Genomic DNA, 144,179 nt, shown 5'->3' on the forward strand with positions numbered 1-144,179 from the left:
TACAAGAGCATTTAATTTTATTGCCTGAAATAAAATTATTATAATTTATTTATTTGAATGAAATATTCATACAGGATTTAATTTTCTGTAGTGGTTTCCTTAACTTTATTGAGGTTACCCTCCTATAAGTTGAGATAAATATTATAACATTAAACAAGGATAACATTCATGCATGTTATACTTACCTACAATAAAATGTAGGTACTACATAACCACATCAGCACATATTATACCACATAATATAATATATAGTTGGTATATGTAGAGCAAATAGATGTGTCATTTGAGTTTTGACATAATAAAAGTGGAAAAAATATGCTTAGTACTTACCAACACTTACCTATGTAGAACTTAGTAGCTACATCCATCTTTTAAGTAGGTATACTTCGGGCTATGATGGATCACTACACTTTCCCATGATAGAATTTTATGAAAGTTGCTATTTTATGCTTACTATAACTATATCCATACTAATATTATAAATGCGAAAGTGTGTCTGTCTGTCTGTCTGTCTGCTACCTTTTCACGGCCCAACAGTTTAACCGATTCTGACGAAATTTGGTACAAAGTTAGCTTATATGCCGGGGACGGACATACGCTACTTTTTATCCCGGAAAATCAAAGAGTTCCCACGGGATCCCTAAAGACCTATCCGCTCAACCGATTTGTATGAAAGGTAACGAGATAGCTTGTCCATGTTATTGACATAGCCAACTTTTTATCCCGGAAAACCAATCAGTTCCCACGGGATCTTCAAAAAACTACATCCATGCAGACGAAGTCGCGAGCATCCTCTAGTTATTATATAAGATGGAGGTGCTACGCCTACAAAATTAACTGGATAACCTAACTAATTCCAGGAAAGTTGTCCTAAAACCTAACGTAAATAATGAAACCAAAATACTTAAAGCTTACACAAGATATAAAGGTAACTAATTGCAAGCAATTAACAAAAAAAGTAATAAAGGTGGTAGGTAGGTGACGTAAAAACTCTCTACCCCTTAATCGCGTAACTGTTGGTTTTAATTATGAAACATCCATTCTCTCATCACGGCTTAAGGCATGACAATCCGCATGCGTAAAGCAATCTACTATCAGAAATTCAGTTTCCTAGTTGGTATCCAAGTGGTGAGACGTCCTGTTTCACGGGGGTCTGCACGTTCGCGAGCGTATCGTCAATTTTACGAACTAACTGTGAATGTGCGAAAGTGGTTCGAGCGTTAAAAAAATTGGATTGATGTGGATGTCCTAAAGTGTTAAACAACTTTTTAAAACAAAGTTAAAAAAAAATGTTTAAAGTAGGTAACGATAGATTTCGAAAGATAAGCATAAATTAATAATTCCACATTTTATGCCAGTTGGTCTGTTCATCTTAATATTTGTTAAAGGAAAACATTTAAAATAAAACCTGAGCTTTTTTAGGGTTCCGTATGTCAAAAGGAAAAACAGAACCCTTATAGGATCACTTTGTTGTTTGTCTGTCTGTCTGCCTATCTGTATGTCTGTCCGTCCATCCGTCCGTCCGTCGTGTCTGTCAAAAAAACCTATAGGGTACTTTCCGTTGACCTATAATCATGAAATTCGGCAAATAGGTAGGTATTATAGCACAAGTAAAGGAATAAATCTGAAAACTGTGATATTGTGGTTACATAATTAAAAAAATATTAAAATGTGTTTCAATTTACAAAGTAAGATAACTGTACCAAATGGGGTATCATATGAAAGGGCTGTCTGTACCTGAACATTCTAAAACAGATTTTTATTTATTTTTATGTATATAGTTTTTGATTTATCATGCAAAATGTTGGAAAACATACCCGAGCACGGAACCCTCAGTGCACGAGTCTGACTCGCACTTGGCCGGTTTTTTTATAAACTACATGCCATCCACAGATAACCATAGTTTGTACTCCGTGATGCAATCTGACTTCTGTATGTTTTTTTTTACTCGTAAATGTTTATTCATTTAATAATGTTTGATTTCAGTCGTTTAGCAGGGCTCTCTCCGTCACTCGTTTCATACAATCGTAGTTCCAATTTCATTTGAATATTAAGCAACCAAAGTCCATGAAATTTTGCAGACATATTCTAGAAACTAATATGTGTGTCTGTGGTGTTTTAGATTTTTCTAAAAATATGCAGTTTTAAAATTAACAGGGGCTCAAAGATTTGTATGTAAATTTTTAAGACCGCGGCGCGTAACTTTGAAACCGAATATTTTAACAGAAATCTGGAAAACCACAGACATAGATATTAGTTTCTAGAATATGTCTGAAAATTTCATAGACTTTGGTTGCTTAATATTCAAATGAAATTAGAACTACGTTTCGGTGACGTAAATTTGAATAATTCGGTGAGTGACGGAGAGAGCCCTCTTAAAAATGATGTATAAGCAGGTCTAGGTAGGTATATAATATTTTTGCAAACTTAATAATTTGTATCAATTTTAGTTAGTTTTAGCATATATAACAACTATGACTTCTGTTTTGAGAGTTGGTAGGTAATATTATGATATATTCAACGAATATTCAACGATCTAAGCTGGATCTTATTGAATACTACTTAATTTAAAGTAATATTAAAGAATAATAAGATGCAGTTTAAGATGAATACGTGTTATGTGTACGTGAGACTGGATATTTACTTTACATTAGAAAATAACCAATAAAAAACCCCTCATCATCGACGTAAAAACGTTAGATACCCATACTACTAGTTTTTGGCTGTGACTTAGACCGCATGGATTTAGAACCTATAAAAACCGGTCAAAAATAAATAACACTTTTGCAGCCACAAATCCATGGTTTTGTATTTTTCCCTTGTAGCGTAAGACACAATTTCATAATTCTAGGTCAACAGGAAGTATACCCTATAGGTTTTGGTTCTCTTGTCTTGACAGATATGACAGACAGACAGACAGACAACGAAGTGGTCCTATAAGAGTTTTTTCTCTGGAGGTACGGAACCCTAAAAAGTAGTAAAAAAATTACCGTAAATACTTAGTAAGTATATAAATATCAGATTTCTGTTAAAAATGATGAGTAGGGTGAATATCACATCTAATCGATACTTTTCAGTATTAGTATTCGCATATTGGATCAAACCCACTTCCCCTGACCCGACAAATTCATATTACATGCCTCCTTTGGCCAATTTGCTAAAAGTGCGTGTCGTGTTTCGTCCCACCCACGCCATTAGGTATTATTGTTCTCCTTCCTATTTAAATCCAATCTATACATATAAAAAGACTTGTCCTGAGATCTACCAACGCTTTTTAGTTGTGGGCTCTTCTCAGACCTGGGCGCGTTTGGAACCCTCGTAGCTTTAGTTTAAAGTTTACGTAGTTAATTATAATATTATCATCACTATAATTTTAATCATCTTACAACTCCAACAACTGACTATCAAATACACACGTCAGACTTATAACAATTCCTCTTTTTGGGTCGGGGGTTAAAAAGAAATTTTTGGAGACTCCCATTTTTATGGATGCAACATCCGCCAGGTCAATTTTTACCATAATAACGAATCGGTTGACACCTCATTCATCGAAATCGGCTCAATAGTTTAGGCGCTACGGTGGTACATATACAAACCTATATATACTTATAGACTGTTAAAATCATAACCCTTCCTTTTGGTTTTGCCGTAGTCCAGTAAAAACAGCGGAGGACTGTAATAAAAAATGTAACAAAAAATCCGATATATATATACCTAACTATACTCGTTACATTTTATTTCAAGTTAGGGGCCTCGTTGTCGCTTCCATAGGGTCATGTGATCCCTATAAATATTCACTCTGTATGTAAAAGATAAACATTTTAGTCCGTAGTCTTTTAGCGCCGGATTTTGCTCCAATTGGATGAAGAATGGAATTGTTTCTGGCTGGAATGAAATCCGGATTAGATGATTCATTGATTGGGTACAAAACGAAGCATTTTGAAGTATCTACATAGGTATTCGATGGGTATTTCAATACTATATAGAATTACCTATTGGGTGTGGTGGTGGCACTCTTTGGGGAAGGTCTATGTTCAGCAGTGGACATGGAAATGAGTATGTGATTATAATGACGATGATATAATTTTAATAGAAGGCACTTTTTTGGTTTATTAATAAATATCTGAATTTTGTGTAATGGTAATCATTTCTTTGGGTTTGCCAATTTTCGTGGACAGTGCACATTAGGTAAATTGAAAATTAAATTCTGTTCCAATCAACTAAGAATATTAAATTTACTGAAAAAAATACTTAATTCATAATTATCCATAATATTCTTAAAGCTGTGTTAAGTCTGCCAATCCGCACTTGGCCAGTGTGATGGGCTCTGGCCAAACTCTTTTCGTTTGTGAGGAGACCCGTCGTCAGTCTAAAGTTTAATGTTTATTGATTATAATTATTAACCCCCGACCCAAAAAGGGGGTTGTTATAAGTTTGACGTGTGTATCTGTGTATCTGTTTGTGGCATCGTAGCTCCTAAACTAATGAACCGATTTTAATTTAGTTATTTTTGTTTGAAAGGTGGCTCGATCGAGAGTGTTCTTAGCTATAATCGAAGAAAATCGGTTCAGCCGTTTGAAAGTTATCAGCTGTTTTCGAGTTACTGTAACCTTCACTTGTCGGGGGTGTAATAATTTTTAATTTATGAAGTCTAATCTGAGTGACAAGCCTTTTATTCGACTGGTGATGTATTCTTGCCTCGCATAAGTAGTCATTCGCCATGTTTTTTGACAAAACTCCGTACCCAATCTGTCTTATTATCATATGCCGAACATTACATTTGCATTTAGAATAGAGGCTACGTCTGCTAAATGTTTCCAGGGCCGTAAAAGTAGCTTATATATATCCTACAGCATAATTACCTACTAGGTAATGCCGGCTACATTGTCCGCGTGAATTTCAGTCAAACAGATACATAATATTATTATTCTGTACCATCATATAAGAAATATCTACAACTTTTAAATATTTTTTGTCTCATGACTACAAATTCACGGTTTTCGGATTTTTCTTTTTAGATACTTGTGCTATGCTTTATCTAAGACAGTTTTACCTGCCGTTCATGGTTTTAAGTCAACGTGAAATACTATTTTAGCTGAACTCTAAAATAGAGATTGTAGCAATAACAATGTTCATCCTAAGTCAGTAGAATAAACGAGTAGGTAATTCAAGAGACCAAGAGAAGTAAGGGTATTTTGCTATCACTTTAGGTAAAGCGGTTTCCTACTATGTACTTTAGATTCTCGCTTACAGGTGTAGCGGCGCACTTCTCTCACTTAAAGGTTTTTAAAAAAAGGATAAAAACATGCATACAACTAAACTATGCATAGGATTGTAAACATTTTCTTTTAGTAAAAATTATAGAAAGGAAGAAAATTCACGCGTTCATAAATTCAAATCAATTTCCGTTCTACAGAAATGAATGTAAAATCAAGACTGAGAACCGTTTCAGGAATATTTTACAAGAGTTATGAGCGTTCGCCAAGATGACGTTTTTCAATTTACATTGATTGAAATATGAAAATTTGATAAAGCTCGTACGTTTTATGTTATATTCAATGTATCCTCGTATAGAAATGAATAAAGAAAAGCCAAGAAATATGATATTATATCATACTTGATGATGCCCGCCACTTCATAGTAGACTTAGCGTTCTGGTACGATCCAAAAGAGTATGGGTTTAATGAAAACTGCTATACCCCTTCCAGGTTAGCCCGCTTCCATTTTAGGTTGCAACATCACTCACCATCAGGTGAGATAGCAGTCAAGGGCTAACTTATGTCTGAATTAGAAAATTAAAAAATGACCATCTCTGAGATGCAAAATATTCTCTGTATTAAACCTCGAAAGATGGGGCAGTGAAAACTAGTAGATAGACAGACGCACTTTCGCATTAATAATATTAATTAGTGTGGACTAGAAAGATAAATTTATTTAAAAAATATTTTTAGCACCAGAAACTTCAAAAGTCAGCTCTACGATAGTGCTACGAGCTGTATTTTATATTACTCTATTTTTACATGATTTACGGTTTCAAGTTTGAAAGTATTCTAAGTACGGTGTTTTGACCAATTAAAATATTTGATACAAAACCTGTGACACCCCACATGTTTCATTCAATTTCACTGCATTTATTTCATGTGTGAAAGGGTGACAGGCCAACCATTTATCACAATCAATCAATTTACATGAAGAGCCATCGCTAAAATAAAATCGTACCTATTATATTGAAAGCTTATTGTGACCTGACTGCACTAGAATTAAAGTATTGTGTATTAATTATCAAGTTTTGTAGACTTCTGCGCAGTCCGATAACTTTTTTATTTGACAAAAAAATTGATATAAGTAGCTATGTATAAAACCGGCCAAGTGCGAGTCAGACTCGCACACTGAGGGTTCCGTAGTCGAGTATTTTTATGACATTTTGCACCATAAATCAAAAACTATTATGCATTAAAATAAATAAAAATTTGTTTTAGAATAAACAAGTAAAGCCCTTTCATATGATACCCCATTTGGTATACTTATCTTACTTTGAAAATTGAAACACATTAGAATTTTTTTTAATTATGTAACCACAAATTCACGGTTTTCGGATTTTTTCCTTTACTTGCGCTATAAAAGCTACCTACCTGCCTTTCATGATTCTAGGTCAACGGGAAGTACCCTATAGGTTTTCTTGAAAGACACGACGGACGGACGGACGGACAGACAGACAGGCAACAAAGTGATCCTATAAGGGTTCCGTTTTTCCTTTTGAGGTACGGAACCCTAAAAACGTATAGCTATTGATAGGGGCTCTGCTACCCTTCATATTATTAACAGCCGGCTTTAATTAAAAGCTGTACAAGAATCTCTTACAAGTTTCAAAGTACCTCGTTAACCCGGATCAGAATTTGGACCAATTTTGTCATTAATATTTTAATTCAGTGGACTTTTATATTATCTTCTCTGAAAATTGAAATTTAAAGTCCTATTTTCTTTCAACCCATATATTATTCACAAAGTATTTATTAGATCACATTCCTAGCTTTCTGAAATAAAATATTCTTCCAGGCGCTTCGCTCGGGACAATTTTTAGGGTTCCGTACCTCAAAAGGAAAAACGGAACCCTTAAAGGATCACTTTGTTGCCTGTTTGCCTGTCTGTCCGTCTGTCTGTCTATCATGTCTGACAAGAAAACCTATAGGGTACTTCCCGTTGACCTAGAATCATGAAATTTGGCAGGTAGGTAGGTCTTAAAGCACAAGTAAAGAAATAAATCCGAAAATTGCGAATTTGTGGTTACAACATATAAAATAAATTAAAATATGTTTAAATTTTCAAAGTAAGATAACTATACCAGGTGGGGTATCATAAGAAAAGGCTTTACTTGTACATTCTGAAAGGGATTTTTATTTATTTTTATGCATATTAGTTTTTGATTTATCGTGTAAAATAAATCAAAAACGATTATGCATTAAAATAAATGAAAATCTGTTCTAGAATGTACTGGTAACGCCCTTTCATATGGTACCCTACTTGGCATGGTTATCTTACTTTGAAAATTTAAACACATTTAAATTTTTTTAATGATGTAACCACAAATTCACGGTTTTCGGATTTATTCGTTTACCTGTACTAGAAGATTAACCTACCTGCCAAATTTTATGATTCTAGGTCAACGGGAAGTACCTATCCTATAGGTTTTCTTGACAGACAGACAACAAAGTGATCCTATAAGTGTTCCGTTTTTCTTTTTGAGGTACGGAACCCTAGAAATCAATGAGTACCCACGGGATTTTTAAAAACCTTTATCCACGGGAACGAAGTCGCGGACATCAGCGAGTAAATTATAAATATCATGCAATATTGATAAAAACATTCCTACGGTATCGTTGGAAAACCATATTGTAATCAAAACTTTCGATGTTATTTAATATGGTTTTCCAATATTAAATTGTAAATAATATAACTGAAATATTTGTTTATCACAATTATTTACATATGAATATTTGATAGTAAATATAAAGAAATATAGGTAAGTACATATTTATTATTAAAGTTAACTTATTTTTGTTTTTGTGGGTTTTTATAGGTATTTTACTCGCTACGTTTGATTTGATATCCAATCAAATAGTGTGTAGCTACGATGCATTTCTCTTTACCTTTTTTTCCACGAGCGCGAGAGAACGGATGGTTGGGCTGGCAATCAGATTAACTCACTTTCACAACGTAAACAATTAATTTTCTTATTATTCTGGTTTGTTTTCCTCACATAAACGGATTCTACGTTATGACTTGCATATTATGAAAGTCATTTTCCCACACATGTTTCACTACTAATCAAAATTTCTCCTGAAGTACGTCGCTATTGAAGAATCTGAGGTAGGTAGGTGTCTAGTGATTTAATTGGTCTGCAACCGTCGTCGTATATTTCAAGGGGAACTAATTATAGAAACTGAATATTTCGTTATATTTACCGGAGTAAAATTGATGCTCAGTTCTTTCATCCCTAACTTTTGATAGCGCTGTCTGTTCAAATGTATAAATTTAAATTATTTAAATTGGATGCAAACTTCGTAAGCTGTTGAAGATCGCATTTCAAGGGAAAATTTTAACATAAGTTATACCCTTTGGATTTGTTTAATTTAAATATGTCTTCTGAACTCTTTGAATAATTAACAAACTACGTAGTTTTATTACTCTCCAGTGTTTATTTATACCTTCATTATACCTTCGAAAATGTTTTCTATTTAAATAGTTATGTAAGTATCTACTAACCGGTAAAAGAATCGGAAAACCTTCATCTAACCTAAAACATATTTTCGAACAAATCCACAAATCAGTTGAAAATATTAATATTTATTAATATCGAAGATTTATCCAACAGATTTGCGGGTTCCTCATTCCCATCAATTTTCAATTTATAAGTCTAAATACGCGTCAGAAAATGCCTACCTCTTGAGATTTTAGAATATGATATCTCGAGGAGATCGTGCCAATAATTCGAGATATTTTTAGCATTAATTTGCACTCTGGGGAGAAATTCGGCGATCGCTTGTAACAAAATTATATTTTTTCCAGAGTTCTCCACTTTAAGTGCTGCCATCGGTATAACCGAGTTACGATTTATAGGTGCCATTTATCATTTTATAGAGACGTCCTCGACATTTATATCACTGGAAATTATAGACCTTTTGCAACTTCTCGAGAGAGATTAAAATTTTATCTACTTACTCGATATTTTCAAAACGAGCTATTGCAACTGCAACCATATCTAATATCTGCCAACTTCTGATTGCCTTGCGGTTGTTCCGTTGAAATATTCAGATTATTTCCACAAGATGTAAGAAAATCTCAATACTTTCTGTATTTAGTTCGTAATGGAATCAAATTGCTTATCCAAAACTTAAAACTTACAAAACTATGTAGCATGAATTAGTTATAAACAGAGTGTGGACAAAAATATTGAACTATCACGCGTGTGCGAGTGTCAATGAAATGTGATGGTGGTGGTATACACAGTATGAGCACGTGGATGGCGCTCTTCGGGCTTGTGTGGCTGCTGCGTGTACGCGGATCCCTATGCGGGTGCACAGCATGCAAGCGTGCTCGGCAGGATACGCAAGACCAACACAGAGCACGCACAAGCACGTCCTGTCCCGACGAGCAAGTGAAAACCGAGCGCACGCCCAGTCCGCAGGAGCGCGCAGCGTTTGACGTCATCACTCTACAACAATACACGCGTGATGCCACAGTCCAAACTGACTTTGATGATGAAGAGATTGAGGATTTGGACAAGATAGAGCTGCAAATCACGGAGGAATGTAAGTACCTACATATACCACTGACCGCTATTAACACCTATACCTGAGCCTGAAATATGCCCGATCCGTTTAATATTTTGAGCTGTGCGTTGATAGGTCAGTCAGTCAGTAAGGTATTGTTACCATGATACGATTTTTGAATTCTTAAAATAAAATTTACTGTTTCGCATAAGTACTTGTATGCGATCAGCTTAAAAGTTTGTTTTCAAAGACCAACAAAGAAACAGAACATGTGAATAAATCAAAATATTTCAAAGAAGAAGTAATTAGACTCATAACATTCAAACTTCGTTAATGAAATACAAAAGGAACAAAAAGCGCCTTTGTATTAGATAAAGCGTGTGCTTTTATCATATAAGTACAAAAGGTTACCAAGTTCAAACCGTCAAAAGTCAGTAATTTTATTCAATCTTTTTACCTACATCCGCTTAACCGATTTTAATGACATTTAGTACAGAGATCGGTTATATTCCGGAAACGGACAAAAGCTATAATTTATTCAGAATATCAAAGAAATCCGAAAAAATTAAAAAGTATATAAACCAACGTGGACGAAGGGATACGCGGGTATAATCTAGTCTACGATATTGCTGGAACCTTGGTAAGGATATACGATTTTATCTTAATTAATATCATCATAATATTGTAATTTGTATTGATACATTATCTTCATATAATCTCATCTCCAAACTAGAAGTATAACATTTATTTTAACTCCATTAAACTTTGCTCAAGTAGGTATAAAATAATGAAAATTTTAACTTTAATGAAATCGTGGATGTAAAAAAAATCTCTTATCTTTACCGGAGGGAGTAGGAGAGCAAGTAACAAGATAAAAACAATCTTTTTACAAACGATTGTAACAACAATGGTCTAAAATACTTTATATTCATTCCTCCATTTGCCTTCTTCATAATGTCTGCTCATTTCTCATGGCTCCCTTGCATTATACATCAGAATCTGAAAAATTTGTGTCGGAATATTCTTGCTCTTTGCTTCATTATTAATTTTGCTGCTTGAGAACATGCAATACAATATAATATGCGATTTCATTGCTATTATTTTGACAGCAGTATACAATTACTATCAAACTAGCTGACCCACCCCGGCTTTGCTCAGCGAGAATTTCTGAAAATCATTTCATAATTCAACGTGCAAAATAGACTCAGTGGTTTAAGCTGTGTTATTATAATACAGCTTAAGCTGCCATATTTTATAATTAATTTAATTAATTATAATATAATTTATTACAGCATATAGGTACCTACCCAAAATGAAAAGCTGAACCGATTTTCACAATTCTGTTTTCTTTACAAAGGTTGCACTGTCGGGTTAGCACCATGTATGTTTGGTGAAGATCTGATGAATGGTTTCGGAAATAGAGGAAGGAACTCCTCAACGGGTAACAGCATATATTATCGATTTTACTCCATAACTCTGTTTTTGAACCGATTTTCACAATTGTAAAGGTTGTACTGTCGGGTTAATTGATACCATGTAAGTTTGGTGTAGTTTTGATGAATAATTTCTGAAATAGAGGACGGAACTCCTCAACGGGTAACAAATCAAAATCAAATCGATCGCAATCAGTATAATTATAGCTTAGTATAATGTATAATTAGTATAATATAGCTAATACTTTATATGCGAAAGTGTGTTATTTGTTTGTTTGTCCATCCTTCGCGCCCTTATTAAGCAACCAATCGACTTGATTTTTGGCATAAAGATAGTTGAAAGGACGGAGAGTAGTAACCACTCACAGATGAGTGTACCACAGATGGTAGTAACATAGGCAACTTTTCATCCCGGAAAATGAAAGAGTTTCCACGGGATTTTAAAATCCATCCTAAATCCAGGTGGACGAAGTCGCAGGCATCAGCTAGTTTTATAATATGACGTAAAGATTAACAAAATTCATGCTCTTCGGAAATCCGAAAGCACGTCTGTTTATTTATTTATTACTTCTTTGTCTCAACAACTAATCCGTATTCGGTGGAGTTGGGCACGAGGCTTAAATATCTTAAGTTTCGATCCCGGGAAAATAAACGTTAGTTAAAGTTTTGACCAGGTATAAAACAGGCTTAAAAAAGATTTAAAAAAAATCATAGATCTGTAGGTATACAACATACTCAGAAAAAATTGTAAATCTCGAGGAAAATTCTGGTATATTATCTACGTAATAATCCTCCAGCCCCGACTGATTGAGACCTCGGCTATGATCTTAATGATATTATGTTGCTATAGGGATTAAGTCAATGACCCCGCTTGGGTATATTAACATATAAATTCCTATCCATGCCTTGAAGGCGTCGGTTATCACCACAAACACCTGACGTTAACCCGTCTTATTACTTAATGAAACCCATCTTCTACGAGTAATACACGTACTGAATATATAAGTGTTAAGAGGGGTCTCTCCGTCACTCGCTTCATACAAACGTAGTTCCAATTTCGTTTGAATATTAAGCAACCAAAGTCCATGAAATTTTGCAGACATATTCTAGAAACTAATATCTATGTCTGTGGTTTCCAGATTTCTGTTAAAATATTCGGTTTCAAAGTTACGCGGTCTTAAAAATTTACATACAAATCTTTGAGCCCCTGTAATTTTAAAACTACATATTTTTAAATAAAATCTAAAACACCACAGACACAGATATTAGTTTCTAGAATATGTCTGCAAAATTTCATGGACCTTGGTTGCTTAATATTCAAATGAAATTGGAACTACGATTGTATGAAGCGAGTGACGGAAAGAGCCCTGTTAAGCCCCTTGTATGGATATGTAGACCCAACGTACTAAGCGAATATTACATCCGCTATGCAGAACTCTGCAATCGGACTCTTCTTAAAAGTCGCACCAATAAAATTCCTGTCGGTTATTTTTGCAATTTAAAACTACGAACGACTGAATTTCAAGGGATTTTGACGCAATTTGCTAATACGTTGGCCAGCACTTCCCAATCACTTTGGGCAAATGGGGGCTTTATGGGCGAAATCCACAGGATAAGCAGATTTAGTTTTATCCCAGCAGTATCGACTTTTGCACAATCTCTCTGTACCACAAAAATCAGAATTACAGAGTACTTCCCATCATTGTAAAGGTTAGGACACACAAAGAGAGCTAGCTGAATTCTCTTCTATGGTCTTTATCAAAAACGTTTCATAAGTTAGATATATTAATCAAACTAGTGGTCGAAGTTAAACAAATAAGTATTCAAAGTTCTTCGCTTTGATAACAGTACAACAAGACGTAGATGAATTGCTTTTGTACTCCCCGAAGGTTTAGTGAAGAGTAAATTTCTTCATTTCAGTTTTCATAACTTTATCTCGTATATTTACCTACATTATGTACATTTCCCACACGAATAAGTGCATGAATATTGCGCTTGCTAAGAAACAATGTAACTCGACTTCCCGGAATTTCATAATTCGCTTTTTTTTTGTCCGTCGGTCCGTCTGTCTCTCTCTGTCTGTTTTCTGCTAGAATTTCATGGCCCATCCGCCTGACTTTGACGTTTCGTACAGTGATAATTTGCATTCCGGGGATGAACATTGGACATAGGCTAATTTTGTCTCGAAAAATCAAAGAGCTCTCTCGAGATTTTTAAAAACCTAAATCCACATGGAACGCAAATAAGTATAGAGTACCTACTTTTCGCTCTGTTGTTCCTCGGTTGCGACATGATTGAACTTTGAAGCACAAACTAACACAATTTCGTATTTATAATATCAGTATGGATTTTTGAGAGGTAAAATTTCATTAAACAATTTATAGCTGACCCGCGCTGGCATCGCTTGAGTGGGATTGTTGAAAATCGGTCAGCAATTTCCAAAAATCCTGGAATATGTAGGCTCAAAAGCCCAAAAACCAATTTTCATAGATATAAAATGTAGATATAATTTGAAAAATAACAAACAAACACAATTTTGTACAATTTTTGCGTTTAATCTATCGTGAGTGATTTCCATCATAAGTTTAGATTGTTACGGCTATATTCACGTATTTAGTTGTCATAAGTGCGAATATCACTAGTATATGATGGCCGGTAGATGGACCCCGGATGGGTTCGAAACTAGTTGGGATTAGGTACGTCAACTAAATACCTACGTGACCGTAACGTTCACATTTTATACAATCTTTAATCCTCTATTTACTCCCTTGGGGGTAAAATTTCCAGAAACTCTGATACGTATTTCTTCATTTTTTAACCCCCGACCCAAAAAGAGGGGTGTTATGTGTTTGACGTGTGTCTCTGTGTATATGTGTATCTGTCTGTGGCATCATAGCTCCTAAACTAATGAACCGATTTAAATTTAGTTTTTTGGTTTGAAAGGAGGCTTGATCGAGAGTGATCTTAGCTATAATTTAAGAAAATCGGTTCAGCCGTTTGCAAGTTATCAGCTCTTTTCTAGTTACTGTAACGTTCACTTGTCGGGGGTGTTATAAATTTTTAATTTGCACTTGTTTCACAAAAAGTTCGAATACCAATGTTCATAAATAGGTAGGTATAACTTAAAACTTTGATTACGAACTTTCATACTAACTTTCGCCGTGTATTTAACCCCCTTAGGGCTGGAACTTCTTAGTAGCTTACGTCACCAAAGAAACCTAAGTAGGTACCTACTGCCTTTTCAAGTTTCTAACCCCAGCGGCTGAGTTTGTGCATTGATAAATCAGTCAGGACAAGGTCTTTTTATATAGATTAAGATATAAGATAATAATATCTTGGATATAAAACAAATAGGTATACACTCAAACAAAAAATGTCGGACATATTTTTAATACTGTTGGATGTAGCCTATAATATAAAGAGATAAAAATTCAGTCCGCGATCCTCTGGCAAACAATAAAAGTAACAAAAAGTTGTCAACGGCATCTGCGGTCGTAATGCGTAGTGCCGTATTGCGGATATAAACTATCGGATGTGAAAAACCGAACTCCCAATGTGGCGAATTTATGCCAAATTGGAAGTTTGGTTCGGTATGCCAATTTGCCGGGAATTTTCAATGCCAAAATATTTTAAAACCTTCAATCAATCAATTTGATAAGCATCTACTGATGAAATTGTTCTTGATTGGGCTATTTTTAACCCCCGACCCAAAAAGAGGGGTGTTATAAGTTTGACGTGTGTATCTGTGTATCTGTCTGTGGCATCGTAGCACCTAAAGTAATGAACTGATTTTAATTTAGTTTTTTTTTGTTTGAAAGTTGGCTTGATCGAGAGTATTCTTAGCTATAATCCAAGAAAATCGGTTCAGACGTTTGAAAGTTATCAGCTCTTTTCTAGTCACTGTAACCTTCACTTGTCGGGGGTGTTATTTAATTAACACTTTTATACTTATTAGATGATATCCGTGGCGTCGTCGTCGTCCGCGTTGATTTAGGTTTTTAAAAATCCCGAATAATGTTTATATATATAAACGTTTATAATATATACTATATTGGTACTGTACTGTATTGGTTGAATAAAACTGTGAAGGTACTAAAGGCACTGTAGTGAGTCTATTTAGATTACATTTTCTCATTAATGAGGCTTAAATCTGAAGTCGGTATCCATCTAATTAGATCTACTCCAATTTCAAGCACCTTTATAATTTGGGTACTCCCAAGATCATAATTATTAAGAACCAAATTTATGAACAACTTCCATACTAATTGGAGGTTTATTTCGTATTTTAAGCCCATTAATTTACTTAAGGAAATTAAAAGAATATTTTTAAAGTAGGTACAGTAAGTATAATAAATAGTACCCATGTATATTTATGCATTAGGGCACTATCTCACTTAGGACTCAATGGCGGCGCAACCAGTCGCGCTACTAACAAAATACTAGTATAAGTAGCTCTATGAGGGTACCTCACCTGGTATCCGCTTAGTTACGCCACCAATTTGTTGGCAGCGGCCGTTGGTGGCGCAACCACTAATAATATGTAGTGATATGTACCTATGTTGTTGTGAGGTAATTGTTCTCATTGTAGTATGACTGTCTTTAGTCGGAACTCGGAAAGTAGTACAATATTTTTTTTGAATGATAATGTCATTGTCACTTCGACATCAATTTTGAACGATTCTGGTGTCTGCTCTGGTATTACTCGTTTGGTAGCTCAAGATGCCTGTTAATAATGCCTCTTGCCTTGAATACCTTTAAGGCAAGAGTGAACAGGCAGGAATAAACTTAGGAATATACTTGGCAGGAAACACGGACGCCGGAAGGGCATACGTTATTTACACGAAACTCACTTTTGTTAAGATTTAAGCTTCTTATGGCTATTGCACCTTCTTTGCTCTAACTGTGCGAAATCTAATAAATCTGTCGACAAAGTAAAACAAGCCCCGAAAAGGAACGAACTATATACGCTTGGTTTTACCCATTCGAGTAATAGAACCCTAAGAAGCAATTTTGTGATATATGACCGAGGGCAAGATTAATATCACCCTGGCTATGACGAACTAGTAATTAAAGCTGTAATTACTTTCCTCCACTCTCTGGTATTAAGGGAATATCAAATAAAAACCGTTCTTCATTCACGTAGGTATTTTAACTAAAAGTAATAATCTCTACCCAGATTATAAATGTGAAAATGTGTCTGTTTATTGGTTTGTGCTTCAATCCCGTCGCAACGGAACGAACGGTTCGACGTGATTTTTACGGATCGACGAATTTTTATGAGTACGGAACCCTCGATCGGTGGAGGAGTTTGACTTGTACTTGGCCGGCTTTTTGCTTAGATATAGACTTGGAGAGTGACATAAGCTACTTTTTATCCCGAAAATCAAAGAGTTCCTATAAAATATTAAAAAACATATAAGTAACCACGCGAATGAAGTTACGGGCATCACCTAGTAGTGTTTTTGTACTTATAACTTGAAAGATTACAGGTTGTGTTTTGTCAATGGCTTCTATTTCTTCAGACTTTTTTTGTATAGCTACTTTGGAATTTTATTTTGCGATATACCACGTAATACTTCATATTTATAAAAGCCTGATTCCAAGAATATTTTCTTTTATAAACGAAAGCTTATTTCTTGTGAAATCATCAGAAAATACTTTGGATACTCGTAGGTAGATATTAGTGTTTGGATTTAATAATAATATTTGTTTTTTATCCTGCTTTTCCTATAAATTTTAATTTAAAAATTCTGGTCTCATTGCGTGTATAAATGAATGTTTATTTCAAGAACGTGTCTACACATTGGGTTTGATTGTTTAATATTCAAATGAAAACCAAACTACATTTGTGTGCAAAGCGCGGGGGAGAGCATTAGGATTACTTCTCTTAAAATAGACATTAAAGCCTCAAGAATAGCTCAGCAGTAAAAGAGTAGAGAGAAAAAAGCGTAGACAGGACTCTGGCCCTTTCGCAGAATACTTATATGATATCCATCGATGAAGATATTTTGCGAGAGAGAAAAAAATATAGAAAAGTTTGTTTTAGCTTTTACCCAGAACCCTGAACATATAAAAACAGATAAGCTAATGAAAAGAACACTAGAAACGTATAAGCTTAAAAGCTTACTGGCTACAAGCAAAATATGTTTTTATGCTGAAATCTTAAGACCACACACGAGAGAAAAGTGCATTTCTGGAGTTTATTTTCGTAATACGGCTAAAATACTCGGCAGAAGATGCGGGTTTCAGATGCTGCAACTAAATATACCTACTCGTAACTAAAACGCAAAGGAAAGCGTACGTTACTATATTATTATACTACTTGTGAAGAAAACGAACTTTCATGAATAATATCGCGCAGTAAAATTAACTTTGAATTTCGTCAATTTTTTTCATAATGGTAAATGTGGCATTGAAAGTAGGATGTACTAAATACTAATGGACTAAGAGCCAGCGCGTGCCAGACCTATGTTATTTTATAAAAGCTGAAAGTTCGCGAATTGTCCTTAACACAGGGAGCAACGATGAACGACTACGAAACTTGGATCACGGTAGTTTTGGTAGATGACAGGTAACAAAAGTGTAAAAAGCTTTCGTCAAGCTACAAAGTCTATTTTTTTAATTTTCTTCGAAATATTATTAGAAATCACGTCGTACATTGCTAGAAACTTAGTGTCGTGGCAATGCAAGGGATTGCCAACGGCCTTAAAGTTTAAAAGTTTAGGGGTACTTGACCACACGGCGTGATTTCTAATACAATTCCGAAGAATATAATATATAAAATAAATAGACTTTATACTTTGACGTAAGATTTTTGACACCTTTATAACCTGTTATCTCCCAAAGCCACCATGATTCAAACTTCATAGTCGCTGAACGTTCTTCCCTGTGTTGGGGGCAATACGCAGAGAAACTTTTCGCTTTTTATAAAATAACGAAGGTATGCCACGCGCTGACTCTCGTGTATAAGTATTTACTATTTACTTACATGATCAAACTTGCTTAGTGATAAGTGCCGCGGTCTTAATTATAATATCTATAAGGTCCTGGATTCGATTGCCAACAGAGGCTGGGAATTTATAATTTCAAAATTGTCTCTGGTCTAGTCTGGTGCGAGGTATCAGCTGTGTCTAGTTACATAGTGTACTTTATGTTAGTTTATTGGAATTAAAGATCTATTTCTATGACACACATCACTGGCAGAGCCATTCGTAATGTTGATATTGTAAGACAACAATAATTATAATATGGTACCACAAAATCAGTGCGTATGTTTGCACAAATTAACATAACAGTATTTGTTCATTAGAATACACGAGGTTATGCATATAGAAATTTCATTTTACCCACATTTTGAAATTCAGTAGGTATCATAAATAGAATAAATACGATCTTTCTGGGAAGAAAAACATCAGAGGAAACCTACATTTATTTTTATTTTTATAAATTTATTTGGGACAGTTAATAATTACATGTTATGTATTAAAACAATAACTTAAATCTATCAAACAATATTGGCAAATATAATATAATCAACTTCACTATCCACAGCTTAACGACACAATATGAACAAACTACTTAAGAGGGGTCTCTCCGTTACTCGCTTCATACAAACGTAGTTCCAATTTAATTTGAATATTAAGCAACCTTTTTTTTTTGTTGCAAATTTTTTTTTGTTGACGCTGGGGAATGCATTTACGCATCCCCCCCGGAAGCTAGCCAGCCAGCCGCGAGGCCGCCAGCCAGCTGAGGGAGGGTATGTGGGACTCGCCGGCCGAGAGGCGACCGGAATACCCACTAAACCCCAGCGGCGCTACTGCGCGTCGCCTGGCGACTGGGTCACGGGAACGGCCGAAGCAAACAACCGCGACCCAGCCAGCGACGTCTGCCGAGGCAGACCCTCCACCGGGGACCTGCTCGGTCCCCACCACCGCACCTCCGGGACGCACCAACGAAGTGCGTCCCCCGACCTTGGGACGCGCACGTTGCCCGCGTCCCATCCGCCGCTTCGTCCACTGTGCCCTCTGCTAGTCAGAGGGACACGCGGAGAAACCTCCCCCCCTGCCAGGTCATTAGCCATAGCCAACAATATCTCCGAAGAGAAATTATTAGCCATGTTACCGGGGCGCACCGGCCCGAACACTGCTCTTCCCTTCGGACGCATCCAAAAGGGACCAGCAGCATCCAGGCACACTGGGAGGTTACCTGGCTGGCGCCCCGACGGAGAGAGCCCTGTTAACCTAGTATAAAGAAAGGACTTAAACTGTTTAGTAATAACAACTAGGAAATGCGTGCCTGATAGGTCTCCATAATGTTCTCAAGTTTTGTGAAGTCAGCCAATTCGCACTTGGCCAGCGTAGTGTTAAGTTTAAAACCTTTGCACTGATTGAGAATAGATCTGGTGCATCATACTACAGTACAATGCGTGCTGTAGATTTTTATATATCTTCATTTTAAAAATATTATACTTAAATTAGTCTGATGATAAAAACTAAAAGTTATATGGTAGGTTTCTGCCGCACCGCCGTGCCGCCGACCCGTGGTGAATTCATAATTCTTTAGGAAGAAATGCTATGCTAAGAATATAAATTTCATGACACTTTAATGATTATGATACACCGTTGTAAGTTGTAACAGAATATCATAGTTGATACGAATCAGGAGCAGAAATCTCATAACTCGCAAACCCACTGCAGTAAAACTGGCAGGTCTTACAATATACCTACCCAGGCATTAACCATACTAACTTTTATCAAATAGGCATCCACTACTAGGTAGGTACCTCTGGCTATGGGTTCTAGAGTCATAGATTCTTAAATTAGGTTACCTTCTTTTTAAATGCGTAGCCTAATTTTTTTACTTACCAATTAATACACACAACTACTAACTAGTAATTATAATTATTATAATATACGTTGGACCTGCGATTGCCGATCTGTTTTTGAATCAACTTTTCGCAGTTATGAAGATCTGGAACGACTTATCAATAAAACCTAAAAAACATCGAATAATACAATTATTACAAAGTTTTATATAGGTACAATTTTCATGTAGTGTATGGGTATCCTTATGTTTCTATTTATTCAGATCACTACGAAAGGAAAGGAAAGGAAACTTGATTTTTGCCAATTTTGGCGCTGATAGCAGCAAAGGGCGATATGTGAGCGTACTAGGTACTAAATGTTAGTGATGAGACATCTGTCAACATGGTGTCAATAAGAAAACCATTTTACACAGCGTCAATTTTAATTCCGGGTACGCTCGTTAGAGCGCTTCGAATCGGCACAAAAAATAATTACTAACATTTCATAAGGCACACGTACTTTTTCTTCTTGCATCGTACTTGTTTTAGTGGACTTTATAGAATATTTTTCTTGTTGCCAGCGCACGTGAGCAACTATGACAGCGGGCGAGAACAAAATATGATGCACAGTCCGGAGAGTGGGCAGGTCACAGCGAGCTTTCAGGTAGATAATGGTTGTTTACAGTCCAAGAGCGGAAAAGTCCAAGTAAAATGGTCGTCAAAGCCGGCCCCCGGGTCTACAAGGCCTGTTGCCATGATGCATGAAAGTAAATGCATAATGTAAATTGCACATTGCACATCCTTGTTGCAAGCTTGCGCCATACTGATTTCCGCCCTTCCCGCTATCTCGCGCATGACTTCCGGTAGTATTTATGAATAAGTGATTCTACACGCGCACACGCACGCACACACGCACACACACACACACACACACACACACACACACACACACACACACACACACACACACACACACACACACACACACACACACACACACACACACACACGTACACACACACACACACATACACACATACATTCTAATTTAATGTTTTAATTTTAGAAAATCTGTAATTGGCGATATTTGATTTATTAGAATAAGTTCGCTGTAGATGTTCATGTAATAATAAATAAAATAAAAATAAATATATAAAAGGAAAAGGGATATGACTGACTGAGTGATCTATTATCACAGCTCAAACTACTGAACGGATTGGCTGGCAGATAGCTATTATGACGTAGACATCCGCTACGAAAGGATTTTTGAAAATTCTACCTCTACGAGGGTAATATAGGGGTTTGAAATTTGTGTAGTCCACGCGAACGAAATTATGGCCATGCAGGTAGTTTTTTATACAGTAAATTTTTCTGTCTTTTTATAAAATTTTAACGAGCAAATGCTCTTAGTTCAGTATATCTACTTAGCTGTGCTGGTGGCAAATTAAAATGATGTGTACCTATTTCATGAGGCAATGCATAGATAGAATCAATCATTATTTATTTTTCCTTTTTGTGGTTGTTTTATAGTGAAAACTAAGTTTACAATAATTTAAATCGATTAATGTGAACACAACATATTGTTGTGGCTTTGACCTGAAAAGGGTTCTTCATTAATTTCTTTTAAACGTAATTAATTTTAATAATATAGGTATCTAGTATTTACTTTTACGTCTAGTATTTTAAGTTATGTAGTATAATTATCCCATGATATTGTAAAACTAGAGAAGAAATAAAAGGCTTTTTATTTATATTTTATTTTTATTATAAATGTGAAGACAACAGACTGTAGAAAATTTCAAGCATTTTTTAATTGCACCTACCTATCTATATCTATGCCTAGTTTTTTTTTTCTTTTAAATAAAGTATAGCTAGATAGTCTCTAATAATATGGCTAGCGCAGCATTTTGCCCAAGGACACACCGTCAGGTAGACTTACGGTACGCGTAGGTCTAGATCTATAGAGTGCACTTTGACTTTGCTCAAACTTAAGACAGTTAAAATGAGAAAGATTTAGCTCTCTTACATGTATTTCGTTTTAACTCATAGTAAAGTCTGAGCAAAATATGTACACTCCATAAATCTCAGCCTTAAGGCCGATTCACACCAAGCACGTACACGTGACACGTGCGTAAGTCCACGCTTTACGCAAGCGGTGTGCCATGTTTCATACAGTTTCATACATTACAACGCAATGGTTCGCGCTACGTCTACGCTTAAACAACGCATACTCAGCCTGTGTGAACGAGCTATTAGTGTCAGGGGGTTGTATGCAAAGGTTCACAGGTGGCTGTCGCTTACCTCAAAATGCTCTTACATATTTTATACACAAAGCAGTGCGCAAATTTCGCCTCCCAAGAATCGCAGTCGCGTATCTCAAAGTCTACCTTTATTTTTGTAAATATGTAATTGACAGACTACAAGTTTTTACGCTTAGCGACTGCTGTCTGAATTTCGCAACCGGCAGAATGAATGAGTAGCCAAGTTTAGAATAAATTATTGTGTATTAGAAGTGATAGTACCTACCTGCGACTTCGTCCGCGTAGATATAGGTTGCTTAATCCCGCGGGAACTCTTTTATTTTCTGGGATGAAAAGTAGCCTATGTGTTAAGACAGGATATAAGCTATCTCCTTTACAAATTCAACCAAATCCATTCAGTAGTTTTTGCTTGGAAGAGTAACAGACACACACGTGCGCGCACATACACTCACAAACACATACAAGTACATATACAATATACAGTAGTGTGATGTATCATGTATTGTATACTTATATATATAAGACCGTAACTGAACGATTTCTGTACATTAAAATTTTTACTTTCCAAGATAAAGGCTACTTTTTACTCCGCGAAAACAGTTTCCACGGCATTTTGCCTGAAAAACCGCACAATAGATGCCATTTGACACGCCGAGCCTCTAGCTTTTACCTGCCTTTAATGCCGCGCTACTCTTTAGGGACAGAGTCCACCGGGCGGGCCTGGTCAGACCGCATTGCAACGCGAAAATCCACCTGCTATACATTTTATGAAACTGCGTCAACTAGAGCCACACCCAGCGGACGCATACTGAATATGCACTACTGCTCGCCGCACCATTGCTAATCTCTGTCCGTCTCTAATGGACGCCTTCTTTAATCTGCACCCTTCAACATGCCATTCAGCACGGCTTGACTCCACTTGTCTCTACCTGGTGTTCTCTATCTGTGCATTGCCATCAAGTTATATTGCAATTCTTAATCTGAACAGCTAGGACATGGAACAGCCTTCCAGCGTTAGTTTCCCTCCAAATTTCATATGGGTACCTTCAAATCCAAAGTGAATAGGCATCTTCTAGGCAAGCACGCTCCATCTTTGGCTGCATCTTCACTTGCTAGCAGGTCTGATTGCAGCCAAGCACTAGTATATAAATTTTAAAAAAGCTTAGAAAAATATTTTAATGTTTAAATTATCGTGACTGAGTTATTTCCATTTTAAGTAAAGAAAATAATATAGAGACTAAATGCGTGAGTATTTCTAGTCGACCATTTCTATACTTAGATAACTTAAAATTAAAAAAAACCCCAGACACAAAAACTTCTATAAAAAAACTAGAAAAGAGCTGATAACTTTCAAACGGCTGAACCGATTTTCTTCGATTATAGCTAAGAACACTCTCGATCAAGCCATCTTTCAAACAAAAAAAAACTAAATTAAAATCGGTTCATTCATTAAGGAGCTACGAGGCCACAGTACACAGACACAAAAATACACAGATACACACGTCAAACTTATAACACCCCTCCTTTTGGGTCGGGGGTTAAAAAATATATTATATCCACACATATTTTGTCCCCAGTATCTAATGCATCACAGCACTTCAAATCCAGATGACGTTTGGGAAACAACAGATGTTACTTTAGAAAGAGGAGCAAGCGGCCTTGGACTGAGCATAGCGGGAAGCGAAAGCGGCGGTGACGTCAGCATAACCAGGATAGCGCCTAACGGGGCTGCGAAAAACGATGGTCGTTTACAAACTGGAGATATTTTGCTTCAGGTAAATCAAATATATACCTACTTTATTTTAAACAAGTGTAAATTAAAAATTTATAAAACCCCCGAGAAGTGAAGGTTACAGTAACTATAAAAGAGCTGATAACATTCAAACGGCTGAACCGATTTTCTTAAATTATAGCTAAGAACACTCTCGATCAAGCAACCTTTCAAACAAAAAAAAACAAAATAAACTTAAAAATAATATAGAATCATTTTTTTTTTTTAAATAAAAGATCAGCACCCTATATCAATATTCCAATAAAGCGGTCCCAACAGAGTCGGATGATGTGAAATAGCTCAAATTTCTACAAAACGAGATTCGGTTTTTGTTCATTTTAGTGACTCATTTAAGCAGATAAAAGGGGTAGAAAAGTTTCAGCGACTTTACGTTCTTTTGCTGTTCAAATATTTATGGGCCTCGTTGGCACTCTAAACATCCAAGTCACAAAAAATGAATAATAGAGAGAGATGTAGACTTATTTAGGGCGCACAGGTATGAGCAATCTTTTTTTTTATGTAAGCGTTTTGGTTTACGATGTCTTCCATCTGGCAAAACATGCGCAAATCCAAAAAAATCTGTTGTAGAGAAGACCTCTTGCGAAGAAATAAGTTGTACGATCGGCCTCAGAATTCGAGTAGCAACTCCGCGAAACCATTGCATCAAAATCCTGTCGCACTTATGAAATTTTCTTATACGCCGCACACACCTAACGCATGTGCATAACCGTGCTGCGTGAATATGACCATTAAGGTGCTAAACGACTTACGTCCTTGGACGTACCCATGGTACGCGACAGGTCGAGGTGGCAGTCGAAGTATGAAGCGGGGGGACGTCCCGCATACCCGCAAGTCAACGCGCTATCATTCAAATTTATTGACGAGTCAAATCGATGGAAAGTTTAGGCAATGCCATTTACCGATTGGAAAGATTATTGCCTTGCAATTCGTCGAAAGGATAATTCACCGATGCTATAAAAAAATAATGATTTCTGATCCATATTTTTGATTTTAATAGGAAAGTTACTATAGAATCATTTTATTTTGTCGTATTAGTAGGCAGTAAAATTACCAGTCAGTGAATTGTAGTCATTAAACTGGTTTCCCAGGGTTTCCTAGAACAACCCTTTCTCGAATTGATTTATTAGATGATGAATTTAGTTGGAGGATTGGGCCTCGCTCCCTCCGATTAACAACCCTATCAACATAGCCGAAATCGATTTATCGTTCAGATACGATGTCGTGTTTAAATGTCAATTAGGTATATTACAAGGGTCTTCATTACTACCATGTTATCCAAGTTACCATATACAACTATAGGTATTTTAATGTAGTCGAGCAATAACAATATCGATATAATGGATATAATGCATAGAAGATCTCACTCGCCATTTTAGTTCTGTGTGTCAACTGTCATGTTATACGATGATATGGCATTTGACACATGAGCTAAAGTGGTGAGCCCTTTGGTGGTGAGTGAGATCTCAAAATGTACGCACTAACCAAGATTTTAACTGTCACATTATTTTTATTTGTTTCATATTATTATTATGGTCGTTTTCCTACAGGGACTTGACTTTTTGCAGAAATAGTAAATCAGTTAATTTAGTTTCGTTACAGTGAGGTAGTGACCTGTCCAATTTGAATAAAGAACCGTTTCTGCTGATTTGGCACACATCCAAGAGCTTTGCCTAAAGGGTATCACAATATTAACTTAATTTGTTTCTTACGAGTGCGCAATAAAATTGGGAGAAGGGAAATAAGGAAAAATACTCTGCCGTAACAGTAATTTAGTTTCAAAATATTTATATTCGAAGCCGCAGTAACTGAAGAAGATGACTGAAAGCCGAAATTGAATATTTCGGATTTCAGTTGAGACATTTTCTAAGGGTGCGTTTTGTATGTTAAGTTATAGGAAGAGAGCCAGCGCATGCCAGACTTTCGTTATTTTATAAAAGCTGAAAGTTTCTCTGCGTATTGTCACCATCATTGGGACGAACGTTCAGCGACTATGAAGTTTGGATCATGGCGGATAACAGCTAATAAAGGTGTAAAGAATCTAACGTCAAAGTATAAAGTGCGGAAGCTCCGTTTAAGAATTGCACAACCTATACCAATTTTCAGGTGGTGAACAACCTGAAAATTGTGTGGGTAAGCCCTACATATTTTTTGTTCATTTAATAAACAACGACACATGGTGCACTGCAGGCCGCAGTCGGGTTTTTGAAAACTTTTTCATTACTTGTTATTTTGAACTGCAATAATAACGAGCAGAAATACGTTATTTTCTACAGTGACATAATCATTCGCAGGTCAACGACATCTCCGTGGAAGGTGCCCCACATTCTGTCGCCGTAGATGCATTGCAAAAGGCTGGAAATATGGTTAGATTAGTAAGTATTTTTCTTATTAGATACTAGAGGATACCCGCGACTTCGTCCGCGTGGATTTAGGTTTTTAAAGATCCCGTGGGAACTGTTTGATTTTCCGAAATAATAGTTGCCTATGACCAACTACAGGAACTAAGCTACCACGGTACCAAATTACATACAAATCGGTTAGGCGGATGGGTCTTTACGAATCCCGTGGGAACTCTGATTTTCTGGGATAAAAAGTAGCCTATGTCCGTCCCCGGGATATATGCTGACCCTGTACCAAATTTCGTCAGGATCGGTTAAACTGTTGGGCCGTGAAAAGGTAGCAAACAGACAGACAGACAAACAGACAGATAGACACACTTTCGCATTTATAATATTAGTATGAGTTGGTTAGATTAAATTAGCTATTAACTATATTAGCACGGGGGTAATGTGTCCTAGAAGATTTAGGTAATACACAGAACATTATGAAGGCCTTGAAATTGTAAAGCGCGTCGTGTAAAGCGAAACGTAGCGTAGCGAAATGCAGCATAGCGTAATTTGTTTTGAAGCTCCAATATTCCATCCATAAATCAATAACCATAGCGCTCTAAGCGGAAATCAAGAATCTTTTAGTCCATTTTACTCTGATTTCGACACTCGTATCCTATCGATGTTGGTGAGATGTATATTCTCATACTAACTCTACATTAATCATCATTTGTACTACTAATTATTACATCATCTCATCACATCACACCAATATATAAAGGCGAAAGTTTGTTTGTGTGTATGTTTGTTACTCTTTCATGCAAAAACTACTGGGCGGATTTGGCCAAGATTTTTTATTTTGAGATTTTTTGTCTGAATTTGGAATGGACATAGCGTATACCCTGGATTAACACACAGGCTACTTTTTATCCCGAAAAATCAAAGACAGGATTTTGAAAAACCTAAATCCATGCGGAAAAAGTCGCGGGCATTAGCGAGTGTTTTATAAATCGGACGTATTTACGAGAGCAAACTCCATACAGCAAGTTCTGATTACTCTGGTTTCACGTTTTATAAACTCTAAATTGAAAAGTTACATTGCCCTCAAAAGGATGTTATTTATATGACAAATGCGTTAGACCGCAGCCCTCTCCCTGCTGAATACTTATAATGTAAAATAATGACTCGATTCAGAACTTTACACGCCTCGTACTCGTATATTCTAATAATTTTGCAAACGTAAAATCCTATTTTAAAAACATTTTGTGCTGTCCACACTGTGAAGGAAAACTTCGGGAGGAAACCACAAAGCGAGGTTATGCATATAGAGATTTCATTTTATCTACATTTTGAAATTCAGTATCATAAATTTTATTAAAGAAGATTGGCTGCATTTTCACGTTGGAGAGCTGGCTGATCCTTCAGGCAAAAAATGAGCCAGCCCTTCTGCTACCGGATGAGACAATTAACCACGGTGTTCTTGTACATATCGTGGTTTTTAGGGTTCCGTACCCAAAAAGTTCCAACGGACCCTATTACTAAACCTCCGCTGTTCATCCGTCAGCAGGATGTTTCTCATGAACCATAATAGGTAGAGAATTGAAATTTTCACATAATGTGTAGTTCTATTGCCACTATAACAACAAACAATAAAAATTTCAGAATAATTGCCATGAATTCTTGTACAATGGTACGTGTGCTAGTCCGATTGGTACTTGACCGGTTTTTCTATATCAACAGAGAGTAAGAAGAGCTCGAAGACCAATGGTTGTGACGCTCTGTCGAGGGGTGCGTGGACTAGGTTTAGGGATTGCCGGCGGTGCAGACGACGCAGCTGGTGGAGACGGCATCTTTATATCGCACATTGCGGCGGGCGGCGCCGCCCATCACGACGGCAGACTGAAGCTGGGCGATAAAATACTAGCCGTAAGCGATGAACATGTAAGTAAAAAGCTCCATAAACTTAATGAAATCATGGTGATAAAAACACTCTTTGGACGGTCTTCTTACTGGCTACTTAAACATTTTATATACATACCTATACATAGCTTCCTACTTAGGTACATCTTTTTCTGGATTGTAACATTTATGGGATAGCTATAGTTAACAGGGCTCTCTGCGTCACTCACTCCATACAATCGTAGTCCCAATTTCATTTGAATATAAATCAACCAAAGTCCATGAAATGCAGACATATTCTAGAAACTAATATCCGTGCCTGTGGTGTGTTAGATTTTCTAAAAAATATGTAGTATTAAAATTACAGGGACTCAAAGATTTGTATGTGAATTTTTAAGACCGCGTAACTTTGAAACCGAATATTTTAACGGAAATCTGGGAAACCACAGGCATAGATATTAGTTCCCGGAAAATTAGTACAAAATTCCATTGAGTATTATTGGTTAGTATTCCAATGAGACGAACTACGTTTTTATGGAGCGAGTGACGGAGAAGACCCCTCTTAAATCTACTCTAAACAGTACGCCTATAATTATAAATACGAAATTTTGTTTGTTTGTTAATTTATTAGTTTATTTAATCGCGGCGGCGCAACAAAGCAACTTGATTTTTGCATGATTATAGGCTACTTTTCGTTACGGATGACTAAAGAGTTCCCATGCGATTTTAAAAAATCTAAATCCACGCGAATAAAGTTGGGGGCATCGTGAAGGTATAAATAGAAAGAAGAGAAGCATTAAATAGAAGTGACTGGAATAGTACGAAGAAAACTGCTATTCTGACTATGCAGCGTTACGCCTACATCTTGTAGGTAGGTACGAGTACCCTAGTAGGAATCGATAAAATCAGTGAAGTGTACTGAGCAGGAAATATTTGAAGTACATGGTAGTGGTACCCAGCCAATTCACCTTTGACTAGTTCGAAGATTCACCGATGCATCTATAAAGTTTAAGATGTCTATCTTACTATTGGCGTCACTCAGAAAAAGCAGGTATTATTTAAATGTTTTTATCGAATTATTGGAATGTCCTCCTAAAACCTACCCAGAAACACAGGTTCAATGCGCAGAGGTTATTCGAGAGTTTTGATCTAAAAAAACTAATGACAAAATAAATAATTTAATTAGAGCGTGATTGCTATCACAACATATACCTAATTATGCAGTTCACAATCCAAATACGAAAAAATCCGAATCGGATGATGTCTCAAGTTTCTAGATCCATCAATTTAATATGTATGCATAATACAATCTAGGTTAGCTTCGTTAATATGTCATTCAGTAAGTCTGCCCTACAAATTGTCTATTTAATAGCACGCAATACTCTATTGCTTGATTTGCTTGACTTCCTAATGTAATATTTGGTGGACATGGTTTCTACATTTGGCTTAAAGGTAGATGCATACTGAAAGCGCTTACATGTAATGCTACATGTGTATTTGAATTATAACTTAATTCTGATTTATGACTAAACTAGCTAGTCAAACAATTAAACCAATTTGTTATTCTTATCACTACCCATTAATTGGTTAGTTAATTTGTCCTTCAATCACGTCGCAACGGAGCAACGGATCGACGGGATTTTTTGCAATATCACTCTTCAGGTTTTTAACTATACCTACCCATGATATCACTATTATTGTCATTACTTACATACCTAGTCTGAACGGATTACTTGATCGGATGGACCTCTAAAATCTCACGAAAACTCTTTAATTGTCTGGGATAAATAGTGGCCTATATCCGTTTTCAGGATGCAAACTATAGGAAAAATTTTATCAAAATCGGGTAGCGCCGATAGTCCATGAAAGGTTACAGACATACAGACACACTTTCGGATTTTACTACTAAAAAGTCAAAAAAAAAACTAGTATTAGTATGGATTAAGTATATAATAATTATGTTTATTTCCAATCAGGGCGTAGAAACATCTCTAATAGGTGTAACCCACGCCACAGCGGTCTCTGCGCTGCGAAGTACAGGAGACCACGTAACACTTGTAGTTCTACCAGCTGCGGGTTCGATTCCGCCGGTCGCACGAACCGCGCCGCTTTATACCAGTAAGTATAATTTTGTTTTATTTTAAATATAATTTAAATTACAGTAACGTCTTAGCGTAGTGGTGAGTGCTGTGCTTTTTACTTTTTCTGAAAAAAAAATTAATAAGGGGTTTTTTAAATGTAGATATGTTTTGCAGGCAACCTTCCGACATAGTTATCGGAGACTTTGTATAGCTTAACACGGCCTTTTTTTTACCTTATTCTGATCAGACTGCCATGAACCAGCTTCTTTTTTTTGTACTTTGATCATGGTTTTTATGCTAAAGCCTTAGTTTTTTACTTTATTCTATTAAGCTGATATTTATATAATTAGCAATGTAAATAAATAATTACTAAGGGTTACAATAGATAGCTTATACCAAAAAAATCGTCCAATGAGGTTTTTACGAGTGTAAGGTAGTTGTTCGTGGTATAAATTCTGTGTAACTATTGTCACCACACACACTCGAAATTCCTTTACCTTCCTTCCAATACACGGTGAAGGAAAACATCGTGAGGAAACCTGCATGCCTGAGAGTTCTCCATGTTCTCAAAGGTGTGTTAAGTCTGCCAATCCGCATTGGGCCAGCGTGGCAGGCTATGGCCTAAAACCTTCTCAGACCCGTACTCAGTAGTGGGGCGGAAATGGGTTGATCATGACACTCGAAATAATTAAAAATAGTTTAATTTATTACAATATGTATACAACAGTAGTGTAGGTCTGTCATAGTATTGTTTGGAGTCGGTGCCAATGTGGAGACACAAAATTATTGAGAGTAGACGGTTCATGCGTAGAACAGTGCACAACTCTTGTAACACAATACATTATCTACTAAGCTAAATCATTATTTTTTTAATTTTTAATATTGCTTTATTAAAATCGAGTTTTGTTTTTTTATATTTTTGATATTTTTTTGTTAATTAATTATTGTCGTTGCTTATTATAGTGCATATTTAAGTTAAGGTATTAGTAAGTAGATACATAATCGTAAAAATATGAACTCTTTTGAAATTACAATATGAAAACATTTTATGATTTTTATCATTTGGATAGAGGGTAGTATTATTAACATTTTCTGTTAATCAATGTCAGTAATCAATCTCTTTCATATTGACTTCATGTACACTATGTGCTGTTTCAATAGGCCAGCTAGTCTTTTGCATTTCAAATGGAATACATAACAAAATTTAAAATCATTTTAAAATAAATGAATGCTGTAATGGCAGTAGGTATGGTTAGATATTACATAGGAAAATATTAGTTGAATTTCCTTGAATAATCTAGTTAGGATCCCGGTCTCTCGGAACTCACGGGACAAATGACAAGTATCTACACATATTATGGTAGTTAAATATTTGTAACGAACTTTGTTACCTGAAATCTAAGTGCCTTCTAAGGCAGATGTTTATAATTGATATTAGTTCACTAGATACATCTTCACAGTTTCGAACATAGTTCCCAGTTAATAACTGAATTACGGGTTACTAGCATCACATTTACGGGTAACTAGCATCAAAAATAAGCGTTTTAGATTTTTTTACGGGAGACAGTGTTTTACATAGATATTTTTATTAATTCTTAAGTATTGTTTGAAGAAACTGCTTTTAAAAGGTCTTCTTTTTGTGAAATAAATGTACAAAAAATAATTTTTTGATTGTTAACTTAAAATTATATTTAAATTGTAATTTTCCCTTGACACACCGCCACAGTATCAATATTGAGTCGGTTTCGGCTACGCAGGTATTGGTCCTCGCATTGCCGCACAAGGAAAACATTCTTTCTACTGAACCGGCTGAATTTGTAACAAATACGTGAGCTTTAGTTACCCCGTTTTTTTTATTTTTGCAATTACGGGTTCCTGTAATATCATGCCCAGAAATACGGGGAAGCCCATAAAATACGGGGCATCAACCCAAAACTATCTCAAGTTGTGTGTAACAGCTATTTTAAAAAGACTCCAATTTTCAGCGAGAACGCAAGCGACGTCATGTTCCACACTGCATGATCTTGCGGAGGAGGAGCCGAGTAAAATACCCAGGTACTGGTATAGTTATCATTATCATGCACCGCACGTCTACTCTACTCCCGACCTTTCGCACGTATCAAATCAATTGGTTACTATTTTCACTTGCATCGTCAACCCGCCGCCCGCTGTACCCCTATTACCCGAAGTTGTATACAGTGTGTTTTTGTCCCAGTTAAATAAAGTTTAACTGGGACAGTGTTGTTCCCCATACGGGGAAATCCAAAACCATAGGAGGTACAGGGAAACTGTCTAATGAAACTTCAGCTCTTTTTTTTTCTCTCGTCTGGTTTTACAAAGATTAGCCAATGTCAAGTTTGTAGTTATTTACAAGTTAGGGAAACTATATAAGTATGGACTTCGTCTGTGCCGGCGCTCGCCGACACACGCGCGGCGCCCCCTTAGAGCGCTTCCCAGTCAGTTCCAGCATGGTTCCAGCACCAAAGAACACCAGCGAAACACAAAAACCGGCCACTTTTAACAAAAAACACTCCAAAAAGGCACAACACGCGCGCCAGCAAACGCTAACACAGACGAAGTCTCAGAATCAATTTCAGCTCTTTTTTTGTGATAACAATTTTGGCATAGTCAGCTTTTTGACTATGCCATAATTATGACATGATGAGATGTCAAATTGAACTTATCAGTTTCTGAGAAATTGTATGAAAAAACATTCACTTTAATTTGACCAACTTCTGCTGTCCCGATTTCTTTCTTTCCATACAATGAAATGATCCTTGCATGAAACTGAGTCGATCGGCATTTAAAAAAATTTAAGTCAATTTCATTGATTTTTATGGACAATTTACGCTTAACCAAAAATTGACTATGCCAAAATTGTTTTTACAAAAAAGGACCGAAGTTTCCTAAGACAGTTTCCCTGTACCTCCTATGGGTTCGAATTTTCCCAATCTGTCCCAGTTAAAAAAACACGCTGTATATTCATGCCATTAATTATTTGGTCGTACTCTGAATTAAATTATATTTGACGAATGAACGAAAATTATTAGGTACCTGTTATTAACGAAAATTATAATGAGGTAAATTTACGCCGCGTTTACGGGGAATTGAACTCAAAACGATAATAATAACGTGTTAAATAGGGGTCTGTTTACAAATAATTGAAAATGTTCGTTTCATAAATCTATGCAAATATTATATAATATAATGTAATATTTACTAAGCTTTTTAAATAACTTAATTATTAAACGTGGACGAAGTAGCGGGCCAAAGCTAGTAAGTTATAACATAATTGGAATTTATTATTTATATGAAATAAAAGTTATTACATTTTGATCGAAATAAAATTAGTTTTGAAATCATTTAAACAATGGTTATTAATAATTATTAATATTTATTTTCATCGAGTACGATTAGTATCGCTTCGATTATTCATTGTTTGGCTCGTTATGAGACCGCATACTTAATTGAATATTGTGCTGTGAAGCACGATTTATTTGCGCAGTAAAGCCTGAAGCAAACACAACGCGCATTGTACCCTTGTATTTGCCGTGCAGTATTATTCATGACAATTATACTGCACGACAAAATAAACAAGACACGGCAAGACATACGTACATATTACGTACAGAATTATAACTGTTACCGCTAAAGTGCGTAAAACTTACAAAACCAGTTAGCGAAACGGGGGTCGAATGAGTGAAGCTGAATAAAGAAATGAAGCTAGATGTATCCCGTCTTCTGGCGTAGCCCATTTGAAAAACTTGATACCTTTGGTCCCACCGATAACGAATGAGTCAATTTGTCAATAATAAGCATCATCGCCATTCCCATCACCATCCTAACAATAATCATCATCATCAACTGTCAAACCTTGTGACTCTAACTATCAGTACATAGTAATTTGTAGAGTAGTACTATTTATAATCTTTAATTTAAAATTTATTTTTTGTCCTTTTTAGCACCCCATTAAAAGGAAAATGATGCATATATTTCTGCCATTACCGTTTCACCGCGCTGCCGTCGCGCGGTTCATGTGTTTCAGGCTCGGATAAAACGGCACATTCTAATTTAATTTATGTTTGAACAGATGTGTACGGATGGTGCGTCTGGTGCGTACGGGGTCGCGGCTAGGAATGGACATTGTAGGGGGATTGGGAGGGGAGGCAGATGGGACCAGTGGAGAGGAAGATGACACTTGTGGTGTGTTCGTGTCCGGTGTGTCCGCTGAAGGGGCGGCGTACGGGTTGCTCCATAGAGGCGATCGAATATTGAGTGTTGATGGCAGAGACCTCACTCGAGCGACACATGAGCAAGCGGCAGCTGCTTTAAAGGTATAACATTTAAGCGGAATTTACATTACGAAATTAGTGTCATGACATTAATTTCATTATAAATTGCATGTGTAAACGTCTAATTTCGTAATGCATGCGTTACGAAACGCCCTTAAGTTAGCCTTATCTAATTTGTACAAATCGTACCCGCTTGGTATGGTTCCCAGAATACTGGCTGCATTTCCGCACTGGACACCAAGGCTCCTTTGCACAAAAAAATCAGCCATACCTTCCGTCACCGGATGAGGCTATTATCTAAATATGCATATTGTTTTCTATATCAAGCAGTACTCGGGCAACTCTGTCACCGTCGCCGCCCAATACCAGCCCGAGCAATACGAGCGGCTGCGCGCGCGCATCCGAGCGATCAATGCGGCGGCGGCCATGTCACCACACACAAGCACACGCATCGCCATAAACATACCCGTTCGTCCTGATGTTCATACAATTTATCCAAGGTAAGAAAAATAAAATAAAGTAGAAATAAAATGCTCAATTTTATGGCCCCTATTTTCCTAGCTCCCAAAATAATAAAAACGGTGTTAGCCCGTGAATTTTCTATTATTTTGGTGTCTTTTTGCTATCACTTAATTTAATTAAAAGTGTCAATTCAGTGTTTACTGGAATGTTTGGAATGTAATATTGGAATTCTTAGTGGATTTAAATGGGATTTTCATCATTACATTAATTCACGTTCAATGTTTCACGAGGAACGCGTCTATGTGCGGTCTATGTTAACATAAATACATTAGGCATTTTAGGGTACCGTACCAGAAAGGGGCCAACGGGACCCTATCCGTCCGACCGTTCGTCCGTTCGTCCGTCTGTCTCTCAGCGGGCTGATCTCGTGAACCGTAATAGGTAGTTGTCACAGAATGTGTATTTCTATTGCCGCTTGGCGGCACGGCTATTGCTAGTAGGTTGATAAATAGCCACTGCCAAATCCACCCCCCCCCCCCCCCCCCCCCAGCCCAGATAAGAACCCATTTGTTTACCTATTACTAACTGATACCCGCGACTTTGTCCGAGTGGATTTAGGGTTCTAAAAATTCCGTGGGAACCCTTTGATTTTCCGTGAAAAAATGGAGCCTACCTCAATCTCCAAGTCTTTAATTGCTATATCCACGCAAAAAGTCGATCCGTTGCGGCGTGATTGAAGGACAAATCAATAAATAAATACACTTTCGCATATGGTTAGTGATAAATTCCCAAATTGCCTTTGCCGGAAATTGAACCCGGGTTCTCCTGCTTTTAAGATAGAGCCACCAATGCACCAGGGCACTTGGGCATCTATTGCATTAGGTAAGCCCATCACTATGAGGCTGGAACGATTCTATAGTAAGTTTTATAAATTGCATTTCTGGCTTAAATGAACGGATGCGTTATTTAATTTCTATTTTATTTCAGATAGCAGTGATCCAGCTGTGAAATAGAATGTAATAAAATTTTATAAGCGTAGTTAGTGGACATACAATGTGGATTTTACAAATTAAATAATAACGGTATCTATTTTACACTATTTGTTAAAATAACAATACGTTTCATGGTACACTGTAAAGTTTTACTGATTAAATAAATTATGTTTTCGTTGCAATAAGATTTTAATGTTACCAACATTAATTATAAATTATGTTTGTATAATTACTTTATATCATTACTATTATTAAAGAATGTATGTAAGCCTGTATCAGAATGCTTGTCCTATATAAAATAGTTTTGATTCAATTCATGATTCACAACACAAAACTGTTTAGCGATGAGTGGGTCAACGAAGTTTGTATTAAAAGTTCTATATTTATACACTTACTATTTATATAATGCCTTCTTACCTATACGAAAACATAGTAAGTACTATTAAAAAACAAAAATCCCCAATTTTCTCGAAAATACATAAACTTAATTACTATGCGAGAACTTCGCACTTTCTTAAAGTATAATATTGAGCCAAATGTGTAATTGTGTTAGTTTTCGATTCGTACTACAACTTAACTATCAATTTTTTTGTGCACTTGAAAACTTGGACAAAAAACCTTTCTTATGAAATCATATCACTGCACATGTAGACATTTTCCATGCCTAAAAGCGAGTTTACAACAATAAAATATGAGAATCAATATTATTTTCATCCCTCAGGGTGCCTAGTACAGTGGTAATTATCGAGCAAGGGGCGTGACCGTAATTTTTTTTATTAAAACGAATTCAATGTCCTTGAATTATACGAATATGATCCTCTATTTGCCACATTGGCAATAGGTAATCGTAGAGATAAAAAAAAGAGTTAGGCGGCGGCCAATCTTTGTCCTGCTTCCTCCCTTGCCATTAGTTCTTCTTATTTCACGGACTAGATATGCTTAGAATTACTCAAGAAACATCCGTGGTGAGGGTCAAAGATTAATCAAAAAAAAAATAGGGTTTTCCAAAAAATCCTCTACACTAGTAGAGGATGTTACCTAACCTGTAGTACCTAAGTATAAAAAACTTAGGTGCATGTGCAAGCTTATGTATTATACAATAGATCTATTAATTCCACCGCTTTAAATAGACTCGCTTTTCATCTAGCATTTCTGTAACTGAGAGCAATTTTGCATTGTGTGTCCGACATAGGCGTAGAGTGTTCATTAAAATATGGCAGGAGAAATAACGAACTCTCAACTGTGGTGGGAAAGGAATATTATTGACGTTGGCTGACTAAGGGCAAAAACACAACATGAAATAAATTTTATACTCAGGATAAAGTCGTAAGTTACTTTCAGATAATCAAACTTTTATTACACCTAATACTTAACCTAAGAATAATGAAGTTATTTATAGAGTATAATTCTATTCCGCCGATTTTGAAGGAAAAATGGGCTTATTCCTTGGATAAAATCAAAATGACCTGAAATTCGTAACCATGGTAACGGTAGACAAGTAACAAGATAATTAATAATGACATAGACATTGATAGATATGGGTCTACTTATTGTAATTATATCTCTATTGGTCTACCTATTCAAACTTCAAACTGACGAATAATCTCAGTGCTTGACATTTACTCATTCTTTTGACACATTCAAACCTACCATACGATTAGATAACTAAAAAACGCTATTTTGAAAAATAGCTAATCTAAGTGTCATTAGTGAAACGTATTATTATAAGTTATTGAATTAATTTATTGAGTTAATTTTATTATTGGCATAGTTATTGTCGGGTAACGCTATCGTTGGTGAAATTGAGCCTAAGGATGTTTGAGTTACATAATATTATCAAAGTTCAAAGGAATAAATAACTAAACTACAATTTCACACAAACTTCCGTATAATAAGTACATAATTAATATGGTAAGCAACCCAACATGAACGTTGCGTTATGAATAATAATAATAATAATAAATTAAGAGCAGAGAGCACGATCTATATGTACTTTGTATGTACTTTGTTACATAGGACACGTAAAGGATTTGTTAATTAATTATTCTGTTTTATACCTACTATTTGAAATGTTCTTTAGAAAAAATAGTTGTGAGGATGATCATTGATTTCAGAAACAATAACCTTCCAGTTTCATAGGGCTAATCAATTTGACCTCTATTAGTACAAATACACTGGACTTGCTTTTGCAGACCAACTTTTGGAATAACTGGATTATCGCCATTGTGGCGCTGATAGTAGCAGTGAGCTTCTTGTGAGCGTACTCGGAACTAAATGTGACTGATGACTGATGAGACATCTGTCAACATAGTGTAAAAGTGAAGACCCATTCCTAAATTCTAGCACATTGAATATTATGTCCATTTCAGTGATTTGCATCAAACTAAACAGTTGTCCCAATTATTAACAAGCAATTAGTGTACGTTTGGTAGCAAAAACGCTCACAAGTATAAATTTGCCGTTCAGGGCTAATAAACATTTTGAACAACCTCAACTTTATCATATTATTAATTTAACAACTAATCTGTTGTTAACGAATCACCCTTTCAGCCTTTCAGCTATCCAATTTCAGCATTTAATATTTGTCTAGATGGAAAACATTTACACGAAACATGAAGTTTGGCAATTCTAAGAGATTTGTGGAACTCTGGTTCAATTTCAGATATCCTGGATGGTCGCTCGTGGTGAATGGGCACATGAACACTGCCAGGCAAACAACTAATGATTCGTACTTTTATGTGGCGCAATTTGTATGTAGGTTTTTGTGGCGTAAGTTAATAGTTGGGTCTCGGAAGCGCGGTAGCTTTGTGACATTGGTTTGTCTGGTTTGCAATGAGGTTGGTACCTGTGGGGGGGTCTTAGGGCTGCCTTGACTGAGAGAGGCGCATTTGCCTCGAGCGAGGCTCTCCATAGCTGAAGAGCTGGCGCACGCAGCGATGATTCGCAAAGTTTACTTGCTGAGTGAGAATCCTGTAAATGTCAGCTTCTTCTATTTCTTGTCCCTCTCCACTATTAGAAGTTGGTTGTCATCTCATCATACAATTTCCTGTCTTTCGCCAAACGGCTAATAATGCCAACTAGCCGTGTGATATTGTTATGATAGAGACTTTACATTTTGTTCCATGATTTGTCGCATTATTGATGAGTGACTAATTATTAGTAACTAGAATGTATTTATTTAAATTTTTTAGCATATTGCTCTTTTTTAATTTTTATTTGTATTTCTTTTAATATTCATAGCCAGTAAACGAGCAGGTGGATCACCTTATGTTAAATGATTACCGCCGCCCATGAACATTTGCAATACCTACCAGAGGAACCGCCAATAAGTTGCCGGCTTTTCAGGAATTTGTTGATTCGCCCTTTAATGAATCTTGAATATTTAATCAAGGCTATCCAATAAAATTGATTTTTAATTTAATCATAAGACATACCTACTTTGATGTTTGTACACTGATTTAAAAAAAACAAAATATTATGTCTCACAAATATTCCAAAAACAAATGTTGGTTTTATTATTCTTAAAAACTGTTGAATAAAATCTGAGTCAACGCATTTTGGCCTTACCAAAATTTTGAACCTTAATTGTATCTACCTGCTGTTACAGTACTTAGGGCAGGCGCACATATGGCGGAGCGCAGCGCAGAACATTTTCCACAGTCAAAGTATTATCGACATTGTCCGCATTGAAATAATATCTAAAATCAATTGTGCATCCCTGCGGATACTCGCGCATTCGCGCGCCGTCTCGCGCGTGCTCACGCATTCTCTGGTAGAATATCGCGTAATGTATTATGCGATTAGAAAACTTCGCGGGCATGCTCTGCGCTGCGCTCCGCGCGCCGCGCTCCGCCATAATGTACGCCGGCCCTAACAGTACACAGTAACAGTGTGTAGTTGTACTGGTCTAGTATAGTTACATACTATAATTTACGGGCTGTTTATTTTTGATTTTTTAAATCAATGTTTTAGTATATAAGAATTATGTAACATTTAATGTGTTGATGTACCTAATGGTAAAGTTTCTGAACTGTGATATTAAATAATAACTGTAATTATTACTATTATGGACACAGTGAAAGTTAATATACATGAATATTAAAAAATTAACTGTCCTTTTATTCTCAAACCCTGATTAAATAACTCCCTTATTACATTATGTAAGTATATATTATTAATTAGTAATGGTAGATAATCTACTTCTCAATATTTTACAAAATGTTTTTCATTGCCAGGTGAGATCGCAGTCGAGTTGTGAACGAAATAACAGCAGAAAAACTTTCACAACATTTTTCTTACTGGGCATTAATATCACAATGCAACTATCTCTCGAAACTACTTTATGCAGTGACATAAATGTTCCACTAGATGCGGCGTATCATGTTCCAACGAACATCGGTGTTCACCCTCCTGTCAATCGTAATCCGCGTTTGTAAAAATTAAACTAATAAAGCTATTATTGTTATTCTAGTTATCATATTTGAGTTGGTATAGGTAGCTTTAGTGTAGAGTCTGTTATAACTACTAACTTAGGGTGTTTCCATAAAGAAGTAGGTTTTGGGTTCCTGTCGGTGCTGGTCGGTATCGCTCGGTGGAGGTAAAATAGCCTTATGTTATCTTATACCCATTACCTGTATCTTTATGTGAGAGCTCATAAGGTCAGTACCGGAAAACTGGCTCTTTATGCCAGCATTCTTATCTATTTTGGTACAAACGAACTATGTCTAAAGTGGATTGCGCCTGATAGGAGTACGGACAGCGATGTTCGCTGGAACATGTTGTTACTATGAAGCGCCGAATCTAGTAGAACATTTATATCGCTGACTTTAGGCAAGTTACTGATACGTAGAAAATACTGTCACTTTTCCAATAAGTTTCACGAGTCGTAAATCGTCCAACGCTAATATTCAATAAAAACTTTTGGGAACAGACGTTACTGAATCACAAAATGACATTAAGTAAATGTTTAGAGTTCCGAGACTTACTACCGACTACGTACTATGAATAATTTATCCTCTCCAATGCCAATATTTAGATGCGATGAATCTAAATGTATAAAATTAAAAGATGACTGACTGACTGACTCAACGCACAGCTCAAACTACTGGACGGATCGGGTTTAGCATGCTGTGATAGTTATTATGAGACAAACACCCGCTAAGAGAGGATTATTGAAAATTCAACTCCTAAAAGTTTAAAATAGGGGTTTGAAATTTGTGTAGTCCACGCGGACAAAGTCGTGGGCACAAGCTAGTGTTAATAACTCTAGCTTATGCCTGCGACTTCGTCCGCGTTTGGCAATTTCCTGGCATGTAGAGAGTTGCATGCCCAGCCCGATCAGTCCAGTAGTTTGAGCTGTGCGCTGATAGATCAGTCAGTCAGCTTTGCCTTTTATATTTATACAGATTTATATATTTTTCTCACACAAAAGTGAGCTATGTACGGCTCCGGGTTCCAAATCTATCTCTGTATGAAATAGATGATAACCGCGACCTTGGTAACGTTTTCAATTAACGGTTTAGATTCCTAAAAATCCCGCAGGGTCTTTTTGATTTTTTGTGAATAAAAGTAGTCTGTCTGTGTCCGGGATGCAAGCTATTTCCGTAAGTACTAAATTTTATCAAAATCATTAATTCTCTTTTCATGACCCATCTGGCCATGAAAATACCTACTATAGACCGACAAAGAGGTATTTCTTTATCATTTATACTATTAGTTTGGATATGGATGTGTAAAAGGAAATTACTCATTACACACAAAACATTTGCGAAACCATAAATCATTGGCACAAAACAAACATTTGTAGCGAGGGGACCCGAGCAATGTCATCGCTCACTCTCCATGTACATAGACAGTTATTAATCCGACTAATTGATCGTACATACAATTTATAGATTTCATCCACTGTGGCAACGCTCATAAAATTCAACGACGAACAGTCGCCGCTATGTTTTAATTAACACGACAAAAGCTTTCCAAAGCGACAAGAATTCTTTTTTTTTCAGTTAGTTACCAAGTTAGCCCTTGACTGCAATCTCACCTGGTGGTAAGTGATGATGCAGTCTATAATAGAAGCGGGCTAACCTGCAAGGGGCGCGGCCGTTTTCATTAAACCCAGTAGGTATAGGCTGCCATGCCATTGGTTTTTACACGGCATCGTACCGGAACGCTAAATCGCTTGGCGGCACGGCTTTGCCAGTAGGATGGTAACTAGCCACGGCCGAAGCCTCCCACTAGACCAGACCATAAATTTGGAAACTATGAAATTCCAAACCCCTGCCAGGAATCAAACCTGGAACCTCCCACTAATAAGACCACAGCGCTCATCATTGCGCCAGGGATGCCGTCAAAAATTGCATCATCACTAACCACCAGGCGGGTATATAGTCTAGCTATAGTATAAAATCGACAAAATAAGACCTGTATACATGGTAAAGGGAACTGGGGTAGGTATAGTACTTATTATGAGCTTGACCGTCACGAAGGATTTCCGTCGGAGCATGTCTTGTGCACGGGAAGTGGCCGTTTTGACTTTTCCTTTGTACCAGTAGCTGTACGTAAGAGGTTTCAATTTTTATTTGAATCGTATGACCTAGTTTTGACAACGTATATCAATCGATTGTGATTGTTTAGCAACGTTGATTAAAGTCGGTAATTGGATGGGTGACCGACTTCAGAGGCCGAATTTGGCCTCCGTGCCGCCGTTGGCCCTGGTTATTGTCGCTAACATCTGATAATACGTAACTGTCGAAATCTCGTTTTCTTAGCCGAGTTGTAAGCGAAAGGATCTGGGAACCCATCGAATTATTATCCCAAGAGAACTACCATTATAGGATTAATGGAAAGGGTTCACGACCCTCAATAATGAGGAATACTACTATATATAGAGAGCGAGATTAATATTAAAGAAGTGGTGATGGCCTAGTGCTGTGGTTAAAACTTCGGGCTCCTAGTCGAGGTGTCTGGGGTCCAACCCTTTAACTTTTTGGAGCTATTTTAATTTAATTTAAACAACTTTATTGTAACAAAATTACAAAGACAGAATATATGATACACTTAATTAACCATAGGGCGACCTTATCACTAGAGTGATCTCTCCCAGGTAACCCATACTTACGAACCTACAGAACTGTAAGACGGGAAGTCGCCATGCAGCTATACATATTATATACTTACAATTAGGTATACATAAACATACACTCTAATAGTTAAACATACATACACTCTATAGGAGCTACGTGCGTTTTAAGCATTTAAATATCACTTGAGGAAGAGGAAACCCGCATTCCTCAGAATCCTCTATAATATTCTCAAAAATGTGTCAAGTCCGCCCATCCGCACTCGGCCAGGCGTAGTAAGCTATTGTCATCATCATCATCATTATCAACCGATTGATGTCCACAGCTCTTGTAGGGACTTCTACGCACCACAGTCTTGCGCCGCCTGAATGCAGCGGCTCCCTACGACTTGTTTGATATCATCTATCCAGAGGGTCATCAGAGGGTCTTTTAACGCTGCGCTTTCCGGTGTGAGATCGCCATTCTAGCACTCTAAGTCTTTTTTTGAACTAAGTATGTGCCCTGCCCGTTGCCACTTCAGCTTGGCAACCCGTTGAACTGTGTCGGTTACTCTGATTCTCCTGATTCTCCTGCGGACTCTTCTCATTCTGAGAGGAGACCTGTGCTCAAATGGGAGCCGGGCGATCTGTTGATCATAATAATGATAATTAACATCAAAGAGAGGTCGTAAAAAGTGTACCTGGCGAGTCTCCGTTTAGATTGGCGTCTATAGCTGTTATTTGGACAGGAAGACATTTTATCACTCCTACTTTTAAAATTGTAAGTTACAGATCGTACGAATGAAGACCTAAATTGATTTCCAAATCCATTCACACGCTTATTCTGTTACTTGTGCTACATTAACTCCGTGTCATGTACATATCCGAATGTCATATTCAACATTTCTCCGAATATACAGAATTGGAGCCTACGTCAGCCGGACGCATACTCGTAAATCCCTTTCTAAACTTGTTTCCGAAAGCGTTAACATAAAGATACATTGTATGCTAACTGAGCTATGCAAGTTTTGAGTGAATTATTTGGTAATGGAATTAAAAACATGGGGTTATTCAGGGGGCGGACCAACAAATTCCTTAAAGGGCGCCAACGCATTGGCGGTTACTCCGGCGTTGCTAATGTTCATGGGCGGCAGTAATCACCTTAACATCAGGTGATAGACTTGCTAATTTGCTCTCTATTTTTATTTTAAAAAAACGGCCAAGTCAGATTCGCGCACTGAGGGTTCCGTACTACAGTCATATTGATACAGAAAGTTGAAAATACTAATTTTTTTGTGATGTAACCATAAACTCACGGTTTCCGGATTGTTCCCCTTGCGTGTGCTATAAAGGTGCCCACGCTCTTGAACTGAACTGCTCAAGTGCGTGGGCACCTTTAGACCTACCTAGCTACCAAATTTCATGATTCTAGGTCAACAGGAAGCACCCTATAGGTTTTTGTATAGACACGACAGACAGACAGACAGACAGACAGACAAGCTTTTCCGAGTTAGAACATCGCACTAACTGAACTATTTTATAAATCGTTGTGTTTGTTATTGTTGATTCTAAATACAGTAGGTATATGGTATATATACCGAAATTTCATACTCCTAACTAGCCGTCTGCGTGACTGAAGGACGAATTTACAAACAAACACACTTTCCCAATTATAAAATACTAGAGGATGCCCGCGACTTCGCTCCGCGTGGATTTAGGATTTTGAAGATCCCGTGGGAACTCTTTGATTTTCTGGGATAAAAAGTAGCCTATTTATCCCAGAAAATCAAAGAGTTCCCACGGGATCTTCAAAATCCTAAATCCACGCGGAGCGAAGTCGCGGGCATCCTCTAGTATTTTATAATTGGGAAAGTGTGTTTGTTTGTTAATCCGTCTTTCAGTCACGCAGTCGGCTAGTACCAAATTTCGTCAGAATCGGTTAAACTGTTGGGCCGTGAAAAGGTAGCAGACAGACAGACAGACACACTTTCGCATTTATAATATTAGTATGGATGGATATGGATGGGTAGTATTGTAAAAAAGTAAAAGAATATGTATTGGTTTGTTTTATTTATTTAAGACCAAGGGTTCAGAACACGGCAATTACTCCACAAGCCACGGTCTTGCGTCGCCTGAATCCAGCGGCTCCTTGTCAGCGTTTGCTCGCTATGGATTACATGGATGCCAGCATAAGTTATTGAGTTTGGATAACGCAAGTAGTTCACGTAGTCCAAAAATATAGTCACTAAACGGTAAAAATGTAATAGGTAAAATAAGAACTCGCTGCAAAATAAAAATACTTTTAGAGGAAATGTTTGCGACCAAACAAAACAAAATTGTAGCGAAATATGATACGTTACTTGAGTTTTATTATTGTTTTTGTGATTTATTCGATGAAGGTGATGATAAAAAAGCATCAATGTTTTAACTAGATATTTGTATTTTTGCAACCATATCGGTTGCTAAAATACAAAATGGACATTGTACAGACAGACATATCAATTTGCATGACGAATAGATAACAATTTTTTCGTAAAAATTCATTCTTTGGTGTATTCTTATATTACAGTGGGTAGCGACAGTTTTTTAGTCTCGCACATACGTATGATTCTAGAAATTGCTATATTTTGTGCATGGTTTTACTTGCTTGTTTACTAGCACACCATGAGTGGCACACGCTCCCGCTAGGCTCGTGTGTCGAGTTTCCAAAAACCCTCCCTCCCAGGAATTACGTGCTAAAAACACCACGATTGCACAAACGAAACTCCAACGCTTGCTTTGCTGAGAAATAAAAACACCCGTTGGTCAAAACAAAAATAGTTTGAATGAAAAGTTTTGGTTAAATAAAGTGGTTTTGTCAAAACATAACCGTTAAAATAGATTTTAAATCTTAGCACATCGTCTAACAAGTGTAAATTAAAAATTTGTAACACCCCCGACAAGTGAAGGTTACAGTAACTAGAAAAAAGCTGATAACTTTCAAACGGCTGAAACGATTTTCTTGGATTATACCTAAGAACACTCTCGATTAAGCCACCTTTCAAACAAAAAAAAAAAGAAATTAAAATCGGTTCATTCGTTTAGGAGCTACGATATCACAGACAGATACACACGTCAAAGTTCTTTTTGGGTCGGGGGTTAAAACCAGTCTAGCCTGGCCTATGAATAAAGTGTTTTTAATGGGCTACGCCAGTAAGACTCGCTTCACAGCCCCTTCGTTTAGTTTCACCTACTTAACCTTCGTTTTGCAAAGGTCGTATTTTTTAAGTGTAAAGAATTTATTCATTTCATGTTCTTAGGACAGTTATGTGCTACTCATGTTAAGTACTAGACCACAAATCAAATTAGGTTTATAGCTTAAATAAATTACAATTAAATAATAAAATAATATTATTATAATATTAATATATATAATAATAATAATAATATATATAATAATTAATATATATATATATATATAATAATAATAATAATATTAATATTAATATAATTAAATTAATCTGGAGTACTTAATTGCATATATTTTTACGTAACTTCGTACTTAGTCGTCACTCAACAAACTCCAATGTTAAATTTCAAGTTTCTGTATAAGTTTGTCGTGTATGTTTCCATTCGTGTGTAGATGGCGCAATTTCCACCTTGTTAGGTTTCAATATTGCCGAAGTTATCCTTAACTGTATATAGTGCAACATGCCAATTAGTTCGATCTATATCTTGCTTTGATACTACACAGTTCAATCCTGAATGCATTGTCGTCACTCAACTGATAGATGTCTAAACTGCTGAACAGAGATCTCTTGAAAGGTTTTTCTTAGAACACGATGTATCCATCAGCTCCCAGCAACTCGATATCTATTTAGTGGAGGTATTTTATCCTGGCGTGGATGAGGTCGGACATAATCGGCTTGTTTAGCGGTAGTTTATGGGGCTAGAATTCATTATTTAATAAAATAATTTATTACCCAAATTTTTAACATATAATTAATTATTATTAACGTCACGCTGTACGGAAGGCGTTTATCACAAGGCGTAAACGACAAATGTTATTAATTTTTATAACATATAAATAGAGTAATTTCTGGGGAAAAATAATAATTGTCGTTTGCCTAATATTCCAAGTCTGACTTACACTACGTGTGAAGCTCTTCAGATAATTGCATGCTCTTAAAAGACGTTAAGTATATCATTTGTGTGTTAAGTATGTGATCCGAATGCTGTGAAAAGAGGCAAATATTCACCATCTCTTCCAATGAAACTTCATGACAAAACGCCATTAGTTTATGTTATAAATTACATAATTTACGAATAGTTTATACACAAGTGTAAATTAAAAATTTATAACACCCCCGACAAGTGAAGGTTACAACAATAACTAGAAAAGAGCTGATAACTTTCAAACGGCTGAACCGATTTTCTTGGATGATAGCTAAGAACACTCTCGATCAAAACAAAACAAAAACAAAATTAAAATCGGTGCATTCGTTTAGGCGCTACGATGCCACAGACAGATACACAGATACAAACGTCAAACTTATAACACCCCTCTTTTTGGGTCGGGGGTTAAAAATAGATAGAAACAGAAATCAGTGTGATATACGTACCTAAACTATTAACGATTTTTTTCAATTAGACTAAAATTACTCGTAAAATGCGACAAAATGGTCCCTTTATTTCCGAAAATACTGCCAACATTATTTATGTACTAATAACAAAAAAGAATTCGCCCCAAAATATTTCTGGCAGCATTCCAAATGCGTTAATTGAGTGCTTAAATACTCCTTTACAAAATTGGATCTCAGTTTCCACTCCTACGTTCAAGGAAAGTAAACAATACAATTCGGGCAAGCATTAGTTCACTGTGTTATTTGATAGCTGGTTTTGATTCAGAAAATATTTCCGGTATAATGTTTCAAGTATGTATAAAATCGCACGCAAAGTGGTTTAGATAGAATATAATTTATAGTTTCCCCTTCAGGCGTGCTGATATTCACTTTATAGAAAGATTTACGACTTCAGGTTAAGTCAACGAGTCTTCTGGGGTAATTAATTCGGCGTTGTGTCTAAAATTATTAGGCACTTTGTAGGTACTTATTCGAATTATTACAATGCATTATTTCAGTTATCAGTAACTGATACTTCGTCTGCGTAGATTAGGGGTTTCCTGTGGAAACTCTTTGATTTCCTAGCTAATAGTTAGTAACTAGTAGTTATGCATAAATTCAAAATCCACATCTACATAAAAGTTGTATACAAGTGACATAATTTTTTAGCACCAAGACCATCAATACTGGTGCAAGGCACCTAAGAAATAGATATTTAGAAATCCCGTGGGAACTCTTTGATTTTCGTGAAAAAGTAGCCTATGTCACTCTCCAGGTCTTTAATTATACCCATGCAAAGAATCACGTTGTTGCGTTGCTCCGTTGGGACGTGATTGACGGACAAACGAATAAACCAACAAACAAACACACTTTTGCATTGCATTACATGGGATGAAAATTTACTCGACATTTGAAGTCTTTCGTCTAGCCATTTTGGATAACATTCTCCATAATAGTACCTAATCGTATCTACATTCAATTTTGCGAACGGTGTTTAGTTTACTCAGACAGTGATGGATATATTGATACAACAGTTCGGGAAAATGCTCCGAGCGTCACTAATCACAGCCAAATAGAGACTAAATTAACAGTGTCGGTAATAAAACAGAAAACTACTGAAAATCACGACATGCCTTGCGTATCCGCGTACAAACAAATGACTGTTAATTATAAGTTCTAGATAAGTGAATTTTGATGCGTACTGTTTTAAACCCGACCCAAAAAGAGGGGTGTAAGAGGGGTAAGAGTTTGACGTGTGTATCTGTGTATCTATGTATCTGTGTATCTGTCTGTGGCATCGTACTCCTAAACTAATGAACCGATTTTAATTTAGTTTTTTTTTTGTTTGAAAGGTGGCTTGATCGAGAGTGTCCTTAACTATAATCCAAAAAAATCGGTTCAGCCGTTTGAAAGTTATCAGCTCTTTTCTAGTTACTGTAAATTTCACTTGTCTGGGGTGTTATAAATTTTTAATTTACACTTGTTTAAACAAAGAGTTAGGGGTGGTACCGACATGATGGTGACAATGATTTTAAAAGCAAATAATATAGACTACATTGTAGAGTAACTCGTCACCAAAGTCGTCCACATCTACCCGCGGCCTGTAGTGAGCCGGCGAAAGGTTGATCATGATGATCTATAGCGGAGATATTTTATGGGCGTATCACATGCAGGCCGCTAGTAATACCTTTTGTGTGCATAGCATTTGTGTGGAATATTCGGAGATAAACGTGAGAACTGCAACGTAGTATTTTTCTAGCATAAAGGCTGCATGAGATAGGAAAGTTCAAATTTAGCTGTGCAAATATTTGTGTTCGAAGTGCCAAGTTACTTGATTTTTGAAAATTTTTAGAGACATTATTTCATGGTTTATAAAATAATCATAAGGATTGGTTCAAAAACCTACTAAACTCTATTCACAAACACGTAATCATTTTTCTTCATTTTTCATCCATTTATTTGTTAATGGAGTTGACTCTACATTTTGCAATTCAATTAAAGAGATTTGGATGAATGGTTGAAATCAGATACGCAGAATACGTTCTCAAATACATTTAAAGTGAAGCAAATCTTGTATTTAATCTCTCGTAAATTCTCTCTTGTATCTCGTAAATTTCAATCTTGTTCTATTCTCTAAGGAAATACCAAAAAAATCTGATAGAAATAACTTCTATGTCGTACTAACCATACATATACATTTTTCGTTATAAAGCCTACGCGTAGGTTAGCTGTCCCATTTCCCTTGATAAAGGTTTGACGTGATATGTTGAGTCATACCATTATAAAAAATACCGCTTTTATTGACTGTGATATTATTATTATATTATCACATTATGCCATTTTGCTATTTCTAGATTTGATATACCATATAAACATAAGATAAAATTTAAAAAAAAACCGCGTAGGTGCGAGTCAGACTCGCGCACCGAGGGTCCCGTGCTCGGGTAATTTTTCCGTCATTTTGCACAATAAATCAAAAACTATTATGCATAAAATTAAATAAAAATCTGTTTTAGAATATACAGGTAAAGCCCTTTCATATTAGCCCCACTTAGTATAGTTATCTTACTTTGAAAATTGAAAAGATATTTATCAAATCTTCACCAAAATATGGGACCACCTGCAAAGTATACCCTTTCAAACAAACAAAAAAAATATTTCCAAATCGGTCCAGGCGTCTTTGAGTAATCGGTGAACATACATAAAAAAGATTCCGACGAATTGAGAATCTTCTCCTTTTTTTTGAAGTCGGTTAAAAATTGCCCTGGTCGAGGGATATTAGAATCGAATTTGAGCAATACTATTTCCACGCTATTGAGCACGAAGTAAAAAGTACAATACTTGTAACGAAAATAAAACATGGCATGTGGTACCTATTCGTTTACTTGGTCAGCGTGCAATTTCTCTTTTATTTCTGTATTACTTTACTACATGTTACCACTTTGACATCAAAGCAATTGCAAACGGTAAACCCTTGAGAATTTGTCCATAGGACCGTAAAGTTGGTTCATTAGTTATAATAGGTATAAGTTATTGCTTTCATTTTTGGTTACGTATCATTGAAGAAGTATCACTGAAGTTTACATCTGTATACAATTGATTTAAATTGATATTTAGTAATTTCTTTTGTAAAAATCGTTCCCAGTCTTAGCTGAGTCTTTTTCTGGATTTTTGGGGAATCGCTAAATTAACTAAGGTCTGGTTCTGTAGGAGGTTCTTCGCCCGTGGCTAATTCTATCGGTAAATCTACCGGCAAATATGCGCCGCCCCAGACAATACACAGATAGACAGATATACATACTTTCGCACTAATATTAGGTAAGTAGGTATGGATTTCTTCATAGATATCTAAATAATTTTAAATCCGCGATCCTGGAAATATTATGTTTATAATTATTAGGTACTAATCGTTTGATTGAGGGATTCAACAAAAGTAAAACACTAAGTGTTTATTTGTTGGACTGTCTTTGAATCACGTTGCAACAGAGCAACGGATTGACGTGTTTTTTGCATAAGTATAGACAAAGACCTGAAGAGTGACATGGGCTACTTTTATCCCGGAAAATCAAAGAGCTCCCGCGGGATTTTGAAAAATCTACATAAATCCACGTGGATGAAGTCGCGGGTATCAGCTAGTAAATTATATACCAAGTTATAGGTACGTAGCAACTTTATATTCTACCAATTCCGATCATTGATAATATTTGATCGTCACTGAGGACGCCTGTAGGTACGTATCCATGAATATGTGACCAACCTAACCTAAGACCGCCAAACGCTTGACTAGAGCATGCACTCATGGCTTCAGCCTACTGGACTAAGAGCCAGCGAGCGCCAGACCTTCGTTATTTTATAAAACCTGAAAGTTTATCTGCGTATACATTAACAAAATATAATATATAGGTACAATACACATTACACAACCATACATCAAAACTCTTGCCAATATCAAGCCAAGTGTAAAATTAAATTCTAAATCTATTCTCGCTTTATTTTACTATAATATCTAAATAGAGGTATCTATTTACATATATCTAATCTCGCTGTGACGAGTAGGTACGAAACCGTGGTTGATGGCTGGTATTTGATGCCGAATAAAATATTATGTTGGGGTATATTTGGAATTTGGATATACCTATTGGAAACAAACAGGCGTACCTATTTGTAGATAGGCACCCATCGTTCACTCTGCCAACATGGAGCGGCCAAATGCTAAATCAGCCAATACGGCCATACAGGTATTATTTATTATATTACTAAGCCTCCGCTGTCCGCCTGTCCGTCTATCCGTCCGTCCCTCTGTCCGTCCCTCTGTCCATCCATCTGTCCATCCGTCTACTCGTCCATTCATTCGTCTTTCCGTCAGCGGTCTGTATCTAATGTAACAGTAGGTAGGTACCTAATAAATGGAGAGTTGAAATTTTCAGTGCGTATTTTTACTGCCGAAATAACAAATACAACAAAAAACAAATAATTAAAATGACCACCATGAAAAAAAAATTAATCAAAGCACATAGTGATATATTACATGTATATTGCACGACGGTACGGAACCCTTCATTTGCGAGTCTGACTCGCACTTGACCTGATTTTATTTCCATCTGCAAATCTAGATTATACTTATTTCTAGATAAACTATCTGAAAACCCTCGCTTAAACTGTTTTCAAAGGATTATTCGCTCAAGTGATTTGTAAACCTGTTGTTCCTACAATATCTGCAATGCCGAATAATTCGAGATGTACGAGTAGGTACCTACGCACCAAGCGATCCTAAATGCTGTGAAACTTCTAACGGAATAGAAAATCGTAGTATGTATATTGTATACTGTACTAGCTGATGCCCGCGACTTCCTACACGTGGATTCAGGTTTTTTAAAAATCCCGTGACAACTTTTTGATTTCCAGGATAAAAAGTAGCCTATGTGCTAATCCAGGGTATAATCTATCTCCATTCTAAATTTCAGCCCAATCCGTCAAGTAGTTTTTGCGTGAAGGAGTAACAAACACACACACACACACACACACACACAAACTTTCACCTTTATAATATTAGTGTCATAGTGTATGAAGTAATTTTCCGGGGCCAAGTAAATACCTATACTTCGAAATATAATTATGTGTAAAAAGCACCTAAATAAATAATAAATATACGCCCCATTATTTATCTTTAACAAAATCAAGGGCCTGAACAATAAAAAGAGAGAGAGAGAGAGATATTATTCTATAATTCTTATTATTTTCATTGAATAAAGACGCAAATAACATTAGATACAATTGCGTATTTCCCCGTTGTCACACCATCGCTTAATATTCGAAACCGCAACACCACAGTGGATCCTACTTAAAAAGCAATTTTCGCGTACATTTCCTTTGTAATAACAGCATTGTATCGTTATTCTGTAATATGAACATCAAACGTGAATCGAATACAATTTTCTTATAATTTTCTATATTAATGTTGACAATATACGCTACTTTTATCAATATTGTGTGAAAGGATTTTTGAAAAGACAATATTTAATAACATTATTGTTTTAATATTTGGATCCCTATGGCACCCCTAGACTAGGGTACTTTCCGTTGACCTAGAATCATGAAATTTGGCAGGTAGGTAGGTCTTATAGCACAATTACAGGAATAAATCTGAAAACCACGAATTTGTCGTCACATCATTTAAAAAAAAATTAAAATATGTTTCAATTTTCAAAGTAAGATAACTATACCAAGTGGGGTATCATATGAAAAGGCTTTACCTGTACATTCTAAAACAGATTTTATTTATTTTTATGCATAATAGTTTTTGATTTATCGTGCAAAATGTTGGAAAAAATACCCGAGTACGGAACCCTCAGTGCGCGAGTCTGACTCGCACTTGGCCGGTTTTTTTTTAAAATCCCGTGGGAAATTTTTGATTTTCCGGAATGATAGCTATCTATATCCATCTCCGGAATGCAAGTCGTCTTTATACCAAATAGTTCATGCTAACGACTTCGTTCTAATTGCCCATAAATCCCATGGGCATTCTTTAATTTTCCGAAGCAAAAAGTAGGCTATGTCCGTCCCCGGAATGCAAGTTACTCGTATGTCTAAACCAAATCTCGTCAAAATCAGTTAAATTGATGAGCTGTGAAAAGCTAGCAGACAGACAGACATAGATAGACAGACTGACAGACAGACATACTTTTGCATTTAGGTATAACATTAGTATGGAGTGTGGAAGTATAGATTACACGTTAGATGACCATGCTAAGCCCGTGCCTCGTCCGGGCGCAAGAGGTGTATTATTGATATTAGGACACATTCAATGCGCGGCTTGCGGGCGTAGAATAAAATATCATGCCTCCCCACATAAACCTAAACCATTCCATAAACTTCAATATACTTGAATACTTGAGAAAAGTATCAAAAAAACTTTTAAGTATTTTGAAGTTTTATAAAACTCCTTTCTACTTGCAAACGTCGTTTAAGAATTTACGACATACTATATCACTCGCTCAGAAAGTGACAAGTGGAAACGTGAATGTTTTATGGCTTTGCAGATGTTTTACTTTAGTCCGGCATCTACGCTTCCCAGTTTTAAAAATTTCTTTTGTAGTCTTCCTGTTCATCTACTTTCATGAATCTGTAATGAAAAATCTCATATTAATGTTATTATTATATACTAGCTGATGCCCGCAGCTTCGCCCGCGTGGATTGATCAGATCCCCTGCAGCATCAGGATTGAGGAGTTGGACTCCAAATTTTTTATGAAACAATGTCGCAAAGTTCCTCTATCGATTAAAAAGAAATGACGCAAATCGGTTCAGAAATCTCGGAGATTTCGGTGTACATAGGTAGAAAAACACAACTCCCTTTTTGAAAGTCGGTTAAAAAAGTAGCCTTTATTACTCCCTGTTCAATTCTCTACTTGTCTGTGAAAATCCCGTCAAAATTGGTTCAGCTGTTCCGAAGATTACCCTTTTCAAACAGACAGACAGACAGACAAAAATTTTAAAAACGTGTGATTCGGTGTTGGTATCGTTCAAATAACCATATGAGCTTAATATGAGGTAGTTATTTCGAAATTACAGACAGACACTCCAATTTTATTTATTAGTATAGATGTATAGATTTAAATAATAAAAAAAAAAAACCGACTTCAAAAACCAAAAACACTAAAAAGTAGGAAATAATTTTTGTTTAGCTACACATGTAATGTACCTAGGTATGAAGTCGAGCGAGCATATTAAAACAAAATTAGAAATCCAAGAGTGAAGCTCGCCCGACTTCATACCTAGGTACATTACATGTGTAGCTAAACAAAAATTATTTCCTACTTTTTAGTGTTTTTGGTTTTTGAAGTCGGTTTTTTTTTTTTTGAAAATTTTTTATTTCACAATTTTTAGTGGCCCCACTGTACTATAATATGCTATGCCCAGTTAAAACCCTACTGTTTACTAAGCTATTACAGTGATCGCGAGCAATTTGCTCTTATTCATTGAGGAGTTCTGTTCTCCATCTCCGAAGATATTCATCAGATCTTCACCAAATTTATATGGGACCACCTGCACAGTATACCCTTTCAAACAAAAAAAAAATTTTCCAAATCGGTCCAGGGGTCTTTGAGTAATCGGGGAACATACATAAAAAATAAAAAAAAAAATAAAAAAAAAAGATCCCGACGAATTGAGAACCTCCTCCTTTTTTGGAAGTCGGTTAAAAATGACGACTACTTGCTATACATACAATTAAATATATAAAAAACAACGCATATATATTTTAAATCAAAGTTAAATACATACATAATATATCTAAAACATGTTTAAAGTTTACGAAAACAATAGAGTTGTTCCGGAATTACGAAAACGTCATGTAGCAATCAATCTCTGCCATCAAACGTCGAGCTGTAGGGGTAGTTAAATCTAAATTAACATTCGTTAACAGGGCTCTCTCCGTCACTTACTCTATACAATCGTAGTTATAATTTCATTTGAATATTTAGCTACCAAAGTCCATGGAATTTTGCAGACATATTGTAGAAACTAATATCTGTGCCTGTGAGGTTTTAGATTTTTCTAAAAATATGTAGTTTTAAAATTACAGGGGCTCAAAGATTTGTATGTAAATTTTTAAGACCGCGTAACTTTGAAACCGAATATTTTAACAGAAATCAGGAAAACCACAGGCATAGATATTAGTTTCTACAATATGTCTGCAAAATTTCGTGGACTTTGGTTGCTTAATATTCAAATGAAATTGACGGAGAGACCCCTCTTAAGAGAAGTTTCCCTAGCGCGCTTTCCAGCGCTCTCCATACAAGCGTATTTTTGTTCTCATTAGAATAGGTACGAACTACTAACCGATCAATCTCAATGATTTTTTTTTCTAGAACATGTCTATACATATTCTACAAAAAAAATGTGTTTGTGGTTTGCCGGATTTCTATAAAAAATGTTGTGTAGTTTCAAAGTCAGAAAAAGCTCAAAAATTCATATATTTTATCTATGCCCATATAACTTCAAAAGTACACATTCTAAATGAAATCTGAGAAATCACAAACACAGGTATTAGTTTCTAGAACGAATCTACAAAGTTTAATTGCGTTTAATAAGTTAATATTCAAATAAGAACCAAACTACGTATGTTTGGAGAGTGCTTCGAATAAACGCTCTTAAGTTTACTTATGCCTGGTATGCAATTTCAATCAATTTCAGACGATTGACTTGTTAAGGTACACTCCATTAAACAATCTCATTATGGCTCATTATCTAGTACGCTTGATACATCTTCTACCTCTGATATTAGCCCGAGTACTTACCTCCTGATGCGTGATATACATATTATATATCCGTTAGGTAATTTTTTTTCGTATAAAATATAGCCAATGTCACCCAGACCTTTACAACGAATCAATAGACACCTCATTCATCAAAATCGGCCCAGTAGTTTAGGCACTACGGTGGAACACACTGAATCTGGATACAAACGTAGACACATACATACATATAAAGACTGTTAAATTCATAACCCTTCCTTTTGGCTTTGCCGCAGTTGGGTAAAAAATCTGTATACCATCAAAACTTACCGGTAATAGGTATCGATAAAGCGCGTTTTCCTACAATTTATTATTAGTAAATACTTATCTAGTCATAAATCTTTAGATGGGACTTGTAGTTTACAAACTGCTTAGAGTAATATCCACCTTATAATCCGCTAAGTGGTTCTCCACCCAAACTAACAGATCAGCGAAGCTTTTGAGCGGACGAGAGTCTATGTCGTCACCTCAGTGTAAGGGTGCATTTCCGCTGAAGCGGAAATAAGCGGAGGGGAGACCAGACGTGCAGGAAAAGACCAATCAGATTACTTGACGTCCTTATCTCAGTTCCGTAACTCATCTGTGCAAACTGTAAGTGGAGAGGAGAAAATTGGCTTACCTACAATATAATGGATATACCTACTTATTACCTACCAAGTACCAAGTGAGCTAAACAAAAGTAAACCTACTTTTTTTTTCATTTTTTTTTATCACACTAATATTATAAAGGCGAAAGTTTGTGTGTATATGTGTGTGTATGTTTGTTACTCGTTCACGCAAAAACTACTGGACGGATTTAGCTGAAATTTGGAATGGAGATAGATAATATCTTGGATTAGCATATAGGCTACTTTTAATCCCGGACAATCAAAGAGTTCCTACGGGATATCGAAAAACCTAAATCCACGCGGACGAAGTCGCGGGCATCAGCTAGTCTACAATATTTCCACAACATTTTTCTTTGACCTAAGGCAGTTTAGTGCCGAACAGTGCGATTAGGTGATGGTGAATGGTGATGGCATCGTTTGTATCCACATTTTTTTCCTTACTCTGTTTCATTCCGCTTTAGTGAGAACAAGTTTCTTTTCCACAGACCCGCTTTCCTCTGCTTCCTTTCCCTCACCTGTGTAATATTTTAAATTTTCTATATCGGTAAGCAAAAAATATTATATGTTGGAAATGTTCAATTGGCCAGTGGGAGCGCGCTATTTTTATGTGGGACTAGTTTAAGCCCGCGACTGCGTTCGCGTGGGTATAGGTTTTCAAATATCCCGTGGGAATTTATTGATTTTCCGGGATAAAAAGTAGCCTATGCGTCAATTCATAATATTATCTACCTCCACTCTGAATTTCAGCCAAATCCGTCCAGTAGTTTTTGCGTGAAAAGATACACAAAATACCAAAATTTCAGGTTTGGAACTCATTTCGTCTTTTAGGTAGAGACCTGTGACACGCGGACAGACAGACGGACAGAGAGACAGACAGACACACAGCAGAGTGGCATTAATAGGGCTCCGTTTTTACTCTTTGGGTAGGTATTGAACCTTAAAAATGTGGGAGTATATATTTTAAAATATCTTTGTACAATTTTCAAACAAACACGATGTCCTGTCTGACGCAGTCGACTTCGTTTTCATCGTATTTTTATTAAAACGTGCCGTGCTAGTCCTTTGGGAATCAGGATTTTGTGTAACCATGTGTAGATGCACCGGCCGATTTGTGAATTGTCTCACATTTTTGTTTTATTTAATTTATTACTAGCTTACGGCCGCGACTTTGTCCGCGGGAATTTAGGTTTTTCAAAATCCCGTAGGAACTCTTTGATTTTGCGGGATAAAAAATAGTCTTAAATCACTCTTCAGGTCTTTAACTATACACATACAAAAAACCACGTCGATCCGTTGCTCCGATACGACGTAATGGAAGGACATACAAACGAACCAACAAAACAATAAACCAACAAACAAACACGTTTTCGCACAATATAATATTATGGATAGTGAGGTAGTTGATGCTCCGATGCGGCGTGATTGAAGGACAAACCAACAAACCACCAAATCAACGAACAAACACACTTTCGCATTTAAGGATAATATGGGTAGTGATGTAATTGTTTTTAGAAATATTATAGTCGATACATTACTTGTGCTAAACTCAACTTAACTGAGTGTATTTTCACTAGGTGCCTACCACCTACGTACTAAAGTTGAGAGACTGCTCGTATAAAATATGACTTCGCTTGTTCGTGAAAAGTATACCTACTGACAAAAAACTTCTTATAAATTTTTAACAGAGCTTGCCGCTTTGTATTCAAATACCCGTAGAGCCCGGTAAGGATAACTTTTTACGTCTACATCTAGCATCTAGATGTTTCGTGAATAAATGCCTCAGGCCTATTTTCAGATTGTCTGGGCTAACCAGTGATATACATTATTAATTTTTAATTACCATGAACAAAATCTGCTTATACTTACTGGATTCGATGCTTAACGCCGTTACGGTTAAAGCAAGAGATATTTAATCGCTTAAAACGTACATAATTCCGAAAGGTTAGTGCTGCGTGCATGGATCTAACCCGAGACCTTCGGAATAGGTTCACTGCTTTGATGATATCAAGTTTGTTAAGTAAGTATAGAATGGAAACATATAACCATTATGAAAAAAACGTCGTTAAGAAACCTGCATGCTTGAGAGTTCTGCATTGTGTTCTAAAAGATGTATGAAGTCTGCACAAGGCCAGCGTGGTGGACTGGCCTAAACCTTTCCCATTCTGATAGGAGACCCATGATTAGTAGACCGAATAGCATTCGATGGCAAACTACCAGACTAAGAAGACTAAGTCGTTCGGCTATTGTCTGGAAGAGGTGAATTGACGACAATCTGAAAACATTGGTTTTTTCAAAGACGCCTCCTAAAGCCTCAAGGAAATAATATATAAAACATCATAGAGATAAACAAATATTGAGTGTTGAGATGATATTGTCCTACAAAGCCACAATCGAAAGGAATTTCATTTGCGGTCATATGACGCGTCTCTGTCGATACAACGCTATCGCGAACGTGCTTAACATCGCGTTCTGAGAACAAAGAAATAGCTTCTTTTATGTGCCTCCTATATGCCTCCCCAAGCACTCTTTGATAGCTTCTCGCGCCTAGAAAAGCCACCGCCTCTCGAACTACTCAAATTCCAAACGATGTATACTTACTTACTGAGTTTTATGAAAATTTTACAATAAGTAGAAATATTCATATTTCAGAATGTTTGAATTTAAACAATTGAAAGTAAAAGATACCTTCTATAACAACTACCTATACAGGGCTCTCTCCGTCACTCGTTTCCACTCGTTTCATACAATCGTAGTTCCAATTTCATTTGAATATTAAGCAAGCAAAGTCCATGAAATTTTGCAAACATATTCTCGAAACTAATATCTGTGTCTGTGGTGTTTTAGATTTTTCTAAAAATATGTAGTTTTAAAATTACAGGGGCTCCAAGATTTGTATGAAAATTTTAAGACCGCGTAACTTTGAAACCGAATATTTTAACAGAAATCTGGAAAACCACAGACATAGATATTAGTTTCTAGAATATGTCTGCAAAATTTCATGGACTTAGGTTGCTTAATATTCAAATGAAATTGGAACTACGATTGTATGAAACGAGTGGAAACGAGTGACGGAGAGAGCCCTCTTAAAGTGTGTTGGTTTATTGATTTGTCCTTCAATCACGCTGCAACTGTGCAACGGAGCGACGTGATTTTTGCATGGATATGTTAAAGATTTGGAAAATGCAATTGGCTACGTATTATGCCGGTAAATCAAGAAGTCACGGGCATCAGTTACTTAATCATCATTATTATTACTACCTATACACCTATAATATAGCTATAGATACCTAAGCCTAGCTGACGCTACACTAACTAAACCTATACTAGTTTACACAGATCTAACCGTAACTTTGAGTCGTTTTTAACCCCCGACCCAAAAAGAGGGGTGTTATAAGTTTGACGTGTGTATCTGTGTATCTGTCTGTGGCATCGTAGCTCCTAAACTAATGAACCGATTTTAATTTAGTTTTTTTTTGTTTGAAAGGTGGCTTGACCGAGAGGGTTCTTAGCTATAATCCAAGTAAATCAGTTCAGCCGTTTGAAAGTTATCAGCTCTTTCTAGTTACTGTAACTTTCACTTGTCGGGGGTGTTATAAATTTTTAATTTGCACTTGTTATCTACACAAGGTTGCTCCAATTGGTAATATCATGCAATAAGTAAGCATAATAAAGCAAGAAATACAATGTATGCGGAAACCACATTCAGATATTCATTGCATTTTGCATCACATTGCTGTGCACAAACGTAATAGAGCATGCAACGCGTAGCATAGCCGAGTGTGGCGCGTAGCTTAGGTAGGCTATTTCCAGGCTTATTGAAGTGCAAACATTAAAATTCTGAACACTAAACCTTGCTGAGTTTGTTGCGAATATCTACAATTCTTGTAGTAACCAAACTTTAAAATCCACGTTTTTTTTTTATTTTAATTCAGAACCATTAATTATTTTTACCCGATTACGGCAAAGCCAAAAGGAAGTGTCAATCAATTCTTAATATAGTCCTGGTGACATAGGCTACATTTTACAAGAAAAAATCAACCTGACGGATGTTGCATCCAAAAAGTGGGGGTCTCAAAAAAAATTTTTTGCTATTGTATGACTGGCTGACTTGACCAGCCAATGTGTGAACTATATATTACATGCGAATTGCGATTGTTTGAGAGAGAGGGTATTTGAGAGTATGTAAGAAACCCAATACTTATCCAATCGGCAAGCCAGCCAACGTACATACTTAATTAAGTCATGTGGCATTTGTGTACCTAATACCTACACGCTGAGCTGAGTACATTCCTCAAAAGCGTAAGGCGGACTTCAAAATATACGCTGTTATCTAGCAAAGCGTAAATCGTAGACACTTTACAAAACTCAATGCAATATCAAGCAGAAGAAAAGTTGTTTGCGAGGCCCTTCAAAGAAATATCAACAAATTTTCGGTAAGACAGGCTCACTCCCGGGAAATAACAGATTGCTTCTATATGAATAACTCTTAAAACCCCATCTTGATGTTTTCAAGAGCGTGATAATCTGTTCCATTATTTCCCTTTTGGTTTGAGTAATTTGTTTCCAAGGGCGTCTGAGTTAAAAGTAAATGAACATCAACTGTTTTTATTTAAGGCAAAGATACACACAAATCTGTTCATTTAGATCCTAAAAGGTTTTTACCTTCATATGACTTTGATAGAGTTTAAAATATTTCACTAAACGTACAACGCAGTGGAAGAAATTTTATTGCCATGCCAGACTCTTGATATCAGACTTTACACTCGAAAAGGCAATTTGAACGCAAGGAAGGATTTTGAACTTATTTCTTCTCAGACTACAGATTATTTCATAGTTACTTAATCTTTTTATTGGTGGATGGAAAGTAGTGTTTGTATTCAGTTTAGTTTTTAACCTCCAACCCAAAAAAAGGGGTGTTATAAGTTTGACGTGTGTATCTGTGTATCTGTTTGTGGCATCGTACCTCCTAAACTAATAAACCGATTTTAATTTAGTTTTTTTGTTTAAAAGGTGGCTTGATCGAGAGTGTTCTTAGCTATAATCCAAGGAAATCGGTTAAGCCGTTTGAAAGTTATCAGCTCTTTTCTAGTTACTGTAACCTTCACTTGTCGGGGGTGTTATAAATTTTTAATTTACACTTGTGAACTGTCAAGTGAGTGACAAATCGACGTAGTTTTTTGCAGTGCAGGTACCTGTAGTGTGACCTAGGTTACTTACTATCCCGTTGCCAGCAATTCTTAAAAAACCTCAGTCGCGCTTTTCATCTAGGAGGCCAATTTTTCAGCCCAACCCAGAATTCCAATCAGGGAACTCATGATCCATGGCCAAATAAGATAATGTCCAGTAGACCAATGTGGCAATGAACACTAATATTGTTAAGTCTACCATCAAATTCGAAATTCGGGCAATGTACCGGTTATCTAGGCCAACCGGCCTCCTGCTCCACGCCCCGTTTACGGGTTATAAGCCTGATGTGATTACAAGTGTTTCCCTCTTTTACACCGAACAGATAAACTTATTTACTACATTATTATTTATGTAGGTACCTACTACTTCATGAAAAGACGAGTTTTGTATTATTATTTCTATTACTTTGAGAACAGTTTTAATTTAACTTTCTGTGACGCCATTTTCCATTATTTTCCCGCAAATATCAAAAAATTAAACTGTTTAACATATTTTAATAGGTACAATCTGCAAATTGAATTACTATGTAGCTGATGCTCGCAACTTGGTCCACGTGGACGTACAAAATTTTTAAATCCTCGCGTGAACTCTTTAATTTTCCAGGATAAAAATTTGCCTAAATCATTTTCCAAGTCTTTAAGTATACCCAAGCAATAAAAAAAAGTTGAAAAAACTATAACCCGACTACGGAAAAAATGAGACAACTTGAACCCAACTTGGTACAAGTAAAATAAACTAAAAAGAACGAAACAAGATAGGTGCTTAGTGCTATCATCGTCTTCATCGTCTTGAGTAAGATTCAATACGAATGCCGTGGTCGTGCGTTGTCGACAGCGTATTTCTTATCCTTGATTGACGGCATTCCCAATGATTTTATTTGTCTACCAAATTAGAATATTTTTTTTTGCTGTCCGTATGCGATATGCTTTACCGTTCTATGATGCGACGATCAACCGAGGTCTCGTGAATGGCCAATAGGTGGCGCTGTATGAGAAATAGTAATTATAATAAAAAGTGGTTTCTGTCGCTTGGTATATTTTAATAATAACTATATTTAAATTCATGAACTCAGAATTTTCTCCTCTTTCGTTGGACATCTCACTCGACACAATAGCAATTAATTTTTTTTTAAGACCCTCACATTTTTTGATGTAACATCCCTCTGGCCAACTTTTTTCGTATAAAATATAGCTTATGTCACCCGGGTCTTTACAACGAATCGATTGACACCTCATTCATCAAAATCGGCCCAGTAGTTTAGGCGCTACGGTGGAACACACAGAATCTGGATACAAACATACATACATATTACATACATACATACATAGACTGCTAAAATCATAACCCTTCCTTTCGGCTTTGCCGTAGTCGGGTAAAAATCACACCGATCCAGTGCATCGTTACGGCGTGATTGAAAAACAAATAAACCGACAAACGATCACACATCATCTTATTACATGGGTAGTGATGCTCTACAGTGGAATGTGAATTCAACAAACGAACATTTTTTTGGGGTTTTCTTTCACGGTTTATTGCTATAGCTCTAGCTCTGAAAATGCTTGGAAAAGAAATATGTCATAGGAGCACTCAAAATATGATGGCCATAATTATTATGTACGGAACCCTAAAAGCGCGAGGCCCAACTCGCACTTGACCGGTTTTTCTCATAACGTAAAATAAACATACGGGTTTTATTCTGACCTACACGGAAAATACATTTTATATTGCGGGTGTTACGAAAATTAAAAAGCTATTTTAAATTGTGATGGTGGAAATCAATTTTGAGTTGACGATTATTCACACTTAATATTCATACATTATTTCATGAAATTTTCATACTATACGTGCAACTTTGCTTTTCATTATTCGTATAAGTAAAGTTATCATCATCATTATCAAACCAACGCTGGACCACATTGACCACGAATCTGTTCTCAGAATAAGAAAGGTTAAGGCCTTGAACACTTGAAAAGAGCAACCGCTGAGTTTCTTGCTGTTTCTTCTCGGTAGGAGCGGCATTCCGAACCAGTGATAAATATATAATTTTTACGATTCAAAAACACTTGTGAAAGTTTACTTGAATATAATGTATTCCATTCTATTATATTCTTAGTTGCTAATCTGTGTAAAACAGAGAAAAAAAGAAAAAGGCCTCAGTTTACTTTGCTTCGCAAGTGCAGATTTGTAGACTTCATACACCTTTGAGAACGTAATGGAAGCATGGAATTTCCCTCGCGGTTTTTCCTTCACCTTTAAAGCTAGTACTGTATTTAATTGTTTAAAAGGCACATAACTCCGAAAAGTTAAAAGTTTGCCCAAGATCGAACCTCAGACCTTCTGAACAGGAGATAGAATATGTTTTAACCACTAGGTTAAGACATATGCCTCGCTTGTCTGCACAGTCCGTTGTAGGTAAGCATAAGTATAAATATCAGTATCAAAAGTCAGAACAGATTGTTAAAAGCTGGGACACACCAAACGCGTATGCAGCACGTAAGCGTAGACGTAGCGCGTACCATGACATTGTAATGTATGGAACTGTATGAGATATGACATACCACTTGCGTGACGTGAACGTTCGCGTAGACGTAATGCGTGCTGTCATGTCTATGGATTCACGCGCGTCACTACGCGCGTGGTCACGTGTACGTGCTTGGTGTGAATCGGCCTTTAATCTTAAAGGAATTGATATTAGTAGACTAGCTGACGCCCGCGACTTCGTCCGCGTGGATTTAGGTTTCTCGAAATCCCTAAAATCCGATAAAAAGTAGCCTATGTGCTAATCCAGGATGTTATCTATCTCCATTCCGAATTTCAGCCAAATCCGTCCAGTAGTTTTTGCGTGAAGGAGTAACACACATACACACACACACACACACACCCACCAACACACACACATACACACTAACTTTCGCCTTTATAATATTAGTGTGAAGTGTGATAGTGTGAAGTGTGATGTGATAAAGAAGCCATGCTTGACGCTATGGTCGAACACCTATAAACATACATTTATACACTTCCTGCTTTTGCTTTGTCGTGGTCGGGTATAAAATAAATCCTTTACTAATACGAATATTGTCAACTGACTTTAAGTGCCGGTTAGGGTTAAACCACAAAGATTTTTCCACCTAATCTCTTGACCCTTGTTCTCGAAACCCATTAGCTGTAAATGACAGCAACCCGCGTTTTTACAAGCTATATTTAACTTGCCGTGTACGTGTATGGTCAAATCTTTCAACTGTTTTTTAGACCAGTTCCCGTCAATCGATTGAGTTGAAAGGGACACATGATAATATTATGTTTATTCGTTTTAATTTATAATTTTAAAAGTTTATTTTTAAAAGGGTATTTTTAAATGGAAGATATTAATGTCAAGTCTAATAAAAACCGGCCAAGTGCGAGTCAGACTCGCGCACTGAGGGTTCCGTACTCGGGTATTTTTTCCAACATTTTGCACTATAAATCAAAAACATATATAAAAATAAATAAGAATCTGTTTAAGAATGTATACGTAAAGCTCTTTCATACGATACCCCACTTGGTATACTTAGTTATCTTACTTTGAAAATTGTAACACATTTTTTTTTTAAATGATGTAACCACAAATTCACGGTTTTCAGATTTATTCCTGTACTTGCGCTATAAGACCTTCCTACCTGCCAAATTTCATGATTCTAGGTCTACGGGAAGTACCCTATAGGTTTCTTGACAGACACGACGGACGGACGGACGGACGGACAGACAAACAGACAGAAAGACAGTCAACAAAGTGATCCTAAAAGGGTTCCGTTTTTCCTTTTGAGGTACGGAACCCTAAAAACCCTGAAACACATACGGTCTACCTAATTCTTTATTTTTAATTGAATGCCCAAAACCCAATTTTCATGGATATCAATTTCATAAATGTAACTTGAAAAACGACGGGCTCTTATTTATAAACTTTCAATCCCTATTTAACCCTCTTGGGGATGAAATTTCCGAAAATCGTGAAACATTTATTCCTTCATTTTTGATCGTAAGTCCAAATAACATTTTTATGGATGTAACTTGAAAATGGCGTTCTTACAAAATTTCATCATCTATTTAATTCCCTTAGGAACGAAATTTCATATAATAATTGAAATACGTAAGCATTATCTGCGGACCCGCGATGTATGCTTGTTTAATTATTTTTCAAACAACCCTCAATAGTTTCACTATTTGGTTTTTATTACTTTCGTTAAAAAATGATTTATGTAATTCACTGTACACTTACTACACTATTTATTTGCAATAATATCAATAGCAAAATAGTTTTTTAATTACTTTAGCCAGATCTGATTGTATTTACATTTTGCATTTTAGCACGTTCGTTTACAACACTTGAACGCTTGATAGAAAGTATATTCTTAAGCCTTTTCCACAGTTTTCTTATGTTTTACGTCTTGATAATGTTTTTACTTGCGATTTGCATATAGTTTTACACTTTTTTCCCAAAAACAACTGTTGCTCAATTTAAATACGGACCCAGTACTTTCGAATGCACGGCAGCGCCCTCATACTCGAAACTATACTATACCAACAATAAATGAGTGTAGGTACCAACACCAAACAAATGAAAATAGAGATCAAAACTTAAAGCACAGGAATACCACAAATTGCTGGATGTTTGTACTACGAAGTACGAATACAATGGCTTTACGAATCCACACCAAACCTTTGTAAATATTTCAACGCGGACGTAGTTATATTTTAATGAAAGTGGTGCTAAAATATTGTACAGCACAAGAGACTGAACTTTGACCGAATCGAATGGTTGAAAATATAACGAATACAGCAAAATATAAACAACTTTGTTGATGATGGTTTTCGCACAATTTGTAAGAGTGACAATGGGAGTGCTACGTTATCAATATTAATAGGCACCTTACCTATGCAATACCCAATATTGCGATCCCTTATCAAGGAAATATTGTTGGTGTCCGCGATAATAACAAAAGTATCCGAATGTTTTCTTGAAATATGCGATTCAGCTGGCTGAAATTTAATAGCTACAAATAACAATGTGACTATTTCGATCAACACACTTCACTAGAATGCATAAGTTGCAACAGGAATACCACAAAATCAGACAATCACAACAAATAACTCAAAATTTTAAAAACCCCCGACACAAAAACCTCTATAAGAAAACTAGAAAAGAGATAACTTTCAAACGAATGAACAGATTTTCTTCGATTATAGCTAAGAACACTCCTGATCAAGCCACCTTTCAAACAAAAAAAAAAACAAAATTAAAATCGGTTCATTCGTTTAGGAGCTACGATGCCACAGACAGATACACAGATACACACGTCAAACTTATAACACCCTCTTTTTGGGTCGGGGGTCAAAAACATTACCATTTGACATACCAAGCCTAGCGTCACGTACTATCCCTATTCCCTAGGGACCTGGGAAAGCGGACACGTAAGCTACCACGAGGATGGGCATTCATAATGCTTAGCGTGCACTGGCCAGTGGTTTTTGTAAACATTTTTGTTGGTACAGATTGAAACGTCAATCTTTTTCTAAGTATATATCTTATCTATATTTTTAAATACTATTTCTAAATCACACTAATTTTATATAGACGAAAGTTTGTGTGTATGTTTGTTACTATTTCATCAAAAACCTCTATAAGAAAACTAGAAAAGAGATAACTTTCAAACGAATGAACAGATTTTCTTCGATTATAGCTAAGAACACTCCTGATCAAGCCACCTTTCAAACAAAAAAAAAACAAAATTAAAATCGGTTCATTCGTTGAGGAGCTACGATGCCACAGACAGATACACAGATACACACGTCAAACTTATAACACCCTCTTTTTGGGTCGGGGGTCAAAAACATTACCATTTGACATACCAAGCCTAGCGTCACGTACTATCCCTATTCCCTAGGGACCTGGGAAAGCGGACACGTAAGCTACCACGAGGATGGGCATTCATAATGCTTAGCGTGCACTGGCCAGTGGTTTTTGTAAACATTTTTGTTGGTACAGATTGAAACGTCAATCTTTTTCTAAGTATATATCTTATCTATATTTTTAAATACTATTTCTAAATCACACTAATTTTATATAGACGAAAGTTTGTGTGTATGTTTGTTACTATTTCATGCAAAAAATACTGAATGGATTTGACTGTAATTTAGAATGAAGGTAAATATTTTATACCCCGCAAAATCAAAGAGTTCCCACGGGATTTTTAAAAACCTAACCTATATCCACCCGAACGAAGTCGCGGACATCAGCTAGTTTTTAATAATCTGAAATTAAGTACCTAGTTTGTATTAAAAACGAGACCGCGAAAAATGTTTTGTTCTGATCCGCTTCGGAATTCAGAAAACTCTTTCTTTAGTTGAAATCTAAGTTATACAGAAAACCTACATTCATACACTCGGTTTGAGTTGTACGTTGATAGAGTTATATGTTAGTAAGTCAGTTTCTCCCTTAAAATAGAAATAAATATTTAAACACTAGGTGGATTTAGATTTTTAAAGATCCCGTGGGAACTGTTTGATTTTCCGGGATAAAAAGTTGCCTATGTCCGTCCCCGAGATATAAGCTAACCCTGTACCAAATTTCGTCAGAATCGGTTAAACTATTGGGCCGTGAAAAGGTAGCAGAAAGACAGACACACTTTCGCATTTATAATATTAGTATGGATAATATACCTAATATCTCCCCAGTTTCTGGAAAATCAAAATTGTTACGCGTCTCTGACTTTACGACTTTACACATTACGTCAAACCTTTATCAAGTGAAATGGAACAGTCAACTTACGGCCACGGGGACATGTTTACTGTAAAAGCATTTTTGTGAACTATAGAAGCGCCTTGACTTTACACGATTCGATGATTTTTCCTAGAAGCAAGTATTACCTACATTACTAGTGATTTAGGCGTAAATGTCTACCTTGTATATCCAGCTGACAGAGTCAGACGTGAAACAATGGTAATAAACGTCAGCCTCCAAATTCGGGGATTCGAATTTCGATTCCGTATACGTACAAACTTACTTTTCGGAGTAAAGTGCGTTTCAAGATTTTCAATTAGTAATCAAATATCACTTGCTTTTACGGTGAAGGAAAACTTCGCGAGGAAACCTGCAATCTGCATGCCTGACAGTTTACATAATGTTCTCAAAAATGAATTTACTTACCTTTTTTATAAACGTGTGGGAACTTTTTGATTTACCGGGATATAAGTAGCTTAGGTAGAAAAGGCATTCCGAACCAGTGGTAGATGCTCTTGACGATTCAAAAGTACTTGTAAAAGTCTAATTGAATAAAAATATTTTGAATTTTGAATTTTGTATTCTTATGTCCGTCTTAGGCATGCGAGCTACCTATGTATGCTAAATCAGTTGAACCGATGGGCTGTAAAAAGCTAGCAGACAGACTGACATACTTTTGCATTTATAATAATTTAGTAAGGATTGACAAATTAATAATTAAGAAAATAGGTACTATGTAGATACTGAATAAATAAATGGAACAAATTAAGTAAAAAACTCTGATTTCTACAAGTTTAAAAACGATCAGCATGCATCGAATTACTTTAGGTAGATTTGATGATTAAACGAACTTACCTTAAGTGAAGTTCTATCATAATTATACGAAGGCTTCGTCTTCGAGATTAGGATACTTGTAGTAGCACGAACCGTGTGGCCATTCATACACTAAGTTGAGAAATACAAAAAACAAGATAAATACTTTTTTCGTAGGTACCATAGACTATACTTCTCATAGTGACAGCACTGATCGTCATTTTCATTTAGTTTAGAGAGCTTTTTTTTTTTTTACTAATTCATACACGGGTGTCTGAAAGGAAAGAAAGGGTGGGAGGGAGCTAATCTCTTCAGACGAAGCCTTCGTATAATTATGATAGAACTTCACTTAAGGTAAGTTCGTTTAATCATCAATTATACTTCGCTTCGTCTTCGAGATTAGGATACTTGTAGATCTTTAGAGATATGACATTTGTAAAAAAAAAATATCATAATAGATATATTCATATAATCAATTTAATCAATTATATCAATATAACAAAACGTAACAGCTTAATCTTAAGCAATAAAGAGTAAATCAAAGAATTAAATTAACTCATATTATTATTTCCAAAGAAAATAAAAATGCATTTTAAATGTATTAAGAATTGAGATTTAAAATTGATATTGCAAAATCATTGCTATTATCAGTTACCACAACTCTTTGATAAAAAACGTGCGAATGTGGAGGACGAAACTGACCAACGCGCAGTTTTGCGTATTAAATCAATATTAATGGTATTTTTATATGCAGTAGAAGTGGAGACATGCCTCGTTGAATAAGCTGTAAACATATTAGTATCTATTGCTTTTTTATTTAAAACTTCCTTTATCCAACGACTGATTGATTGTGAACAAACTGGTTTATATGGACTTTTAAATCTGATAAACAGTTGATCATTGTTTCTTACAGAAATTGTCCAATTGACATACACTAATAAGGCCTCTGCCGGGTATATTTCTGGCTTTTTTTTTTTTTTGAAAAAAGGTACTTATAATTAAGGAGGGTTGAAAAAGAGCCAGCGCGTGAAGTTTTAATCAAATCTGGTATTTTTATAATAATTCTGTCATCAGCTTTAATTTCAATATTCTGCATATTAATTTTATTTCGTTACAAGATCTAGTAATGTTACAATTTTTTTCGTTAGTTTTTCCATACTAATCTCATCATTGGGGTACCAGCTTTCCAAAAAATTGAATACAATTGAAGGATTCCAAGTAACATTATATTTTTTCAAAGATGGGCGTAGCCGGTAGAAGCCCTTAAACAATCTAGTTAACCTATCATCTGTGCCTATCTTTGCGTTTACAATTAAAGATAAAGCAGATCTATAACTGTTTAAAGTACTATACTGAATTCCTTTATGAAACATTTCAGTTAAGAAAGTAATTACGTGGGTAACTGCAGCTTCATAAGGATCAATATTGTGATTGTTACAAAAAATTAACCATTTTTTAAATACAACACCATATTGTTTAACAGAGTTGTCTGATATTGACGCACTCATGATGTCTAATACATTTTGTGGAACCCCTCTTCGTGAAAAAACGCTGTGCGGATAACTTCGCGGCTACTAGCGTGACTTTGTGTTGCAATTGGCTGGTAAGAACAGATAATAACACGTCTGTATTGGTTCCAAGTATTAACATATCATTACATTTTTTTTTTTTTTTAAGTGGGAACCCTGGTTAAGTAGGCCAGAGGGGAACAACTACTATGCCTTCAGCTTTATCTAAAATTATCTTACGAATCATTTTCAAAATTACGGATATTGGTGGGAAAGCATAAAAATTTAGTTTTTTCCAATTCAACGTAAAGGAATTTACTGCTATTGCTCCTGGGTCTCCATGCCAAGAATTATATGCATCGCATTTCTTATTTAGCCTAGTAGCAAATAAATCTATAGCTGGTCTACCAAAGTGTTCTACAATTCTATTGAAGGCATGGACAGTTAGTTCCCACTCGATATCGGGGTGCGATCGTCGCGATTCTGCGTCCGCTACTTCATTATCTTGTGAAGAGATGTAAGATGCATAGACAAAAATGTTTTTGTCCTCGCACCAATTCCATAATTTCTTGTTAATATCAGTGAGATGAGGAAATCGCACGCCACCCATTTTGTTGACATACGAAGTTGTATTGTCGATGCGAAGAAGTATCTGACAATTATTTCGACTCTTTGCGAAGACCTTTAAACCTAAATATACTGCCAATATATTTTCTAAGTAGTTGATGTGCATATTTTTCTCATCTTCAGTCCATTTACCATTAGCTTTATCCTTACCACATGTTGCCCCCCATCCTGTTTTACTGGCATCGGAAAAGATTTCTAAACAGTAGGAATCATCTCTAATAGGTTTAACTGACCTTACAATATGTGTCAGCCACCATTCAAAATCTTTTGCTAAATGTTGAGGAATAGTCATATGACTGTCATAGTCCTCAGTCTTTTCTAGAGCTAGATATTTACATCGTTCGATATTCTTGGTGTATAACCAACCATATTGAACGGCGGGGTAAGATGAGGTAAGGAGACCTGCTAAACGAGTAAACTGTCGAATTGTACATCGCTTTAATTTTATAAATTTCAATATTTCTTGTTTTATTAACATCCTCTTTTCATTAGTGAGAGCGATATGAAAATTTCTGGTGTCAATTATAAATCCTAAATATTTACATCTAGTTTTAGGTACAAACGAACTTTTCTCATAGTTAATTATGAAACCTAATGACTCTAAGATATCGATTGTATGAGTTACATTCTGTTAACAAGCGTGAAATGAGTCAGCAATTATACATATATCATCCAAGTAAATGGATGAAATATATCCCAAAGACCGAAGTAAGGATATTACTGGTTTCATTAACTTTGTAAAAACTAAAGGAGCTGTGTTCAATCCGAATGGGAGGACGTTAATTCGTATGTTTTATTGTTACATATGAAACGTAATTTTTTTTTTTTTAATTTTTCATTTATAGGTAATAAAAAATAAGCATCCTTTAAATCTAGCGTACATAAGAACGAATTTCTCGAAATTAATTTTAAAGTTGCTCGTAAGTCCTCCATTTTAAAGTGATTCGTGGATATAAATTTATTAAGTGATTTAAGATTTAGAATAAACCGCTTTTTGCCATTCGGCTTAGGTACAAGAAAAATACTTGAAATATATTGCATATTACATGGTATGCATTCAGATATTGCACCGGAATTTAACAATTCATTAATGACACTTTCAAATTCGTTAATTTCTTCCTGAGAAAAAATTCTAGAGGACGATTTAAATTCCTGTTTCGCGGTTGTGAAAAAAAGAATTTTATAACCATTTTTAATCCACGATAAAATGACGGCGTCATTAGTAATGAGGCACCATCTGTCATAAGAAGCGGCTAGTCTACCAGCGTTGTGTCGTACCTCGACTACCGGCGTGTCTGAGAGCGCGCGCGCGAGCGCTGCGGCGGCGGCCGATGCACTCGACCCCGCGGTGGCGACGGCGGTGGCGGCGGCGGCGGCGGCGGCGGCGGAGCTTGGTACTTGCGAGGCTGTTGCGCTGCAGGCGCTGACCTCCTTGCTGCTCCCGACTGCCTCGCCAGCGGAAGCGGAGCTTTCCCGTTTAAATAACGATATTGATTATGTTGCGACGACACAGTCTTCATTTCTGTTCCTGATTTATGTATTACTTTTGCTGCTTTTAGTGTATCGGCTAATTTTTCGCCAAAGAGAAAACTGACAACTCCAGTGGAGTATAAAAGATCCTTAATCTCTTTTTTAATAGTAGCAGTTACAAAACTTCGGCGAGACATAGACTCGACAAATTGGGAGTCACATAAGAGTTTGGTTGCGTCTAATAAAAGTTTAATGACGTCAGTCTCTTTACTTTGATTTGTAAACATTTTTGTCAAAGCTTGACTTATACAAGTTATAGCAATTGCTTGTTGGTTCTGTTTAACTTCAATAGCTTTGTCCTTTTTATCGAACGCCTCCGACAGTGCAGCCTTTATTTCTGCGTTTAATTGGGGAGATTCAATCTTGAGGCAGTTTCCTGGTGGAAAATATTTTTCAAGGAGGAAGGATTTGGCAGACCCGTGGTCGCAATATGTTCCCAACGAACAGCTAGTTCAGTTTGTATTGGAGAACTGTATTTTTTATTTTTAGAAGGGGTTTCACCTAATAAATCCAGTATCCAGTATCCAGTAGTTGTTATCCAAAATAATCAGTTGATATTACAGCTGATGTTGAGGGTAAATCGGAAATAATACCCATAATTGGATGATCCAGTTCCACTGGGGACGATTGATTCCTCGTATGCTATCGATGATAACGGCCACGTCTTCTGACATATTTGGTTGATTGTTTACAAATCAGATGATTATTTTAAATCAATTATTAAGCTTGTAACGAAGACACAGGCTCACAACCTGTGCTCAACGATATTGATGTGAAGGTATTATCCTTAAGAGATAAACTCATCACTTTTTTGTAGTAATTAATACAAAGGAAATAGTCTAAATAACTATCCTCAATGTATATTGACGTGAAGGTAACACTCTCTATCGAAGTGTACTCAACACAATAATATTACTCACGGTGTTCCCAGGCGGTCACCCATCCAAGTATTGACCGCGCCTGATGTTGCTTAACTTCGGTGATCGGATGAAAACCGGTGTATTCAACATGGTATGGACGTTGGCTCTCCCTTATTTTCATACCTACAAATCGATGAGCTTACCTTCTTGTAATGACAACGGCGGATTAGAATTGTCCGAAGATGAATCCGATATTTTTCGAGCACGTTTTTGTATCTTTTTTTCCAGTTTCTTTATTTTTCGCAGAAGATACTCATCACTACTTTTATTTTTGCGTTTAGGCATTATTAATACTCAAATTCACTACGACTTTTAAGAATATCATGTTGAACGGCCAGGCACTAGAACGCGAATGAAAATGACGATCAGTGCTGTCACTATGAGAAGTATAGTCTATGGTACCTACGAAAAAAGTATTTATCTTGTTTTTTGTATTTCTCAACTTAGTGTATGAATGGCCACACGGTTCGTGCTACTACAAGTATCCTAATCTCGAAGACGAAGCGAAGTATAATGATATCATATTGACATTACATTTTTACATCATGATTCATTCACCACATGCTATTTTTAATTACCGCATTTGCTTTTAAAAATATAATGAGTTCAGTTCTAAGATGCGCGAGTAAAACTATTGTTCCCTCTGCATGTGACCCACTTACGCTAAGTAATAATGTAGGCATGTGTTGGACGCTTCAGAGAAAAAAATCCTAACAAATTTGTCCTACAATATCAGTTTTTTAAATCTCTATTACGTCATACATTAGACATTTTACATAGACTTGCTCTGATAATAATAGTTGAAAGCTATGTGTATGATGTGGTTTAGTTTTTTTTTTAAATATTAGCCATGCTCATAATGACTAATATTCCCCTTTCCCCTCCAATTAAGCGTAAAGCTTGTGCCAGGAGTGGGTACGACAATAGTGCAACGGGTGGGGTTTGAACCGCCGACCTTTCGGAATTCAGTCCGCTCCTCAACCGTTGAGCTATCGAGGCTCTAGTTAACGGCCTCCCAGGCGCAATGGTTGGTGCCTTAGAGTTGTAGTTTTATAATAGGGCGTGTCGGGTTCTATTCCCAACAAGGGATGAGAGAAACAATGTTATTATTAACAATATCTTACTCTATACACGTCTAGTTCTTTAAGTTCTTAAATATGTTACCTGGAAGAGATAACTTTGATGATAAGGTCGCCCTGTCGCCCTTTACTTTTTTAAATGTATCCTGTATACTCTTTGTAACTTTGTTAAGAATAAAGATGTTTAAATAAATAAATAAATGAATAAATATTTAGGCAATAATTGAATTTGAAAATTAGTGTGCCATAAGGCTTCGTAACAATAAGCAATTATAATGTGACTTCACAGCCTATTTTTGCCACTCGGCGTTCTTTATGTGATAGCAGTGGAATTTTCGGAGCATTTTTAATTTTTGGCTGCTATCCAGCACGTTTAAATCCTTTTTACAGCTATGGGCTGTTTTTTGCTTGATAGCAAGAATAATTTATATTTCTAAGGGTTCGTGCAAGGGGACGCGGTGCTTTGCGTGACGCGTCTAGCTCTAGTGTCATTTCGCACGATCAAATCAAAGGTATTCTAAAAATATGAGAGCGCGGTGTTCATGTAGAGTATTTAATTATCTACGTAGGTTTTGTTTTGATATCTAGCGATACTCGCAGCCACTGCCGCTGCGTCTCCCGTAGCAGAAAACCCCACGTTTTCACAAATGAGACTTTGCCATTATATGTAGTAGGTATAGAAGCAGGCGTTATTTTGCGGAAGTCCATGACATACAAGGAACCAAAAGCTTAATTTGCTATAATCCGCCAAACCAAAGAAATCTGAGTGGTGCAACATGCAGCATGCGACATGCATCGCCCGCCCTCCCACTGATAAACATGCAGGAAAAGCCAGCCACTAAGCAAGCCACACGCACCACCACCACGCAACACCACAGAAATCTCAACACCACTCGATGTACGTTTCGCTCCGACACCGGAGCATCCTCAGGAGATGTAGACCTTACAATGCCTAGTTGCAAAGAATTTTTGGTTCTACAGATTTTTGATTTTGGTTGACAGTTTGGCGGATTATAGCAAATTAAGCTTTTGATTCCTTGTTTGCCATTTGTGTTTACCTAGCATGCGATACCGTGGACAACGACGCGGGCGCCGCCGCCGCCCTCCGATTCACGCGCCGCGCCTCCCTATCTGAACGAACCCTAAGGATTCATTTCCGTTATTTTCAAATTTAATACGTAAAAATTAAAGTTCGAGATGTGTTCGAGTGTTTGTTCATTCTTTACTTTAGCTTTCACGCATCTTTCATGCACTAGTATAAAGTTTTGTCATAGTACCTTCACGTACAATAAGTGGCGTGCGTGACACATGGCAACGATTTCCGAGCATTAGCGAGTAGTTGAGTACCTACCTAGTATTATTTGTTTCCTAAATACTGCGATAATCCGTGGAATCCTATATATAATTCAAAATTTATTAAAAATGTAAAATCGTATGTTTGTTGCAGTTGGTTGGTTATTTTTTACGCAGCATCGGAGCAACGAATCGATAGAATCGTCCGCTAAAAAAAATGTCGTTGCACTAGATTGATAAAAATCAGGCAAAACTTCGATGCAGGGGCTAAATTAAAGGCAAAGCGACTTGGTATAAAAAGTGGGAAAACTTCGATAGGTTTTGTTGATTGAAGTTGGAAAAGGATTGCAAATAACAAAGATCGATGGCAGAACTTCTGAACCAAACCCATTAAAAGCCATGGTACCGTCCTCATCATCAGATGTTGATGAAAACAGACATTAATGAAGTTACCTACTTGGTACTTAGTAATAGCTACTCTAATTATACTTATTATTGTTAGGTAGGCATTAGGTAAATAATAATCACATGAATGTTGACACGATAGTTTACTTACAGTAAACCACAGTTAGGGTACTTCTATCAAAACGTTGAGGCCTCGACGTCAGTGGCAGGCGTCAAATGTTAGTAATCAGGACCGTGAGTGGGGACAAAGCATGTAAAGTACCTACCTAATATATCCACAGTGATTAAGTTGATTTTTTTTTTATTAACCCCCGACCCAAAAAGAGGGGTGTTATAAGTTTGACGTGTGTATCTGTGTATCTGTGTATCTGTGTGTCTGTGTATCTGTGTATCTGTGTATCTGTCTGTGGCATCGTAGCGCCTAAACGAATGAACCGATTTTAATGTACTTTTTTTTGTTTGAAAGGTGGCTTGATCGAGAGTGTTCTTAGCTATAATCCAAAAAATTTGGTTCAGCCGTTTAAGAGTTATCAGCTCTTTTCTAGTTTTCTTGTAGAAAAGAAGGTTAGATAACAGTTAGGTTCATAATATTATGTCAATTGACAAATGTCAAGCTGTCAAGATGGACGTTGCCTGGATAAATAATTATTTATTTGAAAATGATGTTTTGGAAAACTCTGATACTTTGGATCGTAGGCGCGGAATAGTCCAAGAAAATCGGTTCAGCCGTTTGAAAGTTATCAGGTCTTTTCGGTCTTTTCTAGTTACTGTAACCTTCACTTGTCGGGGGTGTTATAAATTTTTAATTTACACTTGTTTCGATATAAGTTAGCCCTTGACTGCAATCTCACCTGGTGGTAAGTGATGATGCAGCCTAAAATAGAACCGGGCTAACCTGGAAGGGGTATGGCAGTCTTTACGAAGCCCATTTTATTAACCTTCGACCCAAAAAGAGGGGTGTTATAAGTTTGACGTGTGCATCTGTGTATCTATCTATCTGTCTGTGGCATCGTAGCTCCTAAACTAATGAACCGATTTTAATTGAGTTTTTTTTTTTGTTTGAAAGGTGGTTTGATCGAGAGTGTTGTTAGCTATCTAATAAGATCGGTTCAGTCATTTGAAAGTAATCAGCTCTTTTCTAGTTACTGCAACCTTCACTTGTCGAGGTGTTATAAATTTTTAATTTACACTTGTTTTTGATGACGCTCACAGAGGGTACGAATCACATTTTACTACTGCCTACCAACTATTTAAATTTAATTTGTACAACATGAACATAATGTCACCATATCCAGCTTAATTGGTATGGTTTGTTAATAAGCCCAATTGCGTTCTATGAGTGTTGTAGAGATATGGTATAATTAAAGCGAGCTTGATTAGTGTGGCATAGTTACACTAATTAGCTTTGCATCGCATATGCTTCAATAGTATTCATTATGATCAAACTGCGCATGTGCTATAGAGCCTAGGTGTGTTCCTCTCAAAGTGAGAAGGGTTCTGACCATAGCCATAGTTTTACGATGTACTATTTGTAAAACTGTGCCATAGTCTACCACGCTGGCCAAGTGCGGATTAGCAGACTTCACACACTTTTGTGAACTTATGGAGAACTCTGAGCCATGCAAGTTTCCTCACGATGTTTTTCTTTACCGTTAAAGGAAGGTATGTTTAAAATTACTTAAAACGCACATAACTCCGAAGAGTACGAAGATGCGTGCCGGGGAGCGAGCCCCTGACCTCCAATTAGGAGGCGGACGTCCTAACCACTAGGCTATCGCAGCTTTTTAACCCCCGACCCAAAAAGAGGGGTGTTACAAGTTTGACGTGTGTATCTGTGTATCGGTCTGTGGCATCGTAGCTCCTAAACTAATGAACCAATTTTAATTTAGTTTTTTTTTTGTTTGAAAGGTGGCTTGATCGAGAGTGTTCTTAGTTATAATTCAAGAAAATCAGTTCAGCCGTTTCAAAGTTATCAGCTCTTTTCTAGTTACTGTTACCTTCACTTGTCGGCGGTGTTATAAATTTTTAATTTACACTTGTTTAGTTATATAGTATAACTACGAAATACATGCACCATGATTGTTATTTATCATTAATATCATTTAATCACGGTATCAACACGTTTGTATACAGATGCTGCGTTAATTTACGGAAACCTTATTACAAAATTCCGACGTGTTGCCTAAAAGCTGTTACGAGGGATCTACGTGGAGCCTACTAATGAACGTGCTCAAAATTTATAACACCTTTCACCTTTCAACTACTCTTTGCTGAGTAAATTACAACCTCAAATGCGATTTCAGTGAATATCTGTAATTTTTAATGAACAAAGGATCATGAGTAGGAGGTGTACATTTTTATTGAAGTTTAAACTAACCTACCAACAGATTCATACTCCAATTTAATTCAAGTTTTTGCTTATAGTACATACTGGAGAATGCACGTGTTTTTCGGTTTTTTTTGAAATCCTGTAGGGACTCTTCGATTTTCCGAGATAAAAAGTAGCCTATGTCCTTCCCCGGGATGTACCCGAAGTCTGTACTAAATTTCATTAAAATCGGTTCAGCGGTTGGACCGTGAAAACGTAGCAGACAGACAGACAGATAGACACACTTTCGCAATTATAATATCAAGTATGGATGTACGCGACAGGTTGAGATGACGATCGGGGTATGAGGCGGGGAGATGCCCCGCACATCCACACGTCATCCGCATTATCCCGCACGTCACCCGCGCTATCCCGCACTGGATTAGCGTGGGGGGTGTGCGGGTGTGCGGAGCGTTCCCATCCTGATTGCCATCTCGGCCTGTCGCGTACTATAACTATCTAATACAACCCATCCATTAGACAGTATCTATAAGCCGATAAATAATATAAGCTTAGATATGCCATTATTAATCTTCGTTGCTTGTCTGATAAAAACGTAATAAAATCGATTTCGTTTCGCGAATCGAAATCCTTCTTATCTCTTATATGATTTAAAATCACTATACGGAGCAATTTAAAATTATATTATTTGAATGCTATGAACATAAATACTAAAAAATCTATTTCAGATAAAAAGGACCTCGAGTTATCCAATTCCCCAATAATGTTGAAACTGATGCCATACGAGTATAAAAGCTTTTGGGGTAGGTACCTACAATTTATTTCATACTATGGCGGTCAAGTCAAAATTGAGCGCGAACGATTTTCAACTAGCAGCAAGCAATTAATGCTTTCTCAATTTTGAAGATAATATACCAAAACACCATATATTACGCTCGATTTTGACTTGCCCGTTAATCTACGTGTTCTGTTACATAACATAATATAACGTACCCAAAAATATGCTTTCATATGTCATAGGTTCTAACACTGTTGGATAATTAGACCGGGATTTGCTTTCTCTTTTCTAATCCGAACCGCTAGGATATGGAACGCCCTTCCGGCATCAGTTTTCCCTTCCACATATAATATGGATACCTTCAAGTCAAGAGTGAATAGGCACCTTCTAGGCAAGCGCGCTCCATCTTAGGCTGCATCATCACTTGCTAGCAGGTCTGATTGCAGCCAAGCGCTAGTCTATATTATTAAAAAAAAAAGGATCTATAATAATGTACATTTTTGCCCATTGTCTTTTCATGGCCCGTAAGCGAAGATTTGCAGTTGTTGTCTTAAGGATTGCAACGTTCGCTTTGTTTGGTTTTTACCTTGTGGTGTTTGTTGTGTATTAGGAAGAAAAGGATAAGTGTTAGTCAATACGATCTTTGTACGTCGGAAATCTTAAAGTAGAAGTGTTTGCCCCATTTCGCCTTTTACCTTTTACCATCTCAAGATGTATTATGTAGTACTCTTTCCTAAGTCTTTTAAGTCTTTAGGCCCAAGTTGCTTATTAGTGCTGTAACTTGCATGGACCACCTACTTATCTAATTAGGTTATAAGCTCAAAACAGTATTTTTTTTTTTTAAAACAAACACAAATAAGTAGGTATATCTGACTGTTCCTGCATCACGCTGAAACGATTGAACGGATTTGAACAACACTTGCCATAAGTACTCATAGCTAACACTCCGGGTTTCATGCCGAAAAACTATAGGGTTTGATCGGGATGACGAATGATTTTTTTTTGTCTGTACCTAGTGTTTAACAGGTAACAAAAAAACAAATTTTTTGAAATAAATTATTTTATTTCTGACTTATTGTACCTATTTATTATGATAAATACTTACTTAATATAAAAATATCAAACAATAAAACTAAATAAAATGAGTCACAGACAGTCTTGAATCTAGTTCAATTACGCTGTAAAAAGTATTTGCATGACAGAGAATACTGCAATTGTAACAAATACGCCTGGTGCGTATATTGCCGAGGATCCTGACACGCTTCTTAGCCAACGCGTTTGGTTGGATATTCTGGTATAAATTTCAGGAAACGATGATCTAGAACAACCATCTGATTGGGAAAGTATACCAGTGAAAGTCCCCGCGCAGACTAATGGATTTCCATAATCGCCCTGTAAAAAAAGAGAGAATTTTAAGTTTAGTTTAATCTTACGTAACTACTTATTAATTACTTGCACTGGAATTCATAGTCGAGATAGGGAATTCTTTAGGGGACTTCTTTAGAGGGTTGCCAAACGTAGGGGAGAGTGTGCATGAAAGAGCCAGGCTTTGAAAGAGCCGATGTGATTTTCCATTACTTATCGATATTCTACCCAAGTTTAATTTTACTCCTTAAATGGCAACACTGGATAGCTGTTACCCACAAACATTTGACAGTTTTACGACAGCAAATGGCCTCACAGGACTGTTACGAAAATTCGGAAGCCAAAAAGTAAGTTTCTTTGTGTTTCTTTCATCTTTTTTTTAAAAAAGGGTATTGCATAAGTTGACAAAACTGATATACAGTATTGGCGTCTATATATTTGCCCTTGTTTTGCATAAATAATATCAGATCAGCGTTCTGGTATAGTGCCTTTTTTTTGAAGTTATATTTTTAAAAGCGTCGTGTTTTGAAAGAGCCAGTTATTTATGCTTTGAAAGAGCCGCCTCTTTCATGACACGAAAACTGGCTCATTCAATACATCGTTTAGTTTTAATTAACCCCCGACGAAAACAGAGGGGTGTTATAAGTTTGACGTGTGTGTCTGTGTGTCTGTCTCTGTGTGTGTGTGTGTGTGTGTCTATGGCCACGTAGATCCTAAACCAATGGACTAATTCTGATGGTTCTTTTTTTTGTTTGATAACTGATATGATAGAGATTGTTCTTAGCTATAATTTATTTATTTATTTATTTAATCTTTATTGCACAAAATACAAAAAAAAAACAAAAGGCGGACTTAATGCCTAATGGCATTCTCTACCAGTCATATTTATAGAGGTCGGGGGTGTCCAAAATTTTTAATTTTAGTTATTTCATTATTATATGATATATGTTTCAGAATAAAAAGATATGTCTTCGCAAGCGTCAACAGCTAAAAAACGGGTAAGGCCCACAACTGCTGCAATAGAAGAGGCTGTAAAAGAAGTGCTTGCTGGAAATCAGTCCATACATAGAACAGCGTTAGCGTTATCGTGTGGCCTCAAAGGGGTGATTAATTTCTTCTGCCAAAAATGTTTTTAATTTTAAATTGTTTTTATTTTTTAAGTTATAGAGTAAGAATACGAAAAAGGGCTCTATTTTATGTTTTTAGACAAATTTTTATTAATTATTTAATTTTTGACTAAGACAAAGTTCAAAAGTTTTAATTGTTGATTAAGACAATGTTTAATTATTACTGAGACTGTTTAAAAATTGTGATTTTCATAGAAATACTAAAGTAAGCTTAGTATTAATCTGATTTTAAATACTTAACATAATTTTAATTGATAAAAAACCGTTTAGTACCTCAAAAGTAGGTATCGGCTCTTTCATAACACATGGTGGCTCTTTCATTGACCTGCTGCTATGAAAGAGCCGATTTCCTTTTTTTTTTAAACTATTTATATAAGAGATTATCAGCGTTGTTATCCTCTTTATTTTTATTTTATAACATTACCAATTAAAGTGATTATAAGAAAACCTAGTTTCATTTGAAGATAATATAGTAAAAGTGTGTTTTTTTCTACACTATTCAAAACTGGCTCTTTCATCCACACTCTCCCCTACATGTCATCTGAATGGTCCCCTATAGAAGCCCCATCTTGACTATGAATTTAAGTGTTAGTTACGTACGAGTTTCTAGGCTCTTACACACTGCACCCGATCCGAATACAAGATAATTGAGATCTAGAAATGTCGGATCAAATCCGAATGTCGAATTTACTGTGTGCTCTGTGTGTGTATTAGCACGGTAATATTACCGTGGTATTAGTGCCGAACACTCGGTTATTAGGTATATCTCGGTCAGTCAGTCGGTGAGTCAGCCGGTGAGTCAGTCGGTAAGTCAGTTGGTGAGTCAGTCGGTAAGTCAGTTGGTGAGTCAGTCGATGAGTCACTCAGTCAGTCAGTCTAAAAATGTTTGACGTGCTCAGACTTGCAGGACTGAAAACACGAGTGATTGCGTGGGAGGGCGGGGCGGACACGCATCCTCTTTCTCCTTGCTCATCTTTACATGCGCGCTCTTTATCGTACGAAAGCCGATTCACGCGTAAAGAAGCGTGTAGTGTAAAAGCAGCTATTTCCGTTTAAAAAAGTCATACAAGCATTAACCTCAGCATAAAGATAATATTTATATGTAGTGAGTAGGTAAACGCTATTTTCTTGTGCACAATTTTATTTACAACTAGCTGATGCCCGCAGCTTCGCCCGCGTGGATTGGTCAGATCCCCTGCAGCAACAGGATTGAGGAGTTGGACTCCAAATTTTTTATGAAACAATGTCGCAAAGTTCCTCTATCGATTAAAAAAGAAATGACGCAAATCGGTTCAGAAATCTCGGAGATTTCGGTGTACATAGGTAGAAAAACACAACTCCCTTTTTGAAAGTCGGTTAAAAAAGTAGCCTATTTTACGCCCTGGTCAATCCTCTACTTGCCTGTGAAAGTCCCGTCAAAATCGGTTCAGCCGTTCCAAAGATTAGCCTTTTCAAACAGACAGACAGACAGACAGACAGACAGACAGACAGACAGACAAAAATTTTAAAAACGTGTGATTCAGTTATGGTATCGTTCAAATAACCATATGAGCTTAATATGAGGTAGTTATTTCGAAATTACAGACAGACACTCCAATTTTATTTATTAGTATAGATTCGATAAAGTTATCAGTAGCAAATATGACAAGATTAAAAGGAAACAGGTACAGATTATTATATTATTCAGATAGGTACCTAATAAAACAGATTCACGTTATATTATTTGCAAATAATAATAATTTTTGTAAATATTGCACTTAAATATATTGTATATTTTGGTAGATATATTACATAAATAATGAAAATGGTGCTCATCCGGGTAGAAAAATGTGTTAGGCTTGTGCCCACCTTAGATTAAGTAATTACCTACTATGCCTAGGTCACACAATAATTAAGACAAAATAATAAAAAAACGTCAACCTCAAGGAGTGAAACTTCTTCGAGCAATGCATCAACTTCTTGGCGTCTCATCTTTTTCATGTTTCACCGTTTCTTATTACTTAATACTTCTTAATAACTTACCAATTTTCACTAAACTTTCTACCCATGGTCCCATCACATCAAATGTGTGCGTTTTCATTATGGACACCCTTTTAGAATTATCGCTTCCGTATCGCGCCTAAAGAAGTTTCACTCCCTTAGTTAGAAAAAACTACGATTAAATAATTATTGACTAAACAAGTGTAAATTAAAAATTTATAACACCCCCGACAAGTGAACGTTACAGTAACTAGAAAAGAGCTGATAACTTTCAAACGGCTGAACCGATTTTCTTGGATTATAGCTAAGAACACTCTTGATCAAGCCACCTTTCAAACAAAAAAAACTAAATTAAAATCGGTTCATTAGTTTAGGCGCTACGGTGCCACAGACAGATACACAGATACACAGATACACAGACACACAGATACACAGATACACACGTCAAACTTATAACACCCCTCTTTTTGGGTCGGGGGTTAAAAAAGCAATACCATGTATATTCTCGCACTTACATTACAATTTGAAGATAAAAGATCCAACGAAACAGCGCACACCATAGATGGTAAAATATTCGTAGCACCAATCATACTATTGTATATGGACATACATAAATTCTGGTTATATATGTACTTGTGTACGTATCTCAGTTGCAAGCTAGCCTGAAAGACAATATTATTAATAGAAACAACTACCTACTACATACTTAAATAAAAAAATATGTATTAGGTATCCTAATTGCCTAAATAAATTAAAGATTTTAGATTTTCGTACTCATAAATTATTATCATTTTAGTAAAAAAACGGGCGAGGAAACTAGTCGGGCTGCACTGATTTATACAAACATGAGTTTCAGTCTTTTTTATAATAAACATACAATTTTTTTTATATTAATTTAGACCTAACTTTAATAGTGCTTATCATAAATAGCATTACAGCCATAGATAATCTGCCAACCGAATTTCTGCCATGGCGACCAACATCAAAGAGGCCAACTTCGCGGGTGATATTATAATGCGACAAGTGTGTATGCAAATACAGGTGCACTCTCTATTCCCTCACTCTCATAGCCCACTGAGACAGAAATCCGACACGACCGGAGAATGATCAGGCGCAGGACTTGATGGCTTTACGTGCACCGCCAACTTCCTAACTCCAGGCTAGTACTGATAATTTCTTGACAGAAAAATCCAATACCTATTTTTGGCTCGACCCGGGAATCATGCCCAGGACCTTGTCCGCGGTCGAACATGCTGACCACTAGACCAACAAGGCAGTTCCTAAATATGCCTATACTAATTATAAAACTAGAGTTACTTGTGAAGTCATGTCGTATCCACCCCACCCAGTAACCGTGCAAGTCGTGAAGTCCGGTGGGTTGTGGTTTGAACTTGGCAACGCCGCAGGAGTCACAACATTTTCAGCAAACGGTACAGGAAGCTGTAAATAAGTAAAATTTTAAATTAAACATTTTTATTTAACTTTCAATACAACATTAATTCATAACTGAGGAGTTGGATTTAAAAATTCAATGACAAAGTTATAAGCACTTTGGTACACAAAATATCTATTCACAAAAGAGCTCTTCATATCTCGGCAGTAGGTATCTGCAGCACCAGGTTAACGAGTTAATCTTATGGGAATGAAACTCATTTTGTTCATTTGAATCAGTTTCGTTGTCGTGAACCGGTAGAATGTTACTACATGAATTCAATGGCTCACGAGTCACACTCGTGTGATGTAATCTATTTTTCTAGAAGATGGTCCGCCAAAGTTGCGCTTTCCGGTGCTACATCGCTATTCCAGCACCATGCAGCAGGTACAGTTTAGTAGATATCCGTCACATATAAAATAAAAGGAAAAACTGACTGACTGATATATCAACGCACAGCTCAAGCTACTGGACTGATCGGGCTGAAATTTAGCAAGCAGATTTTTGAAGCAAAGGATTTTTGAAAATTCAATCCCTAAAGGGGTAAAACAGGAGTTAAAATTTTGTGTAGTCCACGCGGACGAAGTCGCGGGCATAAACTAGTGATATATAAATTGTTTAAGAGTTTATTTGTAGCGCACTCCAAACAAACTTAGTTTGATTCTCATTTGAATTATTAACCAATCAAACTTAATTAAATTTTGTAGACACGTTCTAAAAATAAAAAAAGTAATAAAAAACGTTTATATACAGGATGTAACCAAAACGCTAGCAAAAAAGCGTTATTATTATACTAACTTAACACAATCCAATGCCAATAACCATTTGCCTTATTTTGTAGTTTTATTGATTTAGTATTTTTGAAACCCGCATCGTATAGCGTGTGAAACTCGGGTTGACTTCGAGTGACCTATTTACGGGACGTTCGTTGATCTCTAGCGTCAGTCAGATGTTTTATTTGCAATATAATATTGTAAACTTTTGAAAATACAGGATTATTGTAATTTTTTTTCGTAGTTTTTTTTGGTACCTTATCAATAATCATCAGTACTATCCCCTGTCTTCGCTTTTGCTAGCGTTCTAATTTCAGTCTGGTTTGGTATTGTGTCTGTGATTTTCCAGATTTCTGTAAAAATGTGTAATTTTAAAGAAATACGGGCTCTGAGGTAATTTGAAACCAGACATTTTTTAGAAATCTGGCAAACCACAGATTTTATAGATTGGACAAGATATATTTTGTTTCTAGAACGAGTCTACGATATTTCATTGAGTTTGATAGGTTTATCCTGAGATGAGAACTACTCTGGCTTGGAAAACGCTGAGTAACGCGCTAGGGAAACTTCACTAAATACAAATAGTAAGGAATATGAATATATAGGTATACTTACAGCAAGAACAGCCACATCGTTGACGAAGGCTGGTGGTCCAGTATATTCTGGGTGGATAGTGATGTTTGATACACCCCTAACCCGATCAGAAGATGTATCGTTTGTGAGTAGAACAGCACCGGCGAATACTCTCATCTCGTTAGCACTTAGGAGCTGGAAGTTACTGCAACAAATTGACTTTTGAATATTTTATAAGTATCGTTTATAGTCTGTTAGTATCTGTATCTGTGTATGTATCTGGTCTGGTCTGGTGGGAAGCTTCTGCCGTGGCTAGAGACTACACTACTAGCCGTGCCGCCAAGCGATTTAGCGTTTTGGTACCATACTGTGTAGAAACAGAATATAAGGGATATCGGTTTATTAAAACCCCGTACCTCCTTTCAAGTTAGCCCGCTTTCATCTTAAACTGCATCATCACTTACCACCAGGTGAGATCGCAGTCAAAAATGTCAAACTTGTAATGGATAAAAGGAAAACGTGAAATCTTTCACAATCTATTTATTATTTTCTTTTTTAGTCCGAGGTTAGTGACTAATAAGTTTAGCAGCTTATCATTTACGTATACCTAAGTGATTAATTATTGATCCACTCACATATTTACTGATTAGTCACTTATTGATTGTTTAATCACGAAATTACTCATATAAGTTATTTTGGACGTACATCATCACTACATAGTATAAAACAAAGTCGCTTCCCTGTCTGTCTGTCCCTATATATGCTTAGATCTTTAAAACTACTTAACGGATTTTGATGCAATTTTTTTAATAGATAGAGTGATTCAAGAGGAAGGTTTATATGTATAATACATGCATCCTAAATCCGCGCGGGCGTAGCTGCGGGCATCAGCTAGTATTATTATATACCTTGAACAAAAGATTGTGTGATACCGTAAATATACACGGTAACTTTATAGTTATCTTGCAAAAGCACACAAGTTATGTGCCCAATATCTATTATCCACTAGTGATTAAAACATTTATAAAGTATATCTCAATTCTAAAAAAATATTAATTAATTTGGTTCACTAAGCGGAATTTACAATACAAAATTTGTAGCACGAAATTAATTTTATGACATTAATTTCTCACTTGTAAACGTCTAATTTCGTAATACATGCATTTTTTTTAAATATTTTTCATTTTAAACTTAGTTATCTCTTGTGGCCTCATATAAAACCTAGGATAAGATTATAATAATAATTTTGTGAACGCTGTTGATTACGATTAAATAAAAAAAAAAACGGGTTTTATTGTCATTTCATATAATTTCTAAGGAAGTTCATATTGTGTTTTAATACGTGTGAAGCTGGGGCGGGTCAACTAGTACTTATAGAACTTTATGCATGTTTGCAACAACCTGTGTGCAAAATGTTATTTCCTTAGAGAAATATCTCGGAAAAGTAATGTTTAGTGTCAGTCGTTGTTTGCGCGGACTGTTTACATTTATACCTTAGAAAATTTATTTTCACAGTAGTATATCATTTGCTTCGGTAAAGGTACTGAAACGTTAAATAGGTAATTTGTGTCAGCGTGTAAAAAATATTTGTAACTATTCTTTGTACTTACTAAACTACCTATTATTAAAAAATGTTTTTTCCTTAATATTATTTCGATAATGTTACATACAGAAGCAACAGTAACATTCACACATTAAAAATGCTTGTCTGTCTGTCTATCGGTTACTTTTTCAGGCCCAAAACGTTTCAAAAGTGTAAGACCTACTAACATTTCTTTCTTCTGTTATAGGCATGTATTGAAATGAAACAAAAACTAGTGTTAAAACTTAAAACATAATAGTATGTGATCAAGATCATGTTTTATTATATTATAGAAGATTTTATATGTTTAGATGCAGTTTCTAATAAAAATAATATTAATATAACTTCATAATATTATGAGTAACTAGCCTTATTTTGTCGTACCATTGTCGTATTGTGGTGGTGTGTGGTGTGTGGTGTGCGGTGTGGAATAGGTGTGTTACGTACCCTCCAGTATTATACTATATATAGCTCAATTACCACTGACTGACTGACTCATTGACATAATTGTTCTCCTAGAAAGAGACGGAAAATGATATAATGATGTAGGGGAGATGTGGTCGGATTCGGGAGTCCTCTGGGGAAAAATTATGACATTTCGGAAAAACAAGATGGCGGCCGACGTGATTTTTGCAGCTCCGTTGTTTTCCAACCGATTTTGTTTAAACTCGCAACTTTTTAGGAAAGTAGTAAACGGTTAATAGAAAATGTGAAAAAAAATGGAAAAACAAGATGGCGGCCGAGCTGGAGCGTTTTCAAAATTTTCATTTTTCGACCCCTAACCGCGGCGCCACAGATCCAAGACGGGGTAGTCGAGGATAATTATTTTTTCTGGTTTCGCCCACGATTATCCTGTATTTTGACAGAAAGGTAGTGGTTTTTAAAAATTCAAGATGGCGGCTGTCATGGCGGCCGTTTTGTTAGAGGTACGCAAAAACGCAATTTTAAAAGTTAAATATCTCAAAGTTGGCAACATCGGAGCGATTCGGCTTCTATGAAGCGGTTGTACGTATAGACTCGGGGTATAGATCGGTGGGAAAAAATTACCCCATTTTTAGGGAAATTTCAAGATTTTCGGGAAATTGTAAAAAATCGAAATACGCACTTTTAACAAAATCCGAGTATGAGCGATTACGTGTTTTGCTCGTACAAATGACATTTAGGTACTTTTGTCGCCAGAGACTGGCAACACTAGAATTTATCAAAGTAAAAGTGATTTTCGACATGGTCTTTTTTAGGGGCGATCGGTTCGCCTGGGTGCGAGCGAGATGAGAGATTGAAACGTCATCGGGAGCGGTATATCCTGTAGTTAATAGGAAAATTATGAAACCGTGTAAAATCTTTCTGTGAAACGAGTTGGCGGCCATTTTGTATTTTTTTTCATTTTTCGAAATTTTGATCACGTTTTTGAGGCAGTTGGCAACATTTTGGAACGTCAATATGTATGAATCGATTGTGTATCTCGGCTGGCAGTATAGAGATATGCAACCGGTGTTGCCAATTTTTGGGGAGATTTTCGAGATTTTCAACTAAGAAACTCCTGTAAAATTTTGTATGAAAAATTTTTTTTTCACTGATGGTGTCATATAGAAAACAAAAACTTAGTAAGCCAAAATTATGGAGAGAGCTGATGATTGAGGATATCGGAGACGGGTGAAGGGCCCGCTTAAGGTATTGAAGATAGGCGGGGGGTGCTCGAGCAAATGTCATTCATGACGTCATCCAATTGCCAAAAAGCTGAAAAAAAATTCAAAATGGCGAAGAAAAGATGGCCGCCATACAAATTTCGCCGGTGTCCAGCTCGGAGGGCATAAAACATGGAAGTGTGGTTTTTTGGCAAAAGAGAATCAGGATCTAAAGGTCTACTCGATGAATAGAAAAAAAATTCAAAATGGCGGAATTTATTTTTCCATACATTTTGTATGGCGATTATGAATGTCTCATTCTCCTAGAAAGAGACGGAAAACGATACATTGATGTACGGGAGATATGTTCGGATGCACGATATGAGTAGGGGAAAATTATGAAATTTCAGAAAAACAAGATGGCGACCGACGTGATTTTTGCAACTCTTTTGTTTTCCAACCGATTTCGTTGAAACTCGCAATCTTTGAAGAAAGTAGTAAATGATTAATAGAAAAAGTTGAAAATTTTGAAAAAACAAGATGGCCGCCGTACAAATTTCGTCAGTGTCTATCTCGGAGGCTATAAAAGATGGAAGAGTGGTTTCTTGGCAAAAGATGATCAGGGTCCGAAGGTCTACTCGGTGGAACAAACTCTGCATGCTCGCGGACCACTTTAGTGGTCCGCGCACCCACGCACCCTACCTTATTAATCTCAACTACCCCGTTTTTTACAAAAAATGATATGGATGTCGTTTTCAGAGTTTTCCACGGTGCTGATTTTGATAACGACATTTATTTTGAAATCCAAGATGGCGGACATGCAGTTTTTAAGAAAAAATTCATATGGGTGTCGTTTTGTGGGTTTTGTGGTGAATTGTGTATCTTAATAAATAAATTTGGTTAAATATAATAAAGTTAACATAACCACGTCACGCGAGCTGCTTTAGCAGCTCGCGCACCGAGCAAAACACTAGTTATACTATATATAGCTCAATTACCACTCACTCATTGACATAATTGTTCTCCTAGAAAGAGACGGAAAATGATATAATGATGTAGGGGAGATGTGGTCGGATTCGGGAGTCCTCTGGGGAAAAATTATGACATTTCGGAAAAACAAGATGGCGGCCGACGTGATTTTTGCAGCTCCGTTGTTTTCCAACCGATTTTTTTGAATTTTGCAAACTTTGAAGAAAGTAGTAAATGGTTAAAAGAAAATGTGGACAAAATTGGAAAAACAAAATGGCGGCCGAGCCGTAGCGTTATGAAAATTTTGGTTTTTCGACCCCGAACCGCGGCGCCACAGATCCGAAACGGGGTAATCGAGGATAATTATTTTTCTTGGTTTCTCCCACGATTATCCTGTATTTTGACAGAACGGGAGTGGTTTTTAAAAATTCAAGATGGCGGCTGTTATGGCGGCCGTTTTGTTCGAGGTACGAAAAAACGCAATTTTAAAAGTTAAATATCTCAAAGTTGGCAACATCGGAGCGATTCGGCTTCTATGAAGCAGTTGTACGTATAGGCTCGAGGTATAGATCGGTGGGAAAAAATTACCCCATTTTTAGGGAAATTTCAAGATTTTCGGGAAATTGTAAAAAATCGAAATACGCACTTTTAGCAAAATCCGAGTATGAGTGATTACGTGTTTTGCTCGTACAAATGACATTTGGGTATTTTTGTCACCGGAGACTGGCAACACTGGAATTTATCAAAGTAAAAGTGATTTTCGACACGGTCTTTTTCACGGTATCCCCTTTCGCGTGGGTGCGAGCGAGATGAGAGATTGAAACGTCATCGGGAGCGGTATATCCTGTAGTTAATAGGAAAATTATAAAACCGTGTAAAATTTTTCTGTGAAACGAGTTGGCGGCCATTTTGTATTTTTTTTAATTTTTCGAAATTTTGATCACGTTTTTGAGGCAGTTGGCAACATTTTGGAAAGTCAGTATGTATGAATCGATTGTCTATCTCGGCTGGCAGTATGGAGATATGCAACCGGTGTTGCCAGTTTTGGGGAGATTTTCAACTAAGAAACTCCTGTAAAATTTTGTATGAAAAATTTTTTTTTCACTGATGGTGTTATATAGAAAACAAAAACTTAGTAAGCCAAAATTATGGAGAAAGCTGATGATTGAGGATATCGGAGACGGGTGAAGGGTCCGCTTAAGGTATTGAAGATAGGTGGGGGGTGCTCGAGCAAATGTCATTCATGACGTCATCCAATTGCCAAAAAGCTGAAAAAAAATTCAAAATGGCGAAGAAAAGATGGCCGCCATACAAATTTCACCGGTGTCCAGCTCGGAGGGTATAAAAGATGGAAGTGTGGTTTCTTGGCAAAAGAGAATCAAGATCTCGATGAATAGAAAAAAAATTCAAAATGGCGGAATTTATTTTTCCATACATTTTGTATGGCGATTATGAATGTCTCATTCTCCTAGAAAGAGACAGAAAACGATACATTGATGTTTGGGAGATATGTTCGGATGCGCGATATGAGTAGGGGAAAATTATGAAATTTCAGAAAAACAAGATGGCGACCGACGTGATTTTTGCAACTCTTTTGTTTTCCAACCGATTTCGTTGAAACTCGCAATCTTTGAAGAATGTACTAAACGATTAATAGAAAAAGTGGAAAATTTTGGAAAAACAAAATGGCCGCCGTACAAATTTCGTCGGTGTCTATCTCGGAGGCTATAAAAGATGGAAGAGTGGTTTCTTGGCAAAAGATGATCAGAGTCCGAAGGTCTACTCGGTGGAACAAACGCTGCATGCTCGCGGACCACTTTAGTGGTCCGCGCACCCACGCACCCTACTAACTTATTATCCTAATTTACAAAAAATAATATGGATATCGTTTTCAGGGTTTCCAGGGTGCTGATTTGATAATGACATTTATTTTCAAATCCAAGATGGCGGACTTACATTTTCTACAAAAAATAGAAATGCCTGTCATTTTATGGGGTTTTTCGGGGTGATTTATCTTAATAAATCAATTTGGTTTTATATTATAAAAGTTAACCTTACCACGTCACGTGAGCTGCTTTAGCAGCTCGCGCACCGAGCAAAACACTAGTCTTTTATATACAGACAGCTGGCTGCAGTGACCACGTGGGAGCGTGTGAAAAGTGCACCGCCACACCGATGTCCTCTGTCTTCCGTTTGAGTTCCGTTACTCAACAATAATTGTATTGACACCTATACCAAAAAAGTCATAATTTTCTCAGCAAATAAAGGGAAGAAATACTCATGGTTCGCTCCGTTTAGACACCTCGCGGTATCCCATAATTTCCATACCCATAATACATAATATGTAGTTATATTGTATTCACTGCCATCTATTAACATTATTGTGAAATTGTGTTATGCTCATTAATTGAATATATAACCATTAAATGAAATAATTTTGTTTCTTTATAATATTTATCTAATTTTAGTATTTGTTGTTCAAATACAGGATATAACTGAAATGGTGCACATGTTTCAGTTTCTAATATGTAGCCATTTTTGACATAATAAAGCGTCGAATTCAATCTCCTTTGAAAGCCGTAGGGCTTTCATCAATTTTCATCAATTTTAATTCTCTAATAAATATAATCAAATTTAAATCGTATTTACTACGTACATTATTTTGACGACCTTCCTAGCTCAATGAGGTGAGCGTGTGATCTTATAAATCTTAAGGCTTAAGTTGCCTTCAAACTACGGAAATATAATATAATATATAAATATCGCTCACCCTACTTTGAAATGTCACTGTTCACACTGAGATGTAATATGATATTACACTGAGATGTAATATAATATTACATCTCAGTGTGAACAGTGACGTTTCAAAGTAGGTTGAGCGATATTTATTTATTATATTATATTTCCGTAGTTTGAAGGCAACTTTAGGCTCAATGTAGGAGTTTCTGACTAACCCTATGTTCGTCTTCGGGATGCAAAAGGTCGAAGGTGAAAAGACAGGTAAGGAAGGTACTTATGTTTTATGTACGTGGTAGTTATACGTGTACAATAAACATTTTATTACCGCGTATGGAAATTGGCCTTCATATGCAAGTTGTCCATTTACAAGTCTATTACTTGACACCTTCGCCATGTCCTCCAGATCTGCCCCATCTATAAATAAAGCTCATGGTCAGTTTTAAGAGGGCTCTCTCCGTCACTCGTTTCATACAATCGTAGTTCCAATTTCATTTGGATATTAAGCAACCAAAGTCCATGAAATTTTGCAGACATGTTCTAGAAACTAATATCTATGTCTGTGGTTTTCCAGATTTCTGTTAAAATATTCGGTTTCAAAGTTACGCGGTCTTAAAATTTTCATACAAATCTTTGAGCCCCTGTAATTTTAAAACTACATATTATTAGAAAAATCTAAAACACCACAGACACAGATATTAGTTTCTAGAATATGTCTGCAAAATTTCATATACTTTGGTTGCTTAATATTCAAATGAAATTGGAACTACGATTGTATGAAACGAGTGGAAACGAGTGACGGAGAGAGCCCTGTTAAGGTGCATCCACACATCAGTTATATGACGTTATTAAACATAGTGTACCACGACAACATTTTGAATGTTATCCTGCTGTTTTATAACTATATATAACTGCTGTGGGAGCACCTATATACATTACAATCGCACAAATCATTTAGACACATCAGCTTCCCATTTAAATTAGTCGCGCGTCAACACCATCCATATTATCAAAACTAACACAAATAATATTATTGAAATCCATAAAAAGCGAAAAATTGAGTCAGAACCATAGACTCTCTCTGCATTTAGGTTCTTACAGTACCTATTGTAATAATAACAAGGACCACCTAGAGACGGCTCGTTGTACTCTCTAAGGCATGGTGGAAAGAAACCGTGAAATTCAGATCTCCAAAGTTGGCCCCCCATCCAATTACCTGCTTGGGTGAACGTTGCTTAACATTCACAATCGATTGATATTCGTTGACGCGACTTCGTCTGCGTGTATTTTGGATATGAAGTAGCGTATATTTGTACCCGTACCCGTCAAATCAGTTAAGCGTATGGGCTGTTAAAAGAAAACACACTAGTAGACAGACTGTTTGTGTGTTAACTTTTCACGCCTCAATCGATGAATCAATCTGTACGGAAAGATCAGAAATAGTGTCGAAATAGTTTACATCCTAAAAACGGATATAGGATACTTTTTATGTTAGAAAATCAGAGTTCCGACGGGATTTTTAATGAACATAAATCCACACGAAGTTGTGAGCGTCCGCGTCAGCTATGTTTAATATATTTAATGAATTACCTCACTTTAAAAAGCAATTTTTAAATTGTTGGAAATGTACAGTAGGATCTGTTATTTTTAATTGAACACGTGAGAGTAACATTAATTCAGAATAAAAACTTGAGCTTTTATCTTAATTAATGACTTGCGAATACTTTTTTAATATGCCTGAGTACGTTTTCATCCATTAACAAAAGCAACCGCAATATATCAATGCTGGATCACTCATACTATTTAATTAAATACGAACTCCTAGCTTAATATAGGTAGGTTTGCTATAATATTTACAAGCCACCGCCCGCAGCTTGGCTCCAGTGGAAATTTCAAAAAATCTGGGCTTATTCGTTATCTACATTATAATGGAAAGGTCTGTGCAACATTTTAGATTACTAGGTCCAAAAGTTTGGGCTGTTCCTTGTTGAATTAGTCAGTGACTGAGTCAGAACTTGTATTTTTATATGTATTGATTGATTACTAATTGACCCGCCCTAGATTCTCACGGGTGGTTATATTTAAATTTTAAACTGGCCCTAACTTTCGTTTGAATTTTCGTTTTACTTACTTACATGTTATATTAAGTTTTTATTTATTGCACTTTTCTGTACCACGTTAAAATACTAAAAAATTTGAAAATTTATACACAATTTATATTATAGTAATATTATTAAATCGAAATAAATTGAAGCTTAGCGAATTTTTCTCTTTTATTGGGAAATTTTAATTAATTAATATAATTACCACCATTTTTGATCATCAAAAAATAATCTGAACGTAATCTAAGTGGCGAAAAGATGATATAAAGTCAGACAGACAGAATATACTTTTGCATTTATAATGTTAGTTAATGGGTAATATTATTTCTAAACTACTTTAAATGATGAAAACATGAGCTGAATAGTAAATATAAAAAAGAAACATACTGCATATTGCTAATCCAGCCAAAAGCAAAAATATGGTACTTCCAGTTTTCATGTTAATTTTTTTCGAATTTCACTAGTTAGTTCTTTTAGTAGGTACTTTACTCAATGGCTTATCCCTTCTATAAGGTTGGTTTTTATATTTCGCACTTAGTCATTTTGTAATCTTATCTTATCTTATGTATCATTTTTTGGTACTGATTTTCAAGGGTATATATAACATATTTATCAAACAGGTCATACTGTGTTATCGCAAAAAAACTGGTTATTATCGACATTAACTAGACAATCTTCAGATTACCGGGTTTAATATCAACGTGCGTTTTACATGTTGCAATATAAATAGCAACAGGCAAAATAGTTGTAAAAACTGGCAGAGATTCGGCGTCCTCATCGAAAAACCTATTTTGTTTTAAGCACAAAACCACTAATAACTCAAAATGGGTCTTTTGCGCTCATAGGTATTTAGGGGGCATTCAATAATAGCATATTATGACCTCCTTCAATGGGATTGTGATATTTACCTACTGGTCACACTGCATTGTACCTACCTACATACGTAAGAATTGATCATTTAAAGTGTATATGATACGTAATATAGCTATATTGATAAAATATGGTCAAAACTTACCAATGACATTTTACGGCCGCGGATACACATGTAAATTTTACTCACGTAAGTAGCTTACATGATTAACTTACGACTTACTAATGTAAACACTCTTATATTATGTACATTTATCTTACTCAAATTGATAATTGTTTATTTACTATGAAATAGCTAAGTAGGTTAGGCATGTGCACACTTATACTGTGTGTGTTTTTCACGTTTCACGTATTTATACGTTTAATATTTATATGCTTATGTGAATTCCAAACAAAAATACTTGGTATACTCGCCGTATTTGAACATTAGGATACACGTTTAGGAGGAGAGAATTTATCTCTTTGAGAAAAAATATGCTAAATGCTTGAGATGCCATGCTTGCCTCGCCCCTCTTTATGTGGAAACCTTTTGCAATGTTATTTTTTTATTACATTTTGTGTTTATATGCTACTAGGATAAGAATGGTTGTCTTTGAACCGACTTCCTGTTTTTATTTATTAATTGTAAACTTACAGAAAAAGTGGAATTACAAAAGAATTTTTCAAAAATCTTAATCAACATGAACAAAGTCGCAGGATAAATTCAGTAAACATAAAACCCCAAATTCCATTTGTCTAGTAGGTATTCTTTTGCAAAGGAATAATTTATCATAAATATTATTACTGAAATTAAATTACGGTTGTTTCAGGACAATTTACTCTTAAAACAAATTGTAAGTAGGTATGTAATTTTATGCTTGTTAAGTTCACAATGAATTTTATGAAATAACATCATTTACCGTAATTACTATTTCGTATATTTTCAGCTACTTAATATATTATTTATTCAAGTTTTTAACATGTTTATTTTGATAATTTACTTTGTAGTTAATTTGTTAAGAGAAGTTACTCTAAAGCCTCGATGACACGGGGCGAGTTTACAAGCTGCTAGCGAACTCGCTGCCTTGTAACTTGTAAACTCGCCACGTGTCATCGAGCTTTTTCACAATCTGCTTTTGATTATCAGATTGTAAAAACGCTGCTTGAAAAATAGAAAGCCGGGCTAATTTACTCGCCATTCGCTGGCGTGTTGGCCTGTAAGCTAGTTAACTAGCCACGTGTCATCATCACTGCTAGTAAACTAGTTGCGAGCATCTGCGTTTTGGCAGTTAAAGCTAAAGTTCCAACACGCTAGCTAGTTGGCTACTGAGCGAGTGGAATGTTTTGTGTGTCATCGACACTCGCTTACTCGCTCACTCGCTAGCTTTTAAACTCGCCGATTAGCAGCTCGTAAATTAGCCCAGTGTCATCGAGCCTTAACGCATTCGCCAGCGCTATCCATACAAAAGTAGTTTGGTTCTAATTTGAATATGGCATTTTTCCAGAAGATCATTGGACCAACTTAATTGACTCAGGGCAGATATGGATGGTAGCTTCTAGTGTCGAAGTGCAAGATCCTTGAGCCAAAAAAGAAGACATGTTATATAAAAAAAAGTTTTAAATAAAATAAAATCCGGTCAAGTCGAGCTCGCACACGAAAGGTCCATATCATCTAACAAGATCTTTTTAATTATTATTTTTTCAATTTACATGGCGCCATTTTGAATTTTTTATTTATTTATTGCGGCAACAGAAATGTACACATTCTGTGACAAGTCTCTATATCTATTACAGTTCATAAGATACAGCCTAATGTCAGACAGACGGACGGACGGACAGACGGGCGGACAGTGGAGGCTTAGTAACAGGGTCCTGTTGGAACTCTTCGGGAATGGAACCCTAAAAATTTGCATTTGCAGAGTCGTGAACATCTGTAACGTTAAAATAGCCGTTTAATTTGATTGTTATAGGTACTTTGTCTTGCCCGTAATGTTGTACTGGAACATTTATTAGTTCTCGTAATTATGGTTCGCATTTGTTTTAACTTTATTTGGGGCGGTGAAATAATTTCGGTAGGTAAAAGCCTACCTCTGATTTAAATAAATAACTGTTGAACACTTCATTTTATTGCTAAAATTCATAATGCAAAATGTCTGTCTGTCTGTATGTCTTTTACCTATTCACAGTCCATTCACTTAACCGAATTCAAAGAAATTTGGTACAAAGAAAACATGAGGAAAATCGCCTTCGATTTTCCGGCATAATGCATGTTTTCTTCAGTTCAGGGCCCTTGTCTGAAATATTTTCAAAAATTAAAAAGCTAGTGAAAAATTGAAATATCGCACCTATTGACAACTTCCCTACTAAGAGTCATATTGTATCGAATGCAAAGTACGGCAAAGCTATTCTAACAATTGTAACACTTCTTCTTCTAATGTAAGTACCTATTAGGACTCGTCAGACATTGCTGTACTGTGCTACTGGGTAAGCACCTACTTATTAGATGAAACAATTTTTTTAATTCAGTTTCATGTTCAAATTCAGTTTATTTAAGAATAATTAAAATCGTTACGGTAAGCAGTCCTTTTTTTAATGTATCCATGCCACTGTCATAATAATAGACTAGCTTTTTTATTATGTTTATTAAAACTAGGTATTAGATTAACACTCACAACTCCAGAACGGGGGTTTGGCACGAAATAAAAAGTTAAGTACCTACGGGATTTTGATATATCCCGCCCCTCATTCTGGATTAATTAATATTTGATGAGGATGATCTAATTTGTCAAGCGATGAAAAACAAAGCTTTGAGCCTTTGAATATGAAATAATAACATAGGCTCAGAAGCATAATATTAATCATCATCATGAATAATATAGGCCTCATAGGATAATATACCTACTTAATACTAATATTATTACTAAGCTATTTTCAGAATTATAAAACAGGATTTTGCATTAAATAAGCTGTAGACATCATTGATGTCGGAGAAATCGAGTAAGTGGACATAATATACTTAGTAATTTTGTAATATTAATTTTTTAACCCCCGACCCAAAAAGAGGGGTGTTATAAGTTTGACGTATGTATCTGTGTATCTGTCTGTGGTATCTAAACTAATGAACCGATTTTAATTTCGTTTTTTTTTTGTTTGAAAGGTGGCTTGATCGAGAGTGTTCTTAGCTTCCAAGAAAATCGGTTCAGCCGTTTGAAAGTTATCATCTCTTTTCTAGTTACTGTAACCTTCACTTGTCGGGGGTGTTATAAATTTTTAATTTAAACTTGTTTATTAAGTAGGTATAATATTGTTACGTGATATTTTGAGAGAAAAGCCCTTCGGAGTACCTACTTGTTAGCGTCAGACTAGCAATGGGCAGGACATGTCTGATAAGGGTTCATGACAGGGAAGCTTCAGCTTTGTAAATTATTATTATTATTATTTAGTAGTTAGTTGACGTTTGCCTTATAGGCCTACCTATATTATTTAGAAATTATCTCAAAAACCTTTACCATTACCACGCAATATGATTTATCTTGTTGGATGTTTTTCAAAGAAGCGCCAATATTTTCCTTTCCATCAATGGAATTTTATTAAGAAAAATTATTTGATACACGTAAATAATATTTTCATGTTCACATCCATAAAGGAGTCTTCATATTTTGAGAGATAGAAGCAAACCTCAGTTTGCGGAACCTTATCCAAGGAAACGTTAGCCAATTTTGCTATAATCTGCTAAACTAGATTTCAATCTCTATGGCAGAATGTCTAGCATGGACTATATGTATATGTACAGGAGAAGCCCCACACAACACTACCTCCCATAATTCAATACGATACTGACGCATCATCAGGTGTTGATTGTCCAATATGCTTACAATTATTATACCTACTACTTAGTAGGTAAGTAAGTACAACTTCAAAGTACTTTTGATTTTAATGAATAGCGGATTACTCTACTTTCATACTAATATTAAAATAGCAAAGTTTGTCTGTCTAGCAATAGTACCTACAAAGGTGTAAATCCAACTTTTACTTCACGTGTTCAGGGATTGTAACTTCGAGCTAGTAAGCAATGCTAACGGCCTGTACGCCCTCGGCATAGCTTAGGTACCTACTAACTGACGAAAACGAGGAAATTTCAACGTACTCGTATCCTCTGTTCGTTCGTGTAGGCACTCATCCGAGACTGCGTCTTTTATTTACGGATTTTCTTTCACGAGGGATTGCAATATTGGATTTTATATGCTTTAGAAATATGATATTCAGTAGCGATAAAATGGGAATAAAAATATTCTTTCTTTCATCTTCTTTACAACTAACGCTAAACTTTGAGGTTACGACTTGATTTAATTATGGGTTGGTAATGTAAAAATATTTTGTACATTGGCAACCCATTTTTTAATTTATAGACTAGCGCTTGTATAGAGTCTAGACCTGCTAGAGTGATGATGCAACCTAATATGGAGCATGCTGTTTGACTTGAAGGTCTCTACACTAAATACCTAATATGGGGGAAAACTAAAGCGGAGATGAGTTTGGAAGACCAATCAGATTTGCCACGTCATCTGTCGATAATCTTATGATTGATTAGCTGAACACATCTCCGCTTCGCTCCGCTTAAGTGGATACCAGGCCTTACGAAGTCTTGGTATAACTTCTTGGAAAATCTTCATGAAAAATTCAAAGTTTCTAGACTCAACAGTTTGCACTGCCTGTATCCACAATGTGCGTTGGTTTGGTATGTCAATCAGTCAGTTTTTCCTTTATATAGAGAAGTATAGAAAAAATAGGCAATCAGTGGGGATTACCGATAGAAGTAACTTTTTTTGGATTTTAAATTTATTGTTAAGTACATACTTATCAAAAATTAAAATTTCATAATTTTTTAACTATCAACATTTGTTTTGTTTGTAATATAATATTCGGCACTCTGAGCATTATTAACATTAGCATGTCGGTGACGCGACCTTGAAGTTTTGGACCATCCACAAAATTACTCAACGCGTGTAAAAATGTTTTCACTTTAACAATAATAATCACCGGCTTTTGGAATTTAAGCCGCTTTTCTAATACGAATATACAGCTGTCTTGTTCACTGAAGCCCAAAGATCAGCGATGCCGAGATAATACAACCTTTCCGCTTTAATAAACTGGGCGGTCACAGGAGACTCATCGTGTTACTATTAAAATACCGCCTTCAACTTAAATATTAGGCATAATACTAACGTAAGTGGAGATGTGTTCAGCAGACCAATCGGTTAATTATTTAATAGATCCCTACAAGTCCCTGCAAGAGACTACGGTTCACGAGATACAGCCCGCTGACAGACAGATGGACGGTCGGACTGACAGAGGAGGATCCTGTTAGCACCTTTCAGGTACGGAACCCTATTACAAGTTAAATATTGATTTATTCAGCTTCAACACCGAAAGACACAAAAAAATATTACAAACTACCATGGTTAGCTACAAAATAATCGCTGGGCACCGTTGGGCGTACTTAAACAGCACAAGACCATTATACTATAGAATTGAGTGTAAAACTCCACAACAGACCTACACAGACGGATTGGATGAATTTATGTATAAGAAAACAAGGAAAAATCTCAATTAATTTTTTTTTCTAAAGTCTCAGCATTCATCAGTTCATCACCATTTTGGATGATATTATCGAATAAACAATGATTCGATTCAAAGACTGCTATAATCAGTTTTGGGAAAGCTGACAAACCAAATCTTACCTTCGTCAAAGTAAGAGAATGCTGCGTAATGCGAATATTTCCCAAAGATTTAGCCCTGAGAAATATCCATTTTATCTTAACTTTTCCTAACTCTATGACATATTATTATTAAAGTCTTTAAAAAAAAATATTGACATCAACTTAGGAGTTTTTTTTATAAAATAAACTTAAAACTAAAAATTAAATTAAAACTAGTATTTATTTATGAGATTTTAAATAACATATGAATTTCAGCTTTTATTTACCTATAATTATAATAACTTACACTTAACTTATTCATATGATGATAATCCGTGCTGTCTATATAAAATGTGAATTTTATACTACTCATGCTTTTTTAGGCTGCCGTAGGTACGAGTGAAGAAATAGAAGTCTTACAGAATCACTCGAGTGTCGTTTGTCTGTCCATTTGTCACAAGCTATTTTCTACTATTAGCTATTACTACTAGATCGATTAAATTAAAGGTACACATATTATGAATTTCTGTGACCTAAACCCTGAAAAAAGTCTCTATTCTTTGAATAACATGATAAATATCTCAATATTTTGCGAAAAAACTTATAAAATATTTTATCGTACGGAACTCTCTTAACGCGAGTTTAACTCGCACTTGTTCAGTTCAGTGTTTTTTCTACTTCTCCTTTCAGCTAAAAGTTCTAATTGAATTTGGTGCACAAATCCTAATTAAATTCGATCCAAACTTGAGACAATGGCCGTAGTACTAAAGAGCCGTTAAATTCTCTCGGATTCAGGTCAGACTAATAAAATCAGAGTTCAGAGTCTCTAGTGTTTTCATTCTGAGAGGAGACCCGTGCTCAGTAATGAGCTGGCAATGGGTTCATGATGATGATGATTGTGTAGACCTGTAGAAGCGCTTGAGTGATGCTAGACGCGTACGACGCGACGTGGAGTACCAGCCAGATAACCTTTCCATAATATGCCTAAGTGTTGCGGGGAACAGCAGCGCTTGGGCCGGGTGTACCCTGGTAACATGGTTAACAATTTCTATTAATATTGTTAACCGTAGCTAATTGACCTGACAGGGAGGGAATGTTGTCCACACGAGTCTTGTCTGCTCTGAGTGTCCCGAGCGGAGGGTGTGGCTGTGTTGGGTGGTTGGTGACGAGTGTTTCATCATCCATCCAATCACTGACTGCTCCATGCATCGGTTTCTCGCCTGTCCAGTGTGGTGACGGGCGAGGTAGATGTTGAGGATAAAGCACGTGGAAAGGGAATTGCCCTCTCCACGAACCCTACCCCTCGGGAGGACCTGTGGACGATGGACGCGCGGCGTTCCGTCGTTCACAGTGGCCGTTCCTCGGGTTGGTTGGTGTGCTGTGGTTCCGGCATACCTCTGACGGTGTTCAGACAAACTTCTGACAGCTAAAGAGCTTTTCAAATTCAGTCAACCGCAGCCTTTAAATTATCTTATAACTTTCATAACTTAAGAAAATACTCCGGGGCTTCTGACGAGGCGTGAAGTTAAATGACTCACACAAAGTTTTATTTGTTCATTTATTATCTTTAACCTTGTTTCATGTTCAAATTTATTTGGAAAACTTCTACAAAAGCTTTGATTGCTATTTTTAATGTTACTAAGTACTACTTAATTATATGCGAATATAATCTTAGCGCGTAGTTTTTTACGTAGGTATATACGCCTATTTTTGTTCTTTTTTTGGAGAACCGGTTCTCTATACCACCAAAGTTAGCTCGTATTGCGATTTCACCTGATGGTAAGTGACGATGTAGGGCTAAGGTGGCAAGGGGCTACCTTTATAGGCATACTTATGACAGTTATTTAAATGTGTAAACTACTGACCGACGACTCATCCACGCCCAGCTCAAACCCTTAGACTTAGGTTTCTACAATTTAGATATTGTATTCAATTTAGATATTGTACCTAAACCACTAAAATTGACCCACCTGGGAGTCCAACCCAGAATCTCCCATTTATAAGATCACAGCGCTCACCACTGCGCCAGAAAGTTGTATTTACCTTGATTTTTCAAATTAGACAGTGAGATTCTCAACAAGTATTAAATAAGACCTTAGGACAATAAACAAGAACGTAATTTATTTTCCGCTCCACATAATTTCATATTCAAGTCACTAGCACCCGCATCCTGTCAAGCAAAACTTTTATAATAGAAGCCGGGGAACGGCCATAAAAAAGCGTTAGAAGAAGTCAAGGGAACTGTTTTAAAAAGTTAAACGGCCTCGTTTTGAATATTATTCGCAAATTCTAACAAAAATAATGCTAAAAGCTGGATGTCCATTGCGTGAGCGATCTTATAATATTACCTTTCAGCAGCTTTGTGTCTGGTTTGTGGTGCCTTAAAAGCTTCGATCGGGACACGTCCACAACCAATGGCATTCCTTATACAATCACACTAATGACTATTTAAAAAGGTCTGTGTGTATGTTTGTTACTCTTTCACGCCAAAGCTACTGGACGGATTGGGCTGAATTTTAGAAGGGAGATAGATTTTTCCCTAGATTAACACATAAGCGACTTTTTATCCCGGAAAATTAAAGAGCTCCTACGGGTGTTTCAAAAACCTATATCTACGCGAACAAAGTTACGGGCATCAGCCAGCAGGCAATAATTATATTAAACGTTCATATTACATGGCGTATTTATAATTCGTGCTCGGAAGGTCGGGGTTTGATCCCGGGAATGCACTTCTAACTTTTCGGAATAATGTTTTATGCAATTAAATATCACTTGCTTTGACGGCGAAGCAAAACTTCGTGAGGACACCTGTATGCCTAAGAGTTCTCCATAATGTTTTCAAAGGTTTGTGAAGTCTGCCAATCCGCACTAGGCCAGCATGGCAAGCTATGGTCATGTTGAGAGGAGAGCCTTGCTTAGTAGTAGGCCGGTGACGGATGGATCATGATGATATTATTTTACTAAGTGAGTAGTTTGTGTCATTGTAAGCCATCCCTTTGTTCACCGTGGTCCAAATATTAACAATGCCGAGCTACCTTTCCGGTCAGGTCACAAAGCAAATCACTCTGTTAATAAAATAAAAAACACGAGGGTAGATACAAACATATTTAGTTTTTTTTTAAATACTTACTGATTCTTTTTTTCTTAGAAGAGCCTCCTGCATTAAAATGCGATATACTTTCTTTTCAAAAAGTACGAGTATTTCTTAAGTGTCTTGCCGTATGATTTCCATTATTCCATTTTTTATTCGCGCATGAACTTTTAGACACACACACACACACACACCCACACACACACATACACACACACACCGAGCTGGAAGCCCTGTTTTCCGAGACACAGCTGGTTATGTATATTATATTTATTGTTGAGCCAAATAAATTTATCTTTTTATCTTTTTTATTATTTGCGGCTTTACTTATTGAATGATGAAATATGATTGGAACATATTCCTAGCAACTGCCCGCGATTTCGCTCGGCGGAAATATAAACCTCCTTTACTCCCTATCTCATGAGAATTACTAAAATCAGGCCTTATTCCTTGTTTACATTAGAAAGAGAATCTCTTTCTACAATTTTTTAAGTCCAAGTGTTTAGGCTGAGCGCTGATGAATAGATATGTCAGTGAGTCAAGACTTTTTCTTTTTGTATATTATACTAGATGATGCCCGCGACTTCGTTCCCGTGGATAGATCTTTGAAAATCCCGGGGGGACTCCGGGATAAAAAGTAGCCAATTGTTGATCCAGGTTATAATCTAGCCCATTCCAAATTTCAGCCAAATCCGTCCAGTAGGTTTTGCGTTATAGAATAACAAACATACATCTATACTTACAAACTTTCGCGTTTATAATATTAGAGGATTAAGAAGCTGAAGAACATAATATTTAAATAGCAAACTCTATGGGGCTTTAGAATAATAATAGAAACGGAATGTAATCAGTGCACGTATCTACCTTTTACTGGCCGATTTTCATAATACAAGTTACACAAAGGTCCGAATTTTCCATCCCTTAGTGACCCTTCTACGGTCTGAAAATCTTCAATATTATATTTTGTGAAAAAATGAATCTAATGATAATAATCGATTAGGCAGAAGTTTATGTTTTGATTCTAAACAATAAAATGATGAGAAATAAAATAAAATCATGTTAGGTAAGTAACTGTCCTACATTATAGTACAGAAATAGAATGTGCAATAGAGCTAAAAGTAGGTATAATATTATTTAGGGTTTCATCCCTCAAAAGTTAAAAAGAAATGTTTATAAGATTACTTGGCCGTCTGTCCGTCCATCCGTTTGGTCGTCTGTCTGCCTATCCGTCTGTTGGTCTTTGTTCCCATCTATCTGTCTGTCTGACAAGACCCTTTTTCTCATTAATGCACGGAGGTACCAAATTAAAATAAGTAATCAGATCAGTCTTCGGTCCCTTGGAGCTGTAAAGAGATCAACCTTCTAAGTAAATGCAATCAATAAATACTATCACTCAGCGATTTGGTAATTAGATATATCGATCAATGCTACCATTTATGTCAACTATTTTGATACTCGCAGCGCGGGTGTATTACGAACTACTTACTTTATGAGCGAAAAAACCCCGTTTGAATCCCGTTGGAATTTCTTAAAACCCTTTCTTAGTCAGAACCTACAAAATTGAGTTTCTCGATTCACCGATTTAGCCTTTGCATTGTCTGTCAGTCAGTCGCGTTACTGTTTTTATGTAAGTATCTAGAAAAAAATGTATGTCCTAATTAAAATGTCCTATTACTATTTAAGCTCGAAATTTTATTTAAAGTATGTAAATAAAAAATAAGTCTTTGAAGATTTATTATGTAACTGGGTTAAATAAAGCGCTGGAATCTAAATGACTTTCTTTAGTATTAATCTTTCTCTGACAATATAACTTAAATTCCATTTCGCTACGTAAAATTCATTATTCTTTTAAAACATTAATCAAGGTTTATCGGATAAGTTATAAGGCAGCTCTGGAACTCAATGCGTTTAGAGAATTCTTTAATTTATCTTTTGCACTCGTGACTATTATCAGGAAGCTCGTTGCACCGAATGAAATTTATTTTAGTGTTTTCACAGTCGTGAGTGATATTTCAAATCCCTATTTTACCCCTTTAAGGGGCATGAGACCGGCTTGCCCGCGAAATTCAAATTTAATTTGGTTTTTCGCAATTTGTAAACTAATACGACAACGTAGGCTTATGGCATTTTGATTCTGACAGTGGCAGTATCATCCTCACAGGTTTATATAAAAATCTTTACTTGAAAAGGTCCAGTTTAAAAAATAATTCAAGTATCGACTAATTTGTGAGAATAGTCTCCCCCCGGGAGAGGAGACAAAGTTGGAAAGAAGGTCTCTACTTCATCTTACGATGGTTCCACGTTACTGCTAATCATCATTGCATACAGAACTAATGGTGTCTAAGTAAGTATCTGGTATGTGAGTTTAGCCGTTTTATTTGTTTTTATAATGAAATTCTTTATTTAAAATCTAAGCAACGAGTTTAATGCAGATGCAATAGTTCAGTCAATATGCAAATTGCCCTCCGAAAAAAGACCTACCGTAATTTGACATAATGAATCGTTAGGGGGGCATGTCAAGAGGTCACAGGAAAAATAAAAAGGTCGCGCTGATTGCTGATTTTGAGAAATTCAAAAAATGAATAAAAAAAATTTTTGAAATGCTTTTTTCTTGGAAACTATTGGTTTTAGGAAAAAGTTTTTTAAATAAAAATGTAGAGGGCATTGCGAACTACATTTTTTGTCATTGGAGTGACGTCATCCGACTTGAAATACAAAAAAGAAGAGGGCGCTAATGGATCAAAAAAGTGTTTCAACGCTATTTTCGATAGGAAAAAATGATTTTTTTATAATAATGTAATTGGAAAGTTGTTTGTCACAAAATTAGCTACAACTTTTATTCAAACAAAATTTTTATAAAACTTACCGTTTTCGAGCTGGAACTTGTCGAAGTGTACAAATTGTACATTATGTACCGTGCCGTTGCACAGTTCTCATGCCATTCAGTTTTTATCTTTTTTTTTAATTCAAATGAAATAGCAGTAATTGTTTTCTTACTTTTTTATCAAAAAATTTGAACTTTTGTTTAACAAAAATTTGAACTTAGGTGAATTTATCTATGTTTTGCATCACGTTTATTTCTTTCTTTTGAAACAAACACATTTATTCGACAATTTTGTTTTTTTCATTTAGTTAGCTAATAAAAGTTTCAGTTAAATAAAATAAATTTCATATAATCTCAAGTGAAGTTTTTAGTTAAGTTATAGATCATTGGAGGTTATGGAAGCAATAAAAGTAACTGTACATTTTATTTCAGTATTTCATTTTATTATAATCATAGCAAAGTTGCTCATTATTTTGTCGTACCTCGAGAACGGTAAGTTTTATAAAAATTTTGTTTAAATAAAAGTTGTAGCTAATTTTGTGACAAACAACTTTCCAATTTACATTATTATAAAAAAATCATTTTTTCCTATCGAAAATAGCGTTGAAACACTTTTTTGATCCATTAGCGCCCTCTACTTTTTGTATTTCAAGTCGGATGACGTCACTCCAATGACAAAAAATGTAGTTCGCAATGCCCTCTACATTTTTATTTAAAAAACTTTTTCCTAAAACCAATAGTTTCCAAGAAAAAAGCATTTCAAAATTTTTTTATTCATTTTTGAATTTCTCAAAATCAGCAATCAGTGCGACCTTTTTATTTTTCCTGTGACCTCTTGACATGCCCCCCTAACGATACATTATGTCAAATTACGGTAGGTCTTTTTTCGGAGGGCATCTAATTATTCCTTGCATATTGACTGAACTACAACTTATAATGAGTTTTTGGTCTCAGAATATTGATAAAAGTTTTCAGACAGTCTCATTTTCTTTCTCATTCCAGTACTATTCAATACTCTATTACTTAAATAAAGTTAAGAACTTTTAGTGTAACTTTACCTTCTCTCTCTCGTCTGGCTTTACACTGATTAGCCAATGTCAAGTTTGTAGTTATTTACAAGTTAGGGAAACTATATGTATATGTATGGACTTCGTCTGTGCCGGCGCCCGCCGACATACACGCGGCGCCCCTTTAGAGCGCTTCCCAGTCAGTTCCACCACCAATAAACACCAGCAGACCACAAAAACCGGCCACTTCTAACAAAAAAACACTCCAAAACGTCACCACACGCGCCAGCAAACGCCACCACAGACGAAGTCCAACTTTACCTTAGTTTATAACATCAAACTGTGTTGTGATAGTTATATAGCGATAGCTATTTTTGTTCATTTCATTGAATATTCTGAGTTACGATGTAGATAACTAAACCCTTCTCATTCTGAGAGGATACCTGTGCTCAGTAGTGAGCCGACGATGGGATGACAATGATGATGATATAGAATTTTACGCCTAAACGCCCTGGGGGATTGGTACCATAGAGTAGGATGCATGGAGTAAGGTACTAGGTATAGCAGACTGGTAATGAGTCTGCTATACCTACCTATTACCTACATTCATTTCCAGTTTTGCGTGGCTCCGATGCAGTTCGAATGTTAGTTAAATGAAATGAAATACAATAAATTTTATGAATATGAGTAGTACATAGGATGTTAAAAATAATATTGTAACTAAGTAGAAACAAACTTCATGTTGTACCTACTTACTTTATAGCATGCAAATATTCAATACTCATCAGGCATAATCTATATAAATAATTCTGATGAGATTAAAAAGCGCAAGTTTAACAAATAAATATATTAATCAAACGAAACTAAATACATGGTTTTAGCTTGAGTCAACAACTACGTATACAAGTGTAAATTAAAAATTTATAACACCCCCGACGATCCAAAGTATCTGAGTTTTCCAAAACATCATTTTCAAATAAATAATTATGTATTTAGGCAACGTCCATCTTGACAGCTTGACATTTGTCAATTGACATAATATTATGAACCTAACGGTTATCTATCCTTCTTTTCTACAAGAAAACTAGAAAAGAGCTGATAACTCTTAAACGGCTGAACTAATTTTTTTGGATTATAGCTAAGAACACTCTCGATCAAGCCACCTTTCAAACAAAAAAAAGTAAATTAAAATCGGTTCATTCGTTTAGGCGCTACGATGCCACAGACAGATACACAGATACACAGATACACACGTCAAACTTATAACACCCCTCTTTTTGGGTCAGGGGTTATAAAATTGAATTTCTTTGTAATTTTGAATGAATAAATAAAACAAAAACACAAACAGCGCTCCGCTCTACGTTTGCGTTTACGACCTAACGAATAAAATTAGTACCAACTTTGAGACCCAAATGCTGAGAGGTAAATTAAGTGCAATTTTACTACCTTAATTTCAAGATCCTCAGCTTTTTACTATAAAATTTTATACCCAACGTCCTGGGTATAAAAGACTTATACTAACTCATTCCTCCTGGTATAGGAGACTGGTAATATACCTACTTTAAACTAAATAGGTCAGTCTCCACTCTATATTAATACGTCCATTTCCAGTATAGCTTCAATGCAGTGCGAATTTCACTTTTCACAAACAATGCTCTACATTTGTGTTTACAATTTACCGAATAATTTAGTATCAAATTTGAGTTCCAAATTAGGTACATTGAAGTCTTCTAAGATTTCTAGACTGCATTGATACCCGTATCTAGCTTTTACCGCTTCGATCAAAATTTGTTCGATGAAAATTCGTTGGGAAGAAACCTATCTCATTTATATATCATCATCATCATCATCGTCGGCGTACTGCTAAGACCACGGGTCTCTTCCCAGAATGAGGAGGGGTTTGGCCACAGTGCACCACGTTGGCCAAGTGCGGATTGTCAGACTTCACTCTCAGGCGTAGGTATCCTCACGATGTTTTGCTTCAGCATACCAGTGATATTTTAATTGCTTACACCTAACTCAAAATTTAAAAACCCCCGACACAAAACTCTCAATAAGAAAACTAGAAAAGAGCTGATAACTTTCAAACGGCTGAACCGATTTTCTTTGATTATAGCTAAGAACACTCTCGACCAAGCCACCTTTCAAATAAAAAAAAACTAAATTAATATCGGTTCATTCGTTTAGGAGCTACGATGCCATAGACAGATACACAGATACACACGTCAAACTTATAACACCCCTCTTTTTGGGTCGGGGGTTAAAAATGCACATAACTTTGAAAAGTTGGAGTGCCCGAGGTCAAACCCCCGACCCCGCCGCATGAGATTGATATCATTATTTTATAATAGAAAAATAATAAACGAGAAGTTATCTTAATCCTAATTTAATTAATATTATAAATGTGATGAAAGTTTGGAGGTTAGTTACTCCTTCACACAGTATTGACTGAATAGATTTAGCTGTTTAGATCGGAAATACTTAGCTGATACCCTAAATTAAACTACTTTTTATCCCGGAAAACCAAGGAATTCCCGCGGGGTTCTTAAAAAACTCCACAGGGACAAAGTCGCGGTCGTCTAGTTATTCTAAAAATACATAGAATAAACGCGAAGTTACATAAGATAATTTTTATCCAATAAAACAAGCCGTCAATATTTTATTGAAAGCGGATTACCTACTTGAAAAAGCATAAGTTATAGCTCGTCTACATTTCTAACAAATGCAAAAGTAATAATGTAATGGATTCCACGATCTCGCCGTTTTATGAGAAAGAAGGTTAAAATTTTATTCGCCTTATGAAAAAAGTTTTGAACATTATTAGAGGCTTTCATTTCGGTTTTACGCCTGAAATGAATAGCAATGGAATGCCTAACTTATTTCGGAATGAGATTTTAGCAACATAAGCTTTGATGAAGGGTCATTTCGAAAACACCTAAATATTGATCGAACGATTTAATAAATTAGATAGATAATTGATAGATACTAGACTAGATGACGCCCGAATCTTATTCGCGTGGATTTAGTTTTTTAAATACCTTGATTTTTCCAAGATAAAAATTTGTCTGTATCACTCTCCAAGTCTCTATGGGAAAATCCTAGTGGATCCGTAGGTCCATTACTACATGATTGAAGGACAAAAGCGTGAAACATGGGCATTTCATCCCATGGGAACTGTTTTCCTTTCACTGAAAAAATAATACTGATTAACTTATATCAATGTCTAGCGCGTGTCTCATCGCTTTCCATACAAAATATATAAAATATATTCATGTAAAAAATCACAACGATCCGTTGCACTGTTTCAGCTTGATTGAAAAACAAATTAACAAACATTCTTTCGCATTTATATTATTAGCTATAACATACTTAGTTAATAGCAAGTAATACCTGCGATCTATTGGTAAATTGAATGGAAAAAACATAGTTTAACATTTCATCAGCAACATGTAGGACCTATAAATGGTCGATTACGCTGCGCGCCAAACTGGAAAACCGAAATTACGGTGACGCTCCATTGAATTTTCCTATAACGTGCCCTCTGCCCTAGGGCGCCAGACATGTTGATATCGTTCAACTCGTTACTTTAGGCTAGGTTTATTTAAAAACATGGACCATATACCTACATGTACCACTACCACTGATAATCGAAACTGAAAAAGAAATCATGAATTCAGTGCATTGTTTCGAAAAGTGCCCAATGGCAGACAAGAAACCAATAAACTTGATTTTTTTTGTGGGTCTGATATATTCTTCTCTAAAAACCGAAATCTACGTGAATGGCATCATTTATTTAGTGCAGCAATAAGTTGCATCTTTGAAACCTACATACCTAGGACACTTTTGTCCTGGAAAATTAAAGAGTTTAAAACCTAAATCCACGCGTAAAAAGTCGCGGGTAACTATTAGTAGGTATTTAAAAAAAACTGAATTTTATCTCCGCTGCGTACTATGAAAGAAAAAGAATGTGCTCATCGAAGCGGGTCATTTTGCTGTGATGAGTTTTTTCGTCATAAATAACAATTACATTGACGTACCGTAAAGTTTAATTTACTTTGCAATATTATTTAGAAAAAAGACGCATTACTTCGATTGTCTCTCCTCCAATGTGCATTAAGCTTAACGTAAACTTGCCTAAGTTTTCTGGTTTTAAATAATAAATAGGTGAAGGTATGTATCGGTTGCAGCACCATTCATTTTAGTTTAAACCATGACGCATTAAAAGCTTTGCCTAATTTTCCGAGGGTTGTTTTTGCTCTTGACGCAAACAGAGAGAATGTGCAGAGAAAACATTTCGAGGCTGCAGCGACATAGGCAACATTTTGTTCCGGAAATTCAAGGAGTTCCCACGAGTTAAAAACCAAAATCTACATTGAAGAAGTCACGAGTATCGTCTATTTGGTACAGAGAGAATTTTATTTGCATCCTGGAAACGGATATAAAGTACTTAGGTAGGTAGGTACTATTTATCCTAGAAAATCTAAGACTTCCGACCGGATTTTTAACAAATGTAAATTAAAAATTTATAACACCCCCGACAAGTGAAGGTTACAGTAACTAGAAAAGAGCTGATAACTTTCAAACGGCTGAACCGATTTTTTTGGATTATAGCTAAGAACACTCTCGATCAAGCCACCTTTCAACAAAAAAAACTAAATTAAAATCGGTTCATTAGTTTATGAGCTACAATGCCACAGACAGATACACATATACACACGTCAAACTTAAAACACCCCTCTTTTTGGGTCAGTTAAAAACCGAATCTTACGTGGACATCATCTAGTATACTAGTATTTAATAAAATTATAACCTCCAATAAAGTACAAGTAACCTTTACATGTTTTACAATTTCAGTTAAAAAAAAGAATAAAATTGAACCTAAAATTACTACCTACATAAAATTGCACCGGTAATCCGGCTTTTCGTTGGATTTATTACGGATGTGTTGGGGGTGGTGAATAAACCTTTTACGTATGATCTTCGCCTTTTGATTATTTATTTACGCACATAGGTGCGTTTGGGTACGTATATAGATATTTCGACCCTTCAAATACCGGAAAGTAAAGGTACTGTGTTTAAAAATGCAAGTATTCTCGCAATTTTAAGGTACGATTTTTAAAGAGTGGTGATGCTGGCTTACTACAATTTTACTCAAAAAACTTATTCTTTAGCATCGGCCTTGTATACAGGAAGTTTTGAAAATATGGCAGATAATAATATGATAGCTTATAGACAATACCACAAGAAAAAACTTTTTTTAAGTGAACCAAATCACTCAAATAAATTTTCTCTAACCCGATAATAAACAACAGTTAAACAATAAACTTGAATTAAATGAATTTAGTTTGATACTATTAGTACTCTACTCAATGAGCCCTAAACAATGATACTCCACATGCTAAGGTAAGAAAAAAAAAATCTTTGGCTCCTTTTCCAAGTATGGGAGACCCCCTGAAAAATAATTTAATTGAATTTTTAATTCAATATTTGGTTTTGGGTCATCGTTATACACCAAATACCAAAATTTAAGATTTTGAACTCATTTAGTTTACGTGCTAGAGACCTGTGACATGCGGATTGACAAACAGACAGCAGAGTGACATTAATAGGGCTCCGTTTTTAACCTTTGTATACGCAACCCTAATAAAAGAATTGCATACATATCATTTAAAAATTTCAATTCTTAAATGTTGGTGGAATAGGTGCACAGAATAGAAACACGATAACGACGTAGAAGGATATGCATTTTGAATATTTCAATGAAATACAATGATAAAATACATTCTGGGAGGATTCTATATGGATTTTATTTTTCCCTACGAACAAAACCTTTGTACCTACGTTTCATAATACTTTTCCCTTGTATTTGCTTAGTTAAGGTTTTCATTTGCATTCAGCTAACTTTAATACATCAGGTGGTGTTAAATTATTTGTGCCTACGTCATCTAGTGATACATCAATAGCATTAGGTTCATCATCCTATGAAGAAAGCATTTTAAATATAATTAAAACAACTTAAATATAATTAAAACAACAACAGCTAGCAATTTATTTAGCTTCACTTTCATTTAAACCAAATCTGACGACGGATTTTCTCAATTACCCCGTTGACCCCACTGAATCGATAATAATTATGGAACTCACTCACTTATTGAATTTTGTTCTCATGACAGTACAACATTGTGTGAGGTCCCGGTTTAAACTTCTCAACCACAGTGCTGTAAGCAGGTGATTGTCTAATAAATTGGATCTACCCATCATTTATCAGATCTGTATTGATATTGCGGTTGAAATAAAACTGAAACTTTGATCAACAAAGATGAACTGTTGTAAATGCCTATTTCATCACGTATCCTTGTAAAATTGAAGTAATAATTTATACATGAAAACAGACGAATATATCTCCATCCAAAAACTACTGTTTAAATCAAATACAGTCTGAGTTTTGAAATCACTGTGTAATAAACCCGCCAGCCAACCTTATTATATCTACTTTGTCATCCGAGCCAGGGCCTAATTTAATATCTCGGCAAAACCAGTTACATGAAAACGCTGTAAGACTTCAATATAATGTCCGTCTACGTTGATAGCGCCATTATTAAAATTGAATTACGTTTTAGAGCCCTACTTTAGGGAAAATGAGAGAGGGTGTTTGAAAATTTTGAATCTTTTAAGTTATTAAAGGAAAGGTTTAGGAAAATTTTCATTGTAAAATAGTCGTATTAAAAATATGAAACAAGAAGATTAGGTAATATCTGCGAGATTAGAAACTGAAGTACTTAAGTATCTATTTTGTTATTTAGCAACGGCCTAATCTAGCGACGATAATGGGATAGTCATGACTCATCTTTCTACAAAAGCAAGACTGGTTAAAAGGAAGACTGGTTGGTTGGTTGGTATTTCAAAAATTAATTTTTGAGTTAGCGGCGAAAACGTCAGATTTTCATTTTCTCAAAATAATGCTACGACTATTAAGTTTTTAGTTCGGTCATAAGTAGCATTCTGTTTCAAAACCCTACCTACCATAAGGAGTAGAGATTTGATGGAAAAGAGTCACGACCTTCAGATATGAGGAATACGATGTGTATTGATGAAAATAGATAAATTAAGCTACTTATTCAATCCGCACTTAGCGTGGTAGACTATGGGCTATGGCTCAAACCATTTTCATTCTGAGACGAGACCCGTAGCTGTGCCCGTACTCTGTAGTAAGCCGACGACGCGCAACGGGTGATCGTGATGAAGCAACTTAGCAAACCATTATGTAACCATTACCATATTTAGCCTTTATATCGTAGTCTCCAACTTTAATTACTCTTTTGCAGGTTTGAATTTACACTCGGATAAAAGTTGTGTGTTAGCTACTCATTAGCAAAGCACATAGTTTAAGGACGCAAATTAAACGCTAGTACCTACATACCTACCTAGATAGGAGCGATTTTCACGCTGAATTAAGTAATTAGGTTTGTGTTTTAATTAAGTAGATAGAACTTCGGCACTCAAACATAAAGCTAGTCGTAAATTAATTAAACTGTTGTGGTAACGAAGCCTAGATAATTTTCATTGTGTTTCCTTTTCTGTGAAAATTCCTTTTTGACATGACTGACCAAAAAAGGAGTGTAATGTTTTCGGGGTTCATGTATGTATATGTTACGGGCAATTTGATAAGTCCGGGAACTATTAATAATGGCCGGTCTGTATTAATAATGCCCGACTCAATTGGGCAATGTGATTAAAACAGCATGATTAATCACTTTTCCCGGCCATTATGAATAATGCCCACCTTATTTTGGGCAAAGTAATAAAATAGGTGAACTGTAGTGTTTTTGTTTATTAAATGAAAGAACCTAACCTAACCTAACCTTTTTATTATACTTACGTGGGAAAATCCTCATGAATACCACCGTGCGCGGGGAGGCGAGGTGGTTATGTCGGACTCTTACCGACTAAAACCCCACGGCTTACCGTCTCAATCGTTGATGCTGGGCACAGGGACACGTACTGTTATGACGGGGTGTCTCGGCGGCAGAGAAACAAACTCGAAGTCAAATTAACACCCCGTTTATTTAGTGTTCTTTGTTCATACAGTCGACTTAGTTACTTGGATTATACCGAGCGCGGACCCTAGTGAAGGGTTTAGAGAGCCGGAGTCTCTTCTTCAATCTTTTCCAAAGTCTAACCGGCAGGCAAAAACCGGGTCCGAAGTTAGAGCGGATCGGATTGAAGAGTCGAAACTGTCTTATTGTCGCCAAATGCAACGTTTTATAGGCCCCATACTGCTGATTGATGATTTATTATTTGTGTCAATTTAGTAATAGCAAGTCAGCAATATGCGGCCTAGGCTAGGGTTATAACAGTACGTATTCAACTGCGACCCAGCTAATGGCGCCCGCCAAGGCAGGCCCAGCTCTGGGACTAAAAGGGGCCCCGACACCGTTTAAGGCTCACCGGAAACAAGGGCTTGCCTTCCAACTCAAGGACCTACTCTCCCGCGGGTAACAGACTCCCCGTGTCTATTACCCGGAGGCCCTACTCAAGGGGGGTAAGCGACGGTCGTGCGCAGCTCGCCTGCACCCGATTCTCTTGCAGCGCATGGGATGAGAGCTTTCGGCTTCCTCTCTCAGCCGCTCCGTTGACTCCTTCTGCGTCCAGAGAGACCATCGCTTGCCAGGCCCTCTCACTGTCCACCATGGATTTAGTTACGGCGGGAAATGAGAGGCCCTGCCTCATAATATCCACCAGTGACTGGCGAGGCTCCGCCCACGCCGGGCACTCAGCCAGCGTATGTTGTGCTGTGTCTGAGACACTACCGCACTGGTGGCATTCTTCTGTGGGCTCTCTTCGCGCCACCCTGCACAGGTATCTTTCAAAGCACCCGTGCCCCGTAAGAACGTGAGTACAAGGTGGAACGTGAGTGCTCCATGCTTCCTCTTCGTCCAATCCTCGAGGATGGGATGGATAGCTTCGATAATCTTATGACCAGCAGTGGGTGACTCGAGCCTCCTCTGCCAATGGAAGAGGAGCTAACCTAACCTAACCTTACCTAAATTAAGGCCCTCCCCCCGCACGTACGCGCCCCTGCTAACGGCCGCGGTCCAATTTATCACATTGCCCGGCTACAAGTAGGGAATTATTCATACTGCCCGGTCCAAGTGATAAATTCAAGCTATCTCAAACACTGACTTATTACATGGACCACGGGCCGTCGGGAATTATTAATAATGGCCGATCAAAGTGATAAATTAATCACTTTTCCCATCGCTCTTGGGCATTATTAATAATGGCCGGTCCTTATTAATAATGCCCAGTTAATCACGTTGCCCGTAACATATATATACGTGGATATTTATTTGGAATCTGAAAAGTGGTTTTAAATTGGAACCCTATTTACACACCAAACCAAACCACAATAGCTTCTAAATTCCTGAATAGATTTTATTACACATGTGTGGAGTATCTTTAAAATTCTTACATCATGAATCCTAAATGACACTGTGCACTGTGCTGTGTGGCGCCATTTTCAAAATGTATTTTTTTTCACTTTTTAGTTCGTTTTTGGCAAGGCAGTCGTGTTTTTTATTTTTTTTATTACGACTTGTGTTAGTTCAGCCGTTTTGAAGGTATGTTTAAAAGAAGACAAGAGACGAACTTTTAACAGTGGGTGTTTGGCTTTCGATAGTGTGCAAATAACCCTTATAAAAGTCAGCTGGTAATTATGTCGAAATCACTTTATTTATTCAAACAATTACCTAAACACATCTGAATGAAATGTAAATTAATCAAGAATACTCAAATTATTCGCGCCGTATCATTTTACAATTTAACTAATTAAGTTAATCGCAAACAGATGGTAACAAGGAGTAGATACCTAGCATTATTAGCTTTGATCTATTCCTTTTGTGGTGTAATGTTTAATCATTATTTCTGTAGACACTGTTTTCAAATGCCGGGCCGGGCTGGTTTTATTATAATCCATCCATAGGTACTAATATTATAAATGCGAAAGTGTGTCCGTCTGCTAGCTTTTCACGGTCCAATTGTGATGTTGGTGCAGAGTTAGCTTCACAGAAATCCAAATAATACTATAGCTTATATCCCGGCTTGGACGAAGTGGTTAATTCCTTCAAGCATCCCGGGGACGGATATAAGCCACTTTTTATCCCGAAAAATCAAAGAGTTACCACGGGATTCTTAAAGGCTCGTCCGTTTAACCGATTTACGAGTATGTGAAATTGAGCACAAAGGAACTTAGCTTGCGTCCCGGAAATTGACAAAGGTAAGCAACTTTTTATCCCGGAAAAGCAAAAATTCCCACAGAATTTTTAAAAAACCTAAATCTCCACGAACCAAGTTAATACTATAAGACTAAATTTGTATTTTGATTCTAAAGTTATTATGTTTTTCATTATTTCATACTCAATCCCATGCTCTATTTTGCCTAACGTCTTTGTTTAGATATATATAATAAAATTAATATAAAAACTGAAGTGAATTAACATAGAAACTTTTAAATTAAATTATCATTTCACCCACAATATCAATTCATATCGACAGATCCGTCATCGGCATAGGATTGTAGAGTTGGAACCCGAAGTTTACATAACGTTCTGGCATCAATATTTGAATGCTTCCATGTATGTTTTCCATGAAAAAGGTACCTCATACTCTAAAATTCGTCACAAAGAACTATTAAAAAACTGAGACATCACAATGAATAAACCATAGAGTAGGTACTAAATAATTCTATTATTATGACAAAAGGTTTCCGTACTTTCGGTGAGTTCGCTCCAAAACAATCTCATGTTTCACGTCATACAAAATTGCTCTTTTGGGAACAAACAAATGGCGAGACGAAGGCACAACTTTACTCCTCTGTTTGACGAGTGTATTTTACATGCATTTGGATTCCCCTTTCTGTTCAATATTTTGAAGCTTGTGTTTACATATTATGTAGCAGGTGGGAACACATTTTTTAGTTTATTTTTGGCTAATCACGCTTGGTAGGAAGCAGTGAGTTTGCCTAAAACATGCCCATTCATCGCCTAGACGCTTGACGGTATTCTCAAGTTAGGTATATCTACGTAAACTCATAGGTACTCCTTTGGTTTCTACACGGCATCGCACCGGAACGCTAAGTCGCTTGGCAGCACGTCCTTTACCGGTAGGGTGGTAACTAGCCAACTAGGGTAACTAGGGTCATACCTGCGTTACCTTTTCCTTTCACTACGTCTAAGTACATAACTCAAAATTTAAAAAAAACCCCGACACAAAAACCTCTAAGTATAAGAAAACTGATAACTTTCAAACGGCTGAACCGATTTTCTTCGATTATACCTAAGAACACTCTCGATCAAGCCACCTATCAAACGACAAAAAACTAAATTAAAATCGATTCATTCGTTTAGGAGCTACGATGCCACAGACAGATACACAGATACACACGTCAAACTTATAACACCCCTCTTTTTGGGTCGGGAGTTAATGATCATAACAAATTATTATACTATTATGTAACAAAAACCTTACAACGTGAACGCCATAAATAAAAATATTAAAACTCCAGATTTATCCCCGGAAACCTGAATATCCGGTTCTTCATAAAATTTCAGTAAGTGCTGTATTTCTAAAGCGCTTGTAAGCGATCCGTTTTAATAAAATCTTTTGTTTCGTATTCGTTTCGACTGCGCATATAAAATGTTTTAAATAAATAAAATAAGGCCTCATTTAACAAAGAATATTTACGTTGCTACGCTGAGCCCACAAACAACCCTTTGAATGAATTAAGGCTGCTAAGGGTATACATTTTTCAGCCCTGAATTTTAAATTTATATTGTAATCTAATTCGTTTGTTTTTCTAGATTACGTTTTATTATGAAAAACATATCAACTTAGTAGGTACCTTTTTTTACCTAATGATACTGCTTGATTATCTCAAGGTTGTAAAATGACAAAGTTGGGTGGAAGCAATCGACTGAACTTTCAGTTATCCACAACCATATACGTAGATATGTACACAACATAATTAGTAGTACTGTTTCATAGATAATATTGTAACTTTCATGATTTGAAAAGACCAACTATTAAGTTTGTTTTCGGCTCTTCTCAGTAGAATCTTCATTCCGAACCGGTGGTAGAGTTACGCGTAGCTTAAGAGAGATTAGTTGTTCTATATTATGATAAATAAATAAATATTCCTCCTTCCACGTCAACTATGCGTAAACGGTTATATTTTTTGCTAGTACAACAAACGGGCAACAATTGGGGCTTGTACCATTTTTTAATACACAGGGAATGTCTAACGCATACTACTTCGTCAGGGAAGTTGTAAGGAGAGGTTATGTGGGGCTTGCACCCACTAAACCCTGTGTCTGTCCCTCAACGGACTGGCGGTTGCGCCGTGCGCGGGTGTCACTAGACACTAAGTAGTATTCACAGCGCCCCCGCCCCGCCAGGTTTTGACCCGCCACCAACTGGCAGGCGTAGGCGGGTCCCATCGCTAGGCTGACTGCTACCAGACCTGACCAGACCCGTCTCAGAAGCGCGCCCGGAACACGCCACGCTACCTCCTGACATAATTATATTAAAGTTGATTGTTTAAGACTAGTATTTACGACTTTTCCAACGATAAGTAGAAACTCCAATCACTGCAAACTTACCTGTATAAGTCCAATTAAAATTGGTTTGCCATTTTTAAAATATTAGACAAAAATTAAAGAAATCACGGACAATTTTAATTCATTGCTTGAATATACTCTCGAAACAATTTTTACATATAACCCGTACCCGAGTCTCCTCAAAATATTTTTAAGTTTGATGCGAGTGTTATGGTCTAAGTTTGATACGTTTAATGTCAGAAGCAGTGTTTAAGATGTCGAGCTCGAATAAACAATGGGGCGATTTAACGCTTACGATCAGAAATAGCCGGATATTCAAGGCTTACCTTCGTCAAAGTGAGGAGACCGCACGGTTACCAACCGCGGCGGAATTGATGTCCGCCACACCCAACTGCTCGACCCTTGGAATTTGTTAATTAGTTTGAAGTGTCTGTCGTTTCCAACAACAATGATGTTCAATACAGACAAACAGCATCAATTTGCGGGTTTGCAGACATTTAATTATCAAGTTATCTGCACCTCATTTCATCGTCATCGACCATCGTCGTCGTTGTCTCAGCCGACAGGCGTCCACAGCTGGTCGAAAGTCTCCCGCGGGTTGATTCAGTTTCAGTTTCTAACACTAAGTGATAGCCACCGAGCTCATTTTTAACCCATTGAAGGTTTTCTACGAAAAAAAATTTTACTGTCACCCAGAAAAGCAGCAATGTAAAACCAACTAACCACAGTGGCTATCAATCATTGTTAGACACTGAGTGAGCAAATCACCCCGCCGCGCTGTAAGGATCTTCAAAGGCACGTAAAGTTTACTTAATTCGAATTAACTGATGGAAAGGTCTGCAAATAAAAAAATCGGTCAAGTGGGAGACCGACCCGCACAGGAACGGATCCGTATTCCGTACCATCGTACATAACATTTTTTTTTTAAATTTTCATAGCGGTAATTTTTAAATGTTTAGTATTTGTTGTTATAGCGGCAACAGCTAATATTTATGGTTCACAAGATATACCTACCTTGCTGACAGACGGGTGGATGGATGGACGGACCACGGAATCTTAGTTATAGGGTCCTGTGGGTTGTTTATTTGTCACTAAAAGATCATACAATTTTTAACCCCCGACCCAAAAAGAGGGGTGTTATAAGTTTGACGTGAGTATCTGTGTATCTGTCTGTGGCATCATAGCTCCTAAACGAATGAACCGATTTTAATTTAGTTTGTTGGAAAGGTGGCTTGTTTAAGAGTGTTCTTAGCTATAATCCAAGAAAATCGATTCAGCCGTTTGAAAGTTATCAGCTCTTTTCTAGTTACTGTAACCTTCACTTGTCGGGGGTGTTGTGCCATTCTAAGGTTGTGCCTAACCTAGCTTTGTATACAGTTCGTATTTTGGTCAGTTTCCTATTTAAGTAGGTATTGTAAACAGTGCTCAGGCACTGTCAGAAGTCCATTAGCGAGATGGTTATACCATTAATGCGTAGTGCACTACACTGCTTTGTAGACCCGCATTTAAATGGACTAGCACAATAAAGTAAAGACTCTCCCAAACACTGTAGGTAGGTACTCTTGCCCTAATTTTCGCAAAGCTAAACGCTAACTAGTACTCTTATTCACAGTTTTTCAGCATACATTCTTACAAAAAGCTGTAAAATTACGTAGTGTGGATTGTAAAGAGTCCCTTTACGTATTTCAACGAAATTCCATTTTTTTGACTGGAATTTTACCTACCTAATCGATAAATTATTATCGTCGATTATACTTCAATTGATTATGAACACAATTTTTTATCGTGGTTTTTTTTTTAAATCTCGTAAATAACTACCAAAAAGTATTCTGCGTTTGTTTCTTTCTGGAGGCAAAGAATTATATTTCCGTCTGTCTGTCTGTTTGTCTGTCCGACTATCTGCTAGATTTTCACGGCCCAACTGTTTAACTTGACAGACACGACAGACGGGCAGACAGACAGATAGACAAGAAAGTGATCCTATAAGGCTTCCGTTTTTTCTTTTGAGGTACGGAACCCTAAAACATTACTAAGCCCAGCAAATCAATCAACAAACATCGCAAGGCGCAAAATCAATTTTATCCTTATAGATTCTAAATCGAGAAAGATTTGACGGTTTTCCTGGTTTTCCTTAGACAAATCTGAAGGGATATAAAAATTGATGAGGTCTTGAATCCGGCCACTTTCGTTTTCATTAGCACAAAATAGGAAATTGAAAAGTTTGGGCGAGCTGGGGGGATCTTTAGAACATTATTTACGTTAGTCATTTCTTTTTGTGGATATTCTGAGTCACTTTGATTAAGATTAGTATCTACGTACAAACACACAAATTTGGCTGATGGACTTTTTTTTACAATAATATGTACGTACCTAGTGATAGTGATGTGAGTGCAATGAAAAGTAATCCAATTGTATTTACTTAGGGCTTAGCGGACGATAGTTTTAGCATCAGTGATCGGCGATTTAGTTGTTTTTTCTGAAACTCGATGCAATTGAACGCTCCACTCGACACATGGGTATATAGGTAATAGCCAGTCGCAGCGATCAAATCCATTTCATTTATTATTTCTATTCCAATACAGCAATCAAACATAGAAAGTCAAGAAACAATCATCGTCAATCGTTACAACGCACGTTTTCAATACTACAATCGAACGCAGAAAATCCTCTAAGCGCGATCTAGCATCGATGCAGTCGCAAAATCGTCGATCGCTGATGCTAAAAGCATCGTATATGTTTAGGCCCTTAAAATATAGCTCATGACGTGTCTGAGTACCTAATCTGTGATACTGATAATGCTAAATAGCTTGTTATTGATGATGTTTCTACATAAGTTGATGATCCAGCCAACAATTTTTCATTTATGAAATGGAAAAACTTTCTTAATCATCTCCGGGAATTTTCGACAGGACATTTAGTATGGAAATTAGGGATCCCTTTTATCAATATTAGATTTTTTTCTCCCTTTAAATAACCTATACAAAGGTACCTACCATTAAGTATTCTGTGGTTATACTAAAGATGGATTTAAAGCTCGAGAATCTAATGTCGCAATCAACCTGAAAAGAATAAAATTCTTGAATAGTAGCCCAGTAGTTTAGGCGCTACAATGGAACACACATAAATACAAACCTAACCTACATACATAATACATGGTACATAGACTACTATAAAATCATAGCCCTTCCTTTTGGTTTTGCCGTAGTCGGGTAAAAAAGAAATCCTCTGTCAAAAACATACTATACACCTCTACATATTTCATTGCCATTTTCTGTGTACAGGAAATGTTTTTTCTTTCAAACACTGTTTTACTGTTTTAAGAAAATGTCGATAGGAAAAATATCTTTTTCGGAATAAGCACTTGGCTTCGAACCAAATTGAATTGGGTTAAAAATCTTCTTGAATGCCATTGTCGTCCCTCTTACACCATATTTGTGAAACCTATGGATAATCGTACAATATGATTATTATAACCCCTGAATACGTCTATGTATTTTATAATATTATAGCTGTTTTTTTTAATTGATGGAAAATAAAAGTAGATGTACTTAACGTGAAAAGTCATGATGGCTTAATGGTTAAACCGTCGCGTCAGCCTGAGTGGCTAAAGTTCGGGGAGTCTGGGATTCGAACCTGGGCGCATACCTCTAACTTTTCGGACACAACATCACTTTCACAGCAAAGGGTTCGTACAGAAACCTGCATGCCATAGAGCTCATAGATGTGTGAAATCCGCACTTGGCTAGCATGGTGGCCTATGACCTAAACCCTTCTCATTCTGAGAAGAGACTCGTGCTCAGTAGTGGCCTGGTGATGGGTTGATATATACATATATGTATATGATGATTTTGACGGTCTCGCAAAGTGATAAGCGCTATGGTCTTATTAGTGGAATTTAAGTATTTGAAAAGAGCAACCGCTGAATTTCTGGCTGGTTCTTCACGGTAGGAAAGGCCATCCAAACCTTGCAGTGGTAGACGTATTCGACGATTGAAACGTATAGATCGGTTAAGTAGGTATAGGTAAACTTTAAAAAAAAATATTAGAGTGAAAATCTTTCTTTTCCTTTTTATTTCGTTAAACAGTATCAATATTTTTAAGCGTGTTTCAAATCCGTTTTATCCCCGATACAATGTTCCCTTGTTGGAAATGACAATGAGAAACCCAACACAAATGAATGGGCCCAAGCAGCGAACTGCGTGAACAAATCAATACTCTAGGTATTTAATGGTGTTGCGGCTTTCAATATAAAAATTCTACAGTCAGGGATTGTCATTGAGGTATGACCTAGATAGTCACCAGCTGAAAACCAAATGTTTATGTATCTAATTGCGTTTGTTAATTAACATCAAGCTGAGGTTGACTGTTTTGTAAAAATCATTGGATTTTGATTACAGATTTACTTTATCATGATGAACCCATCGCTGGATCATTATTGATCAAGAGTTTCCTCTCAGAATGAGATGTTGCCGTGGTCAACGTGCTGCCCAAATGCGTACTTATTGGTACAGGTAATTCACACACCTTTGAAAACATTATGGAGAACTCTCAAGCATTCAGGTTTCCTCACGATGTTTTAAAGGTAGTGCCTAAGTAATAAAAAAGGATAGAAATAAATACTTACACTGTTTTTCAGACCGGTGATAGAGTCTTGAAGATAAGCGCCGCTAATTGGTCTACAAAAAATAATGATAAAGCTAATGTCCGCGATTTCGTCTTATTTTTCTTTTAACTTTTTACAATGGTTTTCTGATAACCTTTGGTACAAAAGAACACAAGTGTAAATTAAAATTTATAACACCCCCGACAAGTGAAGGTTTACAGTAACTAGAAAAGAGCTGATAACTTTCAAACGGCTGAACCGATTTTCTTGGATAGCTAAGAACACTCTCGATCAAGCCACCTTTCACACAAAAAAAACTACTTAAATTAAAATCGGTTCATTAGTTTAGGAGCTACGATGCCACAGAAAGATACACAGATACACACGTCAAACTTATAACACCCCTCTTTTTGGGTCGGGGGTTAGAAATAAAGTCCATTATCCATGAATCAATTACTCGTGGTTTTTAAGATGATAATCTCAAATCGTGAGCATATTATTTACCGCTCGGAAATCTAATATCTGGATACTTTTCATCCGAAAGGAAAATGATTTGGTATGATTACAAAAATGTATTACGAATTTATTTGAGAAAAATATTGTTCTCTTTAGTTGATCCCTATATACAGGTAGGTGCGTCTATTGGGTTTTTGGTTAGGTTTGTGAGACATTCGTATGCAGAAATGGGGCCCCAATAAAAATAAATTGCGCTTGCTATCCAAAATTACGGATCTAGACGTCCAAGTGATCCAAAATATTACAACATGCATCTCCATTTGGGAAAAATTTTACTTAACCAATCGATTAAGTACTAAGTAGGAATATGTTTTCTTTCCCAAACTTAAATATAAACACATAAAGTAATGCAGTTACTTACCTATAATTTTCCACGCCATATAATTGCAGATTGTGGCTTGGAACTGTCTTTTGTGCAACAGTTACTGTACCTATTACCTTTTTTTTAAACTAAGTTATAGGCTTGCGTTTGACTGCAATCACACAGTTTAGAAGGTGGCCTATTCACAGGAAGAAGCCTATTCACTCTTCTTTTGAAGGTACCAATAGGTACTTTAGTGAGCGGGGCATGCCGGAGTTTACCTATTTTCATCAACACATAAACGAATTATAACCTAGTTAAATATATTGGTAGTCTAGCAATACAAGTCATTTTTAGTAGGAGAAAATACAAAACATATTATTATTAGTTAATATTCTATATTATTATAATCTACCTAACTACCTTGGAAAAAAAGCTTTGAACTGTTCAAATGTATGAGAAGAAATAGGCCCTACTTCTCTGAAACAACAGTTTTCTTTTGATTCTTGAGACGATAATTGGATTATTTTTTTATAGGAAGCTCTTTGAAAACGAATAATAAGAGGCAAGAACCTTTTCTCCTATGTTTACCATTTTTAGGGTTCCATAATCAAACGAGGAATCCTTGTAGATTCATCTAGTTCGTCTGTCCGTCCGTCTGTCCTCATTCTGTTCGTCTGTTCTGTCAGAGCCAGCCATTTTAAAAATAAACTATTAGAGCTGTAAAGTTGAAAAGTTGTAGAGTACAATTTTTTTTCATGTAAGTATAGCATATTATAGCGACTAATGATGCAGTTATAGAAACACAGAGGCAAGGCTAAAATAAATCAAGGGATTTATTTACCCCCTTGAGTATCGTTGAATAAGTATTTTATTTTAAATCATTATGAGGTTTTTAGAAAGTTTGTATCAATCAAATATCGACGTTTATGATATTATAATGACCGCCAAAGTTTTACTACCTTTTGCGCGTTCCGACCGCACTTGATTAATTTTTTGGGTTCCGTACCCGAAGAGGCTCTATTTAGGTACTAAGACTCCGCTGTCCGTCCGTCTGTCTGTCAGTGGGCTGTATCTCATAAACCCTGCAATTTCTCACAGAATGTGTATTTCTATTGCCGCTATAGCAACAAATACTAAAAATTTTAAAATAGCCGCCATGCAAATTAAAAAAAAATAACAAGTGTTACTTTTTGTACGATTCGCACTTGACCGGTTTATTGAATACGTTTAGAATCAAAAAACGTTTTCCTTTTCTATTGTTATAGAACCAATCATACTAAATTGGGTAAGTACCTACCTACATAATATCTACCACAGTTTTACGATATACAATTAGTGTAAATTAAAAATTTAATACCTCCGACAAGTGAAGGTTACCTACAGTAATAACTACAAAAGAGACAAGAGCTGATAACTTTCAAACGGATGAACCGATTTTTTTGGATTATAGCTAAGACCACTCTCGATCAAGCCAACTTAACAAACAAAAATACTAAATTAAAATCGGTTCATTAGATAAGGAGCTACGATGCCACAGACAGATCCACAGATACACAGATACACACGTCAAACTTATAACACCCCTCTTTTTGGGTCGGGGGTTAAAAACGGCAAAAGATAATTAGCTTATAAAAGAATTTTACAGTCAAGAATTAATCCGAAACAAAGGGTTTGTGAACAAGTAAAACGACTTCGAATAAAATTATCTTCATACTTATCTTTTTTCCGCGACGTCGTACTTTCTCTCTAGTAGGTACCTATAATTACTTAATTAAAATTTGGGCTTAGTCATAATTTTATCATCGTAGTGCGGTACAATCTTTGTGGACCCTAACCTCTTTCACAGTTTCCTACTATTTATCGTGGTCCTTTGTCTGCCTTTTCCAGGTCGTGTAAATTTCCGTACCCAAAGGGTGCCAAGAGACCCTATTACCACCTATTACTAAGAATCCGCTGTCCGTCCGTCCGTCCCTCCGTCCGTCTGTCTGTCAGCGACTATATAGGTAACTATATAGGAAGAAACCTGAAATTTTCACAGAATATGTATTTCTATTGGCAGTATAATAAATAACAAATACTAAAAGTTTTAACATTTCCACCATGAAAATTAAAAAAAAAAAAATTAGTGTGATTTCCTGTACGATGGTACGGAATCCAACTTGCACTTTTTTTTTTTTTTTTTGACGCCGGGGAATGCATCCTCCCCGGAGGGAGGGTATGTGGGACTCGCCGGCCGAGAGGCGACTGGAATACCCACTAAACCCCAGCGGCGCTACTGCGCATCGCCTGGCGACTGGGTCACGGGAACGGCCGAAGCAAACAACCGCAACCCAGCCAGCGACGTCTGCCGAGGCAGACCCTCCACTGGGGACCTGCTCGGTCCCCACCACCGCACCTCCGGGACGCACCAACGAAGTGCGTCCCCCGACCCTGGGACGCGCACGTCGCCCGTGTCCCGTCCTACGCTTCGTCCACTGTGCCCTCTGCTAGTCAGAGGGACACGCGGAGAAACCTCCCCCCCTGCCAGGTCATTAGCCATAGCCAACAATATCTCCGAAGAGAAATTGTTAGCCACTTGCAACTGTAGGCCAACTTGCACTTGGCCGGTTTTTACTGCTGATGCAAAATAATATGCCCTGCCCATTGCCACTTCCGCTTCACAACCGTTGAGCTGTGTCGGTTACTCTGGTCCTCATACGGGACTCTTTATCTCTGAGTTGATCTCGTCGAGAAACTCCAAGCATAGCTCTCTCTATCCCCCGCTAAGTGACTCTGAAGTCTGGAGTCACTAGACTAAATATTTTTATATATTTGAATGACTATGATGATAGAAGTGTGGCCTCTGGGAATCAAGAATTAAGATATATACAACAATCTAAGTCTACATAAAAAAAATCCATGAACAATTTATCACGAAACTTAAAGAAAATGATTACGTAATAGAAAACGTCAGTCCCGTCCTCTATTATGTCGCGTGGGTATCCTTTATTCCTTATCTACCGCTGTCAGTAGCCAGTTATGATATTTTCACAGAGAACTTGTTTAATAAAGGTGGTCTTGTACCTTTAATGAGAACTTCATTGTACAACAGTATTTATCTCCGAAGATATTTTCTGGAAAATCATAAAGAGCTACAGCAATTTTCTATGTTTCCAAAATGTGTCATAACTCATAATGTTAATTGGTTTGCCCAGGGACAAGAGAACCTCTTGCGTCATGCTTACTTACCTAATAAAGTATAGGTACTATAAAAGATAATAAAAACCAAAATCGGAGGCATGTGGTGTGTATTTTTTATGAGCCCACATGGAAAGAAGAGACATCAAACGTCATCAAACGAGTCGCAGGAAACCGCTGGATTCAGGCAATGCAAGACCCTGGCATGTGGAAGTCGCTACAACAGACCTTGTCCATCAGTGGTCGTCTGTCGATTGATAATGATATTCTACAAACGACTTTACCATATATTATGACGTATACTAGCTGATTTCCGGAATAAAAAGTAGCCTGTGTCACTCTCCAGGTATTTAACTATATCCATGCATAAAATCACATCGATACGTTTCTCTGTATGGACGTGATTGAGGGACAAACCAACAAACAAACACACTTTCGCAATATTATGGGTAGTACTTAAGGTAGTAATGGGTAGATAATAATAATAATTAATATAAGTGTCTTAGTTTAGGAGTAGCACTGTACAGGCAGTACAGGCTTTACCATCACAAAGGCTTCATTAATTTGTACTGTGGCATAGCAGTGCACAATATGTCCTAGATTTCTAAAGACGTGTGCCTAGAATTTAGATAAGTGCATGATCAGGAGATTGTTGTCTAATTTTTGGATAACAAAGATATTCATGACCCGCTTTTCCATTATTGCATATTTGGAACCCCTCATATTATTCAGAGATGATGGCAACAGGCCAGATGGGTCGATTATGGTGCTATGCTTTATCGGTTGTGGGATGCAACCTGCGTACTATACATATAAAATCTGGCAGCGTTCCACACACCTACTGAACATCACTTGAAAATTACAAAATATCATGTTTGAGAATTTTCACAAAATGTCCAGGTGAATGAAGAATGAAATAACTATTTATTTATTATTTTCAGTCTGGGTATACCTACTTCTATATAATAAAACTCAACCACTGACTGACGGACTGTAGATTAAGAAACATGAAATTGTGCACAGGAGTTCCTAATGTGTATCCCTAATGACTTGTGAACACGAAAGAGTTCGGAAAATTCCCTAAGAGTTTTTATTTTATTTTTTATTTATTTATATATTATTATACACATTGCTGCAGTGCAGTTGAAATTCTTATTTGTTGTTATGGCGGCAATAGAAGTACACATTCTATGAAAATTTCAACTCTCTACCTAGATCCACAACATACAGCCCGCTGACGGACAGACGGACGGACGGACAGCAGAGGTTTAGTAACAGGGTCTTCATAATATTTCTAAAAATTTGCTATGTTGGAGCAAACTAAAAACTAACAGCTAAACACCTTAGCATTTTCTTTTTTGTAATTGATAATTCTCTCGTTTTTCGGCATAATCCTAAAAGTTCGTCTTTACTTGTTAGAGGCTTGGCGGCATTTAAAAAAAAAAACGGTGATTGGCACCGGACTGAATAATTGAAAAATTTTACATTCTATTATGACAAAATATTTATGAGTCGGATTTATTTAGTAATATTTTCGTTTCAAGTAGCAAGAAATCTCAAAATGAGCTAATGAATACCTATACCTAAATAAATTATACAAATATACCGTAAACATAAATATTTAAAAAGAATACTCTCATAAATTATCGGCCTCATTTTACAGATCACATTTAAAAAGTACATCAAAGGGAAAACTCGTATGCTTTTATTTTTCGACTAAACTTTTATTCTGATTGTTGAAAAGTTATTATGCTTGTTTGAAACTTTTTAGGTAGTTAGGTAGATATTTTTTGTTATAAAAATGTAGATATTCAAAATGTACGAGTACAAAATAATTAAGTATATTATTTTTCTTTTTGTTATTGACAATGTTAAAACTAAATACTGTACAAACCATGCCTGCGTGGAATGCTGCCAATAATACTGGCTGTATTTCCGCACTGGACAGCCAAGCTGATTCTTTACGTAAAATGACCCCGCCCTTCTGTCATCAGACATAGAAATTAACCGTGGTTTATATTATCCGCGACTTCGTCCGCGTCGACTGCACAAATTTCACACCCTATTTTTATCCCCTTAGGCCCGCCTTAGGGGTGAAGTTTAAAAAATCCTTTCTTAGCGGATGTCTATGTTATAATAGCTATCTGCATGCCAAATTTCAACCCGATCCGTCAAGTAATTTTAGCTGTGCGTTAATAGATCAGTCAGTCAGTCAATCAGTCAGCTTTTTATTTTATACATAGACTACAGGGTTCCTTATTTGACTACGGAACCCTAACATCATAAAACGATATAATGCTTAATTGCAAATTTCCAAGTTAGAGGCCCGGGATCGAACCCCCGACCTTTCGAATAAGAAGCGGACGTCTCACCGCCAGGCTATCACTGCGCCTATTTATTAATAAACAATTTTTTTCTCTGCAACACATAAAGATCGTTAAAATATGTGAAAAACAATGTTTCATACCAATTAAAAAGTTATAATTAATATTCAATGAACCTGCAATTCACCTTACCGAAGTTTTCATTTAAAAGTATAGGTAATTAGGTAGGTACTATAAACTAATTAAAAGTTTGCTAAACAAAGCAGATTCTTTTTTTTTTCTTTTGACAACTTCTCTGGCTCAGTGGTGTTTGCTATGGTCTTATAAGTGAAAAGTCTCGGCTTTGAATACCGGCAAGGGCAATTTGGATTTTATAATTCCTGAATTGTATGTGAGATGTGTGGCCAAGTTGTGACACAACGCAATCTATCAATCAATGTCGATTGCTAAGCAACGTTGACCCAAGACCGCACCTGGACCGTATATTGGAGCTCTGAATTTGGCATTTTCGTTGCCGACGTGTTTTGGAGAGCATTACCTACTTGCTCGTTAACCGTGAACCATCGTTCACGGTTAGACTAACATCTGATACTAACCTAAGAGTCGAAAGCTCGTTCTCAAGGTTATAGATATTATCTGGTCAAGCGGAGGGATTCGGGTACCCATCGCATTACTATTCCAAGTCCTATAAAGGCATTATAATAATAAGCATATCCAACTTCAGTAAAACTAATGGTCATAGTCTACCACGCTGGCCGAGTGCGCATTGGCAGACTTCCAGACTTCACACACCTAAGATGCAAGAACTCTCAGGCAAGCAGGTTTCTTTACGATGTTTTCCTTCACCGTTAAAGCAAGTGATATTTCTTAAAACACACACAACTCTGAAAGACAGAGGTGCGTGCCCGGGATTGAACCCCCGACGTGTAATTAGGAGGCGGACGTCCTAATCACTACGCTATCACAAATAAATTACTGACTTCAACATTATTATTAGCCCTCGACCCAAAAAGAGGGGTGTTATAAGTTTGACGTGTGTATCTCTGCATTTGTGTATCTGTCTGTGTCATCGTAGCTCCTAAATTTATGAACCGATTTTAATTTAGTTTTTTTTGTTTGAAAGGTGCCTTGATCGAGAGTATTCTTAGCTATAATCCAAGAAAATCGGTTCAGCCGTTTGAAAGTTATAAGCTCTTTTCTAGTTACTGTAACCTTCACTTGTCGGGGGTGTTACAAATTTTTAATTTACACTTGTGTTTGTCTGATAAATACCTAAACTTGCGTCAATGTAAATTATTCAAGATTGTAAAAAGATATATTTTTAAAAACCTAGATCTATACGGATGAAGTTGCGGGCATCAGCTAGTTTATAATTTCAGTATAAGATTAGGATTCATGGGTCATAAAGTAACAATCAATAATTAGGTCCAATATACCTAATTATAGTGAAGAGCTAAATATTATTATCATACTTAGTCAAGTTTTTTGATAATATTCATCCGATAAAATAGATATTCTAGACTTCGATAAACAAAACAGAATTTTGAATTATATAGGTCTGTAGATTATTTTATTTTAAGGATATCATAATACCTGTCTGTATCCATGTGTAATGTAATAGCCTTGTGAGCAATGGCTTGGGTCTGGCACCTGACGCCGCGTTAGAAGGGTACTATTGCAGACCTGCAGAAAAGGACAAAATATAAAATATAAAAGATAGGACAAAAAAGGACAAGTGGACTGACTGACTGACTGACTGACTGATCTATCAACGCACAGCTCAAACACTGGACGTATCGGGCTGACATTTGGCATGCAAACAGCTATTATGACGTAGATATCCGCTAAGAAAGAATTTGTAAAAAGGAGGTAAAATAGGGGTTTGAAATGTGTGTTGTGTATGAAGTCGCGGGAATAAGCTAGTAGGTCATTCAACAACTCTCTACCTATTACGGTTCACGAGATACAGCCCGATGACAGACAGACGGGGAGGCGGACGGATAGTGGAGGCTTAGTAATAGGGTCCTGGTGACACTCTTCGGGAACGGAACCCTAAAAATTAAGGAATTCAAGTCGCTGCAAACCTCCCACAATTCGCAGCCTACCCCACGAGCTGCCTTATGGCCAAAATTAATGCACAATCTATCTTTAACTTGTCGATAAGTTACTTAGCAACGCTGTTAAATTTGTCAAAAAGAATTTTGACGAATATAACAACATTGCTAAGTAACTTATCGATAGACTACAGATAGATTGATTTTATTAATTTCGTTAGTCAAGTGCTACCACATAACTAAGGCACATGTTATTAGTTCATTTTTGTAACTCTGAATAATGCAATGGGAATCACACTAATATTATAAAGGCGAAAGTTTGTATGTGTGTGTGTGTGTGTGTGTGTGTGTGTGTGTGTGTGTGTGTGTGTATGTTTGTTACTCCTTCACGCAAAAACTACTGGACGGATTGGGCTGAAATTTAGAATGGAGATAGATTATACCCTGGATTATCACATAGGCTACTTTTTATCCCGGAAAATCAAAGAGTTCCCACGGGATTTCGAAAAACCTAAATCCACGCGGGCGAAGTCGCGGGCATCGGCAGTAGTGAATAAAGGTAATTTTGAAAAATCCCAGTGAGACATGAAAACGTAGCTATGGCACCTTGGAATATTTCAATTTCCAATTTTATTTTAATAAAAGAGTCAGCTCTTTCTCATCTCAACAACTCAATCAATTTTTATGTTCTCGCAGATCAGCGATAAGTTCAAAATTTTCTGAAGTCCATTTGTTTTGAATCGTTTTGATAAAATTGAATTAAAAGGGAAAAGGAAGGTCATTTCTTTCAAGATAAAAACTTATTCACACTTAATTAAGCGATAATAGAGCGATAAATAAATAAATAAATAGGTATAATTAGGTAGGTAGGTATTCTGTAAGCTATTTATTTTTTATAGTAAATATTTCATAATATAGTTATATTTTTGTGTACTTATATAACACTAGAGAATGCCCGCGAATTCGTCCGCGTGGATTTAGGTTTTTAAAGATCCCGTGGGAACTGTTAGATTTTCCGGGATAAAAAGTAGCTTATATCCTTTCCCGGAATGTATCCTAAATCTGTACAAAATATCATCAAAATCGGTTCAGCGGTTGAGCCCTGAAAGCGTAGCAGACAGACAGACAGACAGACACACTTTCGCATTTATAATATTAGTATAGATTACTTTATGTATTGTTTATTGATTGTTTATTTATTTATTACTCTAACGTTGACCGGGAGAAATCGTTGATTTAGCGAAAAGGTCGCCTAAAATTATTGTAGAAATAACTATTAAGATCTACTAAGATCCCGTGAGAACTGTTTGGTTTTCCGGGATAAAAAGTTGTCTATGTCAATAACATGGACGCAAGCTACCTCGGTACCAAATTTCATACAAATCGGTTGTGCGGATGGGTCTTTAGGAATCCCGCGGGAACTCTGCGATTTTCCGGGATAAAAAGTAGCCTATGTCCGTCCCCGGGATATAAGCTAACTCTGTACCAAATTTCGTCAGAATCGGTTAAACTGTTCGGCCGTGAAAAGGTAGCAGACAGACAGACAGACACACTTTCGCATTTATAATATTAGTATGGATGGTGACCAATAAAAAATATTTAAATTTTCTTTTACTTAGTGAGTAGGTATATTTTTGCACGTCAGGATTCCGCCTTGTATCGTAAAAATGTCTCGCACAATTTAACTGTAAAGCAGGTACGAGGTCGTAGAAAACATTATTTATTTGCGCGACCTCGCGCTTCAGGGCGATGTTAAAGTACCTGTATTATAATTTCGTAGGAATTTTCCACTACGTTGTTGTCAAAAGCAAGAGAAAAGGAGGTAAGGTTATTATAAAACGGAATTTGAAAGTCTATTATTATTTTTATTATTTTAAAAATAATATTGTTTAAGCACTTAAGTAGCTTTTTGTAAACGGAAGATTTTTGGCACTATAAAGACCGCTATACTTAAAAGATTTGAAAAAAAAAAACGACTCAAGAATACAAACACTAAAAGCTTGTGTTTTCAGTCAGTCTCCGTTTTTACCTAGTGCTTTGGTCTACAAGGTTAATAGTGTAAAATGTTCACTTTGGTAATTATGTAAATAAATAACAAATTAAGAGGTGTACACACCTCATTAGCTGGGCAGCTTCGCAATTCTGTTGAGTGTGCCACGACACTAATTTTATATTTTTGGAAAAAATTGGGAATAAAGTTGAACTCTTTCCACAAAAGAAACCTTTATTTCTTTTATGGATCGTTACATGATTACTAGGTATCTTATTTCTCCCTCAGTTACGTTCTATTTAAATCGGCAACAGCTCAGGAAGAAAGTTTGTTCCGAAAGAAAACGGAAAATACGCATGAAATACTTAGAGTGTAAAAGAAACTCCTTGTAAAAGTTTCAGCGGCTACTTTCCGTCTTGTGAATTCATAATGACTGCAAAGTCTTGTACGAGTACGGTGTTTAAAGTTTTAATAAAAATACTAAGTTTTACTCTAAGCATGTCTTTTCATTGTTAGTTACAAAGAAAAGTGTGTTAACACAATTTTTAAAAATTATATTTAAAAAGCCCCCGAGAAAAAAAATTAGTAAAAATATCAAAGTGCTCGTCGTACGTAGTTAAAATTCTCGAACACGTACTAAGCGCTTTTTTCCTCGTTTCTAATCCGAACCGCTAGAATATAGAACGCTCTTCCGGCATCAGTTTTCCCTTCCACTTTTAATATGGGTACCTTCAAGTCAAGAATGAATAGGCAACTTCTAAGCAAGCGCGTTCCAACGTAGGCTGCATCATCACTTGCTAGCAGGTCTGATTGCAGCCAAGTGCTATTCTGTAAAAAAAAATAAGAACCTAGAACAAAGAATACCTACATAAACTCATAGGCCATAGCTCACACTAAACCTATTGTGAAAACTTTAGAGCGTTCCTAATCAATTAGCGTCATGTGTAAATCGGCAGCTGGCATTGTAGATTCAAGTATTTTTTTAGTTTTTTTATTAATTTCTTATAAGTAAATAATTTATAATTAATAACAAAAAAAAAATTGGTAACAATAATTTATAAGTAACTAGCCGATGCCCGCGACTTCGCCCGCGTGGATTTAGGTTTTTCGAAATCCCGTGGGAACTCTTTGATTTTCCGGGATAAAAAGTAGCCTATGTGCTAATCCAGGATATTATCTATCTTCATTCCAAATTTCAGCCAAATCCGTCCAGTAGTTTTTGCGTGAAGGAGTAACAAACATACACACACACACACACAAACACACACACACACACATACAAACTTTCGCCTTTATAATATTAGTGTGATAATTTCAAGTAAGTACCTACCTTAAAGAATGAATAATGAAAATAATCATGTATTAAATATAGTATATAATAGTAGTAGTAAATTAATTTCGTAACTGCAGAGATAAAACTCATCATCTGTATAATTTGATTTCAATAAGACAGTAAAGTGAAGCATTTTAGGTAAGTATATAATACTTGAAAGGGATAATCTCTTTTGCTTTAGATGAGAGCTATATCACTAAGGGTGGCTTACTGTAATAGATACCCCTCCCCCCCTTCTCTTGTGATTGAAATAAGTGTGATTAAATATGCCAAAGGTTAAAGTATAATTTAATTTAACAAACAAACCTTGAAGGGGAAGACAATAATAGTCAAAATTAGTTTGTAAGTTCTTTAAGGGAAAACAGAAAAATGTGGCTAATCCCATTGAACACAATCCCTAAACCAAAGTATATACCTTTCAACTCCTCAGAATAAAAATGTAGGGGGAGGGGGAAAAATGAAGCGCGCTCCATCATAGGCTGCATCATCACTTGCTAGCAGGTCTGATTGCAGTCAAGCGCTAGTCCATATAATTTTAAAAAAAATTCTTGTAAACTCATATAATTCACTGAGCTTTGAGTGCGTTTGAGTATAATCTAAACAATTAAAATACTAAAAAAAAACAGGAATGCACCCGGATTTTCCACTGGATTAACCACAGATACATTCGGATCCGGTGAATGTTTTATGCTTGGCCTTTAGATGGCTAAGCGTTTGCAAACGTTTGGAATGATTCCAACGGTTCTAGCTAATCTCGATGCATATAGGCTCAAAAAATTAAAGAGGCTTAATTTTAGGGTTCCGTACCAAAGAGTGCCAACGGGACCCTAATAAGCCTTCGCTGTCCGTCCATCCATCCGTCTGTCTGTCAGCGGGATGTACCTATCCCATAAACTGTAATAGGTAGGCAGTTGAAATTTTTATAGACTTAGAAATAGACAGTTGATATTTTATTTCTATTACTGCTTTACGAGAGACGATGACTATATAGGAGACTAGCTGATGCCCGCAACTTCGTTCGCGTGGATATAGGTTTTTAAAAATCCCGTAGGAACTCTTTAATTCTTCGGTATAAAAAGTAACCAGGGTATAGTCTATCTCCATTCTAAAGCCGTCTAGTAGTTATTGCGTGAAAAGCAACAAACATACACACATGCACACAAAATTTCGCCTTTCTAATATTAGTGTGAAGTGTGATACGCAAGGCGCGGTGTGAGTGAGGGCTGAGGGAGGGAGAGGAAGGGAGAGGGAGGGAGAGGGAAGTGGCTCCAGACCATCTTCCGACGTTGTTGCAGATCTTCGTCGCTGGCAACGGCACTGTAGTCCAGCATACGGAACTAAATAAATAAATAAAAGTTTATTTAGCTCCACAAAATAATAATATAAAAATACAATAATAAAAAAATACAATTAATAGTTAATACACAACACTACAAAATAACAAAGCTTAAAACTAGGAAATACAAATAACAATTAAACTAATGTTGGAAGAGAAGTTCCTATCTATTGTCACAACTAATTTTATTGTTTAAATAACAAAAATAAACAGAATGCTTAAATTGAAAATTAATAGTTTGAATTTCATTTCAGCGAGGCTTTAACTGCTCACAGCTAAATGTATTTTGGCTGAGAATTAACAGTGTGCATCACGGTCCGGTAATTTTCACGCGATCACGAAACTTTGTGGCGTAGTTTTAGCATTAGTAACACCACATGCAACTAATATATCATTCTCGTTTTGGTAAAATAAAACACATTGAAACTAAGTAATAATTGACAAGTGTAAATTAAAAATTTATAACACCCCCGACAAGTGAAGGTTACAGTAACTAGAAAAGAGCTGATAACTTTCAATCGGCTGAACCGATTTTCTTGGATTATAGCTAAGAACACTCTCGATCAAGCCACCTATCAAACAAAAAAAAAACAAAATTAAAATCGGTTCATTAGTTAGGGAGCTACGATGCCACAGACAGATACACAGATACACACGTCAAACTTATAACACCCCTCTTTTTGGGTCGGGGGTTAAAAATAGATACCTGCGACTTCGTCCGCGTGGATCCGTGGAAACACTTTCATTTTCCGGGGTAAAAAGTAGTCTAAATCTATCTCCAGGATGCGAGCTAGCTCTGTACTAAGTAGATAATGAGAGAAAAATCCCAAAGGAACTCCTGCATATCCCGGGACCAATAAGCTCACCCGAGATGCAAAATATCTCTTTACCAAACGCAAAAATCGGTGAAATGGATAAGCCGTAAAAAGCTAGGAAACAAACTTAAACACACTTTCGCATTCATAATATTAGTTAGTATGGATTGAGAAAAAGCCGAATCACTTATAAAATATTATAATTTGTGTTCCTAAAGAACCCGTGTAAGATTTTATATGGCAAAAAGCTTTTTTTTGTTCGTAGCATCAGGTGTGTAAGCAATAAATTGCTCGCAGGCTTGTAACATTAAAGGGTAGATAAAGACGTCCTTCCCCAAAAGCGGTATTAGGGAAACCTACAAAAGAGCCAATATAACTTGATACGAGCTTATCAATAATCATCCGTTGTCGATAACAGTGCCATTTACAATATAAATCTATCAAAGGTATAATATTAAAACATTGTATCGTAGCTTTTCGGCACATTTCTAAAATAAAAGAAAATGATTTTCTTCTACCTACGAGTAAGTTGTTGAACGTGTACTGGAACAACATACTAAAATACATTTCTATCATAATAGCATGGTTTGGTGGAAGGTTTCAGCCACGGCCCGGGTATTCCCACTTTACTAGCAAAACCATTATTATTAAAACCGGCCAAGTGCGACTCAGACTCGCACACCGAGGGTCCCGTACTCGTGTAATTTTTCCGACATTTAGCACGATAAATCATAAACTATTATGTATAAAAATAGATAAAAATCTGTTTTAGAATACAGGTACAGCCCTTTCATATGATACCCCACTTGGTATAGTTATCTTACTTTAAAAATTGAAACACATTTTAATTTTTTTTAATGATGTTACCACAAATTCACGGTTTTCGGATTAATTTCTTTACTTGTGCTATACGACCTACCTACCTGCCAAATTTCATGATTCTAGGTCAACGGGAAGTACCCTATAGGTTTTCTAGACAGACACGGCGGACGGACGGACAGACAGACAGACAGACTACAAAGTGATCCTATAAGGGTTCCATTCCGTTCCTTTTAAGGTACAGAGCCCTAAAAATCTAAGAAGAATAATAACTGTTCAATAAATGTAACATCTGACAAGGTCCGAGCGTGATAGACACGGCGTGAAATAGGCTGGCTCACTTAATTAAAATATTCTGTTTGCGCAGCGGACCTACCAAGACTTTGATAAATCGCCCGAGTGAAGAGATTTCGTGTTTGCGTGTTTTCTAATTCAACCATTTATCTAAGATTTCGATAGTATTTTTCATAATATCCTCCTTCTGTATAACCCTTTGTATAAACTAAAAATAAAAAATTGCCTACCTAAACTAATCAAAAAGATTTAAAATAGAATAGAAGAAAGAAGAAGGAAGAAACAGAAATATATGTCTACCGTCTGTGTAATTGTTTTCTGGCAGCATTATTTTCGTTAGGATTGCAAATCAAGAAAAATTAATGCAAAACGTGCAAAGCTAGGTAATTAGACAAAAACATATCGCCTGAAAATCTAAATAATTTTAAATAATGCTTCCCAGCTTTATTCAAAGAAAGAAATTTTAAAAAAATTGGTAGGTAAGTATAGTTACAAAAAAGTGCCGAAATAGTCAGATTTTAAGAGTAGAATAGAGTCAAAATTTAAAGTGTGCTTACCAAATCAAGTGGGATATCTGACAGGGGTTTTTACTAAATCAAAAAATTCAGTTCCAACGACCTTACCTCCGAAAGTAAAGAAAAAAAAATCTAAAATAGGTACCTACCTAAATAATTAAAGGTAATAGTTTACGTAAAGATATTTTGAAAATAGCAAAAAAATCAAACTTGTTTTTACGGTTATAAACAAAAGGAATTTGTTTTGATACGGTGTAGATTCATCATCATCATCATCATCAGCCTGTGGACGTCCACTGCTGGACATAGGCCTTCCCTAAAGAGCGCCACCACACCCGGTCCTCAGCCTTCCTCATCCAGCCACTTCCCGCCAGCCGCTTAATATCATCGGTCCATCGTGCTGGAGGGCGTCCCACACTACGTTTGCTTAAACGCGGTCTCCACTCAAGGACTTTCCGGCTCCAACGGCCATCGCCTCTACGACAAGCATGGCCTGCCCACTGCCACTTCAGCTTGCTAATAGTTTGGGCTATGTCAGTGACCTTGGTTCTCCTGCGGATCTCCTCATTTCGGATCTTATCCCTCAAGGAAACTCCTAACATAGCCCTCTCCATAGCTCGCTGAGCAACTTTGAATTTGTGGACAAGGCCGTTTGTCAGTGTCCACGTTTCAGCACCATAGGTGAGGACGGGAAGGACACACTGGTTAAAGACTTTTGTTTTCAGGCATTGAGGAATTGACGATGAGAAGACTTGACTTAATTTCCCAAAAGCTGCCCAGCCTAGCCGAATTCTTCTGTTGGCTTCCTCGTCGAAATTGCTTCTGCCCAATTGAATTATTTGGCCAAGGTAGTTGTATTGTGAAACAATTTCGATGCCAACATTTTCAACGCTAACCGGTGTCGGGACAACGTGCTGATTGAGCATTATCTTTGTTTTGTCCATGTTTATCCCGAGACCGACACGTCTGGAAGAGCGGCTTAGGCTACGCAGCATTTCTTCGAGATCCTGCGGAGTTTCTGCTAAAATAACCACGTCGTCGGCGAACCGTAGGTGTGAGATGTACTCGCCATTAATGTTAAGTCCTCGTCCTTTCCAGTCCAGCGTTTTGAAGAGGTCTTCCAATGCACTGTTAAACAGTTTTGGAGATATTACATCCCCCTGTCTAACGCCCCTTCGCAAGCTGATTGGTTTTGTCTGCTGAGACTGTAATTGGACGGTCATTGACGCAGCATTGTAAATACATCGCAGCACCTCGATATACCGCCAATCGACCTGGCATCTTTGCAGTGACTCCAAAACAGCCCAAGTTTCGATAGAGTCGAAGGCTTTCTCGTAGTCCACAAAGGCAAGA

At 36.4% G+C, this 144,179-nt stretch overlaps 2 protein-coding genes and 1 pseudogene across 4 annotated transcripts; 1 reads left to right on the forward strand and 2 right to left on the reverse strand.

The window, feature by feature from the left end:
- The first annotated feature begins 1,128 nt into the window (after nt 1-1,128).
- Nucleotides 1,129-37,641, forward strand: LOC123867416 (disks large homolog 2-like). Of its 3 annotated transcripts, none has more exons than XM_045909411.1 (11): nt 1,129-1,302; nt 9,313-9,809; nt 20,588-20,670; nt 23,845-24,042; nt 26,351-26,431; nt 28,127-28,327; nt 30,262-30,403; nt 32,352-32,421; nt 34,457-34,700; nt 34,986-35,158; nt 36,108-37,641. In XM_045909411.1, the coding sequence occupies exons 2-11, from the start codon at nt 9,479-9,481 to the stop codon at nt 36,109-36,111; spliced, it is 1,527 nt and encodes a 508-aa protein (XP_045765367.1). In that variant the 5' UTR covers nt 1,129-1,302; nt 9,313-9,478; the 3' UTR covers nt 36,112-37,641. The 3 variants fall into 3 exon arrangements, with proteins under 3 accessions (XP_045765367.1, XP_045765369.1, XP_045765368.1); XM_045909413.1 differs by having other exon boundaries at nt 34,989-35,158; XM_045909412.1 differs by having other exon boundaries at nt 9,360-9,809.
- A 36,857-nt stretch (nt 37,642-74,498) lies between these two features.
- LOC123867916 lies at nt 74,499-74,619 on the reverse strand (annotated as a pseudogene).
- Nucleotides 74,620-81,506: 6,887 nt separating this feature from the next.
- Nucleotides 81,507-97,106, reverse strand: LOC123867318 (serine protease 30-like). Its single transcript, XM_045909302.1, has 7 exons — nt 97,050-97,106; nt 94,889-94,977; nt 93,944-94,053; nt 87,691-87,853; nt 86,188-86,310; nt 85,386-85,532; nt 81,507-81,790 (listed from the first exon to the last, which is right to left on the reverse strand). Exons 1-7 carry the CDS (start codon nt 97,099-97,101, stop codon nt 81,572-81,574), a joined length of 903 nt encoding a protein of 300 aa, XP_045765258.1. The 5' UTR covers nt 97,102-97,106; the 3' UTR covers nt 81,507-81,571.
- Nucleotides 97,107-144,179: the final 47,073 nt, after the last annotated feature.

Source organism: Maniola jurtina, chromosome 8 (assembly GCF_905333055.1).
Source record: "Maniola jurtina chromosome 8, ilManJurt1.1, whole genome shotgun sequence".
NCBI classification, from domain to species: domain Eukaryota; kingdom Metazoa; phylum Arthropoda; class Insecta; order Lepidoptera; family Nymphalidae; genus Maniola; species Maniola jurtina.

What these genes read in the sequence shown, in the direction of transcription:
- LOC123867318 (XM_045909302.1), bottom strand. Translation starts at nt 97,101, where the DNA reads ATGAAAACTGGAAGTACCATATTTTTGCTTTTGGCTGGATTAGCAATA. An exon ending in GTCACTGCAGCCAGCTGTCT is followed by an intron (nt 87,854 to 93,943) that starts GTATATAAAAGA and finishes AATTTGTTGCAG; the next exon opens with TAACTTCCAGCTCCTAAGTG. An exon ending in TTTTATCTTCAAATTGTAAT is followed by an intron (nt 81,791 to 85,385) that starts GTAAGTGCGAGA and finishes CTTTTTTTACAG; the next exon opens with GGCGATTATGGAAATCCATT.
- LOC123867416 (XM_045909411.1), top strand. Translation starts at nt 9,479, where the DNA reads ATGAAATGTGATGGTGGTGGTATACACAGTATGAGCACGTGGATGGCG. An exon ending in CTGGAAATATGGTTAGATTA is followed by an intron (nt 26,432 to 28,126) that starts GTAAGTATTTTT and finishes CTATATCAACAG; the next exon opens with AGAGTAAGAAGAGCTCGAAG. An exon ending in AAGCGGCAGCTGCTTTAAAG is followed by an intron (nt 34,701 to 34,985) that starts GTATAACATTTA and finishes TTCTATATCAAG; the next exon opens with CAGTACTCGGGCAACTCTGT.